Consider the following 121896-nt stretch of genomic DNA (forward strand, 5'->3'; position numbering starts at 1 on the left):
ACTAGTCCCCAGTGGAGCAGAAAAGTTACGTTTCCCCCAATATTAGTTATTTCTGCATTTCAAATTAAATTTTTTGCCAGCTCTCATTCCGTTGCTGATAAAACCAGATGATTTGGTGGTGCTTATTAGGAGAAGAGCTGGTCAGTTGTCTCCCAATGAAATTGAGTTTTCCTGGGAAGCAATAACCCATAGAAGCAGACACATTTCATCAGAAACCCCCCACAATCAAATGACTTGCAGCAGCTGAGGAATGGTTGCCTGGCAAATCCAGCTCTCAGAAATCCCTGTGGGTTCTCTCCCAGGCTCTGGCCCTGCACTGGTGTCAGTCACCTGTCAGCTCCACATCTCCAGCTGAAAACTGGGGAATTGTGGCTTGGTTGACCTTCTGTAAGCTGGGGGAGTTTTGTGACAAGCATGGCAATGCCAGGGATCCAGAGGAAAGGATGTCCCAGGCATTTTTAGCCCCAAAAGGAGGCCAAGGGAGCTGGGCTTAGGGACACTTCACAGTCTAACTCCTGCCTGGAGTCAGCAAGAAGCTGGAGCCGGGGGATTTCCGGGAAGAGGGAGATGGGAGACAACAGGCCTAAACTGGGACAAGCAGATACAAACACAGGATATAACAGCACATGTGCAACAGGGTACAGGTTGCCCAGAGAGCCTGTGCAGTCTTCAAACCCTGGTGCGATCCCAAAACTAACCCCAGTGCAAAAAAAGTCTTCCTGAGTCCCTTCCCACCCAAATTGTTCCAGTCTGTGAACCTGGGAAACCCTGTACAAGTACAGATCAAGTTAACAAAAAGGAAGGTTACACAGAGTTGGAGGGATGTAACATCATACCTTGGCTAAGGTTTAGTTCTAGGATTGCCTGTTTATAGCGAGATTTGGGGGGAAATAATAATAACATCCAGTTTTGGTCCAAACTGGACCAGAACCAACACTTGAAGAAATGCTGAGGAACAAACATCTGCATTTCAGCAAACTCAGCTACAAAGACTCATCATTTCAGACCTAGAGAAAATCAGTTTCCTGGTCTCATGATTACAAAGAATAACTCAAGAGCTTGAAGAGTTCAACCAGAACCAGAAGGCAAATAAAAAGAAATCACAATTCATTATTCATCAAAATCTTCACCGATCTGTTACAAGACCATGTCAGGATATTTTAGCACTGCAGGTATCAATAGTGCTAAAAAACCCTGCAAATGTGACTTTGAAATTTGCTTTTTTTTCGTTATGTTTTGTTTTCTGCCAGTGAAAATCTCGTTGCTTGAATGTTCTTGGAAAGTCACCAGGGAAAGGTTGGGAATATCGCCCAAGCAAATTCACTTAAGAATTCAAACAAACACATCAGGACACAATTTTGCTTTTGTCACCCAGCTCTGAGGGAAAGCTTTAAAAACCCAGTTAAGGAGAGGGCAGTGAAAGAACAAATGCTTCATTAAACTTGGTTTTGGGCAGAGGAACAACAGACAGCCCATTACTGGAACAGCCTCTCCTGCTCTCCGGTCAACCAGGAGCCTTTGGACACGACGTCGAGTTGGACAGCAGCTCTCCATATCCCAGTTATTTATTCTGCCACTTGGAGGGATGCAGCCAGGACAACCCATCCTTCTAAGCTGTGCACCACTGTGGAAGAGGGAGGAATTTCATATTCTCATTCCACAAACTCCCACTCACTGCCAAGAGCAGCAAATGACACGAGTGCACCAGGCAGGCAGACAAAGAGAATCATACAGGCTTTCACAGACACCAGGAATTCCTTCCCTCACCACTGGGACAGTATTCGCATCCAAAAAAAAAAAAAAAAACAAAAAAATGGGCACCACGTGGTGCCTCTGGAAGGGCATTTTTGGGGGCTTGTGCTGTGTTATTTAACCTTCATATCAGCCATGCCAAATGTTCACAGCACTGGGTAAAGAGAAAGATGAGATGGTGCATTGGGGTTTTCATTCAGAGCTCCACAGCCAGGCCTTGCTTTGGGATGCAAATCCATTTTCTTTTATTGCCTCAAGGGGAGACAAAGCACCAGCAACCTTGCTTCAAGAACCACAGAGTTTCTCTAGGATGGGCTGTTCAGCTTTCCCACAGAAATCTGGGTTGTCAGCCAGGCATGGAACAGAACCATTCCTCCAGCAAGCACCCAGACCTTCGGCTGAGGGCTTCTCGCCTCCTGTGAGATCTGAAAATGCCTCTCACCAGTCCATCTCTGGCCCCATAAAGCCAAAATAATTGGGATCTACAGCCTGAAATGAGATTTTTCCAATCTTCCATCTCTGGGAAGTTAGTTTCTGTTAGGTGTCTTGAAGAAGTCACGCTTAGTTCAAAGGTGCTGCAATTGCTCCTGGATGTCCTCTAATCCCTGCCTCCATCTCTGCCTCTCCAGAACTCTCCGTAATGGACTGGCTCACTCTGGCTACATCCTTTACACCTCTTCAGCTCCGTGAGCAGATGGAGTCGAGGGACAGCAGAATTTATGCTTCTTGCTCGAGTTGCAGCTTGTCTGGGTGGAAATAAAAAACGGGAAAGGACAGGCAAGCGGCACCGTGACAGCATTTACCTCCTGGGCTTTGGAGCCTCTGTCTTTACCTAGATAGTGCATGTATTGTCAGCATTAATCCTGTGCCTTCCTCCCCAGCTGAGGAGGAGCAGGCCCAAGGGATGGTTCTCCTCCCTAGCCCATGTGATGGATGGAAGGAGCTTCCAGAAGTGTGGAATACTCTGCTGACAGAGCCTGAGCATCAGTGCTGGTTTATACCGGCAGATAATCCAGCCCAGACCGTTTCCTTCAGGGCATGCAAAGGAAAACCAGGAAATGTTCCTGACCTCTGAGGGCTTTAAAGGGAGAGAAAAGGAGGCAGAGGTATGAAAGCAGGCAGGGAGATTGACAGGGGCTGGGGAAGGAGCAGCATAATAGGCCCCTAAACTCTTTACCTTTCTCCGCGTTTCGTACAATCGACGGGGAGAAACAAAACAAGAAGAGGAGGGGAATTATAATGAACGTGAAAGCTTCCAGATTAATTAATTACCCCTTTTAGTTCGTGAAAAAAAGGAGGCTAGAAATATCCACGTCTGCTCCTCTTGGAAGGCAACCCTGGCGCTTGCTCCGAACATCCCCCCAGCCCGCCTGTGCGCGGGGATAATTAATCCATTACGGGATGGATCCTGCCGTGCTGCCGTAAAAAAGAGATCTATTTCTCCTCCGCTCTCCCCTCCTCCCCAAAGAGACATCTGAAACGGATCATGTAATAAATGTTTCTTGGATGGAAGGAGAGGTATTGTTCTCTTGCCGTGGAAACAATCCCGGCAGCGGGGCCAGCCAGGAGGGAGCGGGGCCGGATACTTCACTCGGCAGCTCTTGTGACATCCTGTATGGCAGGGTGGCCTCCGGGGGACACGCTTTGTGCTGTCCCCTCTGCAGAGCAGCGCTCAGGAGGGCACGGTGAGCTGCTTCCGACCAAGGGGGACAAGGCTGCTCGCCGAGGTCTGTGGGGGCTGGAGGTGGCTTCCCTCTCTGGAGACACCCAGGCACTGCCTGACACTCTGGAGACTGGGAGGTGGCCCGGAGTCCATGGCAACACACCCAAAAGAGCGCCTCTGACCACACCCATCCAACCCTGCATCCATCCCTCTCCATCATGCCCCACTGGAACACGGCCCGGGCTGGGAGCAGCTGCCTTGCACCGCTCCAGGGAGAGATCAGCCTTTCCACAGGCAGCTCTCCTTCAGTTTGACACTTCCCTTTTGTCCAAGGGACCTGGAAACCAGCTGCACTGGACTCGCGGTGTCCAGCTTGGATAGAACAGATCCTCCTCCACCAAGTACTTTTTATTCCTAGCCAGCCATGCTGGCTCTCCAAGGTGAGATGTTTCAGAAGGGCAGGAGCTCTCCTTTGCTGCACACACAGCACAAAGGCTGCTGCTGCAGGATATGGATTTCTCCACCCTCTCTAATTAAAAAAACCCACATGCCATGCTCTTCATTCCCTTGGCTGGTGATTTTGTGGACCAAAACAACTGATTCCCTGGAGGGTTTCCTAAGGAGGATGGGGTGGGCTGCCCATTACCTGCCCAAGACCCTTTGCTCTGCAGGGATTGGGTATCCTCAAAGCATGGAAATTGCATGAGATCAGACCTCCCCAGCGCTGATCCCAGCCCTGATCCCAGCATCTCATTTGCATCAGTTTATCAGAAACATTGCCTCTTGCTGCTGACATCCAAATATTCTTTGCATGGAGGAGCTGCTGACATTTTTTTCCCTGAATTGCCACATTGCAGGAGCTTTGGCTAAGACTCGTGTTACATGGGAAGAGAGAAGGGACCTTGTTACTTAGTGAAGATAAGTCTTCTACAGCCTATCAGTCTAGATTAGATTTGGGTCACTTCCTTTATTCATTTCCCTGGATGGTTTTTTTTGAGGCTCTTTCAAAGAAACACTCGAGCTCAGTACAATGTTCTTGATTGCAACCAGAACTGGCTGAAAAATGCTGAACTAATTGAAAGAAATTTTCTTTTTCATTTCTTCCTCAAAACATTTCCAGGGTTTCTGGTCAGTACTTGGAACTGTGAAAAATCCCCCTGGGCTCCGCTGTACAACAGCAAAAGCTTTTTCCACTGCATCAGCAGCATTTCAAAATCCTGTGAGCTGATCTTAGGGCAGCAAAGTGACTTCTCTGTCTATCAAAGACACAGGGATGTCACGACACCTGTGTGTTTTCATCACAACACCCCTCAAACAGACATCCAGGTCATGGAGAATAGCTCCCCTGACCAGTTCTCCATCACTGAGCGTGCCCTGAACTCCTCTAAGAGAGGCTGGCATAATTAATCCTCTCTGTTTCTTGGGGAAACTGAGGCATGGGGTAGCAGCAGCTCCCACAGCATGGAATCATTGAATCATTCAGGTTGGAAAATTCTTACAAGACCATCAAGCCCAACCTTTGACTGAATGCCACTTTGCCCACTAAGCCACATCACAAAGGGCCACACCTCCGTTTTCGAATGCTTCCAGGAGTGGTGGCTCCACCATTCCCGACCCCGGGGACCTTGCTCTTTTAGTGAAGAACTTTTTCCTAATATCCAGCCTGAACCTTTCCTGGAGGCGGAAACCTGCCACCTCCCAGGCCCCCATGGGGATCTCCACGGATGAAACCGTGGCAGGGGGATCCTACCACACACAAACCTCCACGTCCCCCCAAAGCCACAACAACACAGACCTGGGGAGACCATCCGTGCCTCCACCCCATGGCTTCCTCCTGGGGCTCTCACTGGCCCATTCCTCCTTCTCTGTGGCTCCCAAGAAGATGGCAAATTTCACCCCAAACAACCCCCACCCACAACACCCAGGCTCTCTGGCAGAGGGGAGAGGTTTCTGCATCGCTCATTTTCTGTCAAGTTAACACCAGCTGAACAATCTCCTTTCTTCTCCGTGCATTTCTACTCCTGGTGGCTCCCCCTCCCCTTCCTTTCTTTTTCCATTTCAGCCACCTCAAGCAGAAGGCCCTCCGAGGCACTGGTGACTTCAAAGACACCAGGTCCAATGTGCAGCAAGTGATAAAAACCTACACAGCATGTGTTGGGTGAGTTAATATCCCCTCCAGAGCCCCCAGCTCCCCAGTCCCAGCGGCCCCATAATGAGATGTTGTACTGAAGGGGAGGGGGAGCTCGGTGCAGGGGGAGATGTATTTAATGTATGCAAATTGACTCACATGCAAATTGCCACCAAGTTAAAAATAACACGAGGAGTCGTTTTTTAAAATATTTGTTTATTCATTAGGGTAATCTCTGTTATCTGTCACTTCTTTCCTGGCACACTAAGTGCTCGGTTTGAGGGAATTTTGTGTATTGCAGGTCTGGGGGACAGCTGTGATTTCCTGCTGACCTCAACCACCATACAACTCCAGTTTTCCTCCCCTTCCTTCTCCCTTCTACTCATAGACGACAGGGATTAAAATCACCTTTCCTCACAGGGGAGAGACTCAGAGTGATGTACTTCAAGGACAAAAGTCGTCAGTCGCCCAGAGAAGTCCTTGACAGCCAGAGCCTTCCCCAGGGCTGGATCAGAGCATCTGTCCCAGCTGGGCTCAGGGGGGCCAAGCTGGATGGAAGGCACAACATCAGCCTTACAGCTTTCCTTCCCTCTGTGGGCCAGGACTGGTCAGGGAGTGGCTGCAGCTGTGTCTGGGGAGTTTAGGTTGGATATCAGGGAAAGGTTCTTCCCCCAGAGGGTGCTGGCACTGCCCAAGCTCCCCAGGGAATGGGCAAGGCCCGAGGCTGCCAGAGCTCCAGGAGCCTTTGGACAATGCTCTCAGGGATGCCCAGGGTGGGATTGTTGGGGTGTCTGTGCAGGACCAGGAGCTGGACTCCATGATCCCTGTGGGTCCCTTCCCGCTGAGGACATTGTGTCGCTCTATGAAATAAGAGTGTAAATGCCTCCCCCAGACTGAGCTCTGCAGGGCGGCTGATCCTCCCCACAGGGCACAACTAATTAACAGTAGATCCTGCCACTGGTGCTGAGCACTGGGATGGCCGCTGACAGAGGCCAGTGCATCCAACTGATCCTGGCTGGCTGATCCTATGGCAAACCCACTGCTGATCCCACCTGGCATTACAGAGCAGCGATGGGGTTTTGAGCAGTGCATGGGAAGTGGAGTGGGAATGGGTGGGGGATGTCATTTCAAGGTGATGGGTGCAGTCCTACTGCCTGGGGGGGTATTCAGGGACCGAGAACATGTGGTTTGTCCAGAGTTTGACACTGAGCCTTTGCTGCAGGCTTAGGGAGGGTCTCAAGCTGGATCTGCATGAGACCTCCATTCAACAGTTCTCCATCCAGCCATGCTGGAGCATGTCAACACTTTGCAGTCTTTAGATATCCAAAGCCCTGGGGGATGGTGGGGAGGGAGGGGTATCCCCTGGACTGAAGCACAGAAGGAGCCCAGGTGTCCTGCTTTCACTGGGATAGAGTTAATTTTTCCAGGGTGGTTAATACATTCCCCACCAATTGCAAAAGTCTTGATGGTGCAGAAGAGGAGTGGCACTAGACAGAGGCTCCAGCCATCCCAAACAAGAGAAAATCCAGACGAAACTCTGCTTCAGCTGTACCAAACTGTCAGGGTCAGAGCTGCTGCAGCTGGACCATCTCCAGGTCCCAGAGGAGCATGTTCTGCCATTCCTGTTTTGATAATTCCTTATTACTCAGCCCAAGACTGATGAAGTTACAGTGTTAGCACAATCCTCCAGCACCTGCCAATGATCAGGATGTTTCTTTACTTCATTAGTCAACTCTGCTCCTCTTGGGAACCTTGTTCTTCTGTCCTGTGCATGTCAAGAACTGCAAAAAGAGAGACTAAGGGGGGTTTAAGGACAGCAATAAGCATTACTCATTTTCTTTCAGCTGGAATCCTAAATCAACATACAAACAGAGATTCTCCCTTCCAAGAACCGGGATTCCTTCTCTGGGCAAGGAGGAATAGCAGGGCTGAGCTCCCGTCTCCAAGCGCTGCCCACTGGGAGCAGCCTGCTCCTCCTCTGCCTCACCAGGGGACAGACTGAGCAGGGATGTTGATGGAAATCCCTCCCCGAAACAGCAAGGGCAGATTCAAAGTGATTGGATTAAGCTGCATTAACCTCTGTGTGGACACGGCCACTCCAGATCTAAGTGGCCATTGCTCAGTTTAACAGGAGCCACTTCAATGTGACCTGATCCGCCACCTGAGTAAATAAGGCAAACCAAATAAAGGTCAATGGCGGTGAAGAAGTGGCTCCCCAGAGGAGAGTGACCCATGCAGAGCTTACCCATCAACAGAGATTAACAGCAGACACCATCTCTCATCCCCCTGCCTGGAGCTCCAGCTTGGAAGAGCCACTGAGTCCTGGGTGGGCGTGGGACACCAAGAGTCAGGGGGTCACCCTTAGTTCAGGCAGGAGCAAAGACCACAGGTCATGTCAGCAAGAACAAACTCTGATTTCCAGGAGCTCGGCTCTTGCCTCAGCCAAGGAGTTTCAGTTTGCCAAGAGATGGGAACAAGCAGGACAGAGAGGAGATGTTGTTGCAGGCAGTTCCCACACACAGGGACATGGCAGAGCACCACACTGAGCTGCTCCCTGCAGATGCCAGGTTATGGCCATCCCAGTTTGAGCTGGAGGAAGCTGAGGTTCATGACCTGTCATGAAGATGCAGGTGATGATGAAATGGTAGCGACCACCCTGTGACACTTTCAACCTTTCCAAACTCCCTCACTGGGGAAGGCTGGGAGGGGGAGGCACCAGAACCCTCGTACAGATGGCACAGCACTGTTGTGTTCCTCTGAGGAACGGTTTTTCCCCTCAGAGTCCCCCTGAAGCCTGTGCCACATAGTTTAACCCTTCTTCCCTCTTACCTACTCCTGACCCTATTGGCTCAGGGCCGATATCCTTCCTTGGCCCAAAAACTAGATAAACCCCCGTCTCTTCCTGTTTGCTCTCTCTCCTGGCTCTCCTGGAACATCACTTCGAGAATAAAGCTTGGACTGGAGCTGGGGTGAGAGCCACTCTTTTGAAATCTTTATTCTGTCTCTATGAAATATATTTCCCTAAAACCCCTGAACAACTGAGCTAGCGAGAGCCGGCGGCTGACTAGAGGGAGTATATTTCACAGCACCAAACTCAGCCGGGATGTGGGGAATGGGAAATCAGCATCGGAGCACGGGGCCAGCTGGCAACAAAATGGGATTATACCGATTCATGGACTGGAGATTAAAAACCAGAAGTTACAGGGACAAGACAGATACCTTCTAGTTCTAGTGACTGGAGATTCTGGGCACAACTGGAATGGATGGCAATGGTAAGAGACCATTCCTGTGTGTTCTCTTTAGAGAGCACCCACTGCTGCTGCTGCTGGCGGCAGGGACGTGGGCTGACCCACTGCTCTGTCCCAAGCAGGCATTTCTGCCCCAAATGGCCCAGCTTGCAGGCTGCTCCTCCCCACACCACGCCGTGTCCATGGCTCCTGGCCCCCAGGCAACACATCTCCACTGCTGTGGTGGGCAGGAGTCTCTCGTCTGCCTGTCCAGAAGAGGATGGACAGCAGTAATTATTCATGCGACAGCAGCTGCTCTTTCAGCTTTCCCTGAGCTCAGCCAAGTCAGATGTTCCTTCTCCCCGTGCCATCCCCCTCGCCCCACCCCGTGCTCCTTCCCCCCCAGTTTGTCATTCCCAGTGACATGCCCCACTGGTGGCCGAGAGCTGGTGGCCGTCTCTGCCTGTCACCGAGGGCTGAGGTGAGTGCTCCTGCCAGGTGGTGCATTTTCCAGAGGATGAGGAGCGACCGAGCCTGAATCCTAATGAGCCGCCACCCCTCCACAAGGGTTCAGCGATGCTTTCCCACTGTCATTCAAGCATTAACAGATTTTCCTGCCCAGCCTGAAGTGCAGTGACCACCTCCCTTTCCCATTTGTGAAGCCCCAGCAGCTGCTGGTGAGAAAACACACAATAATTGCTCTCCAGAACTACCTAAAGGGAGGTTGTAGCCAGCTGGGGGTTGGTCTCTTCTCCCAGATAACAACCAATAGGATAAGAGGAAGTGGCCTCAAGTTGTGCCAGTGGAGGTTTAGGTTGGATAGTCTGGAAAATTTCTTCACAGAAAGGTTGTCAAGCACTGGTGCAGGCAGCCAAGGCAGCGGTGGAGTTCCCACCCCTGGAGGGATTTCACAGACCTGTGAGTGTGGCACCTGGGACGTGGGTCAGTGGTGGCCTTGGCAGTGCTGGTTACTGCTTGGACTCGATGACCTGAGAGGGCTTTTCCACCCTAAAGGATTCTGTGATTCTCCAGGGAGCATGCTTGGACCGTGTGTGGTGCCAGACCTGCCGCCCTCACGGCACGCTGGGATCGGGGGCACCTCCCGAGTGTGGGAGCTTCTCCTGGAGCTCCAGGGCACAGCCCAATCCCACCACAGAGCTCACCTGATCCCAAAGGACAGGTTGCTCTCTGCCATACCCAACTGATGTGTTTCCCCAGGGCTCCCAGCGAGAGCTGCTGCTGCCCTGTTGTGTGGAGACCGCTGGGAGCTGGTGAGGAATTTGTTCCCCCTGAACTCGGCATCCTCCATCCTGCTCCGAGTCCTCTATGGAGCACACAGCCAGCAATTCCAGGCCAAGGACAGACCAACACCTCCACTCCAGATGATTCCTTCTTTTCTCTTCACTGGTGCCAGGAGGGACTGCAATCTTGAAACTTAGGGGTTAGAGTACAGTGAATTTGAGCTCATCCCAAATCAGGGAGTGGTGTCAGGAATTCCTGCTTTCCCTGCAGGGTCTGTTCCCTGCTAGCACTGCTGAACAGCCTGGATATGCTCCCCACCAAACGGCACAAGCTGGAATGCTTCCTAATTAACTGCACAGGAGAGGATAGAAATTCCCTGCTCTTCCCAATCCTGCAGAAGTCAGGGACGTGAGGAGAGACACTGGAGCAGCAGAGATGGAGTGTCCATGGTGGAACACGTACCCACCAGCATGGCAATTCCAGCTGAATCACCTAGGCCTCGTTAGGTGTCCATTTCCATGAGGTGCAGCACGCCCACAGGACCAAATAGCGGGGCCTGAAATTTGGAAACATCACAGCTCGAGGCACAGGGCTGCTCTGTGAAACTCTAATTGCAGGATGTTGGGCAGGACTGTCAAACAGCTGGCACAGCCACCCCGTCACCTCCAGGCCTGCCGCTCCCTGACCCGAGCCCACAGCCGCGGCATCCCTTTCCAGATCCATTAATTCCTGCCCAACACAGCAGCTCTGAAGGGCGGCAGGGGGGAAGGAAGGCAGCTTGCTAATGCTCATCACATCCCCAGCCCAAAGCTGCGGCAGAGCTCTCCGCCAGCCCCACACCCAATTCTCAGCTGCTGAGAGGATCTGGTGTTTGAAAGGGTCTGCCACTGCCCGACCTTTGGCTGGGGATCAGGAAGGTCACAGCTGAGGAGGCGCCGGGCTCCTCGTGGCTGTCGCTGCTCCTGGCCGAGCTGTTTCATCCCGGCTGCTCTGGTTGCAGGAGCTGTTGCTGGGTTCAGCTCCCAGTTTTGCTTCCCGCTGTCCAGGCGCGGCACATCCCGCTCTGATGGGGAAATCAAGGCGCCGCAGCAGCACTGAATTATTGCGCACAAAAGGGGCCCGGCGCCCTGCAGCTCCAGGGTGAGGTGACCTCCATGAATACCTGCGCACACACTCCCTTTGAGGATTTGGTGTGCGAGCACCAAGGCTGCACAGTAAACCAGAGATTAATGCACAGCTGAGCAGAGCACTCCTAGGCAAGAATACAAAGCAGAACAAAGGCCTTGTCGTGCCTTCAGTTTCTTCCCCGCGGTTTTATTTTATTTATTTCATTTACTTTGGAGAAAACTTCCTGAGCACAACTTCCAGCTTACAGCCCTGGTTTTGCAGAACTCAAGTATGCAACAGGAGCCTCCTTTCTTTGCAGGAAGAAAAACTCCTGGAAAGCCAGGGCCCCAGCAGACTTTTCAAGCAGCCAACACATTCTGGAGACCTCACACTGCTTCCAGGGGATCTGTCCAAGCAGAGCCACTCAGGAAATCCACCCCTAAATGACAGTCAAATGCACCAGGGAAGTCTAGAGAGCACCTGGTCATTCAGCAAAACCCATTAAATTCTTGGACCCTTGGCAGGAGCCAGGAGCCAGGTAAGGTATTTTGGGATCGCTCTTCCACCTGGCTTCAAAGCATGGCAAAGCAGAGCCATTAGAAAGAGGGAGAGCACAGCTGAGTGTGGGGCTTCACATCATACCTTGGCAGCAGGAGATATTCAGAATCGCTGAGTCACTGAGGTTGGAAAAGCCCTCTAAGATCATTGAGTCTGACCATTACCCCAAATCCTCCAGGCCCACCAGTGACCCATGTCCCCACATCCCATATCCATACTTATTTTGTCCTTCTCAGGACAACCTCCTCCACGCCTTACCCTACTTATAGAACACTCTGAATGCTGAATAGAGCTTTTCCTGTCAGAAGAAGGTCTTCAGATCTTCTCCTTGCATCCAAACAGCGCAGAATCACGGGATTGTTTAGGCTGGAAAAGCCCTTTCGGACCATTGAGTCCGACCACTCCCCCAGCACCGCCCAGGCCACCACTGACCCATGTCCCCACGTGCCACATCCACATGCCTGTTAAATCCCTCCAGAAACGGGGATACCACCACTGCCCTGGGCAGCCTGTTCTAGTGCCTGACAACCCTTCCAGTGAAGAAATTTTCCAGCATATCCAGCATAAACATGATCCTAAGGCAGGTTTTGAGATGGCAGCTGTCTGCAGCACAGGTTGGGTGCTGGCATGATAATCCCCTGAGAGGAGCACAGAGATACAAACACATTTGTGTCTGGTTTCCAAACAACAACAAAGGGTGGAAAGCACCCTCCTGGATTTGGATGGAGGAGGAGCTTGATGTCAACACAACAACTGGGCCTGACCTATTGACATTTCTGCAGGCTCCCGATTCCTGCGTGGGAGCTGTCACTTTAAATTTGAATTCCCTGGGTTTTTTCTATCACAACAGCCTGATATTTTTTGCTCATGAAAAATAAATATTTACAAACCTTCGCTCTCGCCAACAAAAGCATTCTGTTCCAGAATTTTCTTGGGGTTTTGTTCTGTTTTTAAACAGTTTTAGAAATCGTTGCCCAACATTTTAATTTCTCTTATTGAAACAAGGGAGACAGTAAAAAGATGCACAAACCTGGGGAAGGATCACGGCAACTCTCGGCTCACGTTCAAGGGTTTTCAGAGACACGTTGACAAACGACCAAGAGCATCTGTAGAAAATGCAAAGGATAACAGCACAGTAACTCCAGCCAAGGACAGGTCACCAGGCTGCAGGAAATGTGTTTTCTTGGTAAACTGACAAGGGTCCAACCACTTCATACAATGTGAGGTTGTAAACAGATTGAACAAACTGCGGCAGCGCTGCTCCTCCAGCCAGAGCAGCCAACTCCACGTTGCTCAAACATCTCAAGAGCTGCAAACAAAAGCAGAGACCAGCAAAGCAGTGACCAGATCACCCTTTATCCGTCCCAAAATCCGTCATTCCTAGGTACCTGACAGCCCACCCGAACATCCCTGCCAGTGCAGCTCACTTCAGTGGGACACCAGGGGCTCAGCGTGGGGCAGCGAGGGTGGGTCAGGGTGGACACCTGGCTGAACACCAGCTTCCAGCACCAACCGAGCCACCCACACCCCCCGCCCAGTGGAGTACAAAGGGAGTCGTGTTTCACCCCGTGCTGGCAGGAACATCGTGTCCAGCCCTTGTATTCACACCTACAAAAAAAAAAAAAGTATTGTCAGAAGCAGCGAGTTCAGACAACAGCTACAACAATAAATTTGGGGTGTGAAAAACCTGCCTTGAGGTGAGAACCTGAAAGAGTTCAGTCAATTTCGTTTGCTAAGGAGAAGGTTAAAAAGCAACTTGACTCCAGCCCAGGCATTGCTACCCAAAACAATGTTAGTGGCTCTTTACTCTTGCTCTCTGCAATCCAACAGCCGCAGGCTGGAGTTGCAATGTCCAAATCCAGACCTGAGGTGAAAATTGTTGCCATATGGGTCCGTGAGAGTCAGATGTCTCTCCAGAGGAGATGTTCCTACTCCATTGACCACACAACCAAAATCTGGGGGTGTATCCTCCTGCCTGCGTGATGCTGAAGCTAAGAGAGCTCTTTTTTGATTTCCCCAAAGCCCACCTCTCATCCATCCTGGCTCCAGAGGTGATGCTGGAGACCTGCTCAGACCCTACACGGGCTGCAAAGCCCAGGCTGAGGAGGTCACCCAGACCACACAGCCACAGGAGCCTCTGCTTTCTGGGAGTTTGTTGTAGGATAACCCACGGACAAGTGAGGACATGGCCGTGGCTGAGCTGCTGGGGGACAGCCAAGGGACACCCAGAACAGAACTCCAGCACTTTTCCATTACAGTCACTGCCAGAAGGGAGCGGCCAGAATGGGCAACCAGGCAGCTCCTGTGGACAGAGAGATGGAGAGCCCAGGCTGGGAGCGATGAGAGAAATTCTCGAGATAGATGATTTATTGCATAACCCCCATGATATGGAGCTGCTTGACTCTATTAGGTGGATGGATGGCAGGGAATTTAAGAAGAGAAATAGATTTTTTACTCAGCTAATTAGCTAAAAAGGCTTGTCTGGAAATACGGGCCCCATTGTGTCTGAAGTCTGCTGACACACGGCTCAGAAGCACATTTTTCTTCCCTGCTATTACTCTCCCTCAGAGACACAGGGAGTGGGGTGGGATCCCTGCACCGAACCACTGGCACCCAAGACACCCAAAAAACATTCAAGTGACATAATAAATACAAGAGTTTATGCATTTATACATAAGTAGTTGCACACACTTTCAGGTATATGCATGCACCTACAGATATACACAAACATATATTGCTTATTAGTACATTCTATACGTGAAAATATCAGTACACTAGAAAAATAAAGTCCATAGAAGAGCCATGCTTGCCATCAAAACCAGTTTGCTGCCTCACATTAGCCTGCCCCATAATTTAAAAGCAAACTGGGGGCACTGATAAAACAAAAGGGCTGTGGATTGAAGAGAAATAAAAGAAAAATATGACTTGACCCAGCACAGTCACTCCTGGAATCCACTACCCCAGGAAGTCATGGAGACGCACACCAGTGGAACAGACATTTTAAAGGACTGGATAATTTTATGAGCATTAATAACATTTGCAGCTATGCAAGCTAATAAAATGTTACAAGGGTAATCAAACTTCATGCTTCAATGTGTAAGTTGATCACCTGTGAGCGCTGGGAAGGAATTTCCTCTCTGGTGCTGTTGCGCTGAGCAAGTAGCCAGCTGCGCCACAGGGGTGCACTTTTAATAAAAATAAAAAAAAAATTAAAATACTAAAAAACATAAGAATCAGTGTCACTGCTGTTGCTGCTAAGTCTTTGCTTTGGTTTTCTCCTTCTGCAATAGCTGGCCCTCACCTGAGACTCTGAACATCAGTGAGAGCTTTGATGTCAACTTCCGAAGGTTTCCTGGTGCAGTTTTGGGACAGCATATCCGACACGATCCGACAATAATATCACTTTACTCCAGGAGGATTGTTCCTCTAAGCTGGCAGCAGGAATTACACCAAGCTTAACCTGTCATCCCTGCACCACGGATCCCACATCGACTCCTTATATTTCCATGCTGTGTCGGCCAGCCAAGCACAGGCGCTTCCAGAAACTCTGAGCCCCATCGCAGAGGAACTCCAGGTATTCCCAGGAAAACTTGGCAGCTTTCGAACTCTCTACCAATTTAAAACTCTCCAATATGTTATTTATAACATCCAAGCAGCAACCTTGGTGTTTCCAGTGTTTTCTAGCCTCGGAAGTTAATGCCCTCGTAATTAATGAACTGACAGCAAATGCTGCAATCTGCTGCCACAGGCTTTGCAAAAGAATGACAGACTTTGCTCTTGTGCCTACCCTTCTGTTCCAGGGAATCCAGACTCTGCTCAGCCAGCTGGGGAGGAGGCTGAAGGGAGATGGGACATAGCAGAAGTGTCAAAATAAAACTTTCGCTTCAAAATAAAAAGCACAGGCGGGTTGCAGATACAAATCCAAAGGGCTGGAGAGGGCGAGGGTGTGCTTGAACAAGGAACCTGCTCCAGGAGCCTGCCCTCTCCAAAACAAAAAGAGAAAATTGGTATTGCATGGGAGGAATATTGGTGAAACACATGCTCTGGGCTCTCCACTGTGGGCAGACCACAGCAGGGTCTGGTGAGCTCTCCTGTGAAGTGCAGGTGTTGGGTACCCAGGATTGCAGCTCCCTGCCACACCCCTGCCACACCTCTGCCACATCCCCTTCCTCCACCGTGGTTAAAACCCATGGCTATCACCACAGTAACCATACCTGAACCATTCACTAAATCCAAGCAGCCATCACCCAGGCCTGGCTTTGCTGCTGGTGCCCCTCCTGCCCTTGTGGGAGCCTTTTCCTGGGTCCCAGAGCCAGGGGCTGGAAGAGGCAAGACACAGTTTCCCGGGACAGTAGGAAAATGCATCTCATCAGAAGAGGTCCACTGTTTATCACCTGGGGAGGGTTATTGACAAATTCCTCTTCTGAGCACGAGGTGTGTTTGAAGGAGAACATGAGGATCCATTTACCAGCCTGGCCATGCATGGGTCCGTATCTCTTCTCCTTTGTCCTTAGAGAAAAGCAGTTCAATATTCCTTTGGGAGAGGTGAGGCAAAGGATACAAGGATTACATGTGTCAGTCACCCTTTCATTCCCAAACAATTGTTCTCACTGTGACAGTGTCCTCCAGGCCACAAGACCCATATTTTTCTGAATGCATAGCATTGAGAATTGCACTCGCTGCCCTCCAAAGACCTTTCCAAATGACATTCCCCCCTCAGCCATGACAGCATTTGGCCTGGAACATGATATGCCTCAAGAAAGCCGTAACTTTTCCATCAGGACAGGAAAGCACTTTAAATCACAGTTAGAAGAGCGCCGTCATCAGAGACCGGAGCTGAAACCCCACGTGATGTCACACACATGAACCCAGCACGCTGACAACAGCCATGGGGTTTAGAATTACAGGCAATAAAGTATGACATCATGATGACATCATGAAAGGAGAAATTCAATTCCCAGCCCAGGGGCTATCAGTTACTGCTTTATTCGAAAACCTGTCACTGTGTGCGTGAGCAATGAGCAGAATCCATCATTTCCACATGTTTTTATGGCCACCATAAATTTGGAACACTTAGGCCTCAGCCACCTCCCTGTGTCTCTCAAAGCCCATCTGTCAGCTCCAGCAATGCTCCCCTGGATCCCAGCACTACAAATCCCATTTCAGGGAAAATCGAAGCAGCTCAGGGCTGCTGTGAGGTCACACAGATGTGGCTCTGGGGTGACCAGGTACCTGTCAGCTCTGCACGTGGTTTCCCTCACTGCTGGGCTGACACAGATGGATGCACCATGGACAAACCCTCTGACTCTTGCACGACCAGGAAAACCCATTTTAAAATCTGTTTGGATGAGCACTCCCAGGCAGATGCTTCAAGAAGATCTCCTGGTGCAGGCTGCCCATCTCAGCCCCTGCCAAGGCACTTACCCAAGTATGTTAATAAAGGATTAATTACACAGGTACATAAAGCATGTGGCCTAGCAGATCACAGAGGCAGAGGTGAACGTGCTCTCCAGTGAGGCAGGTGGAATATTTGGGGGTGTTTTTATGATTAGATCATATCAATCTCTCTACTCTCACAAATATGATCTGGCTCATGTGGTCACACACTCATTTAACTCAGTCTTCATAACCCCTCAGGCAGTGATAAGGGATGGATTTTTCATAAGATTCCTGACATAGAAGAGGTGTCCCTTGTCTTTGCCTCCTTTTATTGTTTTTATTTCACACTGTTCCTGAAAAAAACAAAGCAGTGCCATGACCCAACACATATTTCCTGGAGTATACCAAAGACTCTTGACTGTGTTATTTCCAGTCATGAGCTGGGAAACTTCTCCACTGCAATGAATCCCTATTTCCAATTTCCTGACCTCCATAGCACTAGACTACACCAGTCTGATCTTTACCAGATACCTTGAAAATACATAAATATCCTCTGCTTGCTCCCACCCAGGACACAATTCCCCAGAGTATTAAAATAAAATTAAAATTACCCATTTCCATCCACTGCAGCTGCATTTGCCCTGCTCACCTCTTACAGGTCCCCTGCAAAAATGTCATCCCACGTGAAAGTGCCACCTCCCTGCATTATCAGTGTGAGTGCTGGTCACTGGGGTCCTTCTGGATATCCTTGACTCAATCCCAAAATCCCTGCCCAGGATGCTTAAAGGTGGTGCCTTTAAGGGAGTTCAGCTGATAGACATCAAACACCGCATCAAGTTATGACACATTTTTAACTGTTGTTGATGCCCAGAATAACCTTGTTGATGCCCAGAATAACCTTGTTAATGCATAATCCCTGGGAAAAACAAAAATGAAGTCACAGTGACAGCTGGGCACAAAATATTCAAGTTCTGCTAAGGATCTGGCAGTATCAGCTGAACCATATCCCTGTGCAGAGTTCACTTCATTTCCGAGATACTTCATGAGATAGTCTTTACACTATCTCAGTTCATTACTTCTGTGGAAAGATCGAGGATGACACTGGGGTTTGGAGATGAAAGAACTTGGCAAGACACCTTCTCTTTTCTCACAGGCAGGCAACCAAAGAGCAAAGACACCTTATTTAAGAAGGGCTGTTGGACAAGTCACTTTTGAGGAGGTCTGTTGGCATCTAGGAAGGGCAAAGAGCTGCTAAAATTCCTCACATAAACACCCCCTTCAGTTCCCAGGTCTTGCAGTCCCAAACTCCACTGTATCATTTCAGCTCTGTGCCTCTGGTTGCTTGTAGGTTTTCCTGAAGTGTGACTGTGCACTAATACTCAGCACTGAGAATGATTTTAAAATGCCAGTGAGTTTTTCTTAACCCGATTTCCACGGTCTCCATCAGTTACACACAATTAACAGGTAATTATAGGCAGGTTCCGAGACGGCAGCCTGCACGCAACACTCCCCTTGCCCAATGTGCCTAACACACCGTGCAGCCCCACCTTCACCAGCCAGGAGACAGGAAAAATGGGAAAGGGATTGACTCAATAACCTGAGACTTGCTGCGAAAATGTAGCTCCGAGTTAAACATTCAGAGCATACGCGACCAGAGCACCAGCAATTACTGGATTTGTTACTGCCTCAACTATCATGACAGGCATTGAAATAAATCTCATTTATATGACATACAGTCATCTAGAAATGCCTTTTTTATTTTTTTTTTTTAAGAAATTCTTTTAAGATGTCAATGCGCTACACATGGCTCCGTTTTGAGACCTCTCCAGACGGGAGATCAGACAAGATATACAAGCCTCTCAGCCTGCCAAGTTCCATACTTGTTAGGAGTGAGCCTGAATTCGGGATTTTCCACACGCTGCCTCCATGAATGCGATTAGGGAAGGCCTCTTGCCACTAAATGTTGGCTGCAGGGATCCAGCTCCCCCTCTGCCATCACCCTGCGGGGTTCCCTCAAGGCCGGGCTCCTCGCGGCTGCGCTCCAGACGTTCGTGATGCCTTTCCCTCCATAGCGCAGGCCTGGGATGTTTCTCTGGAGAAGAAGCACAGCCCAAATGTTTCTCCTGGCCCTGCAGGCATCCCTGCCCACGTTTAGTACCCCCATGCCCCTGCTCACCACGCTGGGCTGGATGGCAGAGTGGGCTGGGCAGTCTCTCGGCTGTTCTGGTCCACAGGTGCCAAGGTCTGAGCAATAGGTTCCTGATGTCCAAACCTGCACCAGGGAAGGATTAGGTTGGATATCATGAAAAGTTTCTTCCCCCAGAGGGTGGTCAGGGTTTGAACAGGCTCCCCAGGGAATGGGCACAGCCCCAAGGCTGCCAGAGCTCCAGGAGCATTTGGACAATGTTCTCAGGGATGCCCAGGGTGGGATTGTTGGGTGTCTGTGCAGGGCCAGGAGCTGGACTGGATGATCCTGTGGGCCCCTTCCAGCTCAGCATATTCCATGGTTCTGTGGAACTCAAGAGCATCTCCCTCAAGAGGTTCTACCACCAAGTTCAGGGTGCTGGCATTCCTGAAAAACATGGTCCTAAGCCAGCAGCTTCACCACATCGCTCTTTCCTTGGATACTTTGGAAAGGGTCATTCTGGCAGGTGCTGTAACTGGGAATCATCACGTCCACCCACCGAGCAGCAAAAAAACCCACTTGCTGCCTTCCTCCATTTACGTATCATGCTCCCACAAATTACAGCTCAATTAGGCTCTCCTAGAATCCATCACACAGCTCCAGGAGAATGTGGTCCCAGCAACTGCGCTCTACAGGCAAGCTGAGGCAGTAAATAGAAAGGGCTAATTGGGGAAGGGGGGAGACGCTGTTTCCTGATGTAAAAATAACTGACACTTCCAGGAAATAATGGTATAAATAGAAAATTAAGCCATTCCTTCTCCAAAAATATTTCATAATTATGTGTCATAAAAATAATTAGGTTATGGTGAATTAGTACAAATGTTTACAGCAAAATTGCCATGCAAAACATTATGGGTAATAACATGCTAATTGCTGTAGAAGCAAAAGCTGATTATGTTTCAGCAATATTAAAAGTTGCCAACTCAGCGCTACCATCCAAGCTCCGATATCTCTCAGCAGCATCTGAGGACACGGGGAGAGCTGGTGAGGAGAGCAGGCACGGCAGGTGGGCACTCTGAGCCCTGCCCTCCCCTTGCTGGGTGGCAATTCCTCGGAAGCTCACGCCTGGTGATCCCCAGGGAGCGCCCGCAGAGGACAAGGCATCGCCCTCGCTCCCTGGTAAGACTGAGCGAACGTGGAGCAGCCAGGAGGGAACTGTCCAAGGCGTGGCTGGGACCTGGTCCTGCACAGCCAGCTCCCAGCCAGAGCCAGCTGGGACCGGGATCCTGTTCCGTGCAGATCATCACCTCAGCAGCTGCTCTGCCCCAAGGCAGCAGCCAGGCCTGCAAGACCCCATCCCTAACCCAGGACGGTGCTGAGGCTGAGCTGATGAGGATTTTTCACCCCAAGGCCCTGCAGGGGGGGATCACTCTGTCTGCACACACCTCTCTCCTCAGAACACCTGCTCACTGCCCAGCACATCCCAGCTCTTCCCCTTGCTTCTGGTGTAGGGACATTCCTGCTGTTCCTGCCACACAACTGTCCCAGAGGGATCAGGTCCTGCCACCAAAGGATGGTGTCAGCCCCCGGGCAATCCCCGGGCAGCACCTGCCCTGCTCTGCCCGCTCAGTTCCCTCTACCCAGCAGGTTCCACAGGTGTCCAAGGGTGAGCTGCTCCTGCCAGGAGCCTGCCACGGGATCTGTGGGATCTGCAGCAGCAGCAGCCACTGCCTGAAGATGCCTTTTTGACAGCATCAGTAGCCTCCTGGGAGCTGGGCTGTCTGCACACACATCTCCAACCCAGCCCCATCCCACGCCCCAGTGCTTTTTGGGTTGGATCCCCTTGATCCAGGGTGTCTTGGGAGAATTGTGGTCTGAGCATTTCTAGAGCGTGGGCAGAGGTCTTTCACACATCCCCATAAATCTGTTTGGTTCCTATCAGCAGATGCGGCAAACTGCTCAAGGGGAGCACTGGGTAAAGTTAAAGGTGTGAATTTAAAGCTCATTGCTTCAAAGTTCAGAAATCCCTGCAGAGCGTTCTCACTCGGAACTGAAGTGACATTAATTGGGTTTACCAAGCTCATTTCCAACACAAATGCCAATAAACCAGATTACATTTCAGTGGGGGTGTTCGCACAGAACTTCTGCACAGTTTAGCTAATCCTCTTTCTGAGTAAATTTGCCTTAAACCCTCTAAGTGTCCCATATTACAGTTCCTCCTGCAGGGGAGTTGCTGGAGTTTTACCATTGAAAACTTGATCATCTTTGTGCTTTTTTTATTGGGTTGGAAATAAGTGTCTTTCCAAAAGGCAGAAATTTCTCATTCCCCTTTTACCAGAGCCTGGAGCCAAGGCAGTTCTCAGACCATTACAGATCGGGGAAAATTGTCCCAAGAGCAGGCAAAGCCCATCCCTAGTGGGAGGTGTCCCTGCCCACGGCTCGGGCGTTGGATCTGGATGATCTCTCGGGTCCTTCCCACCCAAACCATCCTGTGGTTCTTCAGAGGAGCTGTGGAGCTCTGACAGCTTCCCAAACCCCGCACATCTCCGCAGGCTCCAGCGACGACCCTCGTGTGACAGGCACGGGCATCGATGCCGCTCCCAGGTTTGCAAATACTGGATGGAAGGCGCCATGGAAATGGCCGGGTTTACCCTTTTTTTTTTTTTTTTTTTTTTTTTTTTTAATCAAAGCCTGGTTTGAGATGTTAATTGCGGCGCTGGCTGATGAGAGGCTGTGCCGTGACCAGGCTCGCAGCCGGCCCTGTCCGCTCGGTTCGGCGGCGCTGGAGCTCGTTATGCGCCGAGTCACACCGGGCAGCTCCCGGCAGAACGCCGAGACAGAGGTAAACCACTATTTGGAAACAAAGGAGGGCTCCCTCCATCCTAATTAGCGGCGGGTTGCCGAGAGCAGCGGCGGAAGGCGAAGGTCACTTCCCGCAAGGCTCGGCTCGGGATGCCAAAACACCCACTTAATTCAGGCGGCTCAGCGGGCAGAGTCAGACCAGAGCAATTACACTCCCTGGATTTCCCCGCGGAAGGGTTTAACAATGCAACTCTCGGAAAAAAAGGTGACTGCGGGAGCTCTTTGTTCTGCCCCCTCGGAGCAGGGGGAAGCGCAGCCCACCGCGCTGCCGACGCCGGCAACGGCGCGGCTGTGTCTTTGTGCCTCTGCGCTGGGAGCCGAGCTGGGAGGGCTGGCTCTCCCTTTATTTTTAACTTGAGGAATGAATAAGAACAAATTTTAACATTTAAAAAAACAAAGACAAAAAGAACCACAAACGTAAAGACCCTTTGAAGTGGGTTGTGTTCCCTCTGAGTACTCCGAGTTTTATTCCAGATGCTGCCGGTGAGAATTAACCTTTAAAGGAACCATCTAAGCGTGAACCCTGGGAGCCTTCTAGGGAGAAGCGGCTCCTCTGCTGGGACAGTCCTCGCGTGGCTCAGCCCAAGGACTCAGCTGTTGTGCTAAATGGCTCACTGCCCCCCAGCCACCTCGCACAGACAGCTCCTCCGAAAGGTCAAAGCGTCTGTTCTGCCCTCGGCTGCCGTTTCCTCCCTGCACACACCCCGGGTGATGTGTGACCACATCTGCCCTCCGCTCGCACCTCTCACAGCTCCCTCACACAGAGACTCCCCCTCGGAGCGTCTGCACCGCCCTTGGCACCTTCTGCCCATGGCAGGAGCACTTCCCGGGGAACCTGCAGGAACACAAACACCTCCACCCCTTCCAAAGAATCCAGAATGGGGAATTTGCAGTGGGAAAGGAAGACTCAGATTTTTCTAAAGTTCTTTATTTTTAGCCAGATAAGCAAGGGATGCAGACACCATCTGGATCCCCCCTCAAAGGCTTCAGATCCGACACGTCGTCCAGAGCCCTCCTCCAGCTAACAGCAAGGGATCACCAGCACATACTGGATGGATCCACCCCAGTCCATCCTTGGATGGGAAGCAGCTTCAGCCAGCAGCTCAGCAGGAGGCAGGGCAGCCATGGGGTTAGTGCAGCTTTCTTTGACTCACTCGTGAAATACATTTCAGACCACAACCTGCAGCACTTTCCCTCCAACATGCTCCACGCTGCTCACAATCATCTCCCAGCATGGAGGAGTCCCGCAGACCTTCTGCTTTCCCCTCCTGAGCCACAGCTGCCTTGTGCTCCACAAACCCACCCTTGATGTTGGACCAGAGATGCCCACAACATCTTTCAGAGCTGCAATTCCCCCTTATTTCCTCTCCCAGCTGCATCAGCAGTAACTAACACTGAGCGCTGGCATTACAGGCCTTTCCAACTGTTTCCAAGCAGCCCATAAAGCAGCTGGCGGTGCTTGAGAGGGCTCTGGTGTCTGTGTGTCACAGCCATGCCCGCCGCTCCCAGCACAAGGGCCAAGCCCTGGCACAGGGCTGGGGACACATCAGGCGGATCTCAACAACACGCCGGTCCTGCTCGGTCACAGGCTGGCATCTGTCCTGGCACATCGCTTGGCACCAGGCTGACTTTGCAGATCTGGGTGGCTGGAGATGAAAGATGGAGTTTTCTTGCTCAGAAGATGTTTCCAGGTCCTCTCAGAAAGTGCTGAGAGATGGTTTGAGGGGCAGGCCTGCCAGGAACAGAGATGCTCAGTGAAGAAGGGAGGTTTTCCAGCAAGGATGTGCGACTCTCCACCAAACTGGTGATCCCATCGTGCCTCCCTCATTCCTATTAAAATGCTGTTTGCTCTCTGGCTGCACTCTCAGCTCCCTCTGGCCACAGCGCTGGCCGCTGTTCCCACAGGGATCCATGGGGATGTCAACTGCTGCCTCCACTTCTGGAGCTCAGGTTTGCTCCTCAAACCTCTCCCAAGTGGTAAAACCTTCAGTCAGCTGAAAGCACATCAGTACCACCACCATCCCCACCCCCAGTACACAGGAAAAACGCACCTTTGCTTCCAGGTCTCCGTGACTCCAGGTGAGAGCTGGTTATGGCAAATCAACCGACATTCACAACACCCAAACTGCAGCCAGGGCCCCCTGCTTGCCTCTTCTCCCTGTTAAAAGCCAACTCAAAGAGTCACCAAGTACCTCACAACCAGCAATTCACAAAATTGCCCCCCTGCAGCTTTCTTCCCCTTGACCCTCATCACCTTCAGAGCCCGGATGAAGAGTTGTTTCCCTCTCCTCCTCCTCCTCCTTCACACCTCCAGAGCCTCTGCTCCAACAAAGTTTGAGCTGCTCCCTATTTCTGGTGCTTCTTCACCCTCGTTCTCCCCAGCCCCACTCAAGAGACAAGAGGCTGCTCTGCTCACCAAACCCCCTCCCAGCATTGCTCAGGGCATCTGCTGGGCACAGCAGCCCATCCCAACTCCACTCATGCCTTTTCTTGGTGCACCTCCTGCTCCTACTGGCTTGAGGAGAGGAGATGATTGCAGCCCAGCTCCCTCCCTTTGCACATCACCAGAGCCAGGGAAGGCCCCTGGTGGATTTTTTTCCAAGGACAGAGGGTGCTGGTAGGAGCTGAGCACCAGCAAGGAGCTGCACCCCACCCTGGGCCAACACCACCACTTCCAGGGATGTTCCTACACACCTGATCCACATCTGCTGGAAGCCACCTGGGACTTCCACCTGCTCTCCTGATGGAAAACTTTCTGCCTGCTGTCTCCAGCCCTGCAGGTGGGAGGAGATGCCCAAGCTCAGTGCTCTGCTGACCAACCCAACCTGGTGCTGATGGGCCTCAGAAACGCCCCTTCTCCACCGCCCCCTCCCGCTCCCGAGCAATTAAACCCTGTCTGCCGGGGCTGGGCAAGATAAATGGTGTTTGTTGGGATGGCTTTCCTGCGTGCCAAACATAAAACAAGATGCCGATCGATAGAGCTGCCTCACCTGATGGTTTTATTTCTCTTCTCCTCCCACCCCCACTTTTAACTTTGCAGAGCTCTGGAGCTCTCGGCGGGGTTTGCACCGTGGTGATAAACCAACAGATCCTCATTAACCCGTGGGCAAGAGCAAGAATTCGCCTTTTCTCTCTCTTTCCCTTTTCCCTTTTTTATTTTTTCTTTTTTAAAACTCTCCCTCTATCAATATTTGATGAGGGTAATTTCAAAGACTTGTTTAGTATGATCTCCACATAAGGAGTCCTTGGGAGTGTTTATCACGTTCGAGGTATAATTACATTCAAATGCTGAGACACAGTTGCCAGGGTTACAGCTGCTGGTGGTTCCTCCAGCTTTTGTGTGTCTGGGGTTTCTCACCGCCCCCCGCGCACTCGCACACCCCACGCGCTCCGCTCCTCTGGGGAAGCAGGGAGGGGGATGGATGGGAAGCTCAAGGACCAGCAGTGCCCAGGGCAGGTGACACCCGCACCTCCCAGCCTGAAGGACAGTCAGCATTCCCTTCAGGGTGTGCCCACTGCAGGGGTTTGGGGTCAGGGGTGGGGGAGAGGAAGAGCTGAGCAGGGAGTTCAATGTTGCTGACAAAAATATTCCAGTAAAACCCTCCAGCCATTCCCTTGGGACCTATCGTTGGGGGAAGAGGGAGGTTTGGCTTGAATATCAGGAAAAGATTCTTCTTCCACAGGGTGCTGGGCACTGCCCAGGCTCCCCAGGGACTGGGCACAGCCCCAAGGCTGCCAGAGCTCCAGGAGTGTTTGGACAATGCTCTCAGGGATGCACGGGGTGGGATTGTTGGGGTGTCTGTGCAGGACCAGGGGATGGACTGGATGATCCCTGTGTGTCCCTTCCAGCTCAGAATGTTCTATTGACTCAGCAAACCTCAATGGCCGTAAAAGCTCCATGGGAGGAGAGGCAGCAGTGCCTTTCCTTCATCCCTGGAATCCCCAGGCAAGAGCCAAGGCATGAATTGCCAGTGACAGAGGGCTGCAGGAATCCCAAGGGAGAGGTCCAGTGGTGCTGGCACCAGGGCCTCCTTGCACTCTCAGCTTTCTCCACCCTGCCACAAGCTCCCCTGCTCTCACCAGCCCAGGGGAATCTTCTCAAGAGGTGCGTGGTGCTCGAGGACACCAACTCCACGTGTGCCAAAATGGGGACACAGACTCCAGCTGAGAAAACATTCTGGGCATTAACCTGGCTTAAAGCACATACACACAGAGATGGGTAGGGAGATGGACAGGTGGAGGGATGGATGGATGGATGGATGGATGGAGGGATGGATGGATGGATGGATGGATGGATGGATGGATGGGGATGGATGGATGGACAAACAGATGGGCAAACGGATGGACGAATGGACGGATGGATGGTCAGACGGATGGATGGATGGATGGGGATGGATGGATGGATGGATGGGGATGGATGGATGAAGGGATGGATGGATGGACGGCTAGGTGGATGGATGGGTGGATGATGCATGGACAAATGGATGGATGGATGGATGAACAGACGGACAGATGAAGGGATGGACGGACAGATGGATGGACAGGTGGACGGATGATCTGGACTATCTGCTGGAGACCTGGTCTCACACTGCTGGCCATGCAGAGAGGGAAGGGGCTGCCAGCTCATTTGCTGTCATTTAAGCAAAGCCCAGGCACAGCAGGGCTCTATGTGTGAAGCCACCTGACCACTGGAGCTGGGAGCAGCCTCTGCCCCAGTCCCCACTGCCGGTGTGGACATACTGGAATGCCCCTAAGACTCTGCTGTACTGGGAAATAATTAAAACCTGGGCATTTCCACCCCTACACCACATCCCATCCCTGCTGCAGCAGTGACTCGGAGATCTCCAGGCCAAGGGCACTGCTTAAGGAGGCACTAACAACAACCCTCAGGGAAGGGGCACCCGAGGAAAAGCCATTCCCTGCTCCTGCCCAGGCTCTGGGGCTGAGCTCGGGCTGCCCAGCCAGGTTCACCTCCCTTCCCCGGCCTGCAGACAGGCAGATGCTCAGCTCCTACCTGGCGCTTCCTTGACAGCACCAGAAAATGCAGTTTCACCCAGGCAGCGGGGAACTGGGATTGAATTGCCTTTGTTCTAGTTCCAGTTTTAAATAATATGAACCTTCCTACAACAGGCAGCGTTATCACTAATCCCCACAGCTGAGCCTGAAATAAGCTTACAAACCATGCAGTAGCACTGTGGGAAGAACAATTATCCCAACAAAGGGTGGAAAGGGGAAGAAACAACCGTGAGCTCCTTGGATTAGATGGAGGGTGAGCACAATTGTTGTCAATTCGCAATAAATAAATAATTTTTTTTTTTTTTTTAAGCCACCAAAACACAAAACAAACAAACACCAAGAACAAATGCAGCGTGAAGGCACGGTAAAATATTTACGATTATTTCAGTGGAAAAAAGGTACCTGCTACAGTCAATAGGTTGTAAAACAAATTCAGATGGAAGCTATTGTTTACCCCTAAATCAGCTCTAATGCACTGGCAAATGTGATTATCAGCATTCTGCGGGGAGCGGCAGTATCAGCATTCATTCCAGGTGTGCTCAGTGAAGGCTCTCTTGGCCACAGGTTCATTTGTAATTATTAAAATGCACCTTGTTAGCCATGCAGCAAGTCCCAAATTTCTGGGCAGCAGCACATGCAGTGTTTGCTTTCATTTATTCTGTGCAATCTCTGCATTATTTTACTGTGTCAATGCCACAGTCCAAATGAGAAACCCCATCTCAAAGGCACCAAAGGGAAGAGAGCTGAGCACTCCCTGTTACTGGTGACTTGGAGCTGGCACACACATTGTTCCTGGGGAAAGCTTTTCCATCAAGGACAAACAGCCAGAGAGCTGGCAGCCACCCTGGCTGTTCCCACTGCCAGGGGTGGGAAAGGGACCAGCTCAGTGCGCACCAGGGGGAAGGCAGAAATGTAGGGAAAGGAAAGGCTTGGTATCACCCTAAGGACTCACACCAGCGTGCTGCTGGGCCACCTTGTTATCCAAAATAACAGCAAATACAGAGAAATCACAGAAAAACAGGGAGAGAAGCCTTGAGATAGATTGCAGCATGAGATGTGAGAGATTACAAAATGGTTTGGGTAAGAAGGGACCTAAAAGCTCACCCAGTTCCACCCCCTGTCATGGACAGAGACACCCTCCACACTCCCAGGTTGCTCCAAGCCTTGTCCAACCTGGCCTTGGGACACTCCCAGGGATGGAGCAGCCACAGCTTCTCTGGGCACCCTGTGCCAGGGCCTCACCACCCTGACGGGAGAATTTCATCCTAATGTCCCATCTAAAATTCTTCTGGTGGTTGAAAGCCTTTCCCTCTTGTCCACCAACACGCCTAAGCCCTTTTCCTCAGGGCTGCTCTCCATCCTTTCCCCAACCAGCCTGTGTTTGTGCCTGGGATCGCTCCGATCCAGGTGCAGGACCTTGCACTTGGCCTTGTTGAACTTCACCAGAGGAATGCAGGATGCCTCATCTCACTTATCCAAGAGGAGAGCAAGGGCAAATCCAGGGGAGAAATCCTGGGGCGGGTCTGCCTCAGCTGGAACCAGGAGCTTTTGAGGAGGGGAGCACCTGGACACAGCTGCAAGGGAAGGTTGGCTCTGTCTGCTAAAGGGTTCAGCACAGGGAGAGAGAGTCACGGGATCCAAACACCGCCCCCAAAATGCCCACTTCCATCCCCAAAGGAGAGGGCCAGGTGGAAATCTGATCCTAAGGATTTTTAAATATCACATAGGGAGGATGAAGACGTTGGGATGAGGGTCCAGAGTGGTGTAAAGAGCGCTGCTCGGTGGCCTCACCTCCCGAGGCAGTGGCACCAGGGACGCCGCTTATCAGGAGAAGGGAATGGGATTGAGGTGAGCACGGAGCATGTCTGAGCATTCCGATTACAAGCAGGGCTTGTAAGGGACAGGATCTGACATTTAATGCCTCTGTTTGCAAAGTGCTTGACATTCACGATAACAGGAGCGGCACAGGCGGGCGGGGAGGGCTCTGGATTCCCAGGAAAGCTAGTGAAAAACAGCCTGGTTTTCCCTCTGCACGAGCTGGGAACATCCCTGGGAGAGGCAAAGGCAGGGAGCTGCATGTCTCACAAACACCTGGAGCACCCCTGAGATGGGCTGCCTGCAGACTCCTGGAAAAGTCACCTCCTCCCCTCGTGCCTGAGCTTTCCTCCCCAGAAGATGGATCATCCATCCCGCTTGCCGCTTCCACAGGAGATGTGCCACACGTGTGGAGCACACGCCCAAAGGAGCCGGGCTTTGATCTTATCCAAGGCTCTGAGGAGCCATTGTAAGAGAAATAAAGTTCAACACTCAGTCTTCTCTTGGAAGGCTGCAGTCTGGATGGAATTATCCTACTTTAAGGTGCCTCTCCTGGCAGCAGTTCAGGGAGGGAAGAGGGGAAATCAGAGTTCCAGCTAATGCTTGGCAGGAGCTGGAGGCTTGGAACCAGTTTTAATGTAGGGCTCAGCCTGGAGGTGCCACCACTGGTGTGGGCAGCTGGGTCCTCAACAAGAGGTGCCAGGTCCTGTGAGGTGCCCAGATTGCCTGGACAGGGCTTGGAGCAACCTGGGACAGTGGAAGGTGTCCCTGCCCATGGCAGGGGGTGGGGCTGGATGGGCTTTGAGATCCAGCCCAAACCATTCAATGATTCCCTTCCCCAGGACACCTCCCTATCCCACACTGGCCTCCAGAGGTTCTCCTGGCACGGCTGGAGAGTGGCCTGCAGGAGCAGATCAGTCTCAGGGCGTCCCCCAGTAGTCCCAGGTTTTACAGGGCAGAGCTGGGCAAGGCTGAGCTCAGGAGGCTGAAGACGAGACTACTCAGTATGGACACCAAAGGGCATCGTCACCACCTGTGGACAATTAATTCCAGTGTGGTGTTCATGGGCTGTCCTGCAGAGACAGGACCCGTGTGGGGGCAGGGGACGGGACAGAGCCCAAGGTCCCCAGAGCACAGCGCCAATCCTGCTCTCTCAGCCGTCCATCCAGCCATGTCTTCTCTTAATTACATTAAAATAACACTCTCCCACCTCATTTTTTATTATTAGAAATGAACAGATTTAAAGCATTTCCCCTCAAATTATGGTTCACCTGAGTAGATAATTAAAAGACTATAAAGGAGATACACTTCTATGTGTAATTACGCCTACTTCTGCTGCTGTATCAGGGCTTCAAAAATATTTGCAAAACAACTCAAAACTTTTATTTTGTCAGTGCAATAATTGCTGCTTGTCAGGGCTATCGGTGCCAGCGTCTGCTCAAACAGGAGCAGCATCTCACAGGCAGCCCTGCTGGGAGAGGGAGGAGTGTGGAGCTGCAAAGCATCCCAGGAAATCTGCCGGCAGAACAGCTGTGCACACCGTGCCCAGGAACGGCCCTGGAAAGGAGAAGGGTGTTTGTTTGAATCTTGTGGGGAGCCAGGGGCTGGAGGGAGGATGCTCTGCAAGGTTCGTTCCCCGTCCATCACGGCTGTGGAGATCCACAGGGACAAACCTCCACACACCGCTGGATGCATCTGGAGAGGTTTGGCACTCCGAAGGCTCAGCACAGAATCAGAGCCCCAGGATGGTTCGGGCTGGAAGTGAGCTTAAAGCTCACCCATTCCCACCCCGTGCCGCGGGCAGGGACACCTTCCACTATCCCAGGCTGCTCCAAGTCCCGTCCAACCTGACCTGGTCCCTCCGGCCGCCCCCGGCACCCCGGGCTGACACCGCACAGCCCAGCCCGGCTCATTAACTGAGGCTCGGGATGCGGGGGGTAATTAGCACAGCTCCGTGCCACACGTCCCACCGCGTTAACAACCAAATTCTGCCGGTGCCCAGGGCAGAGCTGGTCCCGCAGCGCCCGCCGCTGCGGCTCTCCGCACCCCGGCACGGCCGCCCGGGCTCAGCAGGAGATGGGATCCAAAGGAAAGGGGTCCAGAGGAGAGTGTGGGGACACGCAAAGGAAGCGAACGAGTACAGAGCACGGGAAAAGCTGCTGACTCAGCACTGCGAGCCCACCTTAGGAGCGAGGGAACGTGGGCAGTGGGCAGGGGAAGGAGCCTGGAGCCCCAGGGGCGCTGGAGGGCAGAGAGGTCCAAGAGAGCGGCGAGGAAACGCCTGGAGCCCCTGGTGCAACTTGAGGGAAGTGAAGCTTGTCAAGGAATGTCTGCAGCAGCAGATGGGAAAGGGGATCAGGCAAGGACAGGATGATCCGGCACCCGGGGCAGCTCCCGGTGGGCCCACAGGTAATCCCAGGGATGCTGTTACAGCTACGGACAGACCTGAGCTTCACACTGGGGACAGCAGGTTCCAGGCAATCCACCGGTTTCTCCATGAGTTATAATCACAGAATCATGGAATAGGCTGAGTTGGAAAGGACCCACAAGGATCAGAGCCCAACCCCTGGCCCTGCACAGACACCCCAACAATCCCACCCTGTGCATCCCTGGGAGCATTGTCCAAAGGCTCCTGGAGCTCTGGCAGCCTTGGGGCTGAGCCCATTCCCTGGGGAGCCTGGGCAGTGCCAGCACCCTCTGGGGGAAAATATCCCTGATATCCAGCCTGAACATCCCCTGAGTTGTCCTGGGGGGAAACCCCCAGTGGTGGTTGAGGCTGCTGAGGTGATTTTGTGCTGCCCCACATTGGACCCAGGTGTTTCCAGAGCCAAGTGACCAAACAGACACTGAACAGAGAAGGGAAGGTGGGAGGATGGAGCTGCTGGCATGAAAGCTGAGCAGGGACCACCAGCATGGAGCCAGCACCAGGCTGGACACCCCCTGCTCTCCTTGCTGGGACCCCCGGAGCCAGGTGATGCCCATGGCCACTGCTGGGTGCCAAACACCCCCATGGTGTAGAACATGAGCTCTCCAGGCCCCCCAGGGTGCCAGCGTGCTTTGAAGTCCCCAAATCCACCCTTGAGCTCGCTATGTGTTAGGATATAATACCCCATCTCCCTCATGAGGGCATGGGGAAATAAATTCATTAGTGTTTATAAGGAGCTAAGAAACTCTGATTAGAGGGCCAGGGAAAGGGCTCACGAGGGAAATGAATAATTCGGCGTGCAGGAAGAGGGTGGTAAATAATGCATGGGCTGCCGTGGCACCGGCACAGGAAAGGCTGGGGAGCAGCTCCGGGTGTGGCACAGGGCCAGGCAGGGAACACGTCCCTTCGGCTGGGGTGGGGAATGCACCTCCCAGCCCTGCCTGGGCCTTCAGCGAGGGAATGTGGGCAGAACTGCTGAGCCTGCCTGGGTCTTGAGCCCGGCAGCACTGATATCTTGGGGTTTTGTGGAGCTTTCCACTTCCCTTGTTCCTTCAGAGGGGCACCAGCATCTCCAGTTGGGTCCACAAGCAGCAGGGACAGTCCCCAAAGCTGGGCTGACAGCAGAGACATTTCCCCACCCAGGTTAATGCTCCAGGGCACACCTTGCAGCAAAGCATTCCCATTCCTGAATCCTCCCCATTGCTGAGGCAGGGGCAGAGGAGCCCAGCTCACAGCACAGGAGCAGCTCAAACGTGTCTTCCATCCTCCCCAGATCCCAGGAGGTGGGATTTGCTCATTCAGCTGGGTGAGAGCATCTATCAGGGAGCTTCAAGCAATCCTAGGATGGTTTGGTTTGGTTTGGTTTGGTTTGGTTTGGTTTGGTTTGGTTTGGTTTGGTTTGGTTTGGAAGGGACCTTGAAGCACATCCACTCCAACCTTCCACTATCCCAGGTTGCTCCAAGTCCCATCCAGCCTGGCCTTGGACACTCCCAGGGATCCAGAGGCAGCCACAGCTTCTCTGGGCACCCTGTGCCAGGGCCACACTACCCTTCCAGGGAAGAATTCTGTCCCCAAATCCCACCTATCCCTTCCCTCTGACAGTGGGGAGCCATTCTGTGTGTCCTGTCCCTCCATCCCTTGTCCCCAGTCCCTCTCCAGCTCTCCTGGAGCCACTCAGGCACTGGAAGGGGCTCTGAGCTCTCCCTGGATCCTTCCCTTCTCCAGGTGAACACCCCCAGCTCTCCCAGTCCCAGAGGGGCTCCAGCCCTTGGGAGCATCTCCGTGGCCTCCTCTGGACTCATTCCAGCAGCTCTGCATCCTTCTCATGCTGGAGGCCCCAGAGCTGGCTGCAGCACTGCAGGTGGGGTCTCATCTGAGCAGAGCAGAGCAGAGGCGCAGAATCCCCTCCCTGGGTGCTGCTGGTGCCTTAGGGCAGCAAAGGGGACGGCTGTGCAGGTTTAATCAGGGTAGTACCTGAAATCCAGCTAAAAGCAACTGCTTGGATTGAATCCTGGCCTGTCCACAGCACCCTGGAGCAGAGCGAGGATGTGGTGTCACTTAGGAGGGGTGTGTGGGGGTGACCACATAAACAGGGCTGAGCCCCTCGCTGGCAACAGGAGGTGACTTTCTTGAGAGCATCCCCCAAACCTCTCCAGAGGGCCTGGAGGAGATTTCAGCACTGCAGCAGCCTCAGACCGGCTCCATCCGAGCCCTCCTGGCTCTCCAGCACTGCAGAGCCTGCCTGGCTTGTCCTCCAGGAAAATCCCAGCACTTTTAATAGGCGATGAAGCATCTCCAATAATTCCAGCAGATGCTGCCAGTTAATGTGGGTTGGCACAGAACTTTATCATCGGCCCATATTGCTCCAATTACAATTTAGCCTATGGTCCTCTTGGGCTCATCTTTTATCTGTCTTTCACTGCCGAGTGTGGGAGGGAAGGGAGGTGGCAGAGGCCGAGGGATGTGTGTCTGACCTCTCCCTCCTTCCCTGCCACGTCTCTGCACAGCCAGTACATTCCCAGCCGCTCTCTTCCCACGGGAAGGGCTGTCCTCGGGCCGGAGCTGTGCATCTGGAATAAGAGCAAGTGTCTCTCCCCAGACTCCGCATGTGAAGCGCCCAGGGAAGCCCCTCGTTGCACCCCATGGAGCTGAGCACAGTCCTGGCTCAGTTTTCTCCTTGCAGTGGGGTAAATAAGGATTTATTCCACCGCCAGTGCCGGAGTTAGGCTGGCACCACACCGGCGTTCCAGAGCTCCGGGTGCATTGGGATTTCTGGGAGCTGCTGCGGGGTAATTGGAGCCAACACGCTGCTTCCATTTCTCAAACCTGAGAGCCTTGAAGGAAAGATTTTTCATTCTGAGGGTTAGGCTCTCTTCTGGCTGTGACAGCTGTGTCTATATTGAAAGCTCAGGGACAGTTCCTTTGGATGCTGTGTGGCCTCACAGATGACATCTCGCTCCAGCTGGGACGCAGGCAGAGACGGTGACTGGTTATCCCGTGGGGAAAATAAAACACAGCGTGCAGAGCCTGCAGCTGTGTAACCCTGCTTCGGGGAGTGAGGGTCTGTCGGGGACTGGCCGGCCATGCCCAGGCTCTGCCGAGGGGCTTTCAGCTCCCCAGGGTCCTTCAGAGCCCCAGTGACCCCCACACTGACAGCAGGGCTCCCCCAGAGGCTCTTCCAGGGCTAACTGCTTCGGGAACATGTAAATGTCTCTTGGTTACTCAAGGGGAAAACCTCAGAGCGATGTGTGTGAAGGATACACCCTCCCAGCACCCTGAATCCCGGAGAATTCAGTAAATATGAACACTCATTTAAACCACACCAGAAGCCCACTAAATCAAGTGTCTGCTCAGTTAAGGACACACAAATAACTTCACTCTGCCCTCCGTCAGCTGCTGCCTATCTGCATCATGCATATCCAAAGATGGCAGAGATCTTCTGCTTTCATTTGTCGGGACGGACTTGGCAAAAAAAGCATGCAAAACCCCCGAAACAACAGTTCTACCCCTGTGTAAAGTGTGAGGCAAACCTCACCGTGGTGTGTGAGCCAGGGGCAGTGAGGTCCTGCCTGCAGGAGCCATCCCCATTAGCAGTGGAACTCACCCACTCAAAAATCCCTGTAATAAATACATCCCAGCTATAAAATGACCCTGGAGAAGCAGAGGAGGCTTGGGGATCTCCTGACAGGAGCCATAAGGACACTCCACATCAACACCATCACTGGTGGGACAATTAAGGGATTCCAGGGACCGCAGGGCTCTGCCAGCCCCACCTACAGCTGAAGCACTGCTTGCCCCCCTCCCCAGGGCTCACCCCAAAACCCCAGCCATGGGAACCCCTAACCCCACCCCAGAGCTCCCCCAGTAGCAGCTCCCCTTTCTGAACCCCAAATAACTCATTGGTGGCTGCACATTTTTGATTTACAAAACCTTTAGCCGCTGTTTCAGCCCCTGCTGCTGACTAGAGGATGTTCCCAGTGCCGGCAGGACCAGCTGGGTCAGAGAATCATGGAATATCCTGAGGTGGAAGGAGTGATGGAGGATCCTCCACAAGCATCGTGGAGTCCAACTCCTGACCCTGCACAGGACAACCCCAAGAGCATTGAGACAGAGCTGGATGGGTTGTGGGATTGATCCCAGCAGAAGGAAGAGTCCACTTTCCAGCCATCATTTACAGTAATCCTTAAGGAAAGCAGGGTCGAGACGAGCATCAGCCTTTGCATGGACAGGCTCCAGCAGGATTTGGGAGCTCGGAGCCGCCAGCAGGGACAGCGCTTTGATCCCAGCCAGCGCTTCCAGCGCGGCTTCCCCGAGCGATCGCACACCAGGGCTTTGAACAAACGCCCGCGCCAGGAAAACTCCTTCTCCCGGCTTTTCTGCTGCGAGCAAGCTCCGATAGGGATCGCCGAGAATAAAGTCACTTCATTTACAAACCGGGGAGCCAAATCTGATAGACATCAACATTCGAGGTAAGTCAAGGAGCGGTGGAGCGCTGCCAGCTCCCCAAATGAATATTCATGGGAACACTCCCCCAGCTCGGAGCTGAAGAGGAGCCGGCTGCAGGAAGGCTGTCCCTGGGAAGGGGAAGGCGAGGGACCAGGCTTATTTCATCCTTTTTATTGAGTGCAATTTTCTCTTTAGTACAATATTCTCTGAAAGATACTGTTACAAACTCCGACAATTTCAACACAATCAACAAATTGGGGAAAGAAGGGGAGGGGGGAGAGGGAGGAAAAAAAAAAAAAAAAATTCCAAGGGTTCAAATCTTTTACAGACATCTCACTGGTTATGTACAGGACAGGGTAGGGCTGGCCCGGGACACGCCGTGGCTCGGGGGGACGGGGACCGGGGCGCTGCGGGACCTCCCGGAGCATCCTGCGGTGGGAAGCGGCCCTGGGGCCCCCTCCGCGACGCTGCTGCCCCGCTGCAATGCTGCACTGGACACCCCTGCAAGGCAAGAGGAAGACGAGGAGAGGGTGAGAATAGAATAGGCACATCCAGAGTTCAGAGGGCCACGCGTCCTTCCCCGCCGAGCGCCCAGAGAAACCAAAAAAAAATTTAAAAAAAAAAAAGGTAAAAAACGGGGATTAATTAATATGCTGTCAGAAAAGCGATGATTTCACTGAAAGCTCTCCATTTCTCCTCAGGGGGAAAAGGAAGGAATGGAAGAGATGGAATTCTTTGTGAAGCCGCGTTGCTTTAGGGAGCAGAGGCTGGACGCGGTTTTGGGGGCGGGAGGGTATCCGTGTCCCCCAGCAGCCCTTCCACCCCCTCCCACCGCAAAATGAGCCCCCACCGGGTGTAAGGCAGCAGCAAACCACCAGGCACCATCAAATTGCTTTTTTTAAAAAAAAAAAAAGAAATTCCCCATTTTCTCTGCTGCCAGGGGGAAACCAGAAGGTCTGAGAAGCCGAGGAGCAGCCCCAGGAGCACCTTCTCCACTCCCTATAACCAGCAAGTACCGCACAGCAGCAAAATCTCATTATTTAGCCACTTTGGAGAGGCAAAGATGCTTTTAATATACAATTGCACCTCGGAAACATAAAGGCAGCACATTAAATAACAAAGCAATTGACTGCTGGGTCCCTTTGCTGGGCCACAAAAAACCGGGGCTCACTGGCTAATTATTGCCGGGCATCCCTGTGCCTCTCCAAACATACCAATGCTTTCAGAAACCCACCCCAGCTGTGCCTGACATTTCACTCCTATTAAAATTCATCATTCTCCTGAATGGAAATAATTTTTTTCTTTAGCAAACCCGGGTAGTAATGAAAGTTTTATTTAGTAATGTAGTGTTTGGTGGGAAAAGGGGCAGAGAAAAGGGAAGAGAAATTGAGATTATCTTTTTTTAAAAGGGAACTTCAGCTGGGGGGAAAAGATATTGCTGGCTATTTCTTGGGCGCAGGGAGCCTTTTTCGGTGCCACGCTTGGAGGTTTGGTCCCACAGCTCTCATTAACGTTAATGGGATCAGAACAGCAAAACACCTGGAATAAAGCTGTGACAGAAACACAGCTGGTGTAAGGATGCTGAACTCGCCGCTTGAGCCGGGCGGGTCCGGGGGACGGGTGCGATGATTTCTATCGCTCCGGATTGTGCCACATTAAAGCTGGACGCGAGCGAAGGCTCCGGCCCCGGGCGCTGCTGCCGGCTCCATCACCGCCTTCCCCCGCGGCATTCCCAGCTCTTGGAGCCGTCCTTTCCCAAGCTGCCCGGTAGCACCAGAGCTGGGGAAGGCTTTGGGGGTTGATTTTCCCTGGGGAACCCGCGCCCTCCCGGGCGTGGTGGCTGCAGGCTCAGCTCTCCCACGCGAGCTGCAGCCCTTCTCGTCGGGGCAAAAAATGATCCAGGGACAGCTAAAGGCGATTTGGGCCGATCCCAAAGGAGGGATCTCAAGAGAGCCGAGGGACAGGTCATGGACAGCCGGAGGAGGATGGAGGGGGGCTGGGGGCAGCGCAGCCACCGAGTCACCCCCTTCATCCTTCATCCCTCATCCCACCTCCTCCTCCCGGAGCGCCAGCGTGGGAACCCCTGCGAGGCGGATGGAGAGCTTTGATCTCAGCCTCGGAGTGCTGGCGTGACACAAACAGCAATAAAAAGGCCACGTCTGTGCGATGAGCAGGCGTTCCACGAGGGAAGGAGTTCTCGAGCAGCGTGGTTGGGATGCAGGCACCGTGTCAGCCTCAGGGCGCTCTCCCTTTCCACCCTCATGGGAATGGGCAGAATTGCAAATACACAAAATAATCAAGGATGGGTGGCCCTGCAAAAGCAGCTGCTGTGCCCGTGCGATACCATGGAAAAAGGGGGCAGCTGGTGGCAACAGGAAGGATGGAGGCAAGTCTGGGAGTGACCCAAAGCTGTCCCCGTATCCTGCAAGCCTCCCCTGAACCCCGGCCCATTTCCAGACCCTCTGCAAAAGGAGTCGCATCTCACCCCCTTTTCCCTGGGGAAAAGCTCCATCCCCATCCAGGCACCATCAGGGTCAGGACATGGCACTGCCACCCAGGCACTAACCCCAGCCTGAGCCCCTGACCACAGCAGCCTCTGGCTGGCTCCCAGATATTTAGGTGGGGGAATCTGAAGAGTTCAGCCAAAGCACGGTGGGGAAAAATCAGTGAACCAAGCAATATGTGCACGTTCCACATCTGCCTGTGCATGGAAGCCCCAACAAGGACGCGATGTGAGGCTCCCCTGGCTCCTCAGACGCTTGCCATGGGCTGCACCTCCCACTGTCAGTCCTGCTTGGCACTAATTAGCTTTGATAATTGCACTGATGGTGACCATAATTTTCCTGCCCTCTCTCCCTTACCTTCACACAAGGGTTCAATTGCCTCGTGAGGCCCTGGAGGATAACCAGAAAGGAGCAGGTTCTCCCACCATGATGGCAGCTCCTGCACACCGTGAGGGGATGGGAGAGCCAAGGAGGGAATGGCACAGCCCAGCTGCTGGATGGGGAAAGCTGCCGAGTCTTGTTTACTTGGGGACACGGAGAAAAGTTTGCTCCAATTAATTTTTATAAGTGGATGGGCGTTAATCCCCCTACATTTATCTAGAATTAATGCAGCCTTAAGTAGATTTTTGCCTAATCCACTTCCACATCCGCCCCAAAAGGACACTGTCTGTTTTGGGAAGGAGCAGAGTTCAGCTAATCCACTTAAAATTCACAGGGCTGGTTTGTTCAGATTAACCTCCTCCAGCATTTCCCTCCAGAGACAGGCCAGGAGACCTCAACACCATCCTTCCTCTGCCGCTGATGGGGCCGCCCCCTCCCTGCTTGTGTCACCTGCAACGCAGCTGTCCACGTGCTGGGGTCCACAGGGACCCAGAGGTGTCCCCAAAACAGCCACTACAGCAGAGCAATGCAGCAGGGTGGGACAGCCAGGGACATCAGGGCTGTTTGAATTCCAGTGGCCAGAGGAAGGAGAGCAGCAGCAGCAGCGATGCTCGGACACAGACAGGGAGAAGGGGGGCAGCTGTGCCCAGGCTGGAGGGGCACTCACAGTGCTGGTCTCTGGAGGACAGCCAGCCAAAAGTGACAGCCCTGGGACACCATCCCAAGTGCCAGCAGCTCTGACAACCCCAGAAGGTGCAGGTGAATGGCACCATGGCCACCAGTACCGGTGCACTCCCCTCTCCAGAACTGATCTGCTGAGACACAGAGCCAAACCCTGAGGACATCAAAAATGGGACAGCACAACCCAACAACAGCTCTCACACCTCCTAGACAGGCTTTGGAGGAGATTGAGCTCTGCTGGGACAGGCAGAGCCATTCCCCCATGGCAGGAGGATTGATGATACAAGACAATCCCAAAAGACCCCTCCAACACCCCAAAAATATGAAAAATATAAACCAAAACAGGAGCAGTGAAGAAATCATGGATGGGATGAAACAACTTGCCACAGGAGTCCTGCCAGTGTGGAGCTGGCTTCTCCCCCATCATCACTCAAGAAGTTTCTGGCACGTCCAAAATTCTGAGGAGACTCGCTGGGAATGACCCAAGCATTGGATCACTGTCCACCCTGGCAGGATTCTTCACAGAAAAGGCACCACAGCAGACAAAGACCTGAACATTAAATCCCCCTGCAGCTCCTCACGCAGCGGGGACATTGGGGCAGCAGGGACTAGCAGCACCTGGATGAGTGCTGGAGCTGGATGTGATTCCCTGGTCCCTGCCAGCAGTTCAAGGAGAATGGACGGCCTAAGAGCTACAGAACATTTCTGGGTCTGTAAATCCATTCCTCGTCTCAGAAGCTGATTGATCCTTTTTTTTTAAACTCAAATTCAATGTTTAAGAGTAATGATTTCCAAGTGAACACAGAGTGGCTCGGATATATTGGCAGTTCTTATGGATCAGGGGCAAACGCCTTATAATTCAAACCCTAACAAAAAGAAACGTGTCTGACCTCATCTCAGAACAATGGCAAGGGCTGATGGCCGTGCAAAAAACCTTTCATAGATGATGCCCAATGATTTATCCCAGACCAAGGGCCAACTGGGATGTTCCCACAGAGATGTCCTTGGGATGCAGGCAAATTTATTGATGAGATTCTGCAACCCAAGCCCAACCCAACCCTTCCCTCTCTCTGAATCAAATACCTGGAAAAGCAGAAAGCAGAAGAGGTGATCCCATGGGACTCAGGCTGATACAAGGGGGACAGGGGGAAGGATAGCCCTGTTTTCTCCTTGGCAAAAGAGCATTAGAGGCACCAAAAGCTGACAGGATCAGAAATAATGGCTTGAGATCACTCTTATTTAAAAACCGGCCACCTGCTGTTTTCATCGCAAGCCCTGCTCTGACTTGCAGCAATATTTAAAATTAAATATACATAAGTGCTTTCAAAGAACTGTTAATTTGAAGGTCATTAAATGGCATAAAACACATTCCTTTTTTTTCTGGAAAGAGGAAGATAATTATGCCATTAATACATGCTCGTCTTCCACGTTCAAGCCTCGGATGTGCAAGGGGCTTGGGTTCACCTTCCCTGGCAGAGACACCACATCTCCTTTTAATTACTGCTGCTGAGAAGCCTGCAGCTCCTCCATCACAGCCAGGGATGGGGCTGTGGAAAAAGCAGGGGAAAACCCCAGGGAGAACGATGCAGCTGAATTGTAAATGGGGATTTTTGGGGGAGGAGAGAAGTAACAGCGGGGCTGGAAATGTGAAGCCATTTGGCAACACCCAGCCCAGTTGTGAGGATCTTGCCCACTGATTCTCACAAGAGACCTTGGGCCAAGCTCAGAGCAGGGGTTTGGTAGCCAGAATTTCCTTTTTGATTTAATGCTCTATGCAAAAAGGACAAAGCCAACCCAGACACACACACAAAAAAAAACAAAAAAACCCCTAAAAAAGATACAAAAGGTTTGAGGTATTTACAGTTGCCATAGAAATGGAGAGAAGGAGCTGACGACTGCAGAGCGCAAAGTGAAAGGCCAGGATCAGGGGTGAGGGCGAGGTGGGCTCACACAGGCATGCAGCCACATCCATGCATGGACATTCCTGTGGGATGCAGCCAAAGGAGCAAGGCACTGTGACTGAGCTCCACCCATCAGCAGTGGCAGGGGTCAGGATCCAACCCAGTGGAGTTCACCAGCAGCGGGCCCCTCCCAGCACTTCCATGTGGCACAGGAACCCATCAGGACCCTGTGTGATGGACGGAGCCCAGCCCAGAGGAAAGGCCTGTGCAGCTGGTGCTCTTTGACCCAAAACTCCTTTTTCTTCCCTTTGAACCAAAACTCTGCAGGGAGAAAACAGCTTCTGAGCCATCCCTTCTCCTCTGTCATCAAAGAAAGGAAGTCCAACACCAACCAGCGTGGAGCAGAAGATGTGAAATTGGAGTGTTCATCCTTAGACCAAGGAAGAGGCTCTCGCCAGAGTAGGAGCAACAGAGCAGTATCAAAGAGGTGCACCCAAGTCAAGGTAAGAGCCTGCTCCTTGACATCTGACAAAGGAAAAGGAGGAACAGGTCAAACACAAGGTTGCTGCCATGGACAGGCAGGGATAACACTGTCACTTCCAGGCAGAAAGGCTTCACAGTTTGGAAAACCGATTTTACATGGAAGAAACTCCTCTAAAGAAACAAAACGGTTTGTCAGAAGTCATCTGACTTTTTTATGCTGTTTTTTTCAATAAAAAGAAGAAGAAGAAAAAAAAAAAAAAAGGTTGTTTTGGACTTTCCCCCTTTCCCCTTTGTTTTCCACTAACAGACCGATGGCCTTTCATGAGATCTTTTGGTTTGGATGAAACAACTTTTATTGAAAGGCAGAACAGGTGTCCCACAGCGACCCTCTCTCAAGTATCAGGTTGACAGCATCTCCCTTGGCCCATGATGCCTCTTCGCTGCAGGGATTTGTTTGAGCCCACCTGCACACTCTGCTCAACCCTGAGCACCAGCACTCTGCTGCTGGGCTCCTGCATGACCCCGGAGGGGACACATCCAGGTCCCAGCACAAGGCCAAGATGTGGAGACAGCTGGTTAGGAGTGGTGGGATATGAGAATCATCTGCCCTGACACAGCTCAGGAGACACCAGATGTTGGACATCTGGGAAAGGGCAACAGAATGGAAAGGCTACCAGCCCTGGCAATGCCCAGGGGCACTGCTGGTGGCCCAGAGCCAAGGAGCATCATCCAGCCTGGAAAACTGAACCAAGAAGGTCTCAGCATCTCTGATAGCACCTGAGCACCCAGACAGCCTGTTTGATCCCTCAGGGGTACCTGGTCTGCTGGGAGGGATGAGCAGGACTGAATGATTCACATTTCAAATTCACAATGAAATGGCCTCAAGCTGTGCCAGGGGAGGTTCAAGTGGGACACCAGGATGCAATTCTTCACTGAAGGAGCGATTAAACATTGGAATGGGCTGCCCAGGGAGGTGGCGGAATGCCCATCCTTCAAGGTGTTCAGGGAATGGTGGACATGGCACTCAGTTCCCTGGACTGGCTGACACGGTGCGGGCGGATCAGTCACAGGCTGGACTCCATGGTCTCAGGGATCCATTCTCACCCTGTGACACTGGTTCTGCATTAAAGGGTTCGCATCAAAGCAGGTTGCCGTGGTGTGCTGGGGCAGGGACGGCACTGAGCAGGCAGCAGCAGCTGCCTCGCAGGTGCTCGCAGAACCGGCAACAGCGGCAGGGGAGCCATAAAGGTGCAGTATTGATATTTAGCCCGTGTGGCTGTCACTCGTTCCTTTAAACGCCTTTAGCTTCCTTCTAATAAAAGAGAAATCATAAAAAACCCCACAAAGGACCCTTCAGTGCCAGCGAATACCAATGTGGAGGGGCGGCGCATTAGCATGCGCGGCGCCCGCTCCATCTGCATGTTCTGCTCCGTGTGACAACATCCCGGAATACAGATTCGGGCCGCCAACATCCCGAGAGGTATTAGCAATCGTCTATCAGACAGCAAGAGGAGCAGTCCCTGCTGCTGTAAACAAGGGAGGTTTTTCTCTGCCTCTTTCTCTGGAGAGAGTTCAGTGAATTGAGACAAGCTCATTCCTGCATCTTGTTAGTTCCCATTCTTCGGCAGAGCATGGGTCATCTGCCTGGGGCAATGGAAGAAAAAAAATGGAGGTGTAGAGAGCACCCCAGAGGGTCCTTCACCTGCTGGTGGTGATGAACCATGAGCATAAACGTGCTCCTCATGAACCACCATGAGCTGAGCATGTGCTCCTCACGGGATACATGGGGGTCCACCCAGCCACAGAGGACCCTGACAGCCCCAACACAGGAGGGACAGTGCAGGCAGAGCACAGGCTTGACTCCTTGTGTTCAGCGGCTGCAAGCAAATCTGGTGAAGGATCTCCAGGCATAGATGGGAGCACAATGGGGGCAGATGGACATGGAGCAATCCCATGGTGTAGCTGGATGTGAGCAGCCTCATGGCAAGGACAGACATGGGGAAAAACCACAGCCCAGGTGGGCGTGAGCCATCCTCACAGCATGGGTGGACACAGGACACCACTGCGGCACAGACTGACGTGGGCTGGGAAGTAAAGCAGCCCCCATAACACAGCTGGACATGGGGCATCCCTGTGGCTCAGGAACACCCCCAGGACATGAATGGATGCAGGACAACCCCATGGCGCTAGGAGACGTGGAGTATTGCCACGGGAAGGATGGAGGAGTGAGGAGGACAGAGAGTGAGCGAAGAGGACAGAGAGTCTCCATGTACGTATGAGCCACCACACCACCAAATCCCGCCTGGGACCTGCAGCCCCTGAGGCACAGCCACAGCCCAGCCCGTGCCACTGCTCCCCCACCACACGGGTGCCGGCACAGCGCCGGCGAGAGCGCGGTGATGGATCATTGCGACTCGCACACAGCCCTCTAAGTAGAAGCCTTATTAAGAGTTCATTTGTTTTATAAACTCCTGGCGCGATCCGCAGGGGGAAGTCAGATGGCCCAGCCTTACAATATTCTGGGTAAACACTGACACGTGTTGGGCAATTTTAACCGGATCAATTTGTCTAGGAGACCAATGGAGGAACCAAATAAAAAGGAATAATAAAGATCAAATTAAATATGGGGAAACATCCACTGGGAGAGGATGTAAAGAAGAGCAGAAAAACACAGAGCAGGACAGATGGATGGACAGAGACACAGGAGTCACTCGGACCTACCTCTGAAACCTCGAAGCCTAAGTCCATAAATCAATATCAAAATCCTTAGGTCCACAAGATGGGGGAAAAAGTCCTCCATAGCCATCTTCCAGACATCACCGAGGCCTTGGAGGCCTGAGCAGTCCATTTCCCAGAGCATCTCTCCTCCTCCAGCAGCCACCAACCCAGTCACAGCCACGCGGTGGCTCCTCCAGTCCCGTCCCATCCCTGCTGCGCCGGCCGGCCCAAGGCATCCTCCTCCCCACGTGCAGGATGCCGAGTGTTTCCTTCATCACCGGGTGCTTCCCAGCTGCCTCCCGCCCCTGGGGGCTGCGGGCACAACCCCTGGCCCCCGGGGCTGGGGACCTGCCGGCCGCAAGCTGCAGGGTCAGCACTGGTCTTCAGCCACGGACAAGCAGCGAGTCCACGGAGGGTTGACAACATACACAGGCGCACAAGCGCGCACACACACACACGGGAACACCTCTTTCCATTTTCCAGGATGGAGAGTTTGTTTGTTTGTTTGTTTTTTAAATCCTTTTTTTTCCTTTTTGCAAAAAAATGCAAGCAAAAGAGAAAAAAAAAAAACAACAAAAACCCAAGGTTTTCTATTGAAGGTACATCTCTTCTTCAATATGAAGACATTAACTGGATTGAGTCGGATCCCCCATGCAGTGGTCAGCGAAGTCCTTTGGTAGTTGCTGGAGCGGCACCCGGGTGGGTGGCAGGGAGCTGCGGAGACATCTGAGGATGCTTCCACCCAGTCCGTGAGCAGAGAGGGTTGAGCCGGGAGGGCCAGGGCAGGGAGGAAGGGCGGAAGAAGAAAAAGGAAGGTGGTTTCTCCAGACAGGATGCTCCATCTCGCGCCTCTCCCTTCCCCAGCAGCCCCTTCCTCCTTCTCAGTTTTAACCACTGCTCACTGGTGGCAGGATTGGAGTCTGGTCTCTAGGGTTTGGGTTTGCTTCCCCAACGCACATTGGTTTGTCTTCACTGTTCTTTATGATTTTTTTTTTTTGTTTTGCTTTGCTTTTTAAATATATGATTTGTACATATTTATATGTATTTATACACTGTCCCCCATGACATTGGTAAGTGTGCTTCTGTTGGTGAGGAACGGAAGTCACCAGTCAGAGGTGAGTCCCAGGAACGTCCTTTGGCTGCAGTCGCAGTCCCCAGGCAGCGGTGGCTCCTCTCCCAGCGCTGCCCCGCGTCAGTTCCTCCCCTCCCACCTCTGCCCTGCGCTGCGTGCCCTCCCCGGCCCCTCCCCACGGAACAAGGGACGTCATGCCATCGAGGTCGGAGACTGGCTCATCTGTACTCGCATGGACTGCACGCTGTTCAGGATCTTCTTCTGGTGCCCAGCCAAAGTCACCCCTATTCTCAGGAGGTCTCTGGAAGACAGACAGACAGAGGAAGGTCAATGGGCAGCTGAGGGTGGTGAACCTGCTTTGCTGTTGATCAGGGACATGAGGGAGGTAAGCCCAGCTGGAACATCCACAGAGCCCAGGCACGGCCCCATGAGCATCACTGGGTCTGAGAGCAGGGATACACCCCCACATTGACCCCCAAAGAGTGAAAGTGGCCACCTCAGGACTCTGGGTGACTAATGTGAGGGATGCTCACACCTGCCCTTTGCCCTGAACTGACCTCCCCACCGCCCCAGCTGGGCAGCACCCCACTTCTGGGCAGCCATGGCATGGCCTACTCACTCGGACGTCATCTGGGCCACCAGCTGCAGGGAGGTGAAGCCAGCGGTCAGGAAGCTGTCCCGGTACTGGCTCATCTTCACAGCACTCAGCCAGTCGTCTACTGAGGTAAAGGCAGTGAAGTCGGGGATGGAGCGGTCGAGGAGGGGCTGAGAAGGCCTGAAACAGGACACACCGCTGGTGACAAGCCCAGCTGGCACCGAGGGGCTGCCCTGTCTGAGCCCAGCCAGCACAGGGACACACCCCCCAATCCATCCCCCGTGCCCCTGTGCTCCCGCCAGCGCACACCCACGGAAGGCAATGAGGAAGGCCTGTCCCATGGGAATACCGCTGTGCCAAGCAGTGCTTTGCAAGCTCGCACATTGTATTGCAGCTGTGGGAGCCACAGGGATGAGGCAGAGCAGCCACCGCACCCAAACGGTCACACGCCATAAAGAATCAATAGCAAAGAATTATTGCTGTTGCTTGGCTGAAAACTGCGTGTTCTTTGTCTGACTGTCAGGCAGAGCGAAGACAGAACCCCCCTGCCCCCGCCTGAGGATTTAGGAATTCTCGAGCTGCTCGGGGAGCGTTTCCCCACGGCGTGGGACGGTGACAGGGAGCATCCCCGCGCCCGGCACTCACACAGCGGTGATGGTCGCCACAGTTTTGAGGCTTGCCGGGTTGCGGATCATTTTGTCGAGGGTGTTGACGATCTCGGAGAAGCGCGGGCGGGTGTTGCGGTCCTTCTGCCAGCAGTCCAGCATCAGCTGGTGCAGGGCGGCGGGGCAGTCCATGGGCGGCGGGAGCCGGTAGTCCTGCTCGATGGCGTTGATGACCTGAGGACGGATGAGCACGGATGAGTGAGGGGGAAAGCGGAGGAGCGACTCGAGGGGCTCCCTGAGCTGCTTGTGCAGGCAGAGGGGCCGCAGGCAGCCGGGAAGGCTCGGCCAGCCCAGCTGATCAGCAGCCAAGGGAGCGGGAGGAGCCGGGTGCTCTCCGAGGTTAATCTCCGCTCTGATGCTCCGCGGCTGCAGTTCTTCCCAGCGCAGAGCTGCCACTCATTATCTCGGCGGATCTCGCCGAGTACAGCAGTCACACTTCCAAAGCTCCTTCCCCGCTCGTAAACCCTCTGAACATTTTCAAAGGCCCTGCAGCTTGCTGAAGTCCAATTACCAGCCCACTGGCTTTTCTTCCCAATTTCCCTCCTTGCATTCTCTCGCTCACCAGCCTGTTTCATCTCCAAACTGAGCTCTCCTGAGGCCCCAGGAAGGAGCAGAGAGCCCTCCAGGCAGGGATTTCTTTTGGGAATGAGCACCCCCTGTCCCCCAGAGCAGTGTGGATGACCCCCAGTGCTTACATCTTGGTTGGACATGTCCCAGTAGGGCCTCTCCCCGAACGACATCACCTCCCACATGACGATGCCGTAGCTCCAGACGTCGCTGGCCGAGGTGAACTTGCGGTAGGCGATGGCCTCCGGCGCCGTCCACCTGACAGGGATCTTCCCCCCCTACAGAAAAAGAGACTTCACCTGAGAAATGTCTCCCTAGGCAGAGGAGGCTGGATGCCCACAAGCCAGGGTTAGGGCCATCCCACACACCCCAAACCATGGCTCCCTGGGACCCCACCAAGGAGTGGGCAGGCGGCACCTGATAGGATGAGGAGGCAAGAGCCAAAAACAACAGCACAAATGTATCTCTTGTACCTGCCTAAAATGGCTTAGCTGAACAAAACAAACGGGTGTATCCATGGACTTACCCCACGGACTGACACCACCCCACTCCAGCTGCCTTGTAGGACCCAACACATCAGTGGCCAGTCCCCAGGTCCCTTCCCAGGGAGGCACCAGGTGACAAGGCTAAGCACAACTGGGCTAGTGCTTTCACAGGTGAGGAGCCACTGGATTCCCATCCCTTGGCCTTCAAAGGAAAAAGGGTTGAACTAAAAGCATCCTCTATACATTCATCTGGGCTCCCACAGCTGCCACAAGGTCCTTCCAGCCCTACTTTTGGAGGGGAAGCAAAACACCTTTAAAACCCAGTGGTGTAGGAAAGTGCCTTTGGCAGAGAGCTCCTCATTTCTCCCAAAGACTCAAAATCAGCCTCAGCATCTCAAGCCATCCCACCAAGCCAGGGCAGGTCCCAGGGCCAAAGGCCATGCCAAGGGCACAAGGATGTGAGGAGGGGCAGCAGGCACAGAGGGACTGCTCCCTGGGAAAACGCCATAAAATAACCACTAAAACAGCCAAGGGATAGGGAAAACCAGAGACACGGGAATTTTCTGGGGGCAGGACTGCATTGTAAATTGTTTAGCACAATCATTTTCCGTAGCCTTTCCGAGGACGCGTCAGCCGCTCTTGAAGGATGAATGGCAAAAAATTTGATTTGAATAACTACAAGTGGAGAAATTAACTGCTAGGTTGTTTTTCCTGCCTTTTCCCCAGAGCGAAAAGCCTGCTGTGGGAGGCAGAGTGATGCAATCGCAGGCACAGCATCACTTCCCAGCTGCCAGGGAGATCTATTATGGTCTAAATTAAATAAAAACACAGATGAGATAATCTCTTTTTATCTCTGAAGGTGGGGAAAAGACTAATTCATGCCTCATCTCAGCAGCTACTGCTGGGGTCTTTGAAGGAAAAATAAAAGCTGGGTGTCTGCTCAAAGGCTGCTGCCAGCAGGAAGGGTCTGGACAGGGAGCGGGGTGGGTCTGGGGGGAGCGGGAACATCCCATTGAGCAGAGGAGGGACAGTGAGGGGCTGCAACTGAGCCAAAACACTGAATCAGCCTTAAAGGCATGTCCTTGGCTTTCCTGTTTTGGCAACTGGAGCCAGGCCTGGCACCTGGGCACAGCTCAGCAGCCCAAGGAACTGCTTTGGCAGGAGGTGGTGCAGCCTCGTGCCGGCACCCACCGCACACTCTTCTGATCAATCCATTAGGTGAGGCCAGCGAGTTGCTGATCCCTTTTCCCCTCTGATCATCCTTAACACCTCTCAGGGGCTCACAAGCAGGACAATGGCCATGGTGGGGAGCTGGGGGTCTCCTGGGGTAGCCAGGAGCAGGGGGAGAAGAGAGCTGCTGTTACCTACAAATGAGTTAATTAAGGAGGAGGAGAAGGATGGCTCCCGTTAGGCTTGTCTCTCTTAATTTATGCTTGGAACAAGTTTCCAGCAGGGAAAAGCAGACCAGACCTGGAGTGCTGGGGGAAGGGAAGTTAAAACATCATCGCTGTGCTGCCAGGAGTTGCTGTGATCTCCCTGCCTCCCCTTCCTGTCTCTCCAGGGACTCCTCTGCGCACCTTTCCTCCACAGAGGAGAAGGAAGAGGCTTATCTGGAAACTGCAGAAGGCAGAAAGGTGCTTAGGGAGAAGGCAGGTGGAAAACTTCTAAAAAGGAGGAGGAGAAAGGAGGGAAAAGAGGATAATTTGTGGAAACCACAGCCAGGACCTCTGGAGCATGAACCTATGTGGTGGGAACAATCATGAGGTCCTCCCACCCGTGCCAGACTGTACATGCTGAACCCTTCTCCCAGGTTCAGCAGGTGGAGGGCACAGGGAATGCCGGGCAGGAGAAGATCCTGCGGGAGCTACCTACCAAGGAGCTGGTGTAGGTGGGGTCAGACGTATCATCCTGCAGGTAGCGCGAGAGGCCAAAGTCGGACACTTTGCACACCAGGTTGCTGTTGACCAGGATGTTCCTGGCAGCCAGATCTCGATGCACATAATTCATCTCTGCCAGGTACTTCATCCCAGCAGCAATGCCTCTGAGCATTCCCACCAGCTGGATCACTGTGAACTGCCCATCGTTTTGCTGCGAGCAGAAAGAGCAGGCACCGGGGTGAGCATGCAGACCCCACAGTGGGACCAGGGCCACTCACCCCAACCTCAGGAGGATGCTGCACCTCCCCAGAGTACTCCAGCTGCCCTGCCTGATTACAGCAGGGATAAGCACCCCAAAACCCACGTTTTGGAGATGGATGGCACACTCCGGCCAGCCCCCAAACTAAGCAAACAGGCTGGGATTTACAAACGGGACACCAACGTCTCATTCCCAAATCCCACGCGGCCCCGCCTCGCCTCACCCGCAGGAAGGAGTCCAAGGCCCCGTTCTCCATGAACTCAGTGATGATCATGACCGGCCGGCTCTTGGTGACCACCCCTTCGAGGCGGATGATGTTGGGGTGGTCGAACTGCCCCATGATGCTGGCCTCGCTCAGGAAATCCCGGCGCTGCTTCTCCGAGTACCCGGCCTTGAGCGTCTTGATGGCCACGTAGATCTCCCGCTTGCCTGGCAACTTCAGGCGCCCCTTATACACCTCTCCAAACTCCCCTGCGAGCCCAAGATGGAATCATTTAGGTTGGAAAAGACCTCCAAGATCACCGAGTCCAACCTTTGATCAATCAACACCAGAGCTACCACCTCCTCCTCCACACCAAACATTGCAAAGAGCAAGGGGTCCTTGCCCAGATGAGAAATGGCAGCCAATTCACACTTCAACAACGCTCTCCTCTACAAATCTGCCCACCTGTCCTCTTTAAAAGGGCCAATGTCTGCTACTGGGGACGTGTTTTAAGACTGCAACCTTCTCCAAGGCGGCAGAGCCCAACGTCGACACAGGCAGAGGCTGCAGCCGCCTGTGCAAACCCCCACAAGGAGGATTTGCAGGGCGAGTGCATCCACATTTCAGGGCTACCTCAAATATCAGGTGTCAGCGTTGTTAATCTTGCCTGCCTTTCTGCACATCACTTATCTTAGGGTGGAAAATAATTGGGCTGTTTACATTGCTGCTCTCTGATTTAAAATACAGAGAAAGCAGGAGAGCTTTCACTTCACCAAAGCAAAATTTGCCTTTGCAGGGATTACATTTAAGGCATGTTTGCAGCCACTTTGCCTTGATGAGCAGGAAAGGGCAGGTGATACATTGCTGAACTTGATCCCAAACAAACTGACTCATTGCTTCCTCACAGCTTCCCCTCCCCAGCTTCTCACTTTCTCCTCTGAGAGGATGACACAGTTATTTAAAAATGGCAATAAAACAGCACAGATCACACACACACACGCATGCATATGTGTGTATATATACATATGTAAGGAAATATGGCACGGACTACAGTGAGATTGGGCTTTTCTTGTTATCTCATGGAAAATCCCAAGAGGCCCCATGGTCAGCCAGTGAACACGTTCTTGGAGCCCTTCCCACCTCAGAGGAACTTTAAGAGCACAAAAAACCCTCATGTCCACCCCAACCCATCACAAACCCAGGCAAGCCTGATGTTTCAAGGCTTCACTGAGGGCTCCAGGTGAAGGACTGTGCGTGCTCCCCCACAAAGTTGCTCCAGGTGGGTGGACAGCCACGCAGGAGCAGCGGAGAGGGCAGGGAAGGATGGGCAGCACGACACAGAGAGACTCACCTGCCCCAATGACTTCTTCAATCTTCACAAAGGACACATCGATCTCCTTGGCAAACTCTCGGACAGCTTCGTTGGGGTCCTCATAGGTGAAGGGGTCGATGTAGATCTTCATCCCTGGAGACCCTTGTTACAGGGAAGACAGGAACAACAACAAAAGGGAGAGAATTACAGAAACAGAGTTAATAGAATTGTTTGGGTTGGAAGGAGCTCAAAGTTTATTCCACACCATCCCCCATGAGCAGGGACGCCTTCTACTAAGCCAGTTTGCTCCAAGCCCCATCCAACCTGGCCTTGAACAATGCCAGCTACAGTGGATCCCCACAGTCTCTGGGCAGCCTGGAAAACCAAGAGCAGTTGTACCATGGCCAAGAACCGGGGACCCTTCTGTCCTCACACTGTCCACTAAGTGGCTGCTATCACTGTACTCATCTCCACAGACTCTTTGGGCCACCAGTTCACCCAGCTCTCCCCTGCACCTCCTCTTTTCCCTCTCTGCTCTCCCCTCCTCTACCATTATCCTTCCTCCTCCACGGCGATGGGAGCAGTTACAGACCTGAACTACAGCGTGCTGGCTTTACAGTGAAGGCTTTATGAGGCTCCACGCGTTAGTGAAGAAATATTTATTTACCCAAAAAGGCCTCTGATGGCTTTGTGGCGGCTACTAAATTGACAGAGTGCAGCAATTATAAGCAACAACCTGTATGGATCCGTGAAATACGGCTTGGCCGGACGCCGGGACACACGTGTGGTCCCTCACCCCGGGTCTGGCCGTGCTGAAGGGACACGCAGAAATGGGGGCTCTTGCCCTTTTCCAAGGGGGACAAAATGAAGAATCCTCAGATTTCCCAAATGGGTATGCAGATGTCACGTCTGGATGTCAGGGGCTTAGGGAGCTGCCAAGGGGCATGGTCAAAGTGCTCAGCCGGACACTGGTGTTGTACTGCCACCCAAAAGGGACCTACAGCAGGCTGTGGTGTCCCCCTGGGCGGGGGGTCAGCTTCCTGTGCCATTTCTCACCCAAAAAGGGGACTGCGGATGGCACAGCAGCCCCTCAAGGTCACCTCTGGAGGAGACCAGGAGGGACTGGTCTCGCTGCCTGGCCCCCTCCCCAAGGGTCCTCACCCTTATAGGAGTTAGCAGCCCTCAGTTACACTGTTCAGGAGCTTTCCAAGGCCATGATCCCATCACACCGGTGCTTCCCAGTGTCCCTCCAGAGCTGGCACACAGATGGATGCATGGACCACAGCATCACCTCTGCACCAGGAATCTAAATCAGCTCCCAGCTGCGAAATAACTCAGGAGGAGTCATGAAAGCCTCACAGTGGGCACTGCTGGTGCCTCACAGCCACCAGGGGAGAGCTGCTTGTGGGGCATCGAGGACTCAGGAAGGACCAGGCAGGAGCATCCTCACCCCTCAAAAAGGGGCCTTTGGGGCAGAAATTCTGCACCTCAGAGGCAGAGGAGGCTGCAATGAAGCCATCTGTGCATCTCCCAGTTCATAAATCCCTTTATGGCTCTGTCTCATACACTTTAACTGCCCCATAAATTCTTTTATAAGAGCAGCTGATGCTCCAGCCAGGATTACAAAGGGATTTACAGGATCATAACAGAGACTAGCTCACTGATCAAAATATTGAAAAAATAGAGGAGGAAACAATGCCCAAGTTTCCTCTCCCCTGTCAACACAGGCTGGTTTTCAAACACCCTCTGATGTGCCCCAGGGTCTGTCCACAGGCTCAACAGTCACCAGGATGAGCTTCCCCCTCATCCTCACCCCATCCAAATGAGGGATTGGGCACCCAAACCCACTCCTCATCTCTGCCAACATCAGCCCCTGGCTCATCATTCCCAGCAAATAGCTGGGTGAAATTCCAGGTACAGGAGCACACCACCAAAGGCACCAATGGTGAGCCCGCCTGCTAAGAGCTTTGTGCTCTTAAAATCATCCCAAGAATCCTGAAAACTGGATTAGGACATTTTTCACTACTGCAGTCAAGGGCAAATTTTTTATCACTCTTCAAAACTTGAAGCACTCTGCACCACAACCCTGACTCCAGTGGCCAGTTCCTTCTGGCATCATGTTTCCTTGGCAATTAATATCACAGGGACAGAGAAAAAAACCCTCCTGCTGAATTGCTGGTGCTTCAACAGGGTGTATTTCCTATTTCCCCAATCTCAAAGCTCCCAGTGAAGCAATGGAAGGGATAAACCACAAAAAAATTACACCCCGAGAGACCCCATCTCACCCCAAAATCCACTTGGAGCACTCTGCCAGCAGCAGGTGATCCCAGGGGGCTGCTGGAGGGATGGCAGAGCCGTGCTGGGAGGCTGCAATTGCTGTGCCACTGAACACATGGTGATTTGTTCCAGAGGATGCTCTCATTACTCCATTAGTTGCTCACCACAAATTTCCCACCTGTTTTGCTCCAGCCTCTGCACTGACGGAGCGCCCAGAGGCTCACTAACCTTGACAGGATATTGCTGGCACCCCGAATTTTTGACACCAGTCGTCACAACCCTCAGGTTTAGAAACCCAAGACAGGCACATGCTTCATTGCCTCCCTACCTAGGTTCAGCATCCTGGATTTAGGGGCGCTTGGGGCCAGCTAGGGATGCACGTGGGAAAACGTGAAAAATCAGTCTGCCTGCAGGCTGATGTGAGTTTATCCATCAGGCATCAAATTAATCTTGCCCTGCCCCTCACAGTGTAGAAACGTGGAGAGAAGAGGGAGGAAAAGCACAGATCTGTCATCACCCAGTGATGTTTAGAAAACAGTTCATTGTTTGCCAGGCGGTTCAGGGCCCCCGCAGCGCTGCCACCACGCTGGGAAGGTTCAGTGTGATGACAAGAGGGTCTAAAGAGATCCAGTGTGCTTTGCTCTCTTGGCTGGGCTCTCCTGCTTATCTCCAATCCCTCTTTAGCCCTCTCCAGCCCTCCTGTTCTTCTCTGCCAGGCTGATTGCTCCATCCCCACTGCTCCCCTCTGCTCACCCATACTGCTCCCTGCCTTCCCCAGCCATCCTGCCTCCATCCCTGCATCCCACACCTCTTTCCCCCAAGGAGGCACCCAGGACCAAGATGGTTCTCTCCACAAGCAGATTTCACCTGGGAAGCATCTCTGGGAAATGTGTAAATGGGATTTACATCCCGCAGGGATGGGGCATGGAACTGGCAGACACCAGGAAAATCCTGCCCCCCAAAAGCTGCTGCTTTATTTCCATTTGCAGTGCTGGCTGCTGGAGGGGCACCAGAGCAGACATTGCACACAAATCCACCTGGAATTCATTCTGGTGCACAGCCCCACCAGCCACAGAGGTCTCCTAGGAAAAGCTCAGGCTCTCCTAATTGTTTGCCAAGGGGATCAGCAGTCCAAAGCCAGTTAAACATTCCCGGTCACTGGCTGCACATCCTTCCCAGAGCAAGGTGCAGGGCAAGCATCAGCCACACAACCAGGACAGCAGCAATGCCAGCCACCAGCACCCACACCCCAGCCATGCTCCCAAAATCCAGAATCCCTCCAACAGCTCAGCATCGATCCAGACCCAGGCAGAGCCTGTGGCAGGAGATCAAGGGCTCACCCTCCCTCTGAACACCACCTCTCTCCCTTCTTTCCTCCTCTGGGAGTCTTCACAAGCATCCTCTCCCCATCCCTTCTCCCCTGCATCCCCCCTCTCCCTGACATACCCCTAAATCCATCATCATTCCCCAAATCCCTCCTGGTACTCATTTTTTCCCACCCACAGTGCTGCACCACTGCAGCCCAACCACCCCCACACCCTGACAGATACACGTGGACATCTCCACTCCTACCCTATGGTCCTGTCCATCTGCCACAGGGGCTCCCACCACCCCACAGCCCCCCTTGGAAGGGGAGGAGTGAGGCACATGCCAGGTGCAGGTTTGGGAGCATCTCCCCTGTCTGCTTTTCCCACTTTGCTGCTCACCTCTGCCGGTGCTGTAGTGCTGGAGTTTATCACTGTACACCGCCTCCTTGCTGTAGGCGCGCTTCCTGGGAGAGCAGGGGAGAGAACAGCCAGGCTTCAGGGATCAGCAGCTGCTGCTGGCCCCAAACCGCTCCCCTGCCAGCAACACTCCATGAGCGGTGGCATCGTGTTGCTCCCTCCGGCCATGGGGAGCCCCCATCCCACCCCTCCCACCCCTAACCTGCACCTTACCACCTCCACCTTCCAGGGACACTGATCCCACGGGACCCACCTGCTGCAGACGATGGAAATGGCCACCAGGGAGACGATGAAGACCACTCCGGCCGCTGCAGACCCCGCGATCAAAGGCAGCTGCTCTCTCAGCTCTGACTTGTAATCGTCTGTGAGAGAAGAGGGACGGGGTCAATCCTCCCTGGAGTGAGGGGAATCAGAGAATCCCCTCTGATTCCATTGGGTGCTGCTCCCAAGGTGGTGGGACAAGGGGGATCCGGGCAGGGGCGTCAGCTGCGGCAGGGGGTGAGCCATGTTACAGTGGGTAGGATTGTCATGCTTGGCTCACACACCTTTGGCTTAAAGACAGGGGAAAGAAGACCCTGGAAATAACGTCAGACCAATGTGCATGGGGCCCCGTTTCCCAAAGAGATGAGGTTAACAAGGTGGCTTTGTCCGTGGCTTCGGCATTTCCCTTTCCTCAATAAATTCATTTATTGAGCAACCTGATCTACCAGAAGGTGTTTCTGCACACGGCAGGGGGGTGGAAGGAGATGAGCTTTAGGGCCCCTCCCAAGACAAACCTTTTTGAGACTCTATGATTCAAACCTGTTGGTCACTTTGACCAATTTAACATGGGGTCTCAGACACAAATTCCTACAAGTAGGAAAGGAGGAAAACACCATTAATAACAAGAGAGAATGCTGTGCCAAGACCTCACCCAGATCAGACAACAGAGAGTCCACGACATAATGGTGAACTTTGGGAGTGAGGCTCAGGAGAACCTGGGAACCCTCGCTGCAGATCTGCTTGTAGGTGTTAATATCTCAACATGAGACAAGTCCTTTTGCAGAGCCATGGCACCCACAGCATCCCTTCCCCACCAAGCATCCCTCAGAACCTCCTTTGTCTGCTCAACCACCCCTTGCACCCCTCAGCAGTAGGTTGGGGTGAAAGCCAAGGTGGCACCAGGAGAACTGGATTTGCCTGGGGGAACCCCCAAAAAGCTACTGGTACCCTCCATGTGTCTCCCCCATTTTTCCCTGCCCAAACAGCGGTGTGGGTACTCTCAACAGGCAGTATCCAGCAGATTCCACGTTCCTGGGGCTTCTGTAGCACTCCAGAAATACCCTTGTCTCCAATCGCCCCATCGAGGTCTGCCAGGCCGTGCCAGCAGCCACACGCAAGGGTTAAAATAAAATTCATCCAAAAGAAAGCATTTAGCACCATTTTATCAGTATTTTCTACTCTGCAGTTAATTACTGGCAACTAGATTTATCTCTTGCATGCTGCTTAAATCCTGAGAAATTCTCATCTAACAATCAATTATTATTTAATAAGCTACACAATCCATTCTTATTAAATTTCAATTAATTGCTTATTTGAGGCAGGATTTTTCTTCTCGCTTCTCTAATCCTGAATATTTGAGGCATTAGAGGGGGGTTTATTATCATTTCCTTCCTTTTGGTCACCCAGCATGGTTTTCCTCTTCCCACCCCAGCTGGCACTCGACATGAATTCAAGCATGGGGTGACACGTTTTAAGGAAGAAGAAAAGCTTTAGGGAAGAAGAAAAGCTTTAGGGAAGACATACAGTGAGGCTGGGAGCCATGGATGTCACCTAAGCAGAGAATGAACCACGACAGCAGCAACAGGGAACAGGTTCTCAGCTGCCCCAGGGGTGGGAAGACCTGCTTCACTCACCAACTTCTGGGTAAATCCTGAAGCTGGGAATAATGGAAAACACTCCCACGAGTTAGTAGTTTCTAAAGGAAGCCAGTGTTTGTGGCTGCAGGGAAGGGCTGGGGCCAGAAGAAGCCAGGAAGGTCATGATTTCCCTTTGGCATGGGAAATCAGCTTTCAGATGGGTCTGAGCATCCCAGCTTTGCCCCGTTGACTCAGATGGACTCAAAGTATCCCAGGAAAGCATCCTGGAGTCCTTCCTCCAAGGGCCTACAACCCACACCGTGCCAGGCTCACAGCTGGCGCCAGGGGCTTCTGTCCCCACAGCTCAAGGCAGCAGAGCCAGAAATAAACAGCGGGGGAAAACCTGGAGCCGGGGAGCAGCTCCCACGTGCCGCAGGCGCTGCCCGCTGGGACGGCGGCGTGCGCAGACAGGCTCCTTGAATCCAGTCAGAGCACAGGCTGGAGACACCCGGCCGGACTCACCGTCGGTGAGGGTCTGGAAGCACATCTTGCCGCTGTACTTGCCGTAGCCGGCCACGGTGCGGGCGCGCACCTGCACCACGTACACCATGCCGGGCCGCAGCCCCTCCAGCCGCGCCGTGTTCGTCTGGCTGCGCGCCATGGACGAGTTGTACTCGTTGTGGTCCTGCGGGCAGCCCGAGAGAGGCACGGTCAGCGTGACAGGGACAGGGGACAGCGGGAGCACAGTGGGACTGCAGTCCATCTGTCCCTGTGGAGGGCAGGGATGGGGTTTGGCTGCAGGGGGATAAAGGAGAGGCTCTGGTTCTGCTTCAGGAGCGTCCCTGACACAGAGGATCCCGCGGGAAAGGCTGGGAGAACTGTGATCGCTCAGCCTGGAGAAGGCTTTGGGGTGACCTCATTGTGGCCTTCCAGTACCTGAAGGGAGCTACAAGATAGGGATGGACTATTTATAAGGGCCTGGAGTCACAGGACAAGGGGGAATGGCTTCCCACTGACAGAGAGTACATTTAGGTTGGATATTTGGAAGAGATTCTCCCCTGTGAGGGTGGGCAGGCACTGGCACAAGTTGCCCAGAGAAACTGTGGCTGTCCCTGGATCCCTGGAAGTGTCCAAGGCCAGGATGGATGGGGCTTGGAGCAACCTGGGATAGCAGAAGGTGTCCCTGCCCACGGCATGGGGTGGAACAAGATCAGCTTGAAGGTCCCATCAACCCAGGACATTCTATGATTTTGTGAAACAGGACCCATAAGGAACTGGGGAGGCCCCTGCAGCACGTGCCTTCCAGCAGCCCCCTGGTCCCACCAGAGCAGGGAGCGTGGAGTAGCAGAGGGAAACTGTAAGATCATCCAGAGCAAATATATGAACAACAGATTCCTCCTCTTCAAATGATTGACGCCTTTGTGCATTTCAGAAACATCCCACAGTTATGGGAACCTGGTGTCCCTGCCCACAGCATGGGGGTTGGAACTGGTTGATCTTTAAGTTCTCTTCCGACACAAACCATTCTGTGATTCCGCTAAACACCATAATGTGCCCTATGAGACCCTGCTCAAGCAGGTTCAAGGGCAACTCTCTGCTGAGATCCTCAGCCCCTGCAGTCCTGCTCTCCTTGGCCTAGACCTTGGTGGAAGCCTCATGCGTCTCCACTCTCATTTTTTACCACGTTCCCCAGTGCTGCTGGTGAGATCATCTAATTATTCATACTTAGAGGAATTCATTAGAGCTGGCAAGACACAGGAGGGATGGAACAGCTTGGGCCAGGCACGGTTCATCGCAGGGGTCGGGAGTGTGTCCCCTGCAGGACAGGACAGCTGCCAGGGACAGGAGCAGCAGTAGGCAGTGACCCAGGGCAGGGACAATTTCTATAACCTTCCGTGGTCCTCTCCAACCCCCTCCCCTCCTCCTGATGCCATGCCCACGATTCTGGTCCCTGCTCATCCTAGCAAACACCAGAGCCAAGGCGGCCCTGGACACTGATGTGCTGGACAAACGCTGCCATGGGGAGGGAATGGCTCAGGATGGACAGGGTTCTGAGCAACCTGATCTAGTGAGAGGTGTCCCATGGCAGGGGGATGGAATTAGATGAGCTTTAAGGTCCTTTCCAACTCAAGCTGCTCTGTGATTCCGATTCTGTGATTTAGCACCTGCAGTCACAACTCACTCCCACCTTCTGGAGGCCTGTCCTACCTGACCACTCCCAGCTGAGCCCGTCTGAGATGCTGCCCCTGCCCCCATGCCCCCAGCCCAGCCCCCAGGGCAGGGCTCCCCCGGGCTCACCGGGGCAGGCCTGGAGCCCACGGCGCTGCCGACGTCGGGCGTGCAGATGCGGCTCAGCTTCTCGTAGTAGCGGATCTCGTAGTCCAGGATGATCCCGTTGGGCTGCTCCGGCTGGGGCCAGGACAGCGTGATGCTCCTCATCGTGGCGCTCACCTGGTGCATGATGGGCACGGTGGAGGGGGCTGCCGAGGAAAGGGGGAGCGAGGGAAAATTAATGGACAGGGGTAGGAAAAACGGCTCTGAGGAGGAGGAAAATCTCCACGGCATCCCAAATCTCCCATGCCCGTGGTTGGCTTCCCCATGGGACCAGCTCACTCATTAGCAGTGGGAAGACCGACATCTCAACAGCTTTACACGGAAGCAGAGCAGCAAGCCACTGAGGGAATTCTGCTATTTAAACCAACTACTCTGTTTAATTAGGGGCTGGGAAATCCTTGGTGTTCCTTCTCCCGGGGACTGCTTGCTCCAAGGATGTCTCCCATGGTGAGAGAGACACAGCAAAGCTCTCCCCAGTGGAGCAAACGGAGGTTTGGTGACAGGTTCCAGCTCTGTGCAATATCTTTTGCTGTAACAGCCTCTCTGGGGAGCCAGCACTCAGCATCCAGGGAGCTGTGCCACAGCTGCCACCCCACATGCTCTCAGAAATGGGGTGTGGGAGCAAAAACCTGCCCACCCTGAGGACAGTGACAGGGAATCACAGCAGGGACACCCCAGCCCAGCTTTGGCTCCAGAGAAGCTGCTGCGGCTGCTCTTAGCGACTCTCAGGGAATGCTCATCCCCAGCACCCAAATGTGCTTCTCCCAGGAAAACAGCAACCCTATTCCTCCACCATTAGGGACACTGAGCCACTAAATCAGTCAGGAGGCCCCTTTCCAAATGCTTTGTGCCCTCCAAGCTATACTTATAAGGGGCAGAGCCAGCCAATACAGCCCTAATTCTGCACTTAATCCTATCAAAAGAAAGGTATCCAAGTCTGCCCACACCCAAAGAGGCACTGGCATGTCCTGTCCACAGAGTCAGCTCCCAGTCCAGCCATCTCTGCCCTCCTCCTCCTCCTCATCATCATGCCTAGAGTACAGGCAGTGCTGGGCAGGGAAAATGCCTCCCCTGTGTGAATCCAGGGAATACCTGAACCCAGCACAACCAGCCTGGGGCATGGGATCATGCCATGGAGGGAATCTGGGGGTGGCAGGAGCCCTGTATCTCATGAACACCCCTTGTCTTTGCAAGACACACAGGGACCACTGGGGTACAGACAGATGAGGGTGACCTGGCTGTTCCCAGCTCCTCATGGTGGGAAAAGAGCTAGAAAACACCCCAAAAATCCACCCCAGGGAAAAAAAGGCCAGGAAAGAAGAGGAAGGTTTGGCTGCACGTGGTTCAGCAGACAGCAATGCCAGCCAGGCACAAATGTAGATTTGTATTCCCTGGAGCCAGGAGACTGAAATATTTACACCAGTTTACACTGAAATATTTACACTGAAATATTTACACCAGGTTTCTCCATTGTGCTATCCAGAGGGAGCAGGATGACGAAGGCTGCGTGCCCTGGCACAAAGCAGGAATTCCCATTCCCCTTTTTAAACCCAGACCACATGGGTTTCCAACCCCTCTGATCCTCACAACAGCCCAGGAGCAGGTGCCCCCTTGCCATCTGCACACCCACCCCACCAGAATCCCCCTTTGACCCAGAGCTGCTCGTTCAGCTCCTGATGCCTGACTGGGGACAGGAAAGGGAGCAGGGGAGCCTGGAAAAGGAGACAAGAGGAAAATTATGGGAGAGGGATGTGCCAGAGGAGGCAGATCCTGGATTTAGCCCCAGCATGCTGCTCCCTCTGTGCCGTAACACAGTCAGACTGTGTTTCAAGGCCGGATTCACCCCATCTCCCTTCTCCCAACTGGCAAAAAGGGGAAAGTGGTGATGCCATTTCACCCCCAAGTAATCTAGAAGGGGATTAAAGCATGTATCAGATCACACAAGCCAACTCTCACCCTGCCCAGGGCACAGGCAACCCTTCCCTATCCCCATTCCTCTTCCCCCCTCTTCTCCTGGCCTTTCTCCCCACTCAGGGCTGGGTGCACCACAGCCATCACACACCCCCACGCTCCGGGAGCTTTCCCTTTTGGACTCACAGCTTGACTCCACACGGAGCTCGCTGGGGGACAGCCAACCTCCCGGGCCCCACGCGGGACTCACCGGCCTGGTTGGTGGTGATGTTGACGGAGACGTGCTGCTGCGGGAAGGGGCTCTTGCTGGACACGCCGTTGACAGCCTGGATCTCGAACGTGTAGGGCGTGTGAGCCCACAGGTTGCTGATGAAGACGCGGGTGTCGGTGAGCCCCAGCTGGCGGGGGACGAAGTCCACGTTGTCGTCGCAGCGGGAGCAGGTGCGCCGGTCCGAGCGGCACTTCTTGCACACGATGTTGTAGGTGACGTCGTCCCGGCCACCCGTCTCCCGCGGAGGGTGCCACTCCAGGATGATGGACGTCTCGTTGACAATGGAGATGACGTTGCGGGGGCCGGACGGGACGCCTGTGGGAAAGGAGAGGCGTTGAGACAGGTCCTTGACTCCCTGTGGAGGCTCCCGCAGAGATGGACGCCCCAAGGCGTCGCACTATCCATCACCTCCTCCCTCAGGAGGGATTTGGTGTCCACAGCTTTGCTTAGCTCAGGGTCAGACTTTCCACACTGGCAACACCAACCACCTGCACTGCAAACAAGCTTCCCAGATGGAGACGACAACTCCCACGCCACAAACCCACTTAAGTCTCCAAAAAACCTCCATGTGGAATGCACACAGATCCATCCGAGAAGACGGAGCCATTTTAATCCCACCAGGAGATGCTGAGATAACTGCAGTGCTCACATGGAGAAGCACCTCGAGCAGATTACTCCAGCAAGAGAAAATTCACTTAGCTAGCACCATGGAGAACCAGAGAAGCAGCAGGAGAAGAGAGTCAAAAATGGAAAGCGGTTATTAAGGGTTCAATATCGCGAGCTGGAAAACCCAGGAACTTCCCAGCATGGAGGAAAGCCGGCAGCACTCCATGGTTTGCAAGCAGCTCCCATGTTGGACAAGAGATGAAAATGGCATTGATCAAAGCCATCAGGAGCCATTGCAAATGCTTCAGAGGATGGGAATTGAACACGGCTCCAATTGCAAAGCACTGCCGGATCGGGGCTGCAGTCCGTTCAGGAGGAATCAGGGAGGGCATCACTGAGGTACAAACACACGTCTGCACAGATCCGGGGACGGATCTGGGGTCAGCCAGGATGGCTCCACAGCCAAAACCACAAAATTCAGCTGCTCGGTTATATTAGATAAGGGAAGCAAGGAATTCCTCATGCTGCTGGGCTGGGGGGCTGCACTTCCAAGAAAGAAAAAAGACTTTGCCATGATACAGGGAGCAATAAAAATGATGGAAGACTTGACCTGCAAGGAAGGGTTAAGAGAGAGAAGCACATTCTGTCTTGGGGAAACCCATCCCACGGGAGCCCTCCTCGTGTGTGTGTGTGCCAGGGAACATAGTTAGGGCTGTGGATAAATCAGCCTCGTTAGTGGCCAAGGATGGGCTGGACAGGGACAGATTCATCAGCACCATGGTGACGTGGCTGGTGGGATGGAGAGGTCATTCTGCATGGAGGCACTCTGGGAGCCTCTAAGCTGCTGCCATGGACAATGCAGATAAAAGATTTTGTTCAAATGTCTGGAGAAATGAGAGCCTTAAAAAAAAAAAATAAGATAACAGAATTCCATTCCCTTTAACCCTTTTCCTCTTTAGGAGTAAAAGTGCCTGTCATGGAGCAGCCACCAGTGCAGCATCCTGGCTGGAAAGGGCCTCCCAGTACCTTGATTCCCCTGGGGAACAAGACTGCAGGACTCACAAAGGCTCAACGGGATCAATATTAGTGAGTTACCCCCCAAAATCTGCAACCTGTCTCACGAGCCTTAATCCAAATCCTCCCTCCATACCTTAAGCAGTTAATATCTTTTGATGGAAAAGGAAAAGAAAACGTACTTCTTCCCTTCCCCAGTAGCAAACTGCTGCATTCCCAAATTCCTCCCACTTTAATTGCAGTCCCTTCCCTCCTCTGCAGGGGCCCAGGAACTGCAGGGATTGCCCTTGGAAGGGTTCCAGTCCAGGGCACTGCCTGCAGCTGCACAATGTTATGTACTCCTCTGACACAGAGGAACTTTGTGGGTGAACAGCTGGCACCTCAGATTGGAGCACTGCAAAATCAAGCATTGACGAGAAGAAATAAAAATCAGCAAAGAGATTTTTTTTCCTATATTCCTATAGCGCAGCACTGTTGTAAATCAGTTATCTAACGAGGCATAATAAAGATCTGTATGTTATCTGTAGATGTGCAACCTGCTGAATATCTGTATGAGAGCTCAGGTGATCCAGCAAAACACAAATCCTTTCCTTGTTCCCTTGATGTGGGCTTTGGGCACTTCCCAAAAGCATGGAGGGTCTGGAGCATCCATGTGCTAAAGCTCTATGATAGGCTGGTTCAGGGGCCTGGGCTGTATCTGGGGGGCGAGTTGAGGCCTGAGTTTCCAGCAGGCTGCAGAGCACAACAGCTCTTTCCCCTCTCCTGGACTCTTTTCCCACCAAAAGACAGGCTTGAGGACACTGCTGCCACGCCAGGCAGCTCGGGCAGGCAGCCGAGCAGCGACGCACCGCTGACTACCAATGCTTAATGCAGCCTTCCCCCTATTAAAAAATATTCCATCTGCAAGACTATGAACAAGACAGCCGGAGCAGATAACTTTAAATCCTGATTTATCCTGGGGACTATCTCCCTGCCATCACCATCGCTGCCAGGGTGATGTATAAATTCCGGAGGCTGCCTGCACGGTGGGAGGCGGGGCCATGCCATCCACAGCGGGATGGGGGGAGAAAATAAAACAAACTCCACGTGGATCGAGACTTTCTCCCTGCTGCTGCTCCAGGAGCGAGGGGAGCGAGACCCTGCAGCCCCCAGCCCCGATCCCATACTCACTGGTGCAGGCGGCGGTCGGCGGGTCGAAGTCTGCCCGGTAGTAGCCATTGCGGCAGGCGCAGAGCGGCGAGGCCTCGGCGCTGGAGCGGCTGTTCGGGGGGCACGGCACGCACAGCCCCGAGCCCTGGCTGGCCTTGAACGTCCCTGCAGGGCAGGCTGCAAGAGAGAGCAGAGCAGGTGGGTCCTGAGCTGTGCCAGGATGCACGGGAAAGCACGTCCTGTCCGAGGAGAGGAGAGGAGAGATAAAAGCGAAGAGAAAAGCGAAGAGAAAAGCAAAGAGGAAAGGGAAGAGGGAAGGGAAGAGGGAGAGGAGAGTAAAAGAAAGAGAAAAAGAAAAGGGAGAGAAGAGGGAGACACAGAAATTTAGCACCCATCAGTGCTAAATGTGGTAGCACCTTCCCATGAATGTAGGATGGCCAGAATTCTCCATGTTGGCTATGGATTATTCCCTGAAGCCACAAGACAAACACTGCAACCGCACGGCAACAATCTTCAGCCAGGCAGAGCAAGGAGGCTGCAGTAGGGGCCCTGCTGCTCGTACCCAGGCAGGGGATGGCAGGGGGATGTGGGACCCCCGTCCCCAGCAGCACCCATGGGGACATGGACAAGCAGGGGCAGGACAGTGCTTCTCTTCTGCTGATTGGTCCCTTTCCACCAACCCAACAGCCTGGCTCAGGTCCTGGCGCAGCCCTTTTTCCATGCAAAATTTAAATATTTAATAAAAAGTCGGTGTGGCACCCATGACAGTGTGTTATGGGTCCATCCTGTTAATCCCCCGCAGCCTGGGGCTGGAGCTTCCCAGCCTCTGAGTTCATTCAAGCAGGAAATGGCAACTAATTCATAACGGAGAAGATGTTCCAGTTACAGTGAGGGTTTAATCAGCCACAGGGGAGGTTCCATTAATCAACCATCTCGCTGCTCTGCGGAGAGACGGAGAGCATGGAGTGACAGGAATGGGGTCCCTCAGCTCCGCCCCACCCTACCCATCCTCAGCAATGGGCACTGATGAATGGATGCTCATCCATCCCTGACATCTAACAAAATCTGACGGAACAAAAGGCTGCAGAAGGGAATATCTGTGTTTTGGCACATGTACCCAAGGGATCAGATATCCATCCAGCCCAGGAGAGGCTGTTCCTGGGCTCACACCAGAGTGATCCCAGCCCTGTTGTGCTCCCGGCTCTGCCCCTGTGATGCCATCCCCCCAAGGCACAGCTCTGCACAGAAACACCCGACGTGTCTCATAAACACGGCGATGATTGAGATAATGGAAAGTGCCTCTTAGCCCCTGTCTGCTGCATCAGGATATGAGGCATCTCCTAGCAGCCATGAAGAGGAAATTAATAGGAGCAAGCAGGAGTAACCACTTTGATGCAATTTCCTTGGGAGATAGTGGACCATCTAATCTTTATTGGAGCCCTTTAACCTGTCATTCAAAACTCATGAAGGCCTCCTGCTCACACAGCCTTTCCAGATATTAATAGATGATAGAAAAGAATAAATCAAAACAATATTTTACAATTTTATTATTCATTAGATTTCCCACCCCTCCTAGCCCGAGGCACACAACTGGCTGCAATGAACTGTCTCTTTCCAGTGGCCCTGACAGCTGGGTGAGGAGGTGGCATTCCACAGGAGCCAGCCACCATCTCCCACTGCCCTTCCTGCTCCCCATCACGGGAGGACTGCCAAGTGCCCCACGTCCCACCACAGCCATCCCATGCTCGTGGCATTTTAAGGAAGCACTCAGGGCCATAACCCACCTCCTCATGCGGTGGGCAGTGAGACACATGGGGTCACCATGCAGCGTGGAGGGTTTGAGGGGGACCTTCAGGATGCTCCACAGCAGAAGGCAGAGGGATGCACACCCTTCCCCAATGCACACACAGAGCCTCATTCTCATAACAGCACAAGGAGGCACAGAGTTACACAGACACACGAGGCTGGAGACAAAACCACAGACGGACAGCAAGGCTTTGAGTGTATCTCCAGCTCCTCACTTCTCCCTTCCCACCATCATCTCACCAGCATGTCCCAGCAGCCTTCTGCTCCCACAGGAAGTGTGAGCACCCAGCAGACGTGCAAAGGGGGCTCTGGAGCTGGAGGATGTGTCAGAACACCCCTGAAACATTGGCCAGATTCTTTGGAGGAGCAGGAAGGGGAGGGCAGTGGTACCAGGGAACAGCCAGCCACCTGTGTTTTAATGGAAGAGGATGGAGGAGGGAAGGAGGATGATGAGAGGATTGCAGTGCTGTGAACAAGCCTCAGTTGTAAGCTTTGAGGGCATGTTGGTGGGTTCGTTGAAGAGGTTTGTTAATGTTTAATTACAATTAATCTAAGTGATGCTTTGTCAAAATACCTGAACCTGGCACCCTGCACCCCAGTGTCCACAGGTTTCTGTTATCACTTTTCTTATCCACAAAAATTACATATTCCTATAATCTGCAGGCACATGGCTCTTAATTGCTATTATTACCAATTAGCTTTTCTCTCCTGTAATTACACTGTGCTTGCCTAAAGCCTCTCACAGTTTTGGGGAGGTGGATGCCTTCTCCTCCCTCCCAAATATGCCGTGGGTGCAGCACACTCCTGTGGCTGCTGCCCGTGTGTCCCCTCTTTCTGGGGGAGCTGAACCATGAACCTCATACTCAAAACACAGCACAACCCCTCAGGGCCCTGCAATGCCATGGTGGGATCCATAATCCTTCACATGGCAAATCTACAGTCCAAGTGCGAGGCTCAGATGGAGGACTCCAGCCCAGGGGGGAGCAATAAATCACCCCACTAATGGCCAGTGCAATATTTGCCCTAATTTAAGGGCTGCTCCAAGAGCTTCCCAGAGCTGGCAAGGCCTGCATCCATTATAGTGTGTCAGACAAGTGCAGGATGAGGCTCTGCCTCAGCTTTCCCTGTGGGAAGGGGCACTTTCTGCCAGTGCCCAGACTACAGCACAACCCACATCTCTTCAGCCCGGAGGAGAATTAATTGATTGTTGATTATAGGGGCTGGATAAGATTAATGATGTGCTTAACTATCCATTTGCTCACATTTAGGCACCAGGGGTGTGTTTGTAAATGCTGAGGCACAGAACTCCTCCGTGCTGCTCAGCAGGGAGGATGCTCAGCATTTAACCCCCCCACAATCCGAAACTGCCCACGTATCCATCATCCTGCCTGCACACCAGGAATGTTGAGCATCCCAGGTGTCAGTTTGCCCAGCAGGACCCCTTTTCCAGGGCTGACATGTCTGGGGGTGGGAGAGAAGATCATTGAGGGGCTGGTGAAACTCAGGCTTCTTGCAGCGAGATGTCGTCAGTGGAAGTTTGGGGCAAAAACAGCTGCAAGTTGTCATCACGTCCAAGGGGTGACTGTAAGGATGTGGCCATGGGGCTGGATACAACTGGGGACTCCCAGCCAGAGCTGAACCTCCCCTAGCCCCCCTGAAAGGCTCAGAGGAGGGATGTGTCACCTGTCTCACATAAAGCAAACACCCAGTGAAGACACCAACAAAGCTGTGTCCCCCCTGCCGCCTCCCTCTGCAGCTCCCAGAATCACAGAATCTGGGAATCACAAAACCACAGAATCTGAGAATCACAGAATATCCTGAGCTGGGAGGGATCCCCAAGGATCATCAATCCAGCTCCTAGCCCTGCACAGACACCCCAACAATCCCACCCTGTGCATCCCTGAGAGCATTGTCCAAAGGCTCCTGGAGCTCTGGCAGCCTTTGGGGCTGTGCCCATTCCCTGGGGAGCTTGGGCAGTGCCCAGCAGCAGGATGGATTATGGAAGCACCCATAGCACACAGAAGCATTGTGAGGGTTTTCTACTGCTTAACACTCTCCTGTATCCTGCATCACTGTATTCCAGAGGCCAGGAGCCCTAGAAAGAGCCAGAGATAAGTAGGATCTCTCTGCTCATCCATCCCTGCTCTTGCCTGAGGGCAAGCCACCGTCACAGCCTCTGTGGAAAGGGTGCAAGGCTGGGGATATTCAAGCATGGAGGTATCCAAGCGTTTCACTCTCAAACTAAATCCTCACAGTTAGCACCTAGAACTTGCACTTTTTAATTACTCTCTCAGGGAAGCTTAAGTCAAAAGAGAAAAAAAAAGAAGAAAGGAAGAAAGAAAGAAGACATTGCCTCTGCATTAACTTGCTCTAAAGCTCCCTGGGGATGCAGAGTGGCATTTTTCCTTCTTGGATTTCAAAATAGCTTCTCCAAGGAATTACAGATTCAGCAGCGATTCAGAGAGCCCTGACCTGCCCCAAATCTCACCAGCACCCAGCAAACCAAGTGGGCAGTGCCTCATCCACCCCATGCCCCTCTGTCCCTGCCATACCCCATTTTCCAGGGATTCCCAAATTCACGCTTGTTTGGGGTTCCCTTCTGGGTCCAGCACTTTTCCAGGGCAACCCCAGTGTCTTTAAACACACCTGTGGCACACTTGCACAGCAGGTGATGAAAAGCTGCGTTAGAAGCAGCAGTGCTGCATGAGATTATGCCCTCAAGCAAGCTGCAGGTGTGGAGAGCACTGTCAGGTGCGAAGGCACTAAAGAGCCTGCATGATCCAGCCTTGCTCCAAAAACACATGTGGAAGCACCTCCCAGCACCCCTGGGAGATGGGCAGCAAGGTTTGAGGACAGCACAGGTCAGGAAAAAAGGAGAAACTGTGGCTCACTGCATTTGCAGCCTGCCAGAAAGAGATTCAAGGCCCCTCTTTCTGCAAACAATCATTTATCTTCAAGAAAAATACTGTCTCCTCAACCCAACAACTTGTGCACGAGACTCATAATTATTTTATGAAACTCTCCCCAAAAAACGGAGGAGATGCTTGCCAGAAACCCCTTGCGCATTTTGTAGACACCATTGACACAGAATCTATCTTTAAATAATTAAAAAATAAAATAAGAAAAAAAAAAATCAGTTTTTCAGCCTCTAAACAGGTTAGCCTCAGAGACAGGTGTTTTAAAATGCTCTCCTTGCCATGCTGCTGTCACCCTGAGCGGCCAAGATGCCAGCCAGGACACCCTCCCAGACACTTCCACTGAGAGACACCGTGCAGGCAAATAAACACCCACACGAAATTGTGTGCTACAGGAAAGCGTCATTGAGAGGATGCTGTGACAACAGGGGCAGGCACTTGGCACGGCTTCCCAGGGCTCCCGCTTGCCCTGTGGGGCAGTGCCAGGGCCACTGCTGACACCGTGCTCCCTGGGGACACACACGGACCCCGGGCTCCACCCAGTCCATGCATTTGGGCACCAATGCCTTTGATACCATGATGACACAGGAAAAGCAGCAGAATTGGGCAGGCTGTCACCCACAGGCAGGGGCTGTCATCTCCCACCTCCAAAAGGTGACGAGGGCGCTGCTTTCCCACCCTGCTTTCATCTCCCTCGTTATCCTCCCTGCACACATCCAAGCAGGAGCAGGCGCGTGGTGCCGGAGGTTTAATTGCATCCCTACGTGGTGCTCTCCTGTCATTCATCCCTTCCCTCCTGCCTCCCTTGGGGAGGGGGCTGGCAGGTTGTTTTGTGAGGGTTTTGCCCCCGTACCTACTTTTTAATGATCTGGATTGCCTTTTATATTAAGCCAAGTGTCTCTCCAGGAGCGTCTCAGCCTGGCACGGCCACGGGGAGCCCAGCAGGCAGCCAGCAGCGCCGGGGGGTGCTCTGCCACACCGCCCTCCGCCAGGCATCCACAAATTAATCCAGAGAGCTTTCCATACTGGGAGCAACGCCAAGCCAGGAGAGCTGGGCAGGTGTCTGCATCCCACCTTCCTGACTCAGCCCTTAAACACCCCATCAGCCACCAAACCCCAGCATCCAGGACTCAGTGCAGGGAGAAGAGCACGACCCGGGTGGAGGAACAGGGAAGTCCAAGCATTCCAGCCCTGAGGTATCCTCCTGCTCCCAAGGAGGGAGCTCAGCACAGGACCCCAAGCCATGTCAGAAACCACAGCACATGGGGACAGGACATCCCAGCAGAGCCTTGTCCTCAAACCTAATTTTGCTGCAAAGTTCACCATTTTATAGCCGAACGAACAAATTTTGGATCACTCAGAGACGCTCCTGCCCCGGGGCCATCCGAATTACCAACAGCACCCGCCCCATTGTGTTCCCTTCTTTCAGCACTGTATAGGCAGAAACTCGTGAGATAAACTCATGAGATAAACATGAGCTTCCCAGCATCCAGGCTGGCATCCTGCGGGCACGGGCTCCGTCTCTCCCGCTGCACGGAGGAATGCAGCCCCTGCTCCGCGTGATGCAGCCGCTTAATTAAACCAGCCCTCCACCTCGGGAGGAACAGGCTCAGATCCGCCTTGGGACACATGTAAATTAAAGTCAGAGCCGGCCTGCCATGGTTTATTCATGGAGGGAAGTAAAATTCAATGCGGTTTTACCTTTCTCAGGGTTTGTGATTTTTTTTTTTTTTCTGCTTTTCTTCTCATGGATGAGAAATGAATTGAAACAGGGCAGGATTTCAAAGGTGCTTGCGGGGTAGGGAGCTGTGCAAGGCATATTAGAGGCAACAGGATTGGATGTGTCCTTGTTCACCTCTCCCAAAAAACCCACCCCTCGCCCCAGAGGAGCAAATACCTGGTCGATGGAGCAAGGTGCTGACAGACTTCAACGCTCACCACAGTAAACGCCACGTGCCTCACTGGAAGCAAAATGCAGTCGATGCTCACCCAGAAGCAATTTTCCTCCAGAAAGGTTTGCTTGGAAAAATGAAGGGTCTCTGGATGCAAAGAAGCTTCAACACCAACTGTTTAGGTGACATCATGGCCCTAAAACAGGGAGTTTAAGCCTCGAGCAGGGCATGGAAGCAGCTGGTTCAGGCTCCCACCTGCCTGGCTGCTCACTGCCTGCAGCTTCCCAACAGGTCCACGCTCACCCATTTAATCACCACTCTGGGCTTCACTCTCTCTGTTTATCATGGCTAGGGGGATTTTGAAGGTCTGAAGAGAAAATCTGTCCCAAATGGATGCAAAGAGAAGAGTAGGCACACCCTGGGCAGACGGTGCCACGGGGCTGCCAGCTTGCCACGGAGCAGGGAACGCACTTCGCTCTCCAGAACAGCCAGAGGGGGGAAAAAAACCAACACTTGTCATGGTCACTTTTCCAAATCCCTGTTCTCCCACTCAGGTTTTGTTCTGCTTTAGTTTTCACTTGACTCCAGGTTCACTGCCCAGCCCCACGTCAGAGCTCCCTCACCACAGCTCCTTGCCGTAAACCAGCCACTTTGAGAGATCAAACTGAATAAATTAATCGATCTCCAGACAACTCGTACACATACACAGGGAGGTTCACAGCAGAGCGAGCAGCAGACACATGGCCATGGCAGTACCAGGCACAGGCTGCTCCTCACCATCCTCACTGCCCCAGCTCGTTATTCTGAGTCAATAAATGAAAGGGGGATGAAGTTGTCATCAAGGATTTGATGCTATTTAACCTCCTTATATTCTTCTTTTAAAACACATTGAGCAGCAGCAGCCTAGCACAGGCTCTTCCCTCTGCCAGGACTGCAAGCAGGAGCTTCCAGTGCCTACAGGTGCTCCAAGGGCCTGGAGTGACAGGACAAGGAGGAATGGCTTTACATGGACAGAGAACAAGGTTAGATGGAATTCTGGAAAGAAATCCTTGGGTGGGGAGGCCCTGGCACAGGTTGCCCAGTGAAGCTGTGGCTGCCCCATCCGTGGAAGTATCCAAGGCCAGTGCCTCACCACCACCTGTCATCCACAACAAACCTCACAGAGTCTGGAGTAAAAAAAAAATGGGGGACTGAGATTCAGACCAGGACTTTTGTCCCAAAACCACAACCCATATAGATGCTTTTACCCCCACTCCAGGCACCAGGCTCCATGGAGAAATATTTTTTCCCTCATGAACTTCAGCAATGTGAAACTCCAGAGTGGACAGGCACAGATGAGAAGAGCCAACACTTCCATGTGCCACCTAACCCAGCACATCATGTCCACTCCTCAATGCCTGCATGAGCTATCAAACCACCTCATCAACAGGAAGTGAACAGGCACAAAAATTCCTGGAGGATCTCCAGGAGAAGCTGCTCCCCCAGGTACAGAGCTGCTGGCAGGGGCTGTGGTTTGAAATCCCCTGAAAAAGATGCATCTTTCCTTTGCAGCTAAGGATTTTGGGAACCACCGATGGCACTCCATAATTCCAGCCCCTCTTCTGACTGGGAAACTGGGGTGGCATCGCCACTGGGCTCCCCAAAGCACAGTCCTGGCTGGGAAGCAAACATCTCCCATCCCTAACAGGAACTAATTAAGCACCTCTTCCTCTTTCTCCAGCTCATGCCATGCAGTGTCCCCTCGATCTAGGGAACGTCAAGTGCTCGTTAATTATGTCTGAAGTGGTTCCTTGTTAGTGCTGACACCGTGAAGGAAGAGTCTCCCCAGGATGGGGCTGGGGAGAGTGTCAGCCGCAGGGCCAGGCTGGCACTGCCGGCATGGGCAGGGACATGGGGACACACGGCTTCCCCGTGTCCCTGCCACAGCACTGCAGGCCATCCTGCCTTGGGCCACACTGGGGTGCTGAGATGTCCCAACATGGAGCAGGACACTGCCACCCTGGTGGAGCTGAGCTCTGGGGGGCTGTGGTTTGGCTGACTGCTTAGGGACTATGCCCAGGAATAGATTTGCCATGGGAGGATGGATTTACTGCGGGAGGACGTCCCGACCAAGGCACATTCCTCATGCACCCCAAGAATACCAGGCATGGAATTAATTAGAAAAACAATTAAGAGAGCTTCCCAATGAATATTTATAGCAGAACAAGCCACAATTACTATTCCTGGGGGGAAAGGCGCCTTCTTACCCAGCTGCAGTGAGGAGAGAGGACACACAGCACCAACAAGGGTGACACCTTTGAAAAGCCCTTCCAGCCAAACCATTCCACACTTCCATGATTCCCACACTGGCTCACCCCTGTGCCAAAGTGAGGAGGGCAGGCAACCTATCCTAGAGCTCCTGGACAAGAAAGGACCTCCTGCAAGCAGCGTGAACACTCTGGCACTGTCCATTTTGGTGCCACCACTGGGCACAGGACAGATGCCCAGAGCTGCAGGGTGGAAGAACACTCACTCACCCCACCTCTGAGCCCAGACAGGCCCTGCCTAAATTTCCACCTGTGTCTATGCTGGTGATAGCAACAAGCAGGCACAAAGGAGTGGTCTCTTCCATCCTCAACATCTGCTACACATAAGTCAAAGCCACCTGAGATTGCAGGGATTTACTGTACGTAGGCAGCTCTGGAAGCTTTTCTTAGCTGTGAAACATAATTTGCACCTTGGGCTCTCTAAGAATAAGTTGTCTTCAATAATAACGCATGATTAAGAGCTCAGGAGCAGATCCGATGTGGAGCAGGAGATCTGTGATAATCCCAGGTCTCTCCCGTCACCCTCCTCCAGCACTGGCACCCTTGCTTGCCTGCTGTGCTGAAACAGATGTCCACGGCAGAACCAGGAGATTTGGGTTTAGCCAGAGAACGTCAGTCCCTGGAAACACCCAGACAGCCAGAGACCTTTTCTGCCATGCCCAGAACTGTTTCAGATTCCTTGTTTTGCATCAGTGCAAAACCCATAAACATCAAAGTAATCCCTGCTTGTAAGGAGGGTGACCAGGTCCCTCTGCACCATGGAGGGGACACATGCCAGTGTGCACCAACCCCCTATCCAGGGTCAGGGCAGATCTGTCGAGCCTGGATGCAATATGTACTATAATAAAGTACAACATAAAAAATAAAAGTGTAAGTCAATATCACGTCTCTCCTCAAGGGCAATTTCCTCTCTGGGCTGCGGACCCAGCAAGGCTGCTTGAGCCAGGATGGAAATTCAATTCGTAATTCCCCCTGTGTATAATTTTCCAGGACGGCCCTGCTTTCACAGACAAGTTTTAGGCAGCGAAGTCCAGAGGGCAGACCTGAGGCTGGAGCACTCCACCTCCAGCCTGGCACACAGTTCTGTGCCCCATGCTCCACAACTCTCACCCAGAACAGCAAGGAGATTGCAGAGCTCTGCCTGCACCCACCAGAGCATCAGCCCAGAGAGGCCCCAGGGAGGGACGGGATGAGACAAGACAAGGATAGCGTGATCCAAGGAATTGCTCCCTGCTCACTGGGGTCCTGCTGCTGGGAGCCCAGCCATGTTCAGGCAGGATGCAGCCACACTGAGAGCACCAAGGTGACCAGCTCCTACCTCAGCTCACAGCTCTCCTGCCTCAAATCCGTTTCGTACAATAAATGTGACACAAGCAGGTGAGTCCTGGGCTGAACACAAAAACTAAGCGATGCAGCTCCCTCTGTGCCATTAATGAAATTTTCGTGGCAGCTGCTGGAACTTAGGGTGGGAGAACAGCAATTCTGGGCGCAGAACTCAATTTGGCGTGCCCACAGCTCTGGTTTGATGCTCCCACAGCGACAGCATGGAGGTTCCTTGGCTGTGAGTGCTGCACCGGCTGAAGACGGATGAGTTTTCCCATGGCTCCTCCAAAGGCCTGTTTGAGAGCGCGAGCGACGCTCTGATTTAATCACCCCGCTCCTCTCTCCACGCATCCTCTGCGATCTGAGGCACCGGGCGTGACAAATGACCACTTGTAACACACTCGGAGCTGACGCCCACGGCACCGCTCCGTTCGTCACCATCCGAGCGCGTGGCGGGGCTCGGAGAGGGGAGCAAATTAAAACCTCAGTGTCTGCACTGATTACTTCTCCCTCATCCTAGCGGTCTCCATCCTTCCTCAGCAGTGTCCGAGCCGGCACATCCGACCCACACAAACCTCCTTAGGCAGCCAGGGCAACTCGCTCCACCTGCTCTGTGGATTTTTCACCAGTCTGGGTCTCTCACTCAAACATCATCCGTGAAGAGCTGTTTCCCCAAGCAGGGGCTGCAGGAGACCCACAAAGCCCAACTGCAGCCCACCTGAGCTTCCAAATGATGCCTTACACAGGAGTATGGTGATGAGTTATCTCATGGCTTGAGAGGGAAGATCCATTTTATGATTATTATTACAGAATCACAGAATCATTAGGTTGGAAAAGCCCTCCAAGGTCATTGACTCCAAACATTAACCCAGCACTGCCAAGGCCACCACTAAACCATGTCCCCGAATGGCACATCTACACGGCTTTCAAACACTTGCAGGGATGGTTATTCTGTCACTTCCCTGGGCAGCCTGTTTCAGGGCTTCCAGCACTTCTGGTGAAGAAATTTTCCCTAATTCCCAGCCTAAATCTTTTGAGGCTGTTTCCTCTTGTCCTGTCCCTGTTCCCTGGAGCAGAGCATGACCCTTTCCTGGCTGTCCCCTCCTGTCAGGGAGTTGTGCAGAGCCACAAGGTTCCCCCTGAGCCTCCTTTTCTCGGGGCTGAGTCCCTTTCCCAGCTCCCTCAGCCGCTCCTGGTGCTTCAGGCCCTTCCCCAGCCAGGGTAAAAAACTCTTTTTTATGTTTTAAATTACTACTCTTATCCTGCTGGGACAGACACTGGCGCCTGGAGCGTGCCATGGGCTGTAGGGTGCAGCACAGCTCCAAACATGGGTGAGATTCCCACCCCTTGGCAAGCAAACCGCAGCAAGAAGAGCCATTCCCAAAGGAGTTCTCCCGTGACTGTAACAAAAAAAAAAAAAAAAAAAAAAAAAAAGGCAAAAAAGGAAAAAGTTATAGAAAGGCTTTAAAAGTCCCTGGCTGAGTCACTGGGTTTGCCAGGTGCTGGCTGTTTGCAAACACGGGTGAAACAATGCGGGTGCCGGACATGGGCCGGATCTGGCGCTTCCTTGCGGCTCTCCCATTGTCCAGGAGAACAATCCCTGCTCCTGCCGGACAGCAAAGGCCTCCGACGAGCTGGCAGCAGGGTGAGAGCCAGGTCTCCAGGGCTGGGGGAGTGAAGAAAGTTGGGTTTCACAGCCCACTGTTGTAGGGATGCTCAGGAATACACACACATGGAGCTCTGCACCTCAAAATTCCCCCAAAAAATTAATTTCCACAGGCTCTTCAGCTAACACAAAAGGTTTCCTAAATGGATCATTAACAGAACAAGGGTTTGGAAGCAGTTTTATGCTTCCATTTGCAGAAAGTTGCAAGGCAAGGCCCTTGGGTGAGTGGGAAAATCAAAGGAGGATTTTTCTTCCTGTTTTAAGGCTGGAATCAATGTTACTAACACTCAGAAGTTCTCATGGTAGGGAAGGGAAATACATAAACGGCCCATGGAACAATTTAAGGAGGAAAAAAACCTGATAAGCGGGAAAATAAAGCCATGCATGGAAGCTTGTGGGCCATTCCCTAATTCCTCTGAGGTCACTGCTGCCACGGTCCAGCTTGGGAATCCCAACCCTGCAATGCTCACTTGGCCCCCACTCATACCTTGCCTGGGTATTTTCTGTGTTTCTCCCCTTGGGGATTTTCTGTGTTTCTCCCCTTTTTTCTCCTTTGGACAGGTCTGGATCACAGGGATGATTTGGGGACAGGGACAGGGAGTGGTGGCTGTGGTGGCCAAGCCTCCTCCCCAACAGCAGCCAGGACTCACGGACCCTCCCCATCCCCGTGCTGGGGGAAGGGAAAGGGCCTGAATCCATCAGAGGCACATTTGGGCTAATAATGTCTAATTAAGAGTTTCATTAAAACCCATCACACTCATTAGAAAAGAAAGTTAACAAGGTTTTCCTGGACATTTTCCTTGCAAAATTATTACGGAGGTTAATGGATGCCTTCACTAAGGCATAATTTAGGAAAAAAAAAATCACACTTTTTTTTCTTTTTCTCGCTCTCTTTTTTTTTTTTTTTTTTTCTTTGTGATTCCACTGTTTCTCCTCCACAGTGTGGCCGTGGTAAAACTAGGCTGCCTGTTCCACCCAGTGGTGGAAGCCGGGAGATCGCTTCCAGGCAAAGGCAAAACCCCTCCAACAAAGGGGAGCATCCCTCTCTCCCTCCCTCCCTCCCGCACCACCGCCAGGATTCGGCAGGAGCTGGCAGAGCTGCCTCTTCCCAGCACAGCCCGAACATGGAGAGCGGCTTGGGCTGATGCAGGATGGGAGAGGGGCAGGAAACTTGATATTGTGCCAAAAAAACAAGAACAAAAGAGAAAAAAAAAAAAAAAGTCAGAGGTTTGTGGCTCAGCTAAGCCTGAAATAAAACAGTCCCTGGACGCCTTTGCCGCCATTCAGGGTGAAAAGTGCCCCGGCTGCCCTGCTTCGGGTCTAAAAGCAGTTTTTAGGACGGTTAGTGGGTAGGTGTCCAAGCCCCAGGGAGCAGAGGCACAGCAATGCACAGGGAGGAAGGAAATCCACAGCCCCGGCATGCTGACACTGTCCAGCCGTGGGATGCTGGGCAGGAGGAAAGCTTGAAACCCCAATTCCAACCCGCAGGGAAACATTTTCCCTGGAAAAACACTTAAATCATCATGAGCATCAGTTGCAGATGCTCCTTTGTACCCTGCTGCCAGGCAGAGACCCCAGTGTGCATCAGCTGTTTGCCCACAGGTTTGGAAAGGTTTGGGAACAAACTAGTTGACCTAAACCTGGTCCCCAGGAAAAAGCTTGATGAGGAAGTGCTGATGGTTTTTAAGCCCAAATATTTATTTTTGGTCTCAGCCCCTGTTCTACCTGGCCCACTCTGGGATGCTGCTGGCACTATCCTGTGCCCTGCTAGACCAAATCCAAGGGCAGCCGGAAAGAGAGAAGGGCAGGACAAGCACTTTCTTTTTACCTCTTTGTTCCTCCCCTCCTGTTTTAGAGGATAAAATCCTCAAAAAAATATCACTCGTAGGCCAGGAAAGCTGGAATGAGATGCTGGAGTGGTGGGGAGGAGAGAGGCTGGAAAGAAGATGATTTCCAACCACAGGGAAGTGCACAGACCAGCAGATTGGAGAAAAAAATGAGAAATTAAGCTATTCTTAAAAGCAAAAAAAAAAAGCTTTTCTGCAGCCCCTGCCAATGCCTGGTGTGTTCACTCTGCCCCAGGCCTTCAGGCAGCTGGGAATGGAGCTGCAGCACACTGGGATGGGACAGATACAGCTAAAGGCACGGGGAGCAGGGTTCTGTGTCCCTATGACCTCCCTTGCTGCCATTCACCCATGGGACAAAAACAACATCACCTTTATCACCCAAGAAAACCTCTCCTGGGTGCCCCAAAACGGTGCAGGGCCATCAGGCTGGACCACGGAGCATGGAAAAGGCAAGGGCACAGCCAGAGACCAAAAATTCACAGTTCTCAGCACAAGCAACAATTTCATGGGGAAAACTTGACAATTCCCTTGTTTAAAGTGATAGCAAATTGTTCGACTCCTAATTGCAAAATGTTCGCAATTATTTTAAAAAATCACTTTATAAATCACATTGTTTCCAATCTTCTGTGATGGATAAGCAGAGGAAATCAATAATTATCACCAGGGCTGCTCGGCAGGAGGGAGGATAACAGGGGAACCAGCGTGGAGCTGCTCGCTCCTCAGCATTCAAGGTCGGATGTGCCCCTCCCGCTGCTCCCTTCCCCAATCCATTCCTCCACACAAAAGGCAGAAGGGAAGGACAAACAGAGAAATGAGACAGAGAAATCGAAGGGATGAAGGAGATGGGGATAAACCCACGCAGAGCTTTGGCAAAGGCTGGGCAGAGCCCGGCACATCGGTCAGCAGGTGAGGAAGGATGGAGGGACCTGGCTGGAGACGGGATGGAGGAGCGGCCGCTGCGTAGAAAGCCAGGGATGCCTGGAAGCAAGGCTGCCTGATGAGCAGCCTTTGCACTGCAGGCAATAGAGCCCAGCTTTGCTCTTGTTTTGTGGGGTTTATTTTGACTTTTCCCCCCTGCCGGGTCAGATTTCCAGCTGCTGTGGCAGACAGGCCGGCAGCGGCAGATTGGAGGCTCCCGAACGCGCCAGCACAGGAATTCGCCAGGAGGGGCAAACTGAAAGTGAGACAAGGCCGGGAAGCAGCAGGGCTGCTCTCTCACCCCTTCTTCCTGAGTTTATAAATACCACATAGAAATTCACCACAAAGCTAGTTCAGTCTCTGACTTTTTCCTTCTCCGTGCACCCAAGTTAGTGCCCGGCACTGGGAAGGTCACAGAGAAAGCCAGCGTGATTCCAGCAGACAGGAACACAGTGCCCAGTCCTCAAAGCCAAAAGGGATGAGAGCCAAGAGACACAACTGCCAGCATTCTAGCGAGGGGTTCCTTTGCCATCATCGGGGTTCAAACACCAGGAGAGAAAGGGTTTAATAATCTTCCTTGAGGAGAAAAAGCAAAATCCACCCAGCGTGCTCATCCCAGGCTTCCCCCGCCTCCCAGTGATCCCTGCTGCCACCCTCCCTCCCACCTCCTCCCCAGCACGATGATGCATTGCCCCTTGACCACACAAGGAAGCCGTAAAGCAGGGCTGAGGGACAGGCCAGAGCAAGACAAATGGATTTAATATCAGCCCGAGGAGAGCGTGGGCTCTCTCATGCACCAAATGAATTATTCATTTGGGATTCAGGCAGAGCCTCCATCTCACACTGACCCAGCGCCCCCATGGGCACAGGGCATCCAAGAGGATGGGCTGGGCAGTCCCCTGGGCTTTGGCATACAGCTGAGAGCTGTGCCAGGGAGTCTGTGCCAAACCACCCTGGGATGGGAACATATAACGGGGCTGATCCACACAGACGATTCCCCTCTCTCCCACCCCCATCCTGGCGCAGTGCTGGTAGCAGCCCCCCATTCCTCTGACCCCAAAACATGAGGATAATCTCAGGGCTCTGAGTACCCCCAGCGAAGCCGTAAGTGCTGCTAAAAGCCGGGATTAATGAATCCCTGAGTGGTCCAAGCTCCACTGTCAGCACGAACCTGCTCCGGTCTAATGGCCCCGTGATAAGCACAGCCTCCTTCCCAGGGGAGCGAGGGATGAGATGGAGCTGGGGGAGCTAAACAACCCAACCCTATCTTTTTCCCCACCACGCAGGAATTAAACCTCTTTTTTTCAGCCTTCAAATACTGAGGGATTTTCTTTTTTTGGTTTTTTTTTTTCCTTGGCGACAATTCCCACAGGCATGCTAAGTGTCTCATCTCAGGCTGATGAAGGCTTGGAGCAGATGTCAGGAGTGTGTGCTTCCCAGGAGCCAGGGTGCAATCCCAGCAGCTTCCCTGCCAGGCAAACCAGGCAGAGGAATACAACTCTTCCAAGAAAACCAAGGAATTTTTATTTCTAAACTTTACAATGTGCCACCTCCTGCCCACCAACCTTCATGAAGGGCTCCAGTGGGCTTAGGTCTTCCCTTGCCACCTCCAAGGTCCATGGGGATACAGGAAGGAGTTTGATGGCCAATGAACTACCACGGAGCCAGATCCAACCCAAGGTCAGATTTCTATTCAAACACAGGTAATTTTCCAAAATTCCTAATGTTAACCCTGGATCAAGCTTATAGGGGTCGTTTTAGTGAACTTCAAGGAGATGGGGCATACACAGGATTTGGGTTCCTCAGCAGCACAGAGCAGGGCCTTCAGACACACAGGTCTCATGCAATCCCAGCCTTTTCTCTGTCCTCCTGACATGGGAACTGAAAAATACTCAACAGGACTGGGAAAGGGCAGCCATCAGAGCTCTCCTCCACAGACAGCAATCTTACCAGCACCCATGGAATCATCAAACAGCACATTCCTGTCATCACAGATGAGCCTGGTGCCATTTAACACCCGCTTGTCCTGCACCCACAGCGTACTCTGGTGCCTTTCAGGATCATACACGTTGCCAGTCAATCTATAAAGGATGTTTCTACTCCTTGGAGCTGCCAGGATCCCTAATCTTCACCTCAAGGAGTCTGAATACAAAGCACACTCCCCATGCAAAGGCAGAACACTCACTAGGAGATCAGCAGTTTCTCCTCGGGGATCAGTGCTGAGGAGTGGGAGCACAGCTGGAGACAGGCACCAGGGCACAGAAAACCCAGCAAATCCCCAGTTTCCTGGGGTCTGCTTGGTGTAGCTTTGATGGCATGAACGCTTCACAACCCTTGTGGAGTTTGCACAAGAAAAGGAAATAAGAAAAGCCATGGAGACGGGTGTAACACCCACCCTCGGCAGGTTTGCTCCCATGCTTCTCATCCTGTTGTCACCAATCCTCTGCCCTTCCCCAAGCACTGAGAAGGTGCACCACAGTCCTCTCAGGTGTCAGGAACACTCCAGACCCCACCTTCCTCCAGCTGGCAGAAAGGTCAACACCAGCAAAACCCACATTTTTACATTGTCACTGTTTTCCTCCATTTCTGGCAGTGACATTACTTCCCAATTCCAGTGTTTAGCTAAAATTAGTATTTGTTTTCCCATGATGAGAAATGTCATTTTGCCATATAACCACGTGTGCTTTCTGTGTGTTGGTTCAATAGCAGAGGAACGTCTCGCCAGAAGCGCTCCGTTTGCAGACAGCCCTCCCTCCCTCCCTCCGAGCTCCTCACAGGAATCTCCTGGAGGGAACAAAACCACCCTAAGGCTCAACCACAAAACTCATAGGAATCCTCCAGCCATGCTGTTTGAAAAAGGATTCTGGGGGCTTCCTGGTTGTCAGAGCCCTGGCACAGGAAGGTGCCACCAACCCCACCTTGGACAGGTAGGAATGAGGCTTTGCATGGTGAAAACCTACACAAGTTCCCAGGTTTAGAGCAAACCATTAAACAAGCTTCTCCACAGCCTGAACCCCAGCTTTGCTATTTTCATATATCCAGAGCTACAGGTAGAGAAGAAACACATCGTGGGACTCCCCAAGGAGCATCACAGCCAAGCCCGGTGCTACACACATTTCCCCGGCTGCACCAAAAGAAATCCAAGTTGGACCCCCATTACAACCTGCCAAACCAGCCCTTAAGCACTTTGACCTTCTCCTTCTTCCCAACCCTTCCTTGTCCTGGTGGTGTTGACCTTCTAGAAGTTATTTAGAACTGATAATACAGGATGAGCAAAAGGCCTCTCCTCTCCTCTCCTCTCCCTTAATTTGGGAATGGAGAAGGAAAGGGCAGCCAACAGAAAAAAACAACCAACGCTCCAATGCCATTTGGGAAATATTCACCACAAGGGCAAAAGGAGATGAAAAGCACTGAGCACTGTTTCCATAGTTATAACCTCACACTGCAGGACTCCCGCGGGCAGCAGCATGCTGGCAGCGTGACCGGGGAACCCAAAAACCAGCGGAACAATTCCAATTAGCACCGAGAATCAGAGCAGCCCCATGGCAGCCGGGCCCAATGGCAGCTGCCCGGCTCTGCCGGGGAAATAACGAGGCAGATGAAAGAGCCTGACCGTCGAAAGCAGCACTTTGAAGGCAACACATCACAGAGGTGACTTCCAGCAGGGAGGCAGTGACCCCAGCACCGCCACCCACACCCTCACCACACTGCTCACCGGGTCAAGCCACTGACCAGAGCACACTGAGAAACCACACACTGACCACTGCTCCCAAATTCCTGCCTGCTCCCTGGAGCAAAACCACATCAGGGGGAAGCACTGCACAAAACAGTTTGTTTGGGGACAAACACAAAGGGCTCGTTGCCCAAAGCCAAGCCTACCTTTGCAGGCCACGTTGTTCTCGGGCTCATAGCCAGCCTTGCAGGTGCAGCGGCCGATGGGCACCATCCACTCGCCGTCGCCGTTGCAGTACAGCTTGATGGGCACGTCCACCTCCTCGGCGTTGGGGATGCAGGTGCCGCGCGCCGTCACCAGAGAGGTGCTCTCCGCGCCCGTCATCGTCTCCGGGAAGATGGCGAAGTTCTGCACCACGCTGGGGCACTTCTTGAAGAAGACCCTGACGGACAGCAGAGACATGCAAGCCCCGTAGTCCTGGAAAGCCAGGTAAAAGCCGTTGCGGGTCAGGGGCCCGAAACTTCTCACTTCCGTGTTCACCTTCATCAGCCGGCCCCCGAAGTCCACCTGGGAGAAGCTCTCGTCAGCAGCGATGGTGTCCACTTTGAGGTAGGGTGCCTCCGTCCAGAAGGCGGACTTCTTGGTGGCAATGACAGAGTCTGTCTCGTAGTAGTAGAGGTTGAAGGTCTCCTTGCAGGAGCCGGGGACGTTGGGGAGGCTGCTGCAGTCCCGCACAGTGAAGCGCATCTCGGTGTAGATGCGGTGAGCCCCGCGCCGGTTGATGAAGGTGGTGAGGAGCCAGTTGTTCTGGTTGGGCTCGAAGACGTTGCACACCTGGTACGTACGGATGGTGTTGAGGTTCTCGTCGTAGCCGCTGACTTCTTCCCACTGCAGAAAGGAGCAGGGAGAAGCGGTGAGAAGGAGGAAGAGGGACCGGCGATGGCCCCTCGCCCTGCACGGGGCAGGGCTGGGAGGACAATCCCAAAGCTCCAAAGGGGACGAGGAACGTGGTTACGGGCAAACAATGTGATGCACGTGCAGGAACACCAACCGGGCCATGACCAGAAGGAATCCCCACCCTCTTACCCCTCCGTGCCTATCCCCATTGCTCCCAATTGATGTTAAAATGTCTTTTCCACGTGGGCAAGTGCCTTATCTGCCCTGAGAGGATGTAAAAATGGGAAGAAAGACGGCCCAGGCATCTGGAGGCAGGAGGGAAGGCAGCACATGAGGCTACAGCTTCATTAAAGCCCAAGCCAGTACGTGGGCTGGAGCGCAAGCCTGACCCCAAGCTCCCAGCACAACGGGATCATTTCCTCCGGCAAAGAAAACCAACTAAATAAAACATCACTGCTGTGGAGAGAGGGAATATAGATTCGCAATTCGATTTATAGAAGGGCATTAATATAATCCAGGCTACAATTTCAATTAAGGGACAGCGGCAAACTGTGAATAGTCTATGATGGCATTAGAGTCCTACAGACAGATTTACAGCCTCATAATCCATTCATTTTAACTAATCCATGTTTACAGTCTCCTCATAACAGCATTATTCATATGGCAATCTTTAAGCAGCTCCCTCAGTATCAGGGATAATTTCCAGGAGCGATGCTGCAGCAGCGCTCACGCCTGTGTTTACACAGGGCACAACGGGTGATGCCACCCTGCCCTGTCACACTGGGTCCTGACAAGTTGATGTACCACAACCAACCCTGAAACCTCACAGATTTCTTCCCTCTTCCCTTTTCCATTGAACAACCACATTTCTCAACTCATCCCCAAGCTTCCCTCCTGTGAACCACGGCCTTGATGTAACAAAACACAGGTTTTTGTTCTGTTTTCAAAGCAGAGTCCTCCTCACACTGCCAACAAGTGCAGCGGAACGTTCACTCCCAGGCCCACCTACTTATCTCTGCTGCACTTAAGCCAAGATCAGAACTCAAGGTTGCACATTGTTGTTAAGCCATGGTTACCAAGCCAGCAGTAAAGCCTCCCTCATCCAGCTCAGTGTTCTTCCTTCTCATCCCATGCCAGGTAAGCACTGCAAAACCCCCTCTCTCCCCCGTGCACAAGGCATGGGGATTCAGTGCCCCCTCATTACCAGCCACCTTTTCAGAGCAGGAGCTGTACAATCCTCCCCCACCAAGGGGGTTGCCATTGTTTGCTGTTCCCACCTGGGCTTTGCATTACAGCCCTGCCTCCAATTAAGGCCAGACAACGAGCTCTCCTCCAGCATTAACACCAACTAGCCCCACGGCTCCGCTGTCTTCACTGCAGGAATCCTCGTCCTCAGAAAACCTCAGAGCCTCAAAACTCAGAGCCAAAGCCTACCTACAAATACTGCTTCACTTCCTGCATTTAGGAGCAACATGAAATGCCTTTGGAAAACCCCCAACACGGTTTTCCAAGGGCCAGATCCTGGCACTGCCTTGTGCATCCCTTGGGTTGAGCACTCCTGGTACCGGGCACTGGAAGCAGCAGGTCCTTGTGGCTGGAAAGACCCACAGTGCCAGCAGCTGCTGCCACCAATGCTCTAACAGCAACAAATGCATCATTTTGACAAGATACTACTAAATAATTCACAGGGAGCTGGGGATTAAGTCAATGTTGTTCTCTGACTCCACTAAGATTTAAAGCATGTCCATCAGGAAAAGCAGAAGGAGAGCCCACATCCTGCCACAGCCCGTTCTGGGAGACCACAGCCCCTGCAGCCTGGCTGGCACCAGGCCCCAGCATGAACATCAACAGCCCCCACCTGGGGGGGGCTGTGAGCTGGGGTATGCAGCCTCTGGGAGCTCAGCATGCTCTGGGGAGATGCCACCACCCAAAGGGACCCAGAAGGGACCTAAAGCCTGCAAGGAGCCCATGCCAATGGCAACCCACGGTCAGGAGAGGCGGCTCCTCAACTCCCTGCCTCCAGCCCCAAGAGAGATGAGAGCAGCCTCAGAGAAGGAGCTGACACCCAGCAGCCAGGAGCCTGTCATCCTGTCAGGAATAGTGTGACCAGCAGGACAAGGGCAGTGACCAACCCCTGTGCTGGGCACTGCTGGGGCACCTCCAATCCTGTGTCCAGTTCTGGGTTCCTCACCACAAGAAGGACATTGAGGAGCTGGAACATGTCCAGGGAAGGGAACGGAGCTTGGGAAGTGGCTGAGTGAGCTGGGAAAGGGGCTCAGCCTGGAGAAAAGGAGGCTCAGCGGGAACCTTGTGGCTCTGCACAGCTCCCTGACAGGAGGGAGCCTGGGGGAGGTCAGGTTCTGCTCCAGGGAACAACGGACAGGACAAGGGGAAATCACCTCAAGCTGTGCCAGGGGAGGTTTACATTGGATATTAGGGAAAATTCCTTCCTAGAAAGGGTTGTCCAGCTCTGTCACAGCTGCCCGGGGCACGGTGGAGTCCCCATTTCTGCAGGGGTGTAAAAGCTGTCCATACAGCATTTGTGGCACTTGGGGACGTGGGTCAGTGGTAGTCTTGGCAGTGCTGGGTTGATGATGTGGGAGGGTTTTTCCAATCTAAAGGACTCTGTGATTCTATGGTCTTAGATAAAAGACTTGGCATTTTAAATACTTTGTGGAAGGTTTAATACACACTCCTGTAAAGCAGAAGCCTCTCCAGGAACTCACAGAGGAGCGAGAATTGGATGGCTGCAGGGAGACACACAGGGATGGAGGGATGCAGGGATGGGGCGGGGGTGAGACCACCATGCTTTACAACACAAGCTCCCTGCCTGCGTCACACAGGCTTTCAGTGACAGCAGCCGCAGGCAGCTATTTATAACCTGTCTCCATCACCTGCACGTGCCCCTCCTGCATTTTTCCAGCAATTTATATGGGCCCAGAATTTTTCCAAAGAAATTCAGTAGCAAAATACCCCAACGCAAGGGGCTCTGACATGTCTGGAGTGGATTTCATGCCTGCTGCAGGTGTGGCCCAGCTTTGGTGATGGTGTGCAAAATAATTTCTTTTGAAGACTGGGCCAAGCCAGTGACACCGGATCAAAGATGCAGCCTGGCATCCTTTCCCCTGTGGTGCCACAGCCTAGAGACCCCAGGGACGGGCCCTGCTGCTGCTCCCAGCCTGCCTGTCCCACTGTGGTGCCCATCCATCAGCTCACATCCCCTCCCACCCGCAGCTCCATCTCTCACTTTTTCTGCCAGGAGAAATGTGAGTCAGGTTATTTTATGCTTCCATTCCTCAAAGGCTCATATTATATAAAAAAAGATGTTTTAAGTGCCTCAGGGTGTTTGGTTCCTCATTACTTCATAAAAGTGACATTAATAGCCAAGGAAGAGCACTGCCGAGTGCAATTATGGATGATGTTCCAGGTATGAAAGCTGTTTGGAGCCTGCTAATGTTTCCTAATTACAAGCCTTTTGGCACAGGGAGAGGGAAGGCACGAGCAGGGGGATGGAGAGCAGTGACGGGGCTGAACCCTTCCCGAGGAAGGAGGACAGGAAGGGGAAGAGAGAGCATGGAGATGGACACAAGCTCCATCTTCACCAAGGCCCCAGGACTGGCTCGGGGAAGGATGCTCAGCCTGGCTCAGGTGAGCAGCGATGCCCTGGCACCCCACACCAGCCCTATGGGGCACTGCTGTTCCTACTGTGACTCCTCTGGCTTCCCACCAGCCTTTTACCCCTATAAACAGCGGGGTTAAAAGCATGGACCCTGCCCCCAGATCACATAAGGGTCAGCTGGACGAGTGGAACTTACCCCTGAAGGTGGGTTGGCGGTCCAGCCCAGCTCGGCCGTCGCCGTCCGCGTATCCATCAAAGTTTCTGAGGAAACAGAAGAAAAGGAAAGTAAACTAGTTATTCCCGAAGTTTTCCATTTCTTTATGAGCACAGAGATGTGGGAAAACACAGCTGCTTTTCCAGAGATGCACCTGACCCTTGTAGAGCTCAGGAATCAACAGCAGCTGCCCAAATGGACTCAAGGCAGTTTTGTTGTGGAGCAAACGGTGCCGGACAACACTCTTTGCAAGGAGTCACGGCCTGAACCCAGCTCACACTGCCAGCTCTGACCCTTCCCTGCTCAGGAAAGGAAAATACTATCACCAACACAAAAAAATAAAATTTAAAAAAAAAAGCTGTATTTCACAGAGTCACATCATTCCCTACTTTTAGACGTAAAAAAAAAGAAAGCCAAAACAACAAAACCCAACAAGAATAATAGCGAGAGCAACACCATAAAGAAACAGATGGGGAAAACCCTCCAGGTTTTATTTATTTGTTTGCAGCAAGCAGACATGCAGATGAATTGCCTCAATTCCTGCATCCCGACCAAACAGGGGGAGGAGATGTGCCGCTGGCAACTGGCAGAGCTGAGCATCCCCAATCCCTCCCCTTTCCTGCGTGGTCCCAGGTACCCACAGCAGGGCCAGGGAAAGGGGTGCAACCATAGAAATAAAGGTCAGGAAACAAAAATCAGCCCAGGAATCTGTGCTGCTGCCGGGCTGCTGCTTTTAATCTCTCCACGGCTTCTCCAGCAATCACAAGCGGGAAACAAGACTCCAATTAATCTTCCAACCCCTCCCTTTGCCGGCCGCTCCAGGATGCGAAGCTGGAGAAGCGTGACCAGGAACTCCCCACCCTGGCACGAGTGATAAACGCTCCCGAAACCCCTCCTGGGAGTGAGCGTGGCCCCGGGGCAGGGAGAGCAAGGCAGTCCCCAGGCACAGAGTGAAAAGGGGCTGGGAGCTGGCAAAGCTTCTGCACCCCAAACAGGCCCTGGGATGCTGCAGTGACACTGCCAGAGATGTCCAAAGCACACAGCCCCCCTGCTTTGCACGGTGCCAGGCTGTTCCTGCTCACAGTGCCCTCAGAGAGGAGATGTTTCACTCCTGCTCCACACGGGAAACAGAAAAGCATGGTGACCTTCACGCTGTCACACGTCACTTAGAGTTTAGGTCATTTTCCATTTGGCAGAAGGCAGCTAAAAATGAAGTCTCCAAGCCCCAATTCCTCTCCAGCCTTGAATCATGGAATCCAGGAACGATTTGGTTTGGAAAGGACCTTAAAGCTCATCCAGTTCCACCCCTTGCCATGGGCAGGGACTCCTTCCACTATTCCAGGTTGCTCCAAGCCCCATCCAACCTTGCCTTAGACACTTCCAGGGATCCAGGGGAAGCCATAGCTTCTCTGAGAAGCTGTGCCAGGGCCCCATCACCCTCACAGGGAAGGATTTCTTCCCAACATCCCATCCACCCCTGCCCTCTGGCAGTGGGAAGCCATTCCCCCTTGTCCATCACTCCAGGCCCTTGTCAAAATGAGGCCGGGGGCTTGTGCTCCAGACCTCCAGCAAGTTTCTATTCTCACCACCCTTCACCTTCCCTCCACCTCCACACCTTCCTTCCCTTCCAAACAGCCCAGCCCCTAATTAAACAGCCATTAATCCTTGCAACAGCCCTTCAAATGAGCAGGAAGATGTGTACAGGCTTAAATGGATGTGGAGGTGGAAGCGACAGGCCATGCAAACATCTTCCAGTGCCCCCTGCCAGTGGGCTGCATGGTGAGGGATGCTCTGAGAGCCCCTAAAACACTTGGTGTTCTCCCCCAAAGCAAACAGGGTGTCCTTGTGCCATGCAGGGGAAACTGAGGCAGCAGAGAACAAGGAGACATGAGGAGCATGGCCAGGCTGGGACCCAAGCTGCCTCATCCACCCTCTGTGATAAATAAGGACAAGGCTCCCTTACAGGAAAGGCACTTCTTCCAAAGGTTTATTCAGAAAGGCTTTTCACTCCATCATCTCCCTTCCTGTTCCACACACTTACAGCTTCCTTCCCCGGGCCTTGACAGAGGAATGTACTTTTGATAAAGCACAGCTGCCCTGTGGGACAGCGGCACGCGAGGACCTGCTCTGCTCCAAGATGACACTCACCAGGACCCCTCCCAAAGTCTCACCCTTCCCTCCTCCTGAGTTTCTTCCCAAAGGCTCCACATTCTGGAAGGAAAGCAGGAAGGCACAGCAGCAATGCTGAAGAAGACCTCAAAATAACTAAGCAAATAGAGAAATTAATTAACAATAAATGAATAAATGGAAAGGAACCACAAAGAAGCTTTCACTTTTGGATGTTTCTGGAGTCCCTAGGTGATTCTGTGGCCTGTGGCCAGAGAGGCCACATTCAAGAAGTTGCCACCATAGATGCAGAGCTTGTGATGCAAACTGAGATATGTAAAATTTTCTTAAGAAAGGATGTTCATTAACGTTTGATCTTTGTAACTTTCCAGCCTAATCAACTAGAAAGGAGGTTTCACCCAGGAAACAGCAGCTCACAAGCTCTAAGTGATGTCCAGGTGCTGGAGAGAGAGATTCCTTTTGGGTAGAATTGCCTTGTTAAGGTCTAGGGCTCCACATGTTTCCATGATCTCAGTCCTAGGGGGAAGGTTGACAGCACCTGGGAAGAAGGATGAGTGTGATGTGCCGCTGAGAGTGGGCGCACAGAATGCAGAATTTACAGGCCACAAGGACATTTGGCAGAATCCCCAAAGTAAGGAAGAAACTGATAAATCCAACCCAACAACTGTGCTGAAATCAGCCCCGAATGGGTAAAAGGTAATTCTGGTAGTGACAGATCATGACCAATGACTCACAGACCACTGACCCAAAAGAAGACAAAGACTGAGCATGTGGACTAATTAGCATGAGAAACAAGGCAGTCATTAACCAACAGAAGACAGAATATTAATTAATAAGAGAATATTGTAGCCAATAAATGCTAATTATTTTGATTGCTATAATGTATAAATAGTAAAAAGCTTTGATAGTTGGGGTGCTTGAACACCACCAAGCACCCAGGCTTGGGCAACTCTTAAATAAATAATCAATGTCTCTCTCAAGACTGTAATTACTGGCTTGCTGCATACTGGATCCCATTTTTGTGAACAACACTTGCACTTCCATGGCTCCATGTTTCCAAAGCAATTTGCAAAGCAAAGGAAAAAGAGGGCTGAGAGCCTGACCCCTATAGACCACCTCTTCACAGATCTTGATCTACCTCCCCGAGGACACTGCCATAGACAAAATGATCCATAAACTGGCTAAATGGTTAATTTGGGAGTTTTTTGTTAAACACAATAAGACAGTTAAATCCCCTCTTTGAGTTCAAATTCCTGCTGAGGTCACCCAACCCTGTGATTGCAGAGGCACTGGCATCAGAAGGACATGGCTCAGCAACTTCCTATTGACCTCTTCTACTTCCTCTTGGAGGAAACCTTGTCTTTTACTTCATTTTCTGGGATGAAAAAGTGACACTGCGACCTTGGTGGGGCATTTCTGGCCTGGCTGCTTGGGGCTATGGCTGCTGAGCACTCTCCTTCAACAGGAGAGGGTTCACAGCTCCCAAATCCTCGCAGAGAAATGGAGAACAAGACAGAGATCCCAGCATCCACAACTACAAAACATTCTTACAGATCCAGGGACACAGGATCAACCCCCCACCTATCCACCACTTGGGAGTGGGCAAGGAGAACAGGCAGGGAAGGCTGCTAAGGAGGGGATTAGTGCAGATCAGTGCCTGAGCAGCCCTAATGAGTAGAGAAGCCACATGGACAGCTTGCCCCTCCCCTCCCACCTGCCTCGCCCTTCCACAAGGACCAGTCCTCGTTAATTGGCACAGGGTATTAATTAAACCCCCAGGGGAACATCCTTTCCCTGTGCCTCCAGCACAGCATCGCTGGCCACACCGAGTGAACCCTGTCACCCAGATCGAGCAGCGCCACCATGCCAGGCTCCATGCCCAAGACACTGCCACCCCCTCCCCTGCCCCAAGCAGGCTCCTCCAGCATTTCCCTCCGCTCCTGCCCACCCATGGGCACAGCAGGTACCCGGGGATGCTCTCTTGTCAGGAGGGAGCTCAACGCCTTCGCTGGGAGAAGTCTCTGGGATCAGAGGCTCTGCTGGCCAGGCTGTGACAGCCCAACCCCTCATTAGGGAGAGAGGAGCGCTGCTACCGAGAGCTGAGCTCTCTTGGAGTGAAGAATCTTCAGCTGTATACAGTAGATTTTCTTTAATGGACACATTACTTTAAACTAAGCCTTCGCCATCTGTTCCAGTCCCTAATTATCAATACAAAAACAAACGTCTACTCACAATTACACTCGTAACAAGTAAAGATGCCAGCAATTAGAATGCACCAGCTTCCCCGTGCAGAGCAGCGCATCCATCTGGGATGGCACTCGTGTGATCCAGGCAGGGAGGACTCGCTGCTGTCCCGGGCTCCCCACACCCCCCTGGGCAAACCTGCTCAGAGATGATGCCTGCGGCAGGATAAGCTGCGCCTCAAAGGAGCGAAGGACGGGCTGGCATCCTTCCAACAGCAAGGAAAAAATAAGTTATTTGGGCGAGAATAGCCTTCATCTCACCAGCTGATGCCGTCTTGCGAACCACTCTTCCCGCAGGATTGAAGCCTCTTCCAGAAAAACCTTTCTGAACTGTCTAAAATGAAGCAGAACGTATTTCCCAAAATTTCCACCCTGAAACCCGTATTTCAGACCTCCCAATGGCAGGTTCTTGCCATTCACGCCGTGAGAAGGAGTCACTTTTTCCCTAGGAGGGGGCGGGGTCTGGCTGCAGGCAGAGACACTCAAACTAACCCAACCTGATCGCATTTTGACACTGCTATCTGGAAAGAAAGAGATACAACAACAAATTTTCTGCTCAGGGAGACCACAAAGACACTTCTACAAGTGCATCACTCCTCAATAACTGCCTCAGGTCCCTCTCCCGAAGCAAGGAACAGCAGATCTCTCCCTCCTGCAAGAAGATAACGGCAGGAACCAGCCTAAGGCACTCAAAAGCAAATGCTTGGGCATATGTAGAGAGACACAGGCTTGTCTAAGACAACCAAGAGGAAAAAAGATAGAAATTAAGCAAAATAAGGAGAGAGGAGGCTTGATAACAACAGATGGGGAGAGGGAGATTTGGAAAGGATGCCAGCTGCTGGAAATAAGCCCCCCAAGATACATGGGGAGCAGGGAGGTGGGTGCTGATAGCTGAGCCTTTGGAGGGAGGGGAGACAGTAGGGCAGGTGAGTGAGGGGTGGGGCAGGGCACACGGAGCTGGGGTCCGGGGGGCAGAGGATGCTCCACAGGTGGGATCCTCAGAGACTCATCCCGATGTGCCTCAGAAAGTGTCAATGGGGTCAGCACAAAATCCAGCCCCAGAGCACATTCCTGGGCACCCCCAGCCCCACAGCGTGGTTTTCTGAAGGGGAACAATAGCAAGACTTCTTTTCCATAAGGAAAGCACTATATTTTCCCCTCTATTTCACGCTCATAAATGCCAAGCTTGCTTCCTACCTCTTCCTTCCCTTCTGAGAGCTTCAGCAAAATCAGCCCAAGGCAAACGCACAGCTTGGGAAGCTTCTGTCCAAGTTTGGTGACATTACCAGGGAAAGGGAATGACAGGGAAACAGAGCCAAGATGCTTTATTCTCAAACTTAGTGCTAAATAACATTAACTGCTACGGTTTCGCAAGCTTTGCCTTCCCGGGGCTGTCGTGACTTCAAGGCATGTCCCTGTGCGGGTGGCACCGTGGCTTCCATCATCACCGCTCCATCCACTCACGGTGTGCACCACACCTCCCAATGCCAATGGAAGGAAAGTCCCACAGGTGCTGGCGGAATAATCAGAATTTAATTCTCACTGTTCCCATAGGTTAATTTATCCTCCACTCCACTCTGGTGAGATCTCACCTGCAGCAGTTTGTCCAGCCCTGAAGGACATGGGGCTGTTGAATGGAGTCCAGAGGAGGCCAACAAGATACCTAGAGGGATGGAGCAGCTCTGCTATGAGGTAAGACTCAGGGAAATGGGATTGTTTAGCCTGGAGAAGAGAAGGCTCCCATATACTGGTGTTTCAGCATATAAAAGGGCTCCAAGAGAGCTTAAGAGGAACTGTGGGAAAGGGCATGGAGTCACAGGACAAGGAGGAATGGCTTCACACTGACAGAGACTACATTTATATTGGATATTGGGAAGAAGTTCTTCCCTGTGAGGGAGGTGAGGCCCTGGCACAGGTTGCGCAGAGAAGCTGTGGCTGCCCCTGGATCCCTGGGAGTGTCCAAGGCCAGGCTGGATGGGGCTCAGAGCACCCTGGGACTGTGGAAGGTGACCCTGCCCATGACGGGATGAAACAATAGGAGCCTTAAGGTCCTTCCAACCCAAACCATTCTGGAATTCTATGATTCCATAGAAGAGTTCACGCACACACCAGGAAGCTGCCAGAGTAATTCCAGGTTCTTCTCTATGACCACACTTCTAACCACATGTCCAGGGTTGCCTGTGCAAGTTTTTAATAAATCCTGAAATTTAGACTAGGCTGGGAAAAAGCAGGAGCATAAAATCCATACAGCTCTGTCACAGGGATTAAGGTGGTGAGCTGCCAGAGGCGCATCCCACCCAAAATGTCTCTTCTGCTGTAGGACTCCCCATTTGGATCCTGCTTGGAACTGCGAGGGGAGCACTTCCATGCTGGAGGCAGTGGCTGCACAGCAGGAATGCTGTAGCATCTCCCAGCTGGTTTAATTACAGCACTGGAGCGGCAGCAAAGGTAAGAGCAGGATCAGCCTCTCCCCTCTTCACAGCTTCCTGAGAGCACTGACTTCCCCAAGCCGCTTCCAGCATCTCTGTGCTTTCAATCAAAAATATTACAGCAACAACTAATTACATCCCATCATTCCCAGGGCTCTCTGCCTTTAATGGTGCATTTTGCTGCTACAGAACGACGGTGGAACGGCTCGGGAAGTGCATAACGAGCTCTCCCCATCAATCTCCCACGGGTTCGTTATGAAGGATTACCCACCAAGTAACAAACCCAGACACGGAGGGGGAGGATGTGCTAAACAACAACAAGTCAACACAAAATATTGCCTTCCTGTATTTTAAGGGTCCACGTGAACCTCTCAGGAGAGAGGAGCAGCCGAGCCCGCTCTGCAAAGAGATCCCAGCCATTGCCAGCATGAGGAAATCTGTGGTGGCCAAAAAAACCCCTCGCTTCCAGCTGGAAAGGGAAGGAATTTCTATATATCAGGCGAGGGCAAGCGTGCTGTGTCAGTTTGTGGTGGGATGCATTAAGCTGTGGCTGCACAGCACAGTCCTGGCCTCCTCCAGGAACCCCCGTCAATGCCACGGATTTCAGCGCGCAATGAAGATGCATCACAGCAGGGCAGGCGATAACTTAATGAAGCTCAGATTTGGGGGTGTTTGCTCAGCAACTACAGAACAACTTTATCAATAAAGCGCTGCCTGCTGTGCTGCGGGATGAAACGCTCTAATTGCAAGTGGCAGACACTCCCCACATCAGGATACACTAAATTGAAATACGCTGGGTGATGTGCCTCAAAGCACCCAATCAAATACCTGCTTCCATTTTTGCAAGCACCTGTGCGTTCACACACATGCGTGGCAGAGAAAAACCAAAACCAAAACCCCAGCCAAAAAAAGTTCAGGAGGTGATGCAAAGTCAGAACCATATGGACCAAGACCTGTTTACAACTCTCACTCCACCTCCAGCCCCAGCATCTCCCCTCGGTTTCCAGGCTCCAAAGGGACTTGACCCAGCGTGGGTACGTGATGTTGGACAAGCTCAGACGAAGCCATACAATCCATTTATCATAATCCTACCGAGGAGAGAGACAGTAAATCAAAGAGACAACCTGCCTGCAAATAAATTACTGAGGGGAGGGAGAGGGGGAGAGGGATAGAAAGGAAGAGAGAGAGAACTGCAGAGGGAGAGATAAGGGAAGAGGAAGGAAATGACAGAGAATTACCCAAAAATGCACACATCACAGGAAAAAAAAAAAAACAAAAGGGACCAAATCAAATGGAAAGATAAGAGGAAAAAAAGATAGAGCTTTCAATACCTTTTGTTTTCTAAATTGAAAACCTATTTTAGAAAATTTGGAAGCAAGTTTTCAACTATCAGGAACTCATTTGCTCCTGTCATGACAGAATCAGTTGCTGATATCATACTTTTTATAATTGCACACAGGCCCTGGATACCCAAAATCCACACACACCATATGCACAGGTCACCATCCATACATCATCATTTATGGTTTGGCAACTCAAAGTCAAGCAGCAAGAAGGGAGAGAGTACTTTAATGAACACCCTCCTGGCCCCCCAAGACAGACCCAGCCATGCCAAGGGCCCATGCGGGGCAGGAAGCTGATGCGGTTCTCTTTCAGGAGAACATTTTCCAGAACAATGTCACTATGCATTAAAATCCCCATCCCTGCTTTCTTGAGGCTGGGTTGCCAGCAAACCTCTCAGAGCACCACAGCGTGCCCCAGAAATCACCATATGTCAGGCTTGGCACGCAACTCACTTCATGCTCCACAAGATCTGGAAGAGGAACTCAGCCAACCAGGGACGGGCAGAGGCTCTCCCAGAAACCTTAACCTCCAAAAATCTTTGCAAGGCTGCCTCAGAGAAGGTCCAGCTAAGTGGTGGAGAAGGTCTAGTTTTAAGGAAAGATCACTTAGTTTGGGCAGAGCATTCATTGGCTTTTCAGCATCCATGAGATCACCCCAAGCAGATGAAGGCTGAAGGTCAGATGCCTGAAGATACTCTGTCCCTTGTCCATGTAGTCAGGTGCTTCCAGCACACGCTGGGCACAGCAGCACATCTCTGGACTCTTTGGGTGGAGGCCAGCTGGCTTGGACACCCATCTCACCACCCAGAGAACAAGGAGGATCCAGAACCCCAACCCATCATACATCCTGGGGGGGCACCGAGTCTTGAGAATAATCCAAACATTGCTGGGTAATGATGCCAACAACTTCCTATTTTCCGCCACTTTTCTGTAGCTCACATCTTGGTCAACATCCAAGTACCCCCATGGGCTGCATGTGGTGTGCTCCAGTCAGGTTCAATGGAAGCAAGTGAGCTCACCCACAAGGACATTCTGCTAGGAGCTCTTCTCTTGAGAAAAGGGAACTTCATCACACTATCAGAAAGCAAAGGATTCCAAAAAGAGATAAAAAATAATAAATACAAGCAGCATGTGAGATTTTGCAGACAAGGACCATTGAAACCTAATGAGTTCCGTGGAAGTGGGCTCCTTATCAGCTGGGATTCCCTCGGAAATAAGAGCCTCTAAACACAGAATTAGTCGTCTGTGAAGATAGAGCTGCCATAAACATCAATAGCATCTGCAATTACACGCGCTAGGATGAATTACAGGGATACACAGTCTTCATGCCTGGCTCCACGGGACCCATGGGACTGCAGGGGATCTCCCAAGCAGCGGGCTCACGTACGTCTTACAGGGGCACGTGCTTGGCTCCAAAACCAACTTCCAGTGCTGGAGTACAGTGGGTGCACTGAGCTTTGGTGAACTCATGTGCCAGACCTGTCCCCCCATTTCCGCACATCTCTCCTTCCCTGCTGGATTTATTTTGCCTTACTCCAGGGTAGCACCGCCTGTGAGGAAAACTCTAAAAATCAAAACATTTATCCTGCGTTTCCCTACACGCAATCACATCTTTAGAGATTCAGGATGAGTCACTGTCTTGGACCATGTTCTCCAGAAAAGCTTCATGTTTGCTACAAAACGAGGCGTCTCATGGAGCCCTAAATCTGAAATGCCAGCCCTGCTGTCAGAGAGCCCTCGCGCCCGGAGACGCACCTGGCACCGTCCGGCTCCTATTTACTAGATCTTATTTTAAAATGTCAGAGGCATTCTGAGTGAGCCACAAACACGACAGACCGCTCAGAACAAGCACTGCCAGGGGACTCAGGCTTAGCCCGGGCACAACTGTTCCCAGGGCAGCCAAGGCATTCTCCCAGTCACCAACACTTTCCACCCCAGCACAGACCAGCTCCAGCCACATCGATCCTCTTTTAATGCTGCTTCTGACACATCCTAAAGCCTTCTTTAGTATGTGGGGGTCAGCCAAAAATTTCATGAGTAAATAAGAACTAAAAAATAACCCTTCTGGTCCACCCATGCACAGGGGATCTCAGGGGAAGAAGAAGACGGAAAGCAGCAGGGCGAGAGTGGAATCACACAGGGATGCTCGGCTGCGCTGGAGATGACGAGCGCTCCGCAGCTGCAGGAGCACAGTCGTCAAGGGGAGGAGGTGGAAATATTGAACCTCAAACGGAGCAAGCTGCAAAAGCGTCGGCTCCCGCGCCGCCCCGCAGCCCGGCGCCGGCCGTGCCTGCCGAGCATCGTCTCTCCGGCTTCTGCACCATATGGAGTCAGCTCGGGAGTGCAAACGAGGCAAAGAGCAATAAATCTGTGCCACCACAGCAGCACACGGGGCTGCCGGCAGCACAGGGAAGCCGCCGTCAGGACACGGATGGGATGGGGGAAGGCTCTGCCTGCATCCCTGAGAATGCCTTGGCAAAGGAGCCCATCACCCACCCAATCCCCCCCGACATCAGAAAGGGACATGGCAAAGCCAACAGGCACACTGGAAAGGCCAGAGCACCCCATCAGCAGATCCTGCTGGGTTCTTTGCTCTGGCTCCACATCCAAATACCCTGGAATTCCCAAAATACCCTGGAAACTCATCCTGGACTCCTGGACTCTCCTAGCTTCGCTTTTTTTTTTTTTTTTCCTTCTCCACTTTTAGACTTTGACAAAACAAGCAGAGGCCAGGATCTGTAACTATCCTGCAACCTATCCAAAAAGCTTTCCTACCAGTCTGAGCTGCCTTTAGGGATGTACACACACAGTTGGTCTGGTGAGTGTTTGCCAAGACTACCTAACACCCATTCACACAAGGTGCCAGCTCCTACGGGCCGGTGGGACTGGGTTAAACCCTTGCCCAAATTCACCAACAACGACCAGCACCTTGGAAGATGCTCTTCATCAAAGGGTTCAGGACCCTTTGTTGTAAGCTCGCGGTGCATCATCTAAATGGTGCCAGAAGCAGTGGGCAAACAGCCACCTGCCCCCCCAGCTCAGGCCAGCACAGAGGCAGCACCAGGAATCCCCCCATGCCAGAAGCCTCTTCTGTGAGACTTAGAGCACTGCTCTAGGTCAACCTTAAATCACAAGATCTTGCTCAGCGCCATTCTTAGGCCGAGCTTTTCCTGCAAGCTGCAGTGCCCAGCTGAGCTGCTGCACAGCCACAGCTCCCACGGGCCCTGGGGGTGAGGAAGGGGAGGAGGAAGAGGAGGATGCTAACAGGAGGTGCCACTTGGCAGCCGGCCTGCCTGGCACACCCCTGCCTCCAGCCCCAGCGCCTGCGCAAGCTGGGAAAAGGCTCCAGCATGAGGACGGCCATCTGCGTGCCGGGAGCCGCGCCAAGGCGGGTTCAGGGATTATTTTTCCCCCTTCTCCTCAGGACAGATTCCTTCCCAAATGCTGACTTTACACACAGGTGACACCTCACCAAAAAACTTCGGCACAGTTGCAGGAGGTAACCAAGGAGAAGTCCCCCAGTCAGCCAGCCCGGTCACTGACCAAAGCCCAGGAAGCGCCTGTGATCTGCTGCAGGTGAGGGATGGTCCCGGCACAACCAGAACAGCTCCATTTCATGCAACACCAGCTCTGCTCATTTTTAATGCATTGCTGGTTGATGATAAAGTTCCCCTGAAGCTCATCTCCATACCCACCTCTTCTCCTGATGACGGTGACCCATCCTCCCTGATTGTGGTTTCCTTGCTGAAATAAATCACTTTAAGTGTGCATTGTGCTCTGGGTCTCATTACTGTTCATCATCTTCTGCGCAACGGAGCTGTCACATCCTCGCAAACTCTGTCACCTGGGCGACACAGGAGACATTTGGGAGGGCAGGCAGGTGGGAAGAAAGTGCCCAGGGCTTGACAGAGGACCAGCTTCCCATTCCTCTGTCTGCAGCATTTGAATAGTGGGTTTGCCCCCGTCACGCACAAAAGCTCAGGAGAACAAAAGCAAGAAGGAGCAACACGTGCCCAAGATGGGATCGGTGCACAAGGGTCCCAGACAGATGGTAGCAGAAGTGACACATGCACCTTGATGGCCAGGAGGGTCTTCCTTCAGCGAGTCATGCCCCTGCTAGAAACCCTCCTCCAGAAGAAGTGGAAGAAATTCTCCTCCCACAGTGTGGCGTAAAACATCTAAAAAAGGGAAGGAGGAAGAGCCAGGCATGGGCACAGCAAGATGGCGACCAGTCCTTCTCCAGGTGGATTCTAGGCTGCAGCACACTGAAGTCCTCATCACAGATGGGTGCTTCAACTCCACGAGGTTGCTCCAGATTAATCCAGAACAGAAGACTGGGTCATCCTGCACACAGTAAATTAAAAGCTCTTTGCCAAAACCCCACAAGGACCCACCAGGCAACAGCAACACAAAGGCACCATATGCCTATTTCACTTTTGAAAGGGAAACAGTCAGAAAGAGAGAAAGAGAATGATTAAGGCTGCTGCAAATCTTGGAGTGTCCACAAAGATGGGTCTGCTGTTTTATCAAGGACAGAGTGTAAGTACCTCCAGCCCCCAGATGGCCAAAGGTCCTGCGAGGGCTGGGACCAGCCTGGAATGAAGGGCCAGCTCACAGGGCCAGGAAGGAGCTGCCCACCCATAGCCATGCAGCCAATGCCTGCATCCCTGCGCATCAGCACAGCTCCCTGGGGAAAAAGGCTGTTTCCTGGCCTGATGTTTGGGAGGGTGCAAAGGTTTGGGTTTCCCACCAAGTACTCAACACCTACAAAAATCCTGGAGCACAGGCGTGGAGAAGACACTGCTCTCACACCTTCCACAAGGTCGACATTTGCATTTGTCTAAAACTCTTCATCTTGCTCATCCCCTCACATCTCCACAGGAAAACACCTCTCACTGCTCTGGTGACCACAACAGGAGAAGACCCCCAGAAATATAAGTAGGAGAAAAACCCCACACATGCGGAAGAAGATTCCCAGAAAGGTAAACAGGAGAAAAACCCTGCAGATGCAGAAAATCTCCAGAGACGCAGAAGAAGACCCCCAGACATTTCATCCATCACTGCCAGGAAGAATTCCCCAGGTGGTCCCTGGGGCTCTTCTCAGTTCCCCCAGCATCCCACCCCGCCATCCCAAGCATCCTGCTGCAGCCTGGAGACCCCCGTGCCCCCTTCTCGCCCAGGGCACTCGCACACATGTTCACACACGCCAGCGCAGAGCAGGAGGGGAAGCCAGGCTGCAGGAATAACACAGGCACACAAACAAAAGAGCACAAGCCATTAATCTGGGTGAACCAGAGGAAATGAAATCATTATGTCTGCAGCTACAACATCCCGAGGAACAAATTTCCTGCCTGGATAATAAATGGATTCTTTTGTTTCACATTGGCCCCAACCACGTGAGTCTCTTGGCCTATTCCTCATCCAAAACATCTTGCTGTATAAATACCCAGACGGGTTTGAATTTCAGCTGCTAAAAATATGTTTTAATTATAATAATATATAATAATTAAAAAAAAAAGTGGATCTACAGGCTCCCTTCACCTCTGAAACAACCTTTGAAGGCTTTCCAGCAGGCAGGCAAGCAAACAAAAAGTCCCAAATTGCCCAAAACAGCTGAACAGCACAAATGCAGCCTTTAAAAAACGACTGAGGCACCTGAAAGCAGCTCCAGGTTAATGTTTGCAATAAATAATCCCTGCCAGAAAGAAAAATGATGGGTGCATGAAGATTTGAAGCACCGATGGCCCAGAAGTATCTCCTAAGTCCCTCTCAGTAGAAGGACGGGACCAAAGGCACATCGGCACACCAATGACAGCTCCAACCTTGGGGCTGTGCAGGTTTTCTTCTGAGCCAGGTTTTCTTCCGCTGGCTCACCAGCGTTTGGGATTTATCCATTGAATGGATGGAGGGAATGCAAGATCTGGCCTCCTCTGGCTTGGCAAGATGCTCCTCAGCTGCAGGAGACTCCAGGGATGCAGACCTTGAAGAAAGCTGTGTGAATGACTGGTTCCAACAGCTCCTTTAATCTGCAACTCCATCACATCACTCACTTAAAAACACTTTTGCATCTAATTGCATATTTTTCTTCTGCTTTCAGCTTTTTTTCACTCGCCTTCCCAGCTTCACCAACACATTGCAAGCACTGCAACAAGTTTCAAAACAAGACAAGGTTTTGAAGCAAAACATCAAAGTGCCTTCGTGCACAAAGTCTAAATTGTTTGGATGTTAAAGAGGAAACAAGCTCAGAAATTCCCCCCAGCTAGCAGGCAGTCAGGGCAGAAGATGAAACCAAGCCCACCATGCTCAACCACAGCTCTTACTCGGGGTTGGACTTGTTCTCCATCACCCCAAACATCCCAGCACCCAATGACTTCTCTCCAATTCCATACAAACACACACAGAGGAAACCCCTGGTGCATCACACCAGCAGAACCTCAATTTTGTTTTCCTTTGAGGGTCATCTTTAATTACAATTATATTTTGGATGCTGGGGAAAGTGTCCAAGAACAGCTGCTGCCTCATTTCTATTACTTATCACCGCTGTTACTTCAAGGAAGGGGAGGGAAAAAAAACAAAAAAAAAACCAAAAAAACACAGTCCTTGGAAATGAAATATTTACACACCCACATAGGCTAATCCCAGCAGATCCAAGGGTGGGAAGTCTATTTAAAAAACATCCTTAATTACTTTCCCATTTTAAAGGGAATAATCTGGCCATTAGCTAGAATGCTTTACTTAAGTAATCACTTATTTTTCAAGAGGAATAATCTGCTGGTGCACAGACAGGATAGGGGACTGAGAAACCATTTTTATACGCTTTCCTCTGGTACAGCTGCTGACAGCCAAGTGGCACAGAAGGATTGAAGGAACCAAGGGGAGTCAGGAAGTCAACACATGCCACCCTTGGGAGGCCACCCCTGGAGCATGGACAGAGCCACCTCATGCTCCGGTCCCTGGATTGCACCACAAGGAAACTTTGTTGGGAAAAGGGGGGATTCTCAAGGCAACATGGGAAAGAAAAATGGGAATAGAACCCAAACGTCTCAAAAGGCCATCGGTCCCTTCACAACAATGCCCTGGCAAATGCCTCCATCCCTCCCAGCAGTGCCAGGAGCAGGGAAACACAGCAGGTTGATACTGCAAAACACTGAATTATCAAGAGCATCTTTCAGTGCCTTTTTGCTGATGTATTAACAAAACATTCTCTTATCAGAAAATATAGTGGTTTCTGCTGGAAAAAAAAGTCAGTAATCCAGACATGGGGATGTACTGAAGGATTCCCGAAGTCCCCCTGTAAGACCAAAGCAAAGAGCAGCAATTTGCTAACTGGCAACAGCCGCTACGCTGCTCGAGGAAAGGGCTGGAACCCTGAGGATGGGCAGAAGTTTGATTATAAGACACACACGGTGGATCATTTAGAAAGATAAAACCGCGCTCGCTCTGCCGCAGCCAGCTATTAAAAGTGGAGAATGTTATTTCAGGTAATAAAGAGCAGGACCTGAGGACCAGCCTGGGAATTCAAATTTACAGCTTGTATCAAATTCATCTGCTGTAAAACTTCACCTAGTTTATAAGTTTCTCACCAACTTCATAAAACATGTTTTATTATTATTGTTTTCTGACTCTCCTGCCTTAATAAAATTCCTCTCCCAGCCTGTGTGGGTGTTGCATTATAAACATTTGCACTTTGATTCATTCAAGACTGCAGAAAGCTTTCAAGGTAACCTATTAGGAATACTTTAAACGGTTCAAAGATATCCCACTTTCCCCTGTATGCCACAAAGCTTTAAAGAACAAAATAAAAACATGCCTCGCTGCAAACCACCTCCACTCAGGAGATGGGAGTGACCACGCAGGCCAGCCAGGAGGGGTCCAGAGTGGGAAAACACAGGAGTTACCAGGGCACAGGGTAAGGTGGGCACCCACCCCTCACTCCCCAAGCCCCCTCGCCAGGGAGCTGCAGGGATTTATTAACAAAAGATTCTCTTGGGGATGATGTGAGTGCATCCCGATGGTGGGAGGCAGCCAGACCATTTTTGGGGATGCTGCTGAGTGGTTCCTGCTGGTGGGAGGCAGCTGGACTGTTTTCAGGGATGCTGCCAAGTGGTTCCCACTGGTGGGAGGCAGCCAGACCATCTTCCCACAAGTTAAAGACCCAACCATGCAAAAGCAGGGATTTCCTCATCCCTGATGAGTCCAGCGCTGGCACACAAAGGAGAGGTGGAGGGGGCTGGAAGCAGCATCCTTCTCAAAGCAGCTCCTTTTCTTCTGCCTCAGCCAGAGTTAAGGAGCAGCTTTTCATGGCTCTGAGCAGGCTCTGGAGCCAGGCTCTGAGCAGGCTCCCTCCCGCGGGCGCGGTGATAACCCACGCACGGCACGAGAATAAAAGCTGAGTTTTAGAGGGACGCTGAACACAATTAGCTCGTGCCCTTACAGCTCCCAAAGCCAGCAGCCACCTCCTCTCCTGGCCAAGTTGGCTGCAGCATCCAGGGGTTGGGGGGCATTGCCAGCCCACAGACAGAGGGCTCGACCTGAGCTGGGCCCGAAGAAAAAGGCATTAATGCCTTTAATTCCTGCATAGCTGCTGCTCTTCTCCACTTGACTGAGCAAGAGGGAGGTTACCTGGAACAATGCAAACGGCTGAAGGAGCCACAGACCCCTCCCCAGGAAACACAGTACAGAACTGATCCGCCTTTATTTCATTAAACCAGAAATTACCACTTTGCAGTCCATCCCTGGTCACAATAACATCATTGTATGTGACTTCACAGTGCCTCTGCTGAGAGCCTGATGGGCTCAAACATCTTAGACCCCCACCAGCAACTTAAACTCAAGGAGCAAAGCACAGGCAGCAAAGGCCACAGAACTCCAGGAGATTCACCCACTTGTGTGGAGCTTCATTTGTGTGAGCTCCACAGGCTGGGGAAGAGCTCTGTGCTCCAGGTTCACCTGCAGCCAGGCCCATAATTTCCAGGACTAAATAAAAACTGCATTAAAAATAATCACAGCAGATGAGCAGGGATGGAGTGGCCACGTGCTAAGGGCAAACACACCTGTGGAGCACCCTCTCCAGCTCCATGGACACATCATGGGAGGAAAACGTCCTGGACTAGTCAAAACCATTACAAGAAGCACTTCCGACAGTACAATTGTGACAATTTTGTTACTTCCAAACACATTTGTTTCAAATGAAAAGCAAAGCCAGCACCAAATGGAGCACTACGAGAGCACTCCACTCGTGCTCTCTCCCTACATGTCCACGCCGTTCCTTGGGCATTTGGAAATAAAAAGCTACAGATTTTTGGTGAAAACACCAAGTACATCAGGCTGTCTCCCTCTCAGCTCCCCCCGCTCGGAGGGCAGGGAATGCCCAGTGAGCCCAGAGCAGCCCCCCACAGCTAGCCCCATTTCTCCTCCTGCCCCCTGGGAACAGTGCTTCCCTTTTAACTCTTCTGCTGAGTTCCCAGGTTTCCCGGGGAAGATGCAATTCACACCCCTCTGCCTGTTCCACGGTGATTTAATGTCTTTTGAGCAAAATGCAATTATCCTCATATCAACAGGGCCCTAGTGAGGATGATAATGAGCCGGCTCCAACCCGCAGCTACGGAAGTGGCTGAAGCAAGCAGAGGCCTCGAGTAATCAAAGGCCCGTCCCCGGTCTCGGATTGCTGAGAAAGAAATGAAAAAAACCTCCATAAAACTTGAAACACTGCCATTCCCTGCTCCATCCCTCCACCTGTGGTGGGGGTTCCAGCACCAGGAGACAAGTGATCAACACCAGCTCAGGGTATGGGTATCCCTAGCATCATCACACACAGCTGCATTTTGGGTGTCTCGTGCCAGGTCACCCACAGCACCCCACGGCAGGGAGAGAGCAAGGGGACATCGACCTGCTGCTCAAAGCACACACAGCAGCCCTGTTTGCCCAGGTTTTGGGGCTCAAGGAGAAGCAGTGAGTTGAAGGTGACTGCCCCAGGTCACACATATGAAGGCATACCCCTGCTCCACCCTGCAAACAGGAATAGAGAAAGGGAGGGAAAGACGTGGACATGCAACAGGTCTTGGGCTTTGCAGGACTTCAGAGGCTTCCTGGGAGACAGCAGAGCTAGGAGCAGGGAGCATCCAGCGGGCTAAGCTGCCCATCCTCTCATAAAAATAATTTATAGTCAGGCAAAGACACCAAAACCCAGCTGTGCTTGGAGCAATCCAAGGAAAATGCTGGCTGGGTTTGAATTATCCCAAGCTTGGTTCCCAGTTGCTGCTGGGATGTGGCACACTGGGTACCAGTGCATTGGAGAGGCAGGTGGGATGAGAGAAAGGCTTTTGAGGAGAGAGCATCATAAAACAATCCTTTGAAGTCGTGATGAAAACTCCATCGGAGGATGGCAGGAAACAGCCTGGAAGTGAGGATTTCCACAGCCTCTTACCTATTCCCACCCTCCACATTTACTCATTGCATAACAATTAAAGCTTCATAAGCTCCAACCACCAGTAACCCTGACTGGATGCTTCCCCAGATAATAAACATTTCCTTCGCTAACTAATGAGCACATACCTGAGGCTTTACTAATTACTTGGCCTGGATATTTCCAAATTTTAAATAAATAAAATAAATAAATAAAATCCTAGAATCCCAGAATGGTTTGGGTTGGGAATGACCTTAAAGATCATCTCATTCCTACCCCTTGGGCAGGGACAACTTCCACTAGATCTTAGCAATAACCTAAATAACCTTAATACTGTTAAAACTCACCAAGATTAACTTAATACCATTTTTTTTCTCCCCCCTATCCAGAAAGACCTTGAAAGAACTCATCCTGCTTATTAAGGGGAATGACTGAGAAGAGAAAATAAAAGCAAAATAACACTCATCAGTTAACTAAAACCTTGGCCCTCAATCTTGACCCTCACCTCCTTCAAACGACTGCTTGCCATGACTGTCCACTGTGCACAGTATGGAAATGTCAGCCATGGGATGCTCTGGGACTCCCCTCCTCCCAAACCAAGAGCATCCCTGGCTTAGGTTGGGAGAAGTGAGGCTGAAGGACACTCATCTTCCTTGTCCAGGGCTCAGCACAAGCCCCTTCCCCTTTGAACTGTTGCCTCTGTGATTTTTCACTGCGGGGCTCCCAGCAGGAACTTATTAAAGCCAGACCAAAGCACATCTTGCTTTAATAGTAATTAGGTCACCCTGGGTTGTGGGCTTAGCAGGCAAAACTACAATTATTTAGAAACATCAAGTTTAAATGCCAAAGAATCTTAATGGAGCTGAGCTAATTAACCAATTTCAACTAAGTAACTGATTAGCTTAAAAAGAAAAAAAAGATAAATCAATGATCATAGACAACAACATTTTCTTCTAACAGCCTTTCTTGCAGCAATTCTCAATTGCACAAACTGAGCCCAACAACCCCTGCTAACCAAATATTATTGTAATTAAATATTCAACAGAAAGCCTCTTCAATTATTCAAAAGACTGATAACACTTGGTTATAATTGGGGTGGTGGGAGAGGTTTCCAGAAGCGGGGATTGCGTGCACCATCCAGCTCTGGTCGCTGACGCAAACCCACAGGTCGTGGCATCAGCACAGGGCACCCCTCCCATGCCTGGAACCAACCTGGGGGCAGACGGATGCTCTCCAGCCCCAACGAGAGAAAACACACCAGATGGTGCACAGGCTTTCTGGATTCCTGTTATTACACCAAAAATTTAGGGGACTAATGGCCAGTTTCCAGGTTTCACACCATTTTCCAGTGGTAGCGTTATTCCCCTGACAGAGGGCCGGGATGAAAAGCAGGCCCTGGTGTATCATTATAATTCACTAAGCAGCATTACCATAGGAAATTACAAATTAGCTTTTCAGCAAAGGATACGGACGTATTTAGATTAGCCACAGAGAAACTACAGACCCCTCCAGCCCATTCATCAAAGCTCTCGTAGCTCCAACTTTCAGGGAAATGAAACAATAATAAATATTGAGCAAAAAGTTAATCTCCCCTGAACGCACTTTAATAATTCAAAAGTTGTGAGAAATAAATAAATAGAGCACAGATCCTTTCGTGCCTACAAAACACGTGTCCTGTTTTTCTCACTATTTCTCATGATGTGACTTGGTGGGAAAATGGATGGTGACCAAAATAACAGAGCTCCAAAAACTCAGCTGCGGCTGCGAGCAACATTTACAGGGAAGGAGGGAGCCCATCCACGCTTGCCACTTATCTGGAAAGCTGTGGAGTTGATTTGGGGAAGAGTTTGTTCCCACTGTCCCTAAGGAAAGGGCTGTGTTGCCTCTACCTGCTGTCTGCACCCGTTCTGTGCCCGTTCCCTTCCCGGCACACTCCCAGGCAGCCTCTCAAGCTGCTCATTTTTGGAACGACTGCGGATTTACCCTTAAAAGCTGAACAATGCAATAACCAGCTCAGAGTCCAGGGGCCACACAAGGCGCCAGCTCTCTCCTGACACTACTCTGCCATCGCTCCATCCCCTTCCACACCCTTCTGCTCCCACACCAACCTGGGGCCTCTGTAAGCAGCACTCGCTCCAACCTCCTAACCTTTCCAGCAGAGGAGATGCCTTCCCAAATTGCCACCCGGCCAGCATCCAACCTTAACATTTGCCTTGCCCAAGCATTGATGCGTGCAATCCTTGAGAGCTGTTTGCAGCAGAACAAGGTCAAATTGAAATGCACTTTCAAATCTTAATGAATATTTGGGGAAAGCATTCCCTTCTGCAACCCCAAGTATTTACCCAGCCTTGCTGTGCTGTTAAATGACTCCTCACACCAACGCCATCTGTTCAGAGGGAACAAAGCACCACAGCGCCCTTTGGGCAGCATCACAGTTTTGGGGTTCCTGCAGGAAGCCCTTTCCATGTGTGCTGAGCTTGGGGTACCCACAGCCGGGAGAGGTAAAAAAGCCCCCTGGAGCTGGCTGGACTCAGCCAGTGCAGTGCACACACAAGAGCCTCAGCCTCGCTCTGAGCATCACCTCCATCAGCCTCATCCCACAGCACGCATGCTGCACCAGGACCGGGACCTCCAAAACTTTGCTGATTAGCATTGGGTTACCCATTGCTCCAGGTACCATTTCCCCCTTTTCATCAAATCTGAGCATTTCTTTAGCTTACAGAACCCATCTCTGCTACAAACATCTATAACTCAGCACCGTAGCCTGGATCCAGATCCAGACAAGCATATTTAGCCTCTTTCATCATCAAACATCCGTATTCTCTTCTGATTTCTGAGGCTAATGGAAAGGGTTTATTCTGTCCTATTGTGTCAGGAGCTATACCCAGAATGGGTGAGAGGACACCTTGCAAACCCTCTGGCAGCTCACGCCACGGCAGTCAGGGACACTTAACACATGGGAGAACATGCAGCACTCCAATATCCAAAAGAGCAGGAAAACACAGTCCCCACCTTCTCCATGAGCAGAGATACCGGGAAATAGTAAAAAAAAAAAAAAAAAAAAAAAAAAAAAAAAAAAAAAAAAAAAAAAAAAAAATCCACCATGAAGAAAAAAAAACACCAAAAAGGAACATAAGCACCTGCAGTGTCGGGTACCTTCTCCATGACTTAACAAAACACTTTCCCTTCAGGCTGACAAGATCTGGGCTCACTTATCATGCCAAGAACAAGGGTTTTTCCCTTAGGGCTTTCTTTTTCCCCTCAGTTTGAGCAAAGAAAGCAAGAGTAAAGGGACAGCTGAATAGTAGCACTTGCAAATTCCCACGAAGGTTACCGCTCACACTTGGAAATTCCCTCCTGAAGACTTATTCCTAGCTTCTCCTTGAGAAGGGCTCAGCTCAGGGGGAGCAGCTGGGCCAGGGGTGGGAGCGCACAGGGTGCTGGTGCCGAGGGAAAGGCAGCACGGCGGCTCTCAGCCTGCCCGGCACAAGCACCAAAGGATGCCTGCAACAGATGCGTGCAACCCGAGCCAAGAGGGAGGAGAGCCGGTGCCCGGGGCAGGCAGCACGCACGGAGTGAGAGCCAGGGACGTCGCTCTCCAGTCAAACCCCATCCCTGCTCCTCTCCCAGCTGGCAGTTCTGAAGCCGGTGGATAAGCAGGGTAAGAAAAGCTAAGCCAGATTCACCAGCCTCAAGCAGGGCTTTTCACCTCCCTCCTGTGGTCTGCTTACCGTGGGGCTGCAAGCACAGAGAGAAAAAACTGGATTTTCAAAGAGCGGGTGTGAGGCAGGGAGATGCTGGAGAGGCAAGCAAGGCAGGCAGGTGAAACAGAGCACACGGAGGAGCTGCACTGAAATGGTCATCAGCCCATCTGACCTACCAACAGCTCCAACTCGAGTTAAAACACGTAACATCAGTCCATTACCACCCTCTCTATATGCTAAATGGATTGTATTTGGTTCAGCTAACACGAGAGAGAGAGCACGCAAGCAGCTCCTGAGTGATTGCAGGGTGTGGGACAGACAGTGTATTTGGTGCTGTCATCTTCTCACATCCTTCTCCCTCTTTGCCAGCCACAAAAAAAATTTTAAAATTACTACAGATGTCCAGCAGAAGGGTCAGCAAAGCCCCAGGATTTAGTAAAAAATCAAGGAACCATTAAAAAAGTCAGATAAGTGACTCTATTACCTCCAGGTTTGCGTGCCGCAGGCAATGAGTTGGCAGGGTTTTTTACGGAGAATAACGAGGGTGGTTTGGAGGCAGCCCGTGCCCTGACCCCAGCTGCATCCTCCTCCCATTCCAGCCGGGTCCAGACCCCCAGACGCCTCCCCCACCATCACAGAAAAAAGACTTTTTGTCTCGTTGGCTGATTTGGGATGCAGGGAGCCACCCCTGGCTCAGCTGCTCCTGCAGCCCAGGGCAGAGCAGGGCACCAGCCGTGGCTTTGCCGTGCTGTCAGAGAATGCTGCCGGATAATCCAGCCTCGCTGATGCTCCAGGGGAAAAGCCAGACCTCAGGGTAGGGCAGGTCCTAGGAGATGGTCCACATCCATTAGAGAAAACCACGTCTCAATCTAGCAAATTCAATCTCTGTATCAAGAGATTCAGTAACGTTTAAATAAACGCCATAGAAAGGCATTTTCTTTATACGACCACATCACTAGACTCTCGTCTTAAGTACAAATCAGATTCAACTGCTCTACCTCAGAAATGCCCCATCCAAAATTTTCCCTGAAATCTGAGCTCTCTCCCAGGATATTACTTTACTATCCAAGCAACTTCCTCAGCAGAGTACAAATATCACCACCCTCATCAGGTTCGGTCCTGGGTAGGGACACTGACTCTGCCAGTGCTCCCGGGGAGAGCTCCGGCAAGCTGGGGAACCCCTGGGTGACACCCAGGAGTGCCCTCAGACCAGGAGGGAACCAAAGTCTCCCATCCAGCCGCAATTCCAGCAGCGCCTCAAGCCGCTGACGCTGCAAACGGCGGCGAGCGAAGCGCTGCTAACAGGTCTTGGCTTTTCACGTGCAGCCTCGCCACCGAGCAAACGCGCGCTCGCTGCATCACGTTTCGGCATGGCACCAGCACTCCCACCTCCAGGTATTCCTACAGAGATGTCATGAGGCAGCCCAAGAAATACGAAAAGCAAACACGTGTGTCAGCCAAAAGCCGGCAGAAAGGAGATGCTGCATCAAGCGGGCCTGCTGGCGAGAGGAGAGGAGCTGTGGCCAAACCCCATCGGAGCAGCATTCCAGCTCCTGAAGCAGCTCCTCGCTGCCCGGCGCTGAGCCGGAATCTCCTGCCATCTCTGACAGCTTCCAGATCAGCCACAACCGCACTCATATTGACACCCCCCGAGAAAGGCCCAGCGGTGTGAGACCCTGAGCATCATCCCCCCCACCCGCGTGTCTCTCGCTGCTCACGGCCGAGGGGCTGCACCACGGCCCCTGCGCGCAGCCAGCGCTCCGCAACCCCTGCCACGAGCTGCTGCTGTGCCAGCAAGAAAGGCGGCGGTGGCAAAATAAAACGAAAAAAAAAAATAATCGAAGCGATACTTGGAGAGCCATGCCGGCCACGGAGCAGCGACACAGCACCAAGGCTGGGGCGGGCTGGCTGTCCCACCAGGCCCACCGCCCGGAGCCTGGGTCTTGGCTGCAGGCACCTTCCTGCTGCCCAGAAAAGCCCACGACCAAGCGGGAGATGGGGAAAAGATCCCAGACCACTGGCACGGACCGTGCTGAGAGGAGGAGCACGCACCTGCTCCGTGGCTCCGTGGCCGGGCCAAGCGTTCCCCGGCTCAGTTCATCCCCCAAAACGGAGACCACCTGCCCACGGCTCCCGGCGCATCCATCCTCCGCCGAGGCTGGCAGAGGCGGCTCCACGCACCGCCACGGCCCACGGAGGCGGCCCCACCACGGCCCCCGGGACCAGAGGGGACCCAGTCGGGACTCCGGAGACGGCCCCACCGCGGCCCCGGGGACCAGAAGGGACCTCGGAGGTGACCCCACGGCGGCCCCAAGCAGAGCTCCGCAGGGAAGGGGAGCCGAGCCGGAGCTCGCCCCACAGGGATGCGAGCGGGTTCCCTCCTCCATCCCCGGCCCCCTTCCGAGGACACGGGCTGCCAGCACCGCCCCCGGGCCAGGTAACCCGGGCTGGCACAAGAGGCCGGGGCCACGGGGCTATGATCCAGCCCCGTGCCGGTGCCTTACGGCGGGGGAGTCGCTCCCCGCCTGCTCACCAGCTGCAGACGCCGCGGGCGGCGCAGGGACCCTCGGCTCAACATCCCACGCGCTCTCGGTAGTCCCGGTCGCCGCTCACCTTCCACGGCGGCCGCGGCGGCGGCCAGGCAGAGCAGCACCACCAGATCCACAGCCATCGCCTCCTCGGGCCCCGCAGGCGTCAGCCGCTACCGGCGGGCGGCCGTGAGCGGGCATGGGGGGTGCGTCCGCGGGCCGGATGGCTCCGGGGCAGGGCGGGCCGGGGCCGCGGACGGGACGGGCCGGTGGCGGTGCCGGTGCCGCTGCCCGCCCGCCCGGGTCACATCGCCGCCGAGAGTGGCGCGCGCGGCCACGCCGCCGCCGGCCCCCGCCGCCGCCCGGCCCCGCCCCCGCCTCGGCCCCGCCAATCCCCGCGCCCGCCTGGCCACGCCCCCGCCTCGGCCCCGCCAATCCCCGCGCCGCGCCCCGCCTCGGACACGCCCCCGCCAGCCGCGCGCGCCCGTGCGAAGGGCGACGGCGCCCTCTGGCGGCGCGAGGACGCTCCCTCACGCCGTGCCTCCCCTCAGCGGGACCCACGACGGGGCGGACCCGGCCCCCTCAGAGCCGGGACGCGGCGGAGCACGGGCGGGGACAGCAGCGGGGACGCGCCAGGGGGATCACATTGCCGCAGTCCCGCTCCCCTCTCTCATCCCCACCCCAAAAGGAATCTGGAGCGAACCGGCAGCCCCACAGAGACGTGGCCCCTCTGCCCAGCCGCTCCCAGCATGAGCGCTCCCCTCAGGTTCAGACGCTGCGGCCGCGGTCGGACACAACGCGGGGCGCCCCTCTCATCCTCCTGCCTTCGCCTCCACCGCGCTCACCCTGCGCTGGGCATCGCTCCGGATGCCGCGGCCAAATGAGCACACGGGAGCAGCGGCCCCTCTCGGGGGACACCGGCATGCTCAGCACCCCTCAGCAGCAGCCCCTCGTCGCTGCCAGCCCAGGGCCGTGCCCCGGTACTCACAAGCCCAGCCAGGAGCAATCTACATCCACGGCCTGCAAAAAGAACCGTCCAGAAGGACGCTCGCCCGATCGCGCTCTCCCCACGCACGGCCCTGGTCAGCCTGGGCAGAGCTCAGCATCCCCCGCTGCTCTGCTCCCCAGCCGACAGCAAAGCTGACCCTGGCCCTGCTCCTTAGGGATCCGCTCATCCAAGCACACGCGGGTTACGGAAAACAGCCACGGGCAGGGCAGGCAGCAAGGGCTCATTCGGGTCACGGCCACACTCCTGCCGCCACGGTGGGGCCAGAAACCCCGCAGACACACCGAACGCTGGAAAATCGTCAGCTTTTCAGGGAAAGAGCGTGCAAAAAACAGTCGGCGGTGCCACGGGAACAAGAGTTTTTCTTTTGCGGTTGTGCAAAATATATTTTCAAGCAGCTCCTATTCAGCTGAGCAAATAACAGAAAAAATTGCCAAGAACCTTCTGGCTAAGTTTTAAGGAAATTTGCTTTCATCTTGACAACCCTTCTTCATTTCCTTCCCATGAATATCTCAGCAATCCAGTTTACTCACTCAGAGGATCACAGAAAGAAAACTGTGAAGTAAATGTCAGTATTATTTGCATCTTTATCCAGTCTGCCATAAAAGCAACACCATGTTATTTATCTGATCTAGCACAACTCAGTAACAGCTCAAGTATAGAATATTCATGATGTGCAAAGCAAAAAAATGTTAATCGTTTGAGAATACAAGAGGCGAAGAGCTGAGCCTGTGAGTTACCCAGAGAAGTGCCTCATTTTGGCGGGGGGGGGTTTCCTCCCAAATAATAGTTATCAACTGAAAACCTTGCATTCAGAAACTAACATTTGACCAAAAAAAGCCTGACAATTTCTGTAGGGTAAAAAAAAGGATAATACATCAATATTCTTCTGATTTCTTTTCAGCTGGCCAAAGAGTTGGCTGCGCTGGGTGAAAGCCAGCTGTGTTTGTTCAAAATGTTTTCTGTTCCGTCAGCCTTGCTGCAAGTCTCCCAACAGCAAGGCTTTGCTTCTCCTGGAGGACACATCTCCAAAAAAGCCGTGTACCATCTGGGGGTGGAAGCGGGAAGGTGGCAGCATCCTGTCACAGGGCCACTCTTCCTTGCACACCCAGTCAGACTGTCACCATCTGCCCCAGAGACAATGCCCACCAGTGTCCCCTTGGAGGGCACATCAAGGGCATTAAAGCCTGATGGGGTTCGGGCACATTTTGCTCTATTTTCCTCTCTGCACCAGCCATGTGTGGGAGGCAAACACCCCACAGAAGGCAAAATCACCCTCTGGGCTACCAGCAACCTGCAATTCTGCCCACCAGGCCCCTGTGCGGGAAGGACATGGGGCACAGACTGCTCAGAGCAAGAGCAGCCCCCCGGAGGGAAGGCTTTGGCCGGTGCTGTGCCCGGAGTTCACGGCCGGTCCCTCTGTGCTCACAGCCCGCAGCACATTGAGATGGCGGCAGTCCGCTGCCAGAATTAGCTCTGTCTTAATTAACAGCTTTGCCTTTGTTCTCAGATGCTGCTTCAGGCGATGCCAAAGCCTTTGTGGAGGATGAAGATCTGGGATCCCAGTGAAAGGAAGCATCAAGACTTATATGGAATGGCACAGATCTCCTTCTCAAAAAACCATTGTAACCACCTTTGAGAGCAGAGGGGTCACAGCCTGCGCCAGTCCCCGTTCATCCCCACCACACTGTCTGTGACAGGGCCAGCTGAAGCACAGACATGAATCCCACCAGGCCATCCTTGTGCATCTGGTGGCAGCAACCATGCTACAAGGGAGGCTCTGGAGGGGTCACCCCAAATTCTTCAAGCTGGGAAACAGCAAGCTCACACTCTGGGAGCCTGACATCTCCTGTGACAGTAGGTGGGGGTGACCAAGGCTCCTGCCCTGCACCAGGGCTACCACCCAGCTCAGACTGGGAGCTCACTGGGATGGTGCCCTTGGTGGCAGGAGAATCCTGTGAGCCGCTCACTAATGTAGGAGCGGCTCAGAGCAGGATAAAGGACAAACAAACCTCCCCTGCATCAGCCTCATGGAGCAGCAGAGGTGGCAGAGGACACGGAGACTCCACAGCCAGGACAAGCACAGAGCTAAAGCAGCTGTGACACATCCGGTTTATTTTCCAAGCCGAGGCCAGGCCTGCAGGGAGGGCAGGAAGCTTTTCACACAGCGCAGGAGCACTGCTCCTGCATCCCTAATCCTGCCAAGGCAGCACAGGCTGCTCCCAGCAGTTTGCCTGTGCATTAATTGTAGAGGAAAAGCCTGCACCTACAGCATCCTCCCGAGAGTCAAAGCCTGAGGAGCTGGTAAATCCTCTCCCTGATAAGAGAGGCAGATCCCTTCAATATTCCAGCATTCCAGACTTGTCTGGTGTGCACCACACAAGAGCCAGGTGAGACAGGTAACAAGGGCAATGCTGGCAAGCAGCATCCAGCCCCTGCAGCACCTCCTGGGCAGCTGAACCCCTTCCTGCTAGTCCAAATAAATGTAATATGATGTAATAACATTAATTAGCAGCATTAAATGTTCAGCGTATTCAAGGCACAACTCAGCCACTTGGCACAGTGCAGCCCAAACTGCTTACAGTTCTCCCAGAGGAAATTACCTCAGGGAGACTTCTGGGCTTAAATACCATCAGGAAGCTGAAGGGAGAGAGGAGGGAGAGAAGTTATTGTCCTCTCTAGGCATTTACTGAAAATTCAGGTGTCTTATCAGAGCAGAAGAAGCTGTAGGAAGGACAACTCCTTTGTCATGTGAACAATTGGAGGACTAAATTGAAGCGAGACGTAAAGAAAAAAGTAGGTGAGATGAAGGTTAATTTGGCAACCAGAGTGAGAACAGAGGGAGCTGGGGTATGGAAGAGTCTATTAATTCCCTGGGCAAGAGACACAGCCTGAGCCGGGCCACAGAGTAACTCCTTGCGCAGTACAGAAAGATAAATTGCAGGTTCATCTGGTGGAATATTCTGTTTATTAAGTTCCAAAATAGGAGACAGTGAAGTGCCAAGTGCCTCGAGCCTCTCGGTGCCTGAGAACATATTAATCACTGGTGGGAGCAGTGTTCAGGCAGCTCTGGTGCAACACCAGGCACCATGTAACAGGATGGACACGCCACATCCTCCCCTCCACACTGCCACAGAGATGCCTGCTCCTCTAGCACCGGAGAGCAAAGACAGATAAAGATCAGCAAGTTCCTTTAAGAGCTAAAGAATTCGCTTTGATTCACAGATGCTGCAATTTCTGCTACCTGGCTTTTCCTCTTAAATGGGTTTTTCAGGGCAACACTCAGTTGCAAATCCCAGCAGACCTGCCAGCCCTGGGACAACACAAGCACAGATCAGCCGTGCCACTTTCTCCTCTTTTCCCTTTCCTTCCTAGGATCTCCAGGTGGAAGAATCTCTTTGTTCCCTTTGAAGGCAGAGGATTAACAAAGGCAAATGCAAAAGAGAAAAACAAAAACTCCTTTGTCTGAGGATAGATGACATCTTTTTATCTGTTTCTAATCTGGCTTCAACTTTCATTTCTTTAGGATGGGGAAAAAAAAATCCAAAGATTAAATTTTTTGCCAAGACAAGCTATAATAAGTGACAGAAATACTCCATCTCCAGGTCCCTGCTAGCTCTGTGAAGTCAGAACATTCACAAGGAAGAAAGCAAAATATAGACAGACAAACACTTTCAATGGAGATTTAAAATAAAAACTCTCCTCATGTTCCAAATGCAAAAGCTACAGAAAAATATGTCGCTCCTCCAAAGAAATTTCATTATCTTGAAGCGAAATGTAATTTATCTTTGGAAGCTTAAAAAAAAAAAAATAGCAGGGAGGGGAACCTGCCACAAGATTTTCACTTTATCACAACGTTTGGTTTGTTGCAGTCTGAGCCATGTTCCCATATGTGGAAGCACACAAAGGGTGGGAAGTTTTTAAGGTGCAAGCCCATCCAAAGAAGGAGGGAGAAGGGAGAATGGTCCAGCCCGCTCCATATCTGCTGCTTCAGGGTCCCATTCAGATATTTTCCTACTGAAATCCCACATCAGAGTCTGGAAAGCTGGCTTGGATCAGATGCTCACCTCATACACAGGAAACTTACCATTTTTTCCTGCTTTATCGTGATTAATTTCCAATTGTCACCTTGATCAATGGGCCCATGAATGCTATCATAAGGATAATATGATTTTTTCCCCCCGATCCTATCACTCACAGGGTAATTACATGGATGATTGCACTGAAGGGCAAGAGCATGTGTCCTGCACACTTGCACAGAGTGCACAAGTGCCTGGTACTGCTGGCATCACCAGGGCGCTAACAGCAGTTTTTCCCCGGTAAAAGAAACAAAACCAGGAATATTCAAGGCCCAAAACCCACTAGTCACACAAACCAGCCAGTGAATGTCTCTGCAGGCATCGCAGCCTCCTCCTGCTGTATCGATCATCAGTCTCAGACACAGAAAGTGAAGGCCAAAAGGACCTGCTGCATCCCCCTGGCCTCCCTGCACACACCAAACCTCACACAGCAAGTTCTGTCTTGATCATTTCACCTCTCAGAAGAGAAACCTGCCTCCCCAAACAGGTCTTTAGCAAGCCACTGCTTTGATAGCCCAGGGACACATCTGAACTGCTCCAGCAGTGCCCTTGGGCCCCTCTGAACGGGGATCACAGGTTCCACAGGGCAGTTGGCAATAGCCAGGCAGCCCTTCCCACAGCCACTCCCAAGGGATCAGCTGCCAAGACCACGAGATGCCACGTCCTGGTTTCCATCATGCACATCCTCCTGCCCAGGCAGGAGCTCACAGTCATATGAGGAGCAGCTGAGGGAGCTGGGGAGGCTCAGCCTGGAGAAAAGGAGGCTCAGGGGGGACCTTCTTGTTCTCTACAACTCAGCAGGCTCTGCTCCCAGGGAGCAGGGACAGGACAAGAGGAAACATCTTCAAGCTGTGCCAGGGAAGGCTCAGGCTGGACATCAGAAGGAATTCTTCACTGTAAGGGTGGTCAGGCATCAGAAAGGGCTGTGCAGAAAGGTTTAGAGGTGTCCCAGGAGGTGTCTGAGGAACTCCTGGATGTGGCACTCAGAGCTCGGGGCTGGATGACAAGATGGGGATCAATCACAGCTTGGACTCGATGATCTTGGAGGTGTTTTCCAACTTCAGTGATTCTGTGATAAGCCTGCCAGTCACCTGCACATCTCTAGCTCTGTTCCATGAATCTCCATCCAGGGAGGGGAGGAAGACTGTGTTTTCTGACAGGAAGGAGTAACTTCCAGGGATAGGATAAGTGCCCCAGCCTCAGCTCCCACCCCTCCACACCACAGCTCAGGATGTCCAGGCACTCTGCAGAGCCACACACAAGTGCAATTCTTAAAGCAGGCTGCTGGAAGAGGGATGAAGGGAGTCCTTGCCAGGCTTGATTGGCAGGAGACATCAAGAACCCTTCAAGAAGGAATTGAGGAAGTTTTGCATTTCAAACAGGGCAGCCAGGCAGAGGTTTACCCAGAGTGGAGGGAAGCATCGAGGCTGCTATTTCATCGGTTAACATCTGGCAGCTGCAAAGCTCAGAGATAATTCTGCCTCCATCCTCCAGAGACTTCAGATCTGGGAGGGATGCCAGAGACGTGGCAACTGGGAGGGGATGAAATTCCTTCACAGAATCCAAAAACGGGCAGTGAAACATCACAATATTCTTCCTCCCTTTAAATAAGTGACTCTTTGAGGCTGACTGAGCCTGTGGAAATGTTATTTCTTTTTGTCTAAGTGGAAGCAGGAGGAGAACAGAGTGGGCCCGATACAGGTGGGGGAAGAAAAAACACCACAAAAGCTTTTTTTTTTAAACCAAAATCAGACATTTTTGATCAAAACCTGCAAAGACTTTTGATCAGAGTCTGGAGGGAAAAAAAAAAGAAAAAAAAAAAAAAAAGGCTTTTAATTGCTAGTTGTATTTCTATTTTTAAAAAGTCAATAAGGACATCAAATTATTTCCACTTAGAAATACCAGGTTACAGAAAATCTGGATTTGGACTAAAAAAAAAAAAAAAAAAAAGAAAAAAGGAAGCTAAAAGAGATCTTTCAGCCAAAACTTGAAACTTATTCAGAGGTAATTCTGAAAATTAGCTGTCATGTGATATAACAGTTTGTGTAAGACCATCATTTGTGACCAGATTGTTTCATTGTGGGCATGAGGACAATCCCCACCTGAGCAGCATCCTGTGCTCTCCAACCCTCTGCCAGCTTTGCACTTGGGGTGGCTTCAGCCAGCTGGGGACAGTGACAGTCCTCACCAGGAACGGGCAATACAGCAGCAAGGCAGCTCTTCAATTACAGAGGAAATTGTCCTAATGAAGCCTGAACACATATGCCGCCTCTCTGCAGGCATTTCTGCCGTGCGTGCCACAGCTCATCCCAGCCCCCTTTCCAGGCTGCACACCCCTGGCTCCAGGGCACGGACCGAGGAAGAAGCAGCTCAGCAGCACCTTCTCACGGAGCAGCATTTGAGGTGGGCCTCAAACTCCACACCCGAGCACGGCTTCCTGGGACGGTCTGTCCTCAATCCTACAGTCTCAGCGCACCCCGAGATCCCCCAAGCCTGAGCAACAGCGGCCAGATCCGGCCATGGATCTGCGTGGATCCCTCAGACTGGGGAACGGGCCCCTGGCTGGTACATATTCGGGGAGCACCCGAGCGAGGAGAGCTGCTCAAGGCTTCACCCAGAGCAGCCATCTCCTCTCCCCACTTACTCATCAGCCAGGCCTGCGGCCAGATACCCCCTTTCGCCGCTGCCCGGGCTGGGGAGCAGCACCCCGAGTCCCCTCGGGCCACGCAGGTGGCCGAGGTTTTCCCTCACCAACCTCTGGAGGTCAGCAGCCGGCAGCACTGGGGCTCCGCACGGGCGGCTGCCGCTGGAAAGAAACAAAACCCGACCCAGGAAAGCAATGGCAAACAAGGAACTCGGGCAAACACCCGGTGGCCCGGACGCAAGATGCTCTGTACGCACCGTAGGTGACCCCAGACATTTGCAGGGGCTGGCGCACATCCTCCCTGCACTGCTCTCCTTCCCTGCAGGCATGCAGGAGTGCAGGACCTTCCTCATTAATAGGAAATGATTAATTTCCAAAGCCTGCTTTGCCCATTTAATATATTCGGGTCTCCTGCCAATTTGTCCACAAGTGAGCCCCGTTCTGGGAAAAGGAATGAATCCCCATTTCACTTTGCCAGCCTCCAATGTCATTTGCTCATTTCATGTCTGAAGGACGCTACAGCAAACCCTTTACAGCTAAATCATTACTGATTTTACAGAGGTTACAAGTTGCTGGTAATGTTTAAAAAAAAAAAAAAAAAAAAAAAAAAAAAAAAAAACTCTTGGCAAATTTATTACACAGAATCTGACATTGTCCTGCATAAATCTCCATGTTCCTGGTAAATAACAGAGATTTCTAGACAATGTGAGACACCAACAAGAACCTAGGCAAGTGAACTGGAGATATGGAAGGAAGCACATCCAGATCCCCTTGTGCAGAGCAGGAAAGGGAGTCCTTAACTTCATCTGGTCCAAAAAGATAAAAACCAGAAAAAGAAAGAAGGAGAAATTCTGTTTTCCCCAGCTGGGCCGGGAAAGGCAGCAGGTCTGTTAGGACAAGGTAGACACCTTCCCCCAGGCACATGCTTCCTTGAGCATCACTAGGATATCATGGGCCAACATCCCTCAGAGCCACTGCTCTGCTGTCTGCCAGAAGCTAAATATTGACCAAAAAAGGTGGATTTTCCCCACAAATGAGGCTGTGGCAAGCTGTCTCCTGACTGGCTTGCAGCTCATTCTTGGTTAGCTAGAAACAAGCATTCCTGCCCACTGGAAAAGAGTTCCCATTACTGTTTCCATCACACTCTCTAGGAATGCAAGAGTCTGACTTTCAGTGAGGATCATTAATCTCATTATTTTTAGATGACATTTCTAGGTGTGTTCTCAGAGCTTCAGGCTCACAGCACAAGCATAGACAAGTGGATGGGCCCCTTGTGCGCCAATACAAGATCACTCCCCAAAATGGATTGAAGAAGAGGGCAGGTAAGAATTTTGTGGTGGCAAAAGAGGACAAATGGAGGGTACCTGGCAGAAGACATCTCCCATCAAGGGTAGGCTGTGACGTCCCAAGGGCTCACTGGCAGCTCAGCCATACCACTCAGGCTCAGGGCAGTGGAGCACACAGCCAGCTCCAGCCACTACTCTGGTGGAAGGAACAAAAGGCCCCTACTTTGCCAGAGGAGGCAATAAGCATCATTTCAGCTACTCAGAACCTCCTGCATCTCACCTGGCCCCTCTTTATCCTGCAGCCACATGGCAGCTGAGACTCATTTCTTCCTAGCAGGGCTCCTCTGCAGCTGGAGAGCTTTGCTGGGGAACACCCACAGACATTGGGCACCACCTCTCACCACCTCTCCCTATTGTCCTACCTCCAGCTCTTCCTCACCAGGTGAGAGCCCTCA

The 121896-nt window shown here is 52.4% G+C and overlaps 2 protein-coding genes and 1 long non-coding RNA gene across 6 annotated transcripts; 1 reads left to right on the forward strand and 2 right to left on the reverse strand.

The window, feature by feature from the left end:
* Window positions 1-22496: 22496 nt before the first annotated feature.
* Window positions 22497-24696, reverse strand: LOC120757258 (uncharacterized). 3 transcript variants are annotated; one of them, XR_005702430.2, is made up of 3 exons: window positions 24460-24696; window positions 24095-24201; window positions 22497-23775 (listed from the first exon to the last, which is right to left on the reverse strand). It is a non-coding gene; the product is annotated as an uncharacterized LOC120757258 (long non-coding RNA). The 3 variants fall into 3 exon arrangements; XR_005702429.2 differs by having other exon boundaries at window positions 24298-24696; XR_005702428.2 differs by having other exon boundaries at window positions 24095-24215; window positions 24298-24696.
* An 11205-nt stretch (window positions 24697-35901) lies between these two features.
* Window positions 35902-121678, reverse strand: EPHB1 (EPH receptor B1). 2 transcript variants are annotated; one of them, XM_040073936.2, is made up of 17 exons: window positions 121520-121678; window positions 87630-87694; window positions 83124-83805; window positions 64593-64748; window positions 61782-62117; window positions 59585-59766; window positions 57809-57971; window positions 55702-55810; window positions 55431-55495; window positions 51487-51609; window positions 50157-50404; window positions 49670-49885; window positions 47441-47590; window positions 46726-46919; window positions 46105-46260; window positions 44417-45786; window positions 35902-36246 (listed from the first exon to the last, which is right to left on the reverse strand). In XM_040073936.2, exons 2-16 carry the CDS (start codon window positions 87684-87686, stop codon window positions 45678-45680), a joined length of 2946 nt encoding a protein of 981 aa, XP_039929870.1. In that variant the 5' UTR covers window positions 87687-87694; window positions 121520-121678; the 3' UTR covers window positions 35902-36246; window positions 44417-45677. The 2 variants fall into 2 exon arrangements, with proteins under 2 accessions (XP_039929870.1, XP_039929869.1); XM_040073935.2 differs by lacking the exon at window positions 121520-121678 and adding an exon at window positions 112512-112631.
* Window positions 112626-115001, forward strand: LOC120757191 (proline-rich protein 2-like). The gene is made up of 2 exons (XM_040074350.1): window positions 112626-113508; window positions 114943-115001. The coding sequence occupies exons 1-2, from the start codon at window positions 112626-112628 to the stop codon at window positions 114999-115001; spliced, it is 942 nt and encodes a 313-aa protein (XP_039930284.1).
* Window positions 121679-121896: the final 218 nt, after the last annotated feature.

This window comes from Hirundo rustica, chromosome 10, assembly GCF_015227805.2.
Source record: "Hirundo rustica isolate bHirRus1 chromosome 10, bHirRus1.pri.v3, whole genome shotgun sequence".
Classification (NCBI taxonomy): domain Eukaryota; kingdom Metazoa; phylum Chordata; class Aves; order Passeriformes; family Hirundinidae; genus Hirundo; species Hirundo rustica.

Excerpts from the sequence above, each read along its gene's own strand:
- EPHB1 (XM_040073935.2), bottom strand. The coding sequence starts at position 112,569 with ATGGCTGTGGATCTGGTGGTGCTGCTCTGCCTGGCCGCCGCCGCGGCC. Across the intron at positions 62,118-64,592 it reads GCCGACCGCCGCCTGCACCA|GCGTCCCGTCCGGCCCCCGC; the intron begins GTGAGTATGGGA and ends CCTTTCCCACAG. Across the intron at positions 51,610-55,430 it reads GCACTACAGCACCGGCAGAG|GGTCTCCAGGGATGAAGATC; the intron begins GTGAGCAGCAAA and ends CCCTGTAACAAG.
- LOC120757191 (XM_040074350.1), top strand. The coding sequence starts at position 112,626 with ATGGGGGGTGCGTCCGCGGGCCGGATGGCTCCGGGGCAGGGCGGGCCG. Across the intron at positions 113,509-114,942 it reads TCTCCCCACGCACGGCCCTG|ATGCTGCTTCAGGCGATGCC; the intron begins GTCAGCCTGGGC and ends CTTTGTTCTCAG.